This window comes from Megascapheus bottae, chromosome 16, assembly GCF_031878675.1.
Source record: "Megascapheus bottae isolate mThoBot1 chromosome 16, mThoBot2.hap1, whole genome shotgun sequence".
Taxonomy (NCBI): Eukaryota; Metazoa; Chordata; class Mammalia; order Rodentia; family Geomyidae; genus Megascapheus; species Megascapheus bottae.
In genome coordinates, this window is record NC_143524.1 from 41636833 (window position 1) to 41781011 (window position 144179).

The 144179-nt window shown below is 39.2% G+C and overlaps 12 protein-coding genes and 1 pseudogene across 12 annotated transcripts; 8 read left to right on the top strand and 5 right to left on the bottom strand.

Annotated features, from left to right (window-relative positions):
* The first annotated feature begins 7577 nt into the window (after positions 1–7577).
* Positions 7578–8522, top strand: LOC150053346 (olfactory receptor 51I2-like). The gene has a single exon (XM_090349040.1). The coding sequence runs from the start codon at positions 7578–7580 to the stop codon at positions 8520–8522; it is 945 nt and encodes a 314-aa protein (XP_090205166.1).
* Positions 8523–15244: 6722 nt separating this feature from the next.
* On the top strand, positions 15245–16189 carry LOC150053347 (olfactory receptor 51I2-like). Its single transcript, XM_090348609.1, has one exon. It carries the CDS (start codon positions 15245–15247, stop codon positions 16187–16189), a length of 945 nt encoding a protein of 314 aa, XP_090204735.1.
* Positions 16190–24843: 8654 nt separating this feature from the next.
* On the top strand, positions 24844–25788 carry LOC150053348 (olfactory receptor 51I2-like). Its single transcript, XM_090349041.1, has one exon. It carries the CDS (start codon positions 24844–24846, stop codon positions 25786–25788), a length of 945 nt encoding a protein of 314 aa, XP_090205167.1.
* A 4566-nt stretch (positions 25789–30354) lies between these two features.
* Positions 30355–31293, bottom strand: LOC150053349 (olfactory receptor 51I2-like). Its single transcript, XM_090349042.1, has one exon. The coding sequence runs from the start codon at positions 31291–31293 to the stop codon at positions 30355–30357; it is 939 nt and encodes a 312-aa protein (XP_090205168.1).
* Positions 31294–40255: 8962 nt separating this feature from the next.
* On the top strand, positions 40256–41200 carry LOC150053350 (olfactory receptor 51I1). The gene has a single exon (XM_090349043.1). It carries the CDS (start codon positions 40256–40258, stop codon positions 41198–41200), a length of 945 nt encoding a protein of 314 aa, XP_090205169.1.
* Positions 41201–54226: 13026 nt separating this feature from the next.
* On the bottom strand, positions 54227–55177 carry Or51q1 (olfactory receptor family 51 subfamily Q member 1). The gene has a single exon (XM_090348610.1). The coding sequence runs from the start codon at positions 55175–55177 to the stop codon at positions 54227–54229; it is 951 nt and encodes a 316-aa protein (XP_090204736.1).
* Positions 55178–62458: 7281 nt separating this feature from the next.
* LOC150053352 (olfactory receptor 51J1-like) lies at positions 62459–63412 on the bottom strand. The gene has a single exon (XM_090349044.1). The coding sequence runs from the start codon at positions 63410–63412 to the stop codon at positions 62459–62461; it is 954 nt and encodes a 317-aa protein (XP_090205170.1).
* A 6831-nt stretch (positions 63413–70243) lies between these two features.
* On the bottom strand, positions 70244–77024 carry LOC150053353 (olfactory receptor 51M1-like; annotated as a pseudogene).
* A 2304-nt stretch (positions 77025–79328) lies between these two features.
* On the bottom strand, positions 79329–80267 carry Or51b6 (olfactory receptor family 51 subfamily B member 6). The gene has a single exon (XM_090349045.1). It carries the CDS (start codon positions 80265–80267, stop codon positions 79329–79331), a length of 939 nt encoding a protein of 312 aa, XP_090205171.1.
* A 10499-nt stretch (positions 80268–90766) lies between these two features.
* Positions 90767–91702, top strand: LOC150053355 (olfactory receptor 51B2-like). Its single transcript, XM_090349047.1, has one exon. It carries the CDS (start codon positions 90767–90769, stop codon positions 91700–91702), a length of 936 nt encoding a protein of 311 aa, XP_090205173.1.
* A 9178-nt stretch (positions 91703–100880) lies between these two features.
* LOC150053356 (olfactory receptor 51B4-like) lies at positions 100881–101816 on the top strand. Its single transcript, XM_090349048.1, has one exon. The coding sequence runs from the start codon at positions 100881–100883 to the stop codon at positions 101814–101816; it is 936 nt and encodes a 311-aa protein (XP_090205174.1).
* Positions 101817–131079: 29263 nt separating this feature from the next.
* Hbe1 (hemoglobin subunit epsilon 1) lies at positions 131080–132688 on the top strand. The gene is made up of 3 exons (XM_090349049.1): positions 131080–131171; positions 131292–131514; positions 132560–132688. The coding sequence occupies exons 1-3, from the start codon at positions 131080–131082 to the stop codon at positions 132686–132688; spliced, it is 444 nt and encodes a 147-aa protein (XP_090205175.1).
* A 5123-nt stretch (positions 132689–137811) lies between these two features.
* On the top strand, positions 137812–139107 carry LOC150053358 (hemoglobin subunit gamma-like). The gene is made up of 3 exons (XM_090349050.1): positions 137812–137903; positions 138008–138230; positions 138979–139107. The coding sequence occupies exons 1-3, from the start codon at positions 137812–137814 to the stop codon at positions 139105–139107; spliced, it is 444 nt and encodes a 147-aa protein (XP_090205176.1).
* The last annotated feature ends 5072 nt before the right edge of the window (positions 139108–144179 follow it).

A 144179-nucleotide genomic window follows, 5' to 3' on the forward strand; every position in this document is an offset into this window, starting at 1 on the left:
GGACATGAGCTGCCAGGCATGCCATCTGTGGAGACAGTACTCCCAGCTCCTGCAAAGCCAGCTTTTCATCCTGTTACTCATCAGAGCAAGTGCTGCCTTGATCAGCAGACCCAGGTTGGATAATAGGGAGGGAAGAGGATCCTGGTGTTGCCAACAATGAAGATATCCTAGAAGAGTGAAAGGTGTTGCTTTTCTGTACAGAGGTACCTTCTACCTATTCTCCTTCAATACATTATTGTACACGTAGGAAAATGTTGTATGAATGACAGGACATTGGCACTTGTTTAGACATCTACAAATGCTGGGATTAAACCTCCAACATTTTCAAAGAGTCTCTGAGATTCCACTCTGATCTTTGATGTATTTCTATTACCTGAGTTTCAGTTCCTCACTTCTAACTTAGAAAGTGGCAACTTTTTAATCTTTTTTGTTTTGTTTTGCACATTTTTTTTTGTGCTTGAGGAAAGGGTAAAGTACACTGGATTAAAATTTACAACACAAACTCTTTGCCCCATAACAAAGCATTAGAATAATGCAGAATAGTCCATGCATAGAGTAATACATAATTTTAAAACCATTCTCATGTCCGTCTTACCCATTAGGGAAGTTCAAGTTCTGAGCGTAAACTGCTACAATGGCACCCACAAATCAGCTCTCAGGTGTCCTAATTCAAACCTAGTATTTTCAGCTCACTTAACTCAAGTTCTACTGCCATTACGTAAATTCCTACCTCGCTTTTGCAAGGCACTTTGAACAATGTTGGAACCTAATCCTATAATCATTTTACCTTCCAACGAGGACGGTAAAAGTAGAGATGACCTTTTATTTGCCTCAAGATTTTCTCTGATGTTTCCAGTTCCTAGAAGGAAATAAACATGCATGATGGAAAATGGAGGGGCTGGAGTTATTTTCTTCCCACCCTATTCTTATCCTGCAAAGAATATTTCAAATGGTTGTTGCAAGGAGGCTCTTCCTCTGTGAGCACTGACAAGTGGGTACTGGATAGGAGAGGTGTGAACAAGTTTGTATTCCAGAGAAAAGATCCAAAGAGAGCCATGGAGCTCAAATACTATCATGGTGTGAATGAAAATTTTCTTTTGTCCCACTCACCCTCTCTAAGTCCTTATACAAGCTCGAGTTTTCAGTTTGGTCCCTAAGAACTTCCTAGATCTTAAATATTTGAATCCTAAGTTCTTTTTCTGAATCCATTTTTAAGATTAATTTTGAGCCATGTACCTACCAGTGCCCTACACCTACAATCCTAGCTTCTCAGAAGGCTTAAATCTGAGTATCAAGGTTTCAAAGCCAGCCCAGGCAGAAAACTCCAAATAAAAAGTTAAAATAAAAAAGGCAGCAGTGCAGCTGTGGCTCCAATGATCAAGCTCCAGCGTTAAGCACAAAATCTCAGGACAGTTCCCAGGCCCTAATTTCAAGTCCCAGGATGGCCACCAAAACAGAACAAAGTGAGAATTCATTTTGAGAACATACCTGTGTGAGTGGCATGTATTCACAGGATGGCCATGTGTGGGTTGAATGTGAGGCTAGTGGGTGTGAGTGTGATGGAAGTGCAGTTTATGGGTCATGTGACTTCAAATGCAATGGTTTGCTTAGGGATATGAAATCTGTATCTTTTAAGTTGTGTGTGTGTGTGTGTGTGTGTGTGTGTGTGTGTGTGTATGTGTGTGTGTGAATGTATGTTGAAGAATGAATGAGGTCTTAGTGTGTTATCTATAAGAAAAAGTATTTATCCTCTCTCAGTTTCCTAGACTCAGTGCGTATTCTAAGTACAGCTTGGCATTCTAGCTTCCTTTGTTGCCAAGGAGAATGAGGCTATTTATTGATGAAGATATTCAGCTCTAAAGCCCAGAAGGCCTGCTCTAGGGATTTCATCCACAGTGCTCGTGTGTTTTCTTTTAAGGAAAAATTAAGAAGAATGGGTTAAAAAAGAAGAAAGGAAAGGCTAAGCAAAATTTTCCATAAGGAATTTTCAAGGGAAGTTGAAATATGCACCTAGACAATTCCATGGTTATTTTTCTTTCTCTTACTATATATGCTCTTTCCATGTCCTTCTCTCTTTAACACTGTGCATGCCACTGAATTTCCATGCAACAGGGGTCATGTTAAGGCCTGACCTCCATCTCTGAGGCCTGATTCTGGCTCAGCGGCAATTAAAGGGCTTTGGCCAGTCATTCACTCCTTGCATACCTCTCTTAAGGCATCTCTGTGTACTTGACTCCATTGAGCCCCCCCGCAGCTTCGTGGGTCTCACAGCAGCGCAAGTCTCCTGTGCTTTCCTGCCCTTGTCCCGCCCAGTACCTGAAAGCCTCACCCAGACCCTTAATGGTAGCATGGTGTCCCTCTTCCTATTGGCTAGCTTCCCAGTTCCCACCTTCTCCTACCCCAACAGTATATAACTAATTGCCTGACGCAATAAAGAGAGATCAGATCAGAGCAGCAGAGATCAGCGGAGAGATCTGATGCGCTTTCATGGTTAACACCGCTCCTGACTCAGTGTGGTTTTTCCTTCCCTGGTAATTGGGGGAGGGCTGGGTCACCGATACCATCTTGCTCGGCTCCGGGGCATCTCAGGAACCTCCCCATTCCTGAGTTGCTCCCCAGAGAAGCAACAGGGTCACATCATATATATATATATACATATATATGTATATATATATGCATATATACATTATATATATATGAGTGATAGTAAACATTACATATACAAATATGGTGCTTAGGAATGACCAAAACACCTGTGTGCTGTGTTGTCCATTAGTCTACATTTCATAAAACATACAGCATTATTAACAGCTTTAAAAACCTGTCAGCTGAGCATTGACTAAATGCAAGGCCCCACTGTGGGAGGGCTCCTGTGCTGCTGCCATGGGTTTTACCCCAGGAAAAAGATAACCAAACCCCTTTAGTAAATATAATTTAAATAATAAGTTAAAGCAATTGAAGATTAATCATATCCTATTCCATTACTATAGATTTGGGGATATATAAACAGATCAAATCTTATGAAGTAATATATCCTGCCCCTTCTAATAATGAGTTTCATGATTTATGAAACTTAAGAGAGCCAGATGCTGCTTTTATGAGCATGATATCAGGCATCTGAACATCGGGCCAGAGTATCAATGCCAGTGCTGGGGTTGAACTCAAGGCCTGAGCTTTCTCAAGGCTAGAGCTCTACCACTTGAGCCATACCACCACTTTCAGCCTTTTCTGTGTACCGAGAAATTGAACCAAGGTCTTTGTGCATGCTAGGCAAGCACACTTCCACTAGACCAAACTCCTGGCCCCTGGTTATTATCTTTAACACAGATTTTAATTCAACATATCAATTTATGAGTACAGTGCATCTTTTCAATTTCTTTCATTCTTTTTGAGTAGTTGCATCAATGGGTTTCTATTCAACATGTCAATTTATAAATATAATGCATATCTATCTATATATATATCTGACTATGTGAGAATGCAAGTAGGTAAACTTTAGGGGATGGATGAGGTTGGGAAAGATGGGGTGAATGATGGAAAGCATGACACTAATAAAGATGCTTTAACGTGGCATCAGTGGCTTATGTTTGTAAATTGGACCAGTCAAGAGTTTGAGATTTTAGGATCAGGGCTCCAAGTTATCCTGGGCTGGAAAGTCCATGAGACTCGTATCTCCAAAAAGCTGGAAGGGTAATGATGGATTAAGTGGTCAAGTGCTGGCATTGAGCCACAAACACAGACAATATCCAGGCCCTGAGTTGAAGCCATGGGACTCACACTAAGTATCTATACGACCTCTCAAGAAAAGGAGCCTGGCAGTCAGCCATGCCTGAGCATTTGACTTGCTCCTTCTCTCACAAAGACTCACTTCTGACCACTTGTTTAGTCCCTGGATTCCCAACATTAATTCCTTGGAACCTCAATTGATATGAATTTGTATTTTTTTGCCAGTCCTGGGCTTAAGCTCAGGACCTGAACACTGTCCTTGGACTTTCTCAAGGCTAAAACTCTACCACTTGAGCCACAGCACCACTTTCAGCTTTTTTTCTATATATGTGGTACTGAGGAATCGAACCCGGGTCTTCGTGCATGCTAGGAAAGCTTTCTACCACTAGGCCAAACCCCTGGCCCGAATTTGTATTTTTTTCAAATGTATTTTGGATCTTTAGTTATTTCGGGCATACAGGCCTGATCTACAAGGCTCAGAAATGAAGATTTATTGTTGGGGTGATGTATAGAGGGGTTACAGTTACATTCATCAGGTAGTGGGTACATTACTTCTTGAACATTGATACCCCTTCCCATGTTTTGCTCCCACTTTCCCTCACTGTACCTCCTCCCAATCATCTTGTTTATCCCCTTCCCTTCCCTACAGAAATCAAGGTTCTGGCTTTAGTTTCTATTCTGTGTCTCCCCTCATTAACATTCAGCACTGGGGTGGAAGTGCACAGTAGGTAAGACAGAAGCAAGAAATTACTACTAAGTTTTCCACCCCCCTCCCAAACATAAAATTAGTCAATTCATGAGGTCTGCAGAATTACAATTCAGAGTTAGGGGCAGGTCTACAGTACACAGGAATAAACAAAGCAAGGACTTTTTTGGTCATTAGTTTTGCTTCTGAGAACTATGTATCATGCCATTTTTAAATAAGAGAAAATACTGCATTTGAAGAAAACAACATTAAATAAAAATATATGGAAGAGTTCCAAATGAAACTTGGAAGTCAGTGTTTGGTTGAGGACTTTTTAGGATTAGCACTATGGGAGTGACCCTAACTTTTCCTTATAGCACCTGCCTTATGTGAGAATACAAAATAGAAAGAATGCTTTTTTTCCTGAGGCCCTGAAAGCCAGTCATTTTTGTAATTGATGATGAAGGAAGGAAGAGAGGAATAAAGTGAATCTCAACCAAAGGCTTGTTGTGAAGGCTCATATTGTCTTGCTCTTTTTCTTTGATTACATTTTTGGGTTTCAACAATGACTGTGATAACCATGATCTCTCTTACTGTCTACTTACATTAAGTAGTTTCTGTATTCCTTTCCTTTGCATCTTAGGTATTCATTTGAAACTAACATGTCAAGACAATATATTATTGTTTCATGATAAAGTAGAAACATATAAATAAGAAAAGTTATATTTAAATGGACTGTTTACTCTAGCCACCTAAATATTTTCCAAAATTATGCCCATCATCTCAAGTAACTATGATCATCAGTGTATTAATTAACGGATTTTAGCGTATGCTTGATGAGTGGTGATGCAAGTTTAATGACTAGAGTTCCAGGCAGTTGTAGAAATGTATTTGTGTTTGGTGGGATGGGTTTAACTTCAAAAGATTCAATGGAAGTATCAGTAAGTGAATGACTGACTGAGTCTAGCAAGTGTCTGTAGATTTTTCAGAGGTCTATGGCCATGACTGTGGATGGGCACTATGTGCAGTATGCTTGGGATCCTGATCAAGAAAGTGTTAATGTTCTAATGGATAGGGATGGTGACATCAAGGATATGAGCCCAAGAGTGTTATTCCCATGGAAACCATTCTCCTTGGCCCAGCTCACCGAAAAACTGATGTCATCCTCCTAATTATTTCACCCCCTCTCCTCTCAATACAAACAAATGAGTCTTAGGATCTGGGGGTTATTCAGAAGCTTATGTCTTAGGAGATGTGCTTGAGGATGCTGGTCTGTTGGCTGGAACTACAGTAAAGTCAATCGAGCTACAGAGAAGAGAAGCATCTTCTATTCAGTGAGTGCTCCCTCCCTTCTCCCCAAGCTTTTACATTTTCTTCCCTGAAATTCCAGGCAAAATTTAAGCCCCCTATCTCCTCTCCAAACATGAGCAAATTTGTCTCCTATCAATGTCCAGGATAACAGAGAAATGATTCTAAGATTTTATCTAGATCCAAACTGCAATATCAAATCAGCTATCATCACAGTAAGGGGTTCATACATCAGAGTTAGATTTTAAAAAAATGTTTCATATTTGTTATTTTAAAAGCCCACAATTAAATCACAGTCACCATTACATAGCTCTTGTGTATACACACAAGTCATTAATGCAAATAGATGAAGTTATTCTTCCATCTTAATTGTGTTTTCAGTATAGTGTGTTATGGATATAGAACTAGTTGGGCCATAGTTTTTGAGTATGTTAATACTGATGAATTTACATCACAGTGTGTGTGTGTGTGTGTGTGTGTGTGTGTGTTCATGAGTGAGTGTTAATGACAATATAAATAAGGAAGACACTTCAATAGTCTCTTATACCAGCGATCCACCATAAGTCTTTCTAAGTTCTGTGTTCTTATAGTGTTATGTGGAAGCAAGGGCATGTGTAATAGTTTTTGTGTATCTGCAATGTGAGGAAGGGTCCATGAATATTTGGGTGTGTGTATGCAGAACTAGAAAATTCTGGAACCTTAGAGGGACCATGAGTAGTACATAATCATACATGTGCTATGCTCTTCATTTTTCTTGTTTCTGATGAGAGGGTTTCCATGTAGGAAATGTGGACACACATACTCACAGACAAGGCAAATAAAAAAGTTTATTTTTGATAATGTGACTTTGCTTTCTTGGAAGGAGGAATTTTCAAAGTTGTTTTCCAGACAGAAACAACTAAAGTATAGCTGAAATGCTCCCCTTCCAGACTGACTGAGTTTGCAATTTAAGAACCAAGGACAGTGAGGTGAGTTGGTCAATTAGCAATATCCTTATTACCTCATAGTGGTATGAAGAGTCTTACTATTTTTCAGCTAAGAGACATCCTTGGAATCAATATGATTTTTTTGCCAGTCCTAGGGCTTAAACTAAGGGCCTGGGCACTGTCCTTGGGCTTTCTCAAGGTTAGAGCTCTACGACTTGAGCCACAGAACAATTCCTGGCCTTTTCTGTGTATGTGGTACTGAGGAATCGAACCCGGGGCTGTGCTCATGATAGGCAAGCACTCTAACACTAGGCAGAACTCTCAGGCTCAATATTTCTTTTAAGCAGACTTAGACAGGCTGGATTAAAAAAGACTTCTTAGAGATATTTATTTCAATCTCAGTTACAAGAAGAAACATTTATGAAGCCCATGAGATGAAATAAAATCCTGTTGATATGAGAGGTGTTTTGATTCACAACAGAGAAATAGAAAAAGCAAAGGAGTAGATATATTTGTTCTTGTTGCATGTATACTCTCAGGATCATGACTGTTTGATACTTGGCATGATTTAGACTCTTGCCACTAATACAAATTTCACTGTGTTTACCAGGAGTGCCAAGAATAATCAAAAGCTTGAAAGAGAAAATAGTTGTGGCAATAAAAGTAAAAAAAAAGTGACAGACAGGTGAAAAGGAGGGAAATACAAGTACTACCAACTGAACACATAGGAACAACTAAGAGGTTTTGGAAATCTTTGTCATAATGAGAGGCAAGGTCAAGGATGTAGTCACCCCAAAGAGATCAATGTTGAAGAGCAAGGAGTAAACTACATAAGAAAGATGTAAACTTATATTGGGGCCAGAGCATATTCAACACTGTCTATTGTCTTCTTTACAGGGGACTGGCTGGAAAACCTGAGCAGGCATCCCAAAATGGAAGGCGAAATCTCCAACAGTTCAGGACTGCCTCCTTTCACCCTGTCAGGACTCCCAGGATTGGAGACCTCCCAGCACTGGATGTTCTTGCTTCTGGGAACCCTTTACTTCATTTCTATAGTGGGAAATGCCCTGATTCTCTTTATTATCAAGGAGGAGCAGAGCTTGCACCAGCCCATGTACTACTTTCTGTCCTTTCTCTCAGTTAATGATCTAGGTGTGTCTCTGTCCACCCTGCCCACAGTACTTGCCACCTGTTGCTTCCATTTAAAACAGATCAGTTTTAATTTTTGCATGGCCCAAATGTTTTTTATCCACTTCTTCTCCTTCATGGAGTCTGGGATCTTGCTGTTCATGAGCTTTGACCGCTACGTGGCTATCTGTAATCCACTGCGCTATGCCACAATACTTACAGAGGCCCGCGTGCTTCAAATGGGCTTATCGGTTATCATCCGAAGTTTCTGCCTGGTGTTCCCAATGCCTTTCCTCCTGAAGAGGCTGCCCTTCTGTGGGGACAACGTGCTGGCTCATTCCTACTGCCTGCACCCAGACCTGATCCGCCTGCCCTGCGGCGACACCACCATCAACAGCATGTACGGTCTGTTCATTGTCATCTCAGCCTTCGGGGTGGATTCAGTGCTCATCCTCCTCTCCTATGTGCTCATTCTGCGCTCTGTGCTGGCCATCGCCTCCCGGGGGGAGAGGCTGAAGACTCTCAACACCTGTGTGTCTCACCTCTGCGCTGTGCTCATCTTCTACGTGCCCATGCTCAGCGTGTCCATGGTGCACCGATTTGCAAAGCAGGCCCCCGAGTATGTGCACCAGTTCACGTCCCTGGTCTATCTCTTTGTGCCTCCCATGCTCAACCCAATTATCTATTCCATCAAGACAAAGGAGATCCGCAGGAAGATGCACAAGATGCTAACGAGACCTAAGTTCTGAACAGGAAGCAATCAATTTTCTGTGGCATGCCAGATACCTCTCTGGGTTTTATTATAGTTGGTATTTGGGAATTCCAAAGTGTTCTCTTGGAGCTCTGCACTTTTCTTATAAGTGGATAAGTGTGGATGCATTATTGGGTCTAGATGTTTGATATGTTATAGCTTGGCTACAAGGTATGACTCAAATCATCCACTACTATAAGTTGTAATTATTCATTGTACAGGTTGCTACAACATGTACCCCAAACACAGCCATCAATGAAAATGAACTTAGCCTCTATCTATCACACATATACTTCCAACTACGTCTCAAAGGACGATACTGGTCAAGATATATTGTGCCATAAACTCTTTATTAAAGACAACTTCTTCGTACAACTAGCAAAGGATAATAAAAATAATTACAAGTGTATAACCTACTATACCATTTTATAGTTGGAGATTATGTTACTTGACATCATAGCTATCACTCTAAATTATTAAAGGAATTACAATTGTGAAATATCTTCAAACTTTGAGATCTAAACACATACCGTAGTTGTTTGACCAAATTAATACCTTTGAAATACTAGAACTCCTTTTTCCTACAATATGGAATTGTATTTGTATCTGACTACTTATTTAATATTAACAGCATATTATGAATTACATAACATGAGCTATATGTTTTCTAGAAGTTTCTATATGGAAAAACTGCAACATTACCTGCTGCCAATCAGCAGGCATGACCAGAGAGAAGGCCTCAAGTTTTCTAAACATTAACTTCTCAAGTGAGATAAATCAAGCTCATATATCATGTTTTAAATTATCTGAGAAATCCATATGTAATCATTAATAATAATAATAATAATAATAATAATACGGTATGAAGGTGAAAGGTGTGTTATTGAGGAAGTGACCAGGGGGAAGAGTGTGGAGGAAAGGACAGGTGCTGGTCAGTCAATATGATTGAAATATATTATGCCTATAAAAATAGAATAGTAAGATCCAATAAAAATTGTAAAAGTGTGGGGAGTAGAAGAAAGTGAATATGAATGAGTAAAAGAGTTGAGCTAAATTGAAGCACATTGCATGCATAAATTGATATATCATCATGAAATCCATTTGTAGATATGCTGATGACATTTTAAACATCTCTAAGGTGGCCTAGAAGCATGGCCTAGTGGTAGAATGCTTGCCTAGCATGCATAAAGTCCTGGGTTCGATTCCTTGGTATCATATACACAGAAAAAAACGGAAGTGGCACTGTGGCTCAAGTGGTAGAGCACTAGCCTTGAGAAAGTTCCCAAGGACAGTGCCCAGGCCCTGAGTTCAAGCCCCAGGACTGGCCCCAAATAAATACATATATAAAATATCTCCTGGAAAGCTAATGCACACACAAACCATCGGGGGAAGTTGGTGATGGATACAGGGGCAAGTGCATTTCAGTGGCAATGTTAATGTGGTCCATTCTTATGCACTTCCATCTTACCATGGGGATCACAGTCTAGAGCAGAGCACAGAAGTTTGTAGAAGGATGTCAGGAAAAGCCACAAAATTGCCACAGTCTGAGAACTGAGAGTAGTTCTCTGGAATGCTTGAAAAGTAAATGAAACCCAGGCTGCACAAGCATGGATGTGGATGCAGGCAGAGCTAAGAGCAATTGTGTGGACACTATCTCTGCATGATGGAGAGGTCATGGCATAATTTGTCTTTAAGGAATCATCTGGAGAAAGTAGAAACTTGGGGACATAGTTTTTCTTCTTTTTTTCATATATTTTTTATTGTAATTAATAGAATGGTTACATGATATTTGCCAGATAGATGGTGCATTAATTCCCATACATTGATACCCTTTCACATGTCTTGGTCCCCATTTCCCTCCCCCCACCCCACCCCTCATCTTGTTTTCCTTGGGGACATAGTTATCATTTTAAATGTGTATACTTTGTAGTACTGGTATTGAAATGACCCTATGCTTACTTGTTTTGACTTGCTGGGCTGGTACTCTACCATTTGCCTTCAGTGCAGCCTTTTCTGAGATTTTGAAGATGGAATCTTATGAACTTTTTAACTCAAAGCTAACTCTAAATAGTGGTCTTGTGAATCTTGGCAGCCTTATAGGTAGGGTTATAGTTGTGAGGCACTGGTATTTAGCTAAAGAAAGCAATCAGAGTCATGTACCAAGAGCTCAGTGGCGTTCTTCATGGGAACTGATGCCATAAGGGAATGCAGAATGAGCGCACAGGACAGGAAGGTGAACAAAGGTCCAGACCAAAGGTGGATACCAACAGGGTCCCTAGATGTTTTTTTTGACAGTTTTAGATGTCACTCAGTTAGGTATAGCATGGACTGCATGATGGACCCATGATGACCTGGGTTCAAACTATGAGTCAAGGTTTAGTTACAGTCTAATCAAGCTATACAAATCATAAACAATTCCAACCATTGAGAGAAATTGATGTGCAAAATTGTTAAACAAGCATTAGAATAACAGATTTACTCAATAGTGTATTTCCCCCCACATTTGTCTGGTTTTAGTGGAAGTGTCTATTTGTCATCTGTCAGGCTGGTCGTGTAATACAGAAGTGCTTTGCTGCACACACCCAAAAGTATATACGTTCCACAAACACGGGCAGAATTTTCACTGGAATGGGAATATAAATGAAAGTGTGGATGAAAAGTCATGCATAAACTAATAAAACAAACGCGGACCTTACAAATCCCAATAATGGTAACCAATGTGATCAAGTTAGATTTTGCAACTGAGGGAATCTGGGGACACACACACACACACACACACACACACACACACACAGGAGACACACAAAGAAAGACAAAAGCCTGCACAAGAGGGAGAAAGAGAGAACACACACACAGAACAAGAGAGCACTTTTGTAACTGTGACTGATCCAATATATTTAAATATAAGATATTTGCATAAATACTACACAATATACTGGGAATCCTCTGTAAGCAGACATTCCATCCATTGTAACCCTAGTTTAACATATTTAACTCATTTCATGTGTGGACTTAGTCAGGGCCTCCTGCCTCATATACATAACTTCCCCCAAATACTGAAAAATTCTGTTTCATATGTGTAGCAACACATTTATATTTCACACGTGGATATTAGTAATTTTTTCTGTTATTGCCTCATTTTTTTCAGTTTTCAATGTTTAATGGATGAAGATATAGTTAAGTCAGTCTTATGGCTAACTGGCAGGGCAGTAGTTAGAAAATAAAATGGTATGGGATAAATGGTAGAATAATCACAATTTTATTGTATGAGAAAAGTCTGTGGCTCTGAGAACATTATGAAACACATATGCAAGAGAGATTTATGAAATTTGCAATTTGAAGATAGATATTTCTCCCAAAGATAGTAGTACTGTTGACCTCCACGGTGTATGATTTACTAAAAGAAAATTAAAATATGTGTTACCGGGTTGAAGTGAGGGAAGTCAAGGTAAGGAAGGAAAAGGAAAGGAGAGAGGAAAGATGGGTGAATACAGTCATAATATTCAATGTACCGATATGAAGATGGAACTGAGTAAATTGAAGGGACATTTGGAATAGGGAGACGTGAAGGAGAATGACACAAAAACTGACTGTGACTAAGATACATTGTACTCACAAATCAACATGCTGAATTGAAACTCTGTTGTAGAATGACTTCACAATACTAGTAAATAAACAACTAAATAACTACAAAGAGATATAAAATAGCTTGAGCTGTCTAAGGAATGCAGACAATGAATTTGCATTAAATTTGGCCTTTTTCCTGCTTTCAGATTTTGAGCTCTCATAGAGTCAAGAATGCTAATGATGAGCAACATATATATTAGTTAAACCCATAAGACATACAGACATCACAGCCATCCTGATAAAACTGCTCTTTTAATCTAATTAGATTGTGATTCTTTTTATATTTTCCCCCCAAATAAGCAACCAAGTCTCTAGGATTAGATATGAGTCCCTATGCTCAGTCCAATTAGTCTTTCTAGTCAGAGTAGCAATACACAGATTGGACTGTGAATGTGATGTGTGGTGCTATGTGCTTAATGACATGGAGCACTGGGTAAGTGAAGAAACACAGTTATGGTTGTTGAAATGGGGGTAAATTTGGAAGGTCCAATGGGAATATGAAACACTAAATAGCTGACTCTGTCTGGTGGGGTATTTTGGAGGTCCTCAGGGTGTCACTGACTATGCCTCTTCTGGGGTATTGTGTGTACTGTACTTGCAATCCTGATCAAGGATGTGTTAACACACAAGTGGATAAACGAGGTCACAACAAGAATATGAGCTCAAGAGTGAGATTCTCCTGGGAACAATTCTCCTATGGCCCAGCTTCCCCATATACTGATGCCATCATCCCAATTATTTCAACTCCTCTCTCCCCATCACAAACAAATGAGCCTTGGGATTTGGGGTCATTCATAAATTTATGTCCTAGGAGAAGGTGTGATGCCCCTCTGCTGGCTGGACCCACAATGCAGAGCTCCAGGTAAGAGAAGCGTCTTCCATGCAGTGAGTGTTCCTCTCACATTACCCACCTGTCCTTCTCAGGAATGCAAGATCCTCCCAGGGTTTAACATTTTTACTAAAAGTGTAGGCAAATCCTAACCTCCAATCTCCCTCCAAACACGATCAAATCCCTCTCCTTCCAAAGCCCAGGGAAAGAAATGGTTCTATGTTCCTGCCTGAATCAAAACCCCTCAATACTAAGCTAATTATCACTAGACTTAAGGGGCTTCTACATCAGATTTTGGCATTGTTCTGAGGCTATTTCATACTTCTGATTTTAAGGGCCTATAATATGAAATATGATCATATATTTGGCTCTTAGATGTGTTGCTGGGAAAAATTACAGAAGCAAATATACTGATGTAATTTGACTAAACGGTGCCCAATTTCAATGGGATTTTCAGGACTGTGAGTATGTAAATGTAATTTGTGGAGCAATTATTGTGGGTCTGTCAATGCTGACACATTTGTTATACTGTATGTATGTGTGAATGTACGTTTTCAATTTTTAAAAATAAAAGTGTTTAAGAGGGTGTAAACCTGGAGGAATTCTGGAAACTGCTATTATCAATGAGTAGTCATGGAAGACACAAAGGAAGGAAGGAAGGAAGGAAGGAAGGAAGGAAGGAAGGAAGGAAGGAAGGAAGGAAGGAAGAAGAGAAGGAGGGAGGGAGCCAGGGAAGGAGGAAGGGAGGAAAGCAGGCAGGCTAGTGAATGGCCTTAGGAATTATTCTCTGTGAGGGAGAAAATTTTTGGAGCTGCTTTCCTATCAGGAAGTGGAGCATAGATGATATATTACTGCTCAAGTCAACCTCAGTTTGTATACTAGGGGCCAGGAACATTGAAGTGAACCCATCTTCTGGAAGAGTTCTTAGTAGATGTTGGTTCTACTAGAATCTTTCCATTTTCTGGACTCTGGGTCAGTTTTGGAGTAAAAATGGCAAAATAGATCCGGAGAGACTGGATCCCCAAAGGCATCTTAGTGACAATGACTTTAAACCTTGGTTAGAAAGAAAAGTTTATAGAGGAAAAAAGGACAATGAAACTTACTGCTTTAATTTTCCACCTTTCCATTTCCTCCCCTTCTTCTTCTTCTTCTTCTTCTTCTTCTTCTTCTTCTTCTTCTTCTTCTTCTTCTTCTTCTTCTTCTTCTCCTCCTCCTCCTCCTCCTCCTCCTCCTCCTCCTCCTCCTCCTCCTCCTCCTCCTCCTCCTTCTTCTTCTTCTTCTTCTTCTTCTTCTTCTTCTTCTTCTTCTTCTTCTTCTTCTTCTTCTGTCATGGGATGGGGCTTGAATTCTAGGCCTGGGAACTGTCCCTGAGCTCTTCTGCTCAAGGTTAGGGCTCTACCATTTGAGCTACAGCAACACTTCTGATTTTCTAGTGATTAATTAGAAATAAGAGTCTCAGGGACTTTCATTCCTGGGCTGGTTTTGAACCATGATCTTCAGATTTCAGCCTCCTGAATAGCTAGGATTACAGGCATGAACCACTGGCACCCAACTAGTTATTTCTTCTTATAGTCAATATACTTTCAAGATTTTGGCTGATTCATACTTTGGAATTATTCAGCTCCTTGTCACCAACAAATTTCACTTAATTCACAAGTAGGCTAGGGATTAAAGTAATAATCATAAATTGGGTAAAAGAATGCATGGCCTTGGACACAGAAGTGACAGATAAGATTAAAAAAGAAAGCAAGAGGCCAAACTAACCAGTTGGATACATTGAGAAATTGGGATTTGGAGAATCCTTGCATGGTGTAAGTTCTTCAAACATATAACTCAACGTGAAACATGAGTGGCCTGAAGGGAGGAGGTCAAGAAGGGGGAGACAAATAGAAAGAGATCAGTTGGTTGAATGAAGTCATAATATTCTACATACATATATAAATTGGAGCTAGGTAACTAGAGAGGATGGCTGAGGTTGGTAGAGATGGGAGAGAATGATTAAAGGGTTTGTACTGATCAAGATACACCATACTCAAAGCCTGAGTTCTTAAATGGAAACACCTTTTAACTACTTAAAGATTTCAAAAGACAAGAATCCTTGTAACAAAGAGAAGCAAGGATGAATGATAGCTGATTTCTGCTTCAGAGTAGGGAGTTGACAGTTTAGAAGAGGCTTAAAATTAAATCAGGGCAAGGGCATACTCAACACTGTATTTATCCTCTTTACAGGGCTGTGGCTGGAGTATCTGAGCCAGAGTGCCAGAATGGCAGGTGAACCTCACAATAGCTCAGGACTGCCTCCTTTCACCCTGTCAGGACTCCCAGGATTGGAGACCTCCCAGCACTGGATGTTCTTGCTTCTGGGAGCCCTGTATGTGGTCGCCATTTTGGGCAATGCTCTGATTCTCTTTATTATCAAGGAGGAGCAGAGCTTGCACCAGCCCATGTACTACTTCCTGTCCCTGCTCTCAATTAATGACCTAGGTGTGTCTCTGTCCACCCTGCCCACTGTGCTACCCACGTTCTGCTTCCATTTAAAACAGATCAGTTTTAATTCTTGCATGGCCCAAATGTTCTTTATTCATCTCTTCTCCTTCATGGAGTCTGGGATCCTGCTGGTCATGAGCTTTGACCGCTATGTAGCCATCTGTAATCCACTGCGCTATGCCACAGTTCTCACCGATGCCCGTGTGCTGCAGATGTGCGTGGCTGTTTTGATCCGCAGCTTCTGCATGGTCTTCCCTCTACCTTTCCTCCTGAAGAGGCTGCCCTTCTGCAAGGCCAACGTGCTGACCCATTCCTACTGCCTGCACCCAGACCTCATCCGCCTGCCCTGTGGGGATATCACTATTAATAATATCTTTGGTCTTTTCATCGTTGTCTCTACGTTTGGTCTAGATTCTGCCCTCATTCTCCTTTCTTACGTGTTCATACTTCATTCCGTCCTTGCCATCGCCTCCAGGGAAGAGAGGTTAAAGGCCCTCAACACGTGTGTGTCACACCTGTGTGCTGTGCTCATTTTCTACGTGCCCATGGTCGGTGTGTCCATGGCTGCTCGCTACGGAAGGCACGCCCCACAATATGTGCACACACTCTTGTCCCTTGTTTATCTGTTTGTCCCTCCAATGCTCAACCCTGTCATTTATTCCATCAAAACCAAAGAGATTCGTCGAAGGCTGTGTAAAATACTGCTGGGGAAAAAGTGTTGAGTGAATGCACAGTGGTAAAGTCAAGAGCCTCCCATTTCTGAAGCTTCCATCCAACCAAAAATGTGGTCAAGACATTGAGGTGGAGAGATATTAAGATTTCAGTAAGATGATATTTACGCAAGCCAATATAAGTCTTTGTTATTTGGATGCTTTGGGGAAACAATAGAGTCTGAGTATTTGAAAAATTAGGGGATAATGAGGAAGAGTGAACAGTTACCAATTGTACGATCAGCCACATTTCAGTGGTAATAGTGCAAGTATCAAAAGAGATGGTTCGTGTCATCTAAAACTATAAGGAAAAAGAATCCTTTCATCAAAAATTTCCATTAGACATTACATACCAATAAGCACCGAAAATGAATCTTGTAAATTGTAAATACAGGGGAACAATAGATAGAGAAGTGACATCCACATTTAGAATTAAATTGCTTCTCTTTCAGAGCCCAATATAACTCATAATGCATTTTAAATAATGAGCTGTGTTTAAAAGCTACCATCGATTTAAAAATATAAAGTAAAAAATATTTATAAAAGTAAGGTAAATTTTTTCCATTGTTGGATTAGATGGTTTATAATTAAAAGCAGAAGCAAACATCTTCTCCAATAAAATATTTGTATTATTCTTTCAGCAGTTGTACAAAGGAATTGCCACTCAATATAGTAGTTCGTAAATACAGTGGTCTTGATCAATCATCACCCCTTTCAACATTATCACACATCCCTCCAACTTACCTCTTCCCTCACTTTTCTTAATTTTGTAGGCTAAGTTTTGAATATTTGCCATTTAAGAAGGCAGTTTATGAATACTATGCATCTTGATCTATATTAATCCCTTCAACATTTAAACTTCTCCATTTTTTAGCCAACCATTTTCATTGCTTTTCAAAAGAATCATTGGCTAATGTTGTAACCTAAGAGTATTGTTACTTTGCAAATTCCTGTTTGTGACTAAATACTAAATAAAATGACTTTAATTATTTTACTTATTCCTCCCCACAGCATCCCCTCTGTTACTTTTTTCTGGGGGGGAGGGGTCATGGGTCTTGAACTTGGCCTGGGCGCTATCTCTGAGCTCTTCAGCTAAAGGATAGGGCTCTACTCTTGAGCTAAGTCCCACGTCCTGTTTTCTAGAGATTAATTGGAGGTAAGAGTCTCAGGTCCTTTTGTGCCTGGGGTGGCTTTGAACCTTGATCCTCAGATCTTACCCTCCTGATTAGCTAGGATTACAGGCATGAGCCACCCCATCCAGCTGCCCTCTGTTGTTACTATCAGACAGTGTTTTCAATGCTGACTTTTTGGGAGTCAAAGCACTAATATCTCAGGATATTTGAAAACATTATATGCATTTCTGTAGAAGAAATATCTAGGAGGTTTAACAGAACATTTATTGTTAGCTTCCTGCTAATGAAAGTTGGGAAGTTGTATTTTCTACTTGAATAATCATTTATGGAGCTCTCATTTTCTATAGTTGGCCATTTCTGTGCTATGGTTTAGGCTTCCACCTAAAGACAACTTCCTAGTTATTTTAAATCTCCACATTTAAAGTGTTTCCTGCTTCAAGCAGTGTTTAGCACTTCTCAGAGGGAAACCAATACATGTGATTATTCGTATAGCCAGTTGTCCTGATTGTGGAGGGAGTGGAGGAAAGGAGGACTTTCATTGTTGCATCTGAGCACTGAATTTGGTATAATCCATGTCTCAAGGATGAATTTACACTGACTGAGACAACAATGGTGCTGTGCAATGTTATTACCTATAGTGAGAAGTAAAATTATTTTATGGGTATAAATGACTAGTGGGCTATCACATTCTGTCTAGTAATGATGAGAGACATAGTGATATTTGGGGCAAGAATGAAAATGAACAAAGGTGCTTAATTCGATGATTGGAAAACTTAAAATGTCTTGTGTCGTAGACTGCGCCTGGCAGAGTTGATAACTGGGAGTTGGATGAAGCAGGAGGTAGAGAGACCTGAGATGAAAAGTCACTTGTGAACTGTGCTCAATCTAGACTTGAACTCTAAATTTCAGAAGGGGGAGCCAGTGCTATGCTTTCATGGCCTCTTGTTTGTGAAGAAAAGTGGATAACTATTGATGATTAGGACTTAGTAGACAAAACAGTTATTCTATCTTTCTGCTAAGAAGAATGAAATCTAGAGGAGTATGCAATCTATAATAAATCCCAGAAAATGCAGATCACAGGAGCATGCTTTTGAGGAAGTTGTGACAGGCATCAAAGAATGCTCCAACGTGCTGTTGAATGCTCAGTGGATCTACAAACATGAGAGATCCCTATGCTAAAATCCTCACCACGGTGTACCACTTAGACGTGGACTGTGGTACAACAGGAGTGATGTTGGCTTGTACATCTCCCCGTGAGAAAGGAAATGCAGCAACTTTCAGTCACCATCATCATTTACTAAAGCATGAAGCAAAGAATTCTGCAACTGCATTGAATGTCTGTGATCATGTAGTGGTTTGTTCCTGGGTCCCATTGGAAAACTGTCTGCATCTCTGCAAACATATTTTTGTTCCGAATCCTCACTTCTAGAAATGATAGAAATGATTTTTTATTGAATTACAGTTATGATTCCTATTTTCTGTTTGATCCTAAACAGAAAATGTAAGAGGGGTCAACAGCTTCATTTGTTATTGCTGTGCCTTTCCTTTTCTTTTCTTTCTTTTTCTTTTCTTTGTCAGTCATGGGGCTTTAACTCTGGGCTTGGCCCTGTATCTGGGCCCTTTAGCTCAAGGCTACCGCTTCACGACTTAAGACACAGTGCCATTTCCAGTTTTCTGGTGGTTAATTGGAGATGAGAATCTCATGGACTTTGGTGCCTGGGCTGGCTTTGAATTGTGATCCTCAAAGCTCAGCCTCCTGGATAGCTAGGATTACAGACATGAGCCACCAGCACGTGGCTGGCTGCTGTGCCTTTCTTTTTAAGGTTGCTACTGTCGGGGTTTTTAGTCCTTGGTCCCTGCGGACCTGCAGGAGGGATAGAGAATACAGGCCCTGACCAGGATGAGCCGAGAAAGGAGAGGACCGACTGACCGCCTGCACCCAGCCCTCCTTTGCCAGAGGACAATCAGACGGGTCAGGGAGACCTGTCCAGCTAGACAGGACATTCAGCTAATATAGGGTGCAGGAGCCTATCAGCACAAAGGTGGACAAGGTGGGGAAGTCCACGTGTTTATTCTCACTATAGGTTTCAGCCGAGAGTGATAAAGCAATAACACATTCGTACCCAATGGTATTCAAGTCTCAGCAGAAAGTGATTCACAATACCAACGATATAGCTCAAAGTTAGGCATGGTGTTCGTACATGACAGCTCATTTCTTTGTGTGGTTATCTTACTCAGTGCTGCAGATTCATGGGCCAGCCTGACCCTGCACTCGGCTCTCTACATGCTACTGTGGTGTTCAGTGAATGACACAGATGGAGAGAGATGGATGAGTATTTCATTACCTAGTTGACAAAGCTGAGTTTTAAATGCTAGTGGTTCTATTCTCTTCACAGAAAGCATATTTATAATATATGCAAATGATGTATTAAAAAGTGCTGTGATTCTTAGTGCTAAAGATTCAATCAAGTTTATATAATGGAATGCACACAACCACTTATTGTCCATCCTTTATAATGTTACTTAGCTTATCCTTTGCACATTATGTATGTAACTGAGCATTATATATTTGTTCAAATTGTGGAAGAATGGTGGTTTGTTTTTTCAGGTTTTGTATTTGTGATGTGATACACCTTTCCACAAGATAAACACAGTATCTGAGCTTGGTGTGGTGGCTCCCGCCTGTAATCCTAGCTAATGAGGAGGCTGAGATCTGAACTTCTTCTGCCCACTTAAGACACAACATTACTTCTGGCCTTTTCTGAGTAGTTTATTGGAGATGAGAGTCTCACAGACTTTCCTGCCTGAGCTAGCTTTGAACCCTAGTCCTCATATCTCAGGCTCCTGGGTAGCTAGAATTACAGGTGTGAGTGAGCCACCAGTGCCCAGCTGAGTGAATCTGTTTTGACACCAGATTCCATTAACTTATTCCCATGGGCCTCAAAGTTATGACTCTCATGCTCTGTGTCTGAAGTAGCTGGAATTGCAATTGCAGTTTGAGAAACCTTGTCTGGTTTCATACCCTGTATTAGAAATACAGTTAAAAATCAAATATTGAATGTAATCGTAATTATTAGGAATAATTATTTTAACATTTTCTTTTAATGCCTTTCTTGTGATTTCTTGTGATATATACTAGTTAATTCAGAGAACACACACTTATTTATGTGGAAGTAGTGAGAGCTATTTCCCATATCATGCCCACTCCCACTCTTCATAGGCTCACATACACACAAACACAGACACTACATTAAACACTAACAAAGGTCTTGAGAGGGACTAAATCTTGAGCAGCATTGCAGTGCAACCTTTCTTCCTTTCTTTTCTTCCTTCCTTTCTTTCTTTCCCCTGATCTGTGCTTAAAAATTAAATCCCAAATGGGTCAAAGAAAGTTCAATTTGGTTTTAGCTTTCTAATGAAGAAGATTAAAGTTTTAAACAAATGTATTATAATTTAGATACATACTTATGGAAGACTATCTTACATACGTTATTTCACTCTTGCTTTAAAATGTATGCATTTATTTTGACTACTGGATAATTCAGTCCTGAAGTGAAGCATAGAAAAATTAATTTATATGGGTTTCTTCTACTCAGACAGTTTCTGGGTGCTTAGTATTTATCTGTTTTTATCCACTTTTTTTATCCATGTCACTCAGACACAGAAGTGGTGATATTTGGGTCTAAAGCAGGATGTCTGTGCTGAAATTATGTCTGTAAATCCTTTCTGTGTGCACATCAGTGAGCTGTTGATTCTTTCAAGTCTCAGTTTCTCCAACCTGAGTCTTTGTGCATGCTAGGCAACACTGTACCACTAGGCCAAACTCCTGGCCCCTCTAGTTATATATTTTTTTAACAAAACATATACAAAGCAATTTCAAGTGAGGCATACTTTGCAAATGAAGGTATTTAAATAAAAGCCCAGTCCACACTGACAGTGAGTGACATGTCTTCTGCAGTTGTCATTCTGAAAGGCTGCCCTAATCTAAGAGTCTACTAAATTCTTCAGAGCTAAACCATTTCTTTCTTGTAGTTTCCAGCTTAAAATCTGCTTTATCATTAGGCAGTACTTAAGGACACTCTAAATATTTTGTGTCATGAGGTTTTGCCAAAGAATATTATATCACAGTTATAAATTAATTCTTCATTCTGCAAGGTAGAAATTTGAATCAGAAATAATCCAATAACCTATTTAATGATGTTCCCAGTAACAGGGGAGTAGGACTTGAATCTGGGTCTGTCCATAAAGCAACACAGTGTCTTGATGTGGAGAGATTGATGAAATTTCTAGGTGCATAATTTTCAGGGTTAAAACATGTACAATTTGAAGCAAATTGAGATGGTCACCCTATTTGTGGAATGAAAATAAGTAGGTTTTTCATCTACCCTATTTTATTCCTTGAAACCTATTTGGGCTGTGGCATGGCCAATGAAAAGATTCTTAGTCTAGAAACCAATGAGCATCTGTTTATGTGAGATTCTACCCAGCTCTGTGGTTTACAAAATGAAAAGCTGAAGATATCTGTCACTCCATGGCACGTCAAATTTCTCATCAATCCTTTGAAACCCCCAAAGAGAGAAACTAGAGGACACAGAGGAGTCACCTAATCAAGATGTTTCCACTACATATTACCCTGCCTCCTTTCTCTTTGAGCTCTACTTACTAGACCCAGGGGAACCTGAAGCAATGGTTTTATAGAACTTGGAGTGGGGAATGGATGGAAGCTGGCAGTAGGAAAGTCTGTAAAACTCTGTTCAGAGTCTGTAGTATCCTTGGTCTTTTTCCCTTTAGTATCTCTCATGTGTTTCTGTTCTCATCCAACAGAGTTCCCAGAAGGAGGTAAGTTTAGACTTTGTCTCTCCCCTCAGAGAGACAGTCAGAATCTCATCCCTTGCTTCAAAATCTCATAGTAATGTAAGAAGCTGTATGTGATTTAAGTTTAGACATCTTAATCTTTTTCTTCACTTACTCTATCCCTACACACTGTTCAGCAACAGGACCTGTGTGGACAGCCCTTGCTGTATGGTTTTGCATTTGTATTCATTTTGTAGTCTTAATTGCTTTTCTTTCTTTCCAAATGAACTGGAATATTTTAAAGTAAGAGTGCAGCATCACTGTACTTAAATTATTTGCAAACAATGTGGAATGGATTCGAGAGAGGCAGGACATGGAGACAGTGAGTGGTCAGCAAGGAAGAGTCTACCTGCATCTGGTTACACATGATGAGAGGTAAGCGACCATTGGAAAGGAGATAGAGAAGTTAGCATTAAGACTCTATCAAAGAACTCACAACAGTTTAACTTGATCTACGAGCAGAGGAGAAGGAAGAGTGTCTTCTTTTCTGTTGTCACATGCGCATTTGGATAGATGAAAAAGGATTTTTATGGGATGCTGATGCATAATAATGGACAAAACGGTAACATTGCCTACATTATGTTTGAAGTATCTATTACAAATAATTAGAAATTGATGTAAAATAGTGTGAAGTCTGGGCTAGAGATGTGAATTTGCTACCTGAATTTGGTGTACATGGGAGAAATTAGGAGAATATCAAGCATCAAAAATAACTTTGAAAAACTTAGTTCTAAAAGTGAGCAGTGATACCTTGATATTATTACCTTGATATTATTTGACATTATTCCCAATGATTTAGCTTCTGGATTTGATTTTCCATGCGGAAGAGTTTAGTCAGTGCAGGCATATTTGATTGTGGATTGCATTAATATAAGACTGTGATTCCTAAACGTTGCTGTCTATTGGAACTTCCTGAGAAAACTAAAAAAAAAAAATCCCATCAAAAGATGGGCCAAAGACTTAAAGAGAGTTTTCTCTGAAGAAGAAATAAGAATGGCCTATAGACACATGAAGAAATGCGTGACATCTCTGGGCATAAAAGAAAGGCAAATCAAAACAACTCTAAGATTCTACCTCACTCCAGTTAGAATGGCCAGGATCAAGAAAACTAATAACAACAGATGCTGGAGGGGATGTGGCCAGGAGAGATCACTACTATACTACTGGTGGGAGTGCAAACTCATTCAACCACTATGGAAAGCAGTATGCCAGTTCCTCAAAAGACTAAACATAGAGCTCCCCATGACCCAGCAATTCCACTACTTGGCATTTACTCAATCATCCAGAATCTAGGGCATACTAAATCCACTAGCACAATGATGTTCATTGCAGCACTATTTACCATAGCAAAGATATGGAACCAACCCAGATGTCCCTCAGTTGATGAGTGGATCAACAAGATGTGGTATTTATACACAATGGAATTCTATGCTGCTGTCAGAAAGAACGACATCTCCCCATTTGTAAGGAAATGGAAAGACTTAGAAAAAATCATATTAAGTGAGGTAAGCCAGACACAAAGGATCATAGGCTCAATGGTTTCCCTTATTTGCCATAATCAGTAGAAACCTTGGACTCTTCTAGCAGAGATTTGCAATAGAACAAAACCTAGATACATAAGGGCATACAGTAGGACACTAAATGAAAGGACCTCTAGGATATAGAAACAAAAGCCATATAATGAGTGATTGTTGTCCTTAATATACAATGTTATCTCTCATCTCTTTTGCTGTCCCTTGGTTATCTCATATTGTTACAGTATTTCACTTTGCTATCTGATATATTGGATATATGTGTATTTGGTTATTTGAAATTGGGTAGGAAAGGGGAGAAAACAAGAGGAGAGTGGGGGTGGGGGGGAGGGAAATGGGGACCAAGACATGAGAAAGGGTATCAGTGTACGTGAAGTAATGCAACTTCCATCTGGTGAATGTAATGTAACCCTTCTATTAATTACAACAAAAATATATATAAAAAAACAAAAAAACCCAAGAAACAAAACAGGGACAAATGCTGATTTTCTAAGTTTTATCTGCAGAGGTATAGATTTCATTGCTATGGGTATGACTTGGGAAAAGCCTTTTTGAAAAGTTTCTCAAATGAGTCTGTCGCACATCTAGATTTTTAGAATCTTACATCTAAAGAAAAGAGAAGAACTTTCATGCAATCATACTAAGGGGTGGAAATAACCAAAATTGTACAAACATAAAGACATAAGCTCCTAGAGAATAAGTGAGGGGATCAGGAAACAAAGAGAAGATGAGACACTGGAATAATATTTATATGAAAGTAAAGAGAGACCACTTAAAGTAAAGTCAAAAAGTGCCACCAGATGAATAGAAGACAATAAATTGGCAGGAAGAGGGTGCTAAAAACTAATTCATTGAGGATGATTTTTACCTCACTTAATGAAGAAGGTGGTGGCTGGGATGTTGTAGAAAGATAGAATAGTTTTCTGAGAGTGGTGTTGGAGTGTATGGCAGATGTGTACATATGGTCAGACAGCAGGTAATCTGAAATATAACTTTAATTTTCTTTGTCTTTCCATGTTCTTTAGAATTGGTATCCAGAAATTGTTGTCCATTCTATACCAAGACACCGATGGCTCCTACTGTTCATAACTTCCACGGTCTGATCTCACCCCATTTTTATTTCTCCAAAAGCCATTCAGAGAGCCTTATGAAAAGCTTTAGGAGGAATGTCTCCAGTACCACCGGCTTCACATTGACAGCCTTTCCAGAGATGGAAAACCTGGAGCACTGGCTGGCTGCCCTCCTCCTGTTGCTTTATGCCATCTCTATCTTGGGCAACACTCTCATTCTCTTCATCATAAAGGAGGAGCAGAGCTTGCACCAGCCAATGTACTATTTCCTGTCTCTTCTATCTGTCAATGACCTGGGGGTGTCTCTTTCCACACTGCCCACCGTGCTGGCTTCTGTGTGTTTTCATGCCACAGAGATTGCTTTTGATGCTTGCTTTGCCCAGATGTTTTTCATTCACTTTTTCTCTTGGATGGAGTCCGGGATCTTGTTGGCTATGAGTTTTGACCGGTATGTGGCCATCTGCAGACCCCTGCGCTATTCCTCAGTGCTCACAGATGCCCGTGTGGTCCACATGGGCATATCAATCATTGTCCGCAGTTTCTGCATGGTCTTCCCACTGTCCTTTCTCCTGAAGAGGCTGCCCTTCTGTGGGGACAACGTGCTGGCTCATTCCTACTGCCTGCACCCAGACCTGATCCGCCTGCCCTGCGGCGACACCACCATCAACAACATGTACGGTCTGTTCATTGTCATCTCAGCCTTCGGGGTGGATTCAGTGCTCATCCTCCTCTCCTATGTGCTCATTCTGCGCTCTGTGCTGGCCATCGCCTCCCGGGGGGAGAGGCTGAAGACTCTCAACACCTGCGTGTCTCACCTCTGCGCTGTGCTCATCTTCTACGTGCCCATGCTCAGCGTGTCCATGGTGCACCGATTTGCAAAGCAGGCCCCCGAGTATGTGCACCAGTTCACGTCCCTGGTCTATCTCTTTGTGCCTCCCGTGCTCAACCCAATTATCTATTCCATCAAGACAAAGGAGATCCGCAGGAAGATGCACAAGATGCTAACGAGACCTAAGTTCTGATCAGGAAAGAACGTTTTCTGAAATACCAGGTTCCCTTTTCAGTTTTGTTATTGTTGGTGTTTGGGTGTTCCTGGCTGGTATGATGGAGCCTTTCGCTCTCCTTCTCTACATGGATGTGCTTTGGGGTGTCTGAAATTTATTACAGGATGTGGCCCCTCTAGAGGCTGTAAATTAAACATTTTAAATCTGCTGATACTATTTTTGTAAGGACCAAATGCTAGCAGTTTAAATTAATCAATTATTTTGTAAATGAATCTATATTGTTAAAATCATAGCCAAGTTGTTTGATTTACATCAGACTCATTTCCAATAAATTTTTTCCCTTACTGACATAAAGGTTTTGAATGAATTTTTGTGAACATTTCTTACTGATCTTTGTAATTTAAATTTTGAGCTATATTTCCTGTTGGGACTGATTATTTATCTCAGTTCTTCATTGAGTAATTGATGCATGAGTTGCTTCTGATCTTGTGTCTGTAACGCAGTTAAGTAATGCTTTATGTCTGTTTAACAGATATATCCTCATTTATGTCTTAGACTTATTTTACTTTCCTAGTCTATATTGTTGAGTAAAAGAACTCAGGAATAGAAATTAGATCCTGAGTTAAAGCCCCATGATGGAAAGGAGTGGGGAACAGGGAAGAAAAGAAAAGAAAATGCTAATTGCAACCCCAGGCAACTTTATCTACCAGCTTGCCTTTGCCTTATATCCATACATAGTCTTGTGGTCCTCAGGCTCATTCACTTATCACACAAGAACACCTAAGATGCATTATAGCCATTCAGAATAGACAAGTGTTACATGTAATAGCTCCACTGTGGAATTAAGGCGAAAAAGCAGTAGAATGAAAGTGATGACATTTATTGAGATGTGTTTACTCACTAACTGGCATGTTGAACTGAAAGCACTCTGTACAAATACTTAAAGTTAATAAAATAAAAGAAAGAAAGGAAGAAATACAAATTTAGAACCGTTATTACTAAAGTTTGGACAAGCAATCCAGTCCAGACTGTATTTGGAAATATACATACTGCTATTATAAAATTAATACATTTTAACAAAAGAAAGAACCTAGGGAAAGAATACAGAAGCATGTAGACAATAACAATTCCTGTTTGCTATTGATATGACATATCTTTGCCATAGGTCTTTGGGTAGTTTCTCATAAACCATAAAGAATAAGTCAGATAGTCACAAGTCCTGACCAAAATATTTTCATATTACAAATGACCTCAGTAAGCATTTTTGGGTGAATAAATAAAAGAATGAGCTGGGTTTTTTTTACAAGCAAATACTGAAAAAACAAACCTGAAAAGAAATATGCTATACTGAAGAGTTATTACTAGTCCACTCAAAATAGACTCAACTTTTTTCTTAGAAGTGTAGTTAAATAATGATCAGAATCCTTTCTGATAAAGAATAAAGGCAAGGAGAATTTCCTGAGCAATGTGGATTTTTATAAATGATGTAAGATAGAAGCTGGATGCTTTTCACCTCTGCTTTTTGTGTGTCTCTTAATTGAAACTTGTTTTTTCTTGTGCTTGCCCACATCAACCTGGTAAGTGGTACAAGGCTATAGAGGTTTATGGAAATCTTAGCTGTGAGTTACACTCTATACTAGAAGAGCAGTGGAGGCGTATACAAATTGTAGTGAAATATCAAATGTGCAGGTGTTAGAAATTGATGTGAAAGTCATACATATAACCAGATGCTGCTGGTGAAATCCTGTCTGCTCAGGAGGCTGATATCTGAGCATAACAGTTCAAAACCAGCCAGAAAAGAAAAGTCTATGGAACTCTTATTGTCAATTATCCAGTAAAAAGCCAGAAGTAGAGCTGTACTTTCAAGTGGTAGATGGCTACCCTTGAGCAAAAATGCTCAGGGACAGAGCTTAGGCTCTGAGATCAAGCTGAGGACACACACAAAAATGTACAGATGTGGAAATCAATTCATTGAATTACAAATAATAACTCAATAAATAATTTATTCCCTCTATTTTTTCAAGTGCTTTTGATAAACTAGTCCATACATAATGAAATGGAAGAATAAAAATGATTTTGCTGCAAATATGAACAAAATTAAAATATGAAAACTAGCAGTGTCCAGTATGAGAAAACAATCTTGGCTTCTGACAGCAGTTCCTGTTGTCTCACCAGGCCCCTTGCTTTTGTTTTTTTTTTTTTTGTTTTTTTTTGTTTTGTTTTGTTTTATCAAAGGTGATTGGCAGTGATTCTTAGATAGTTGCCCAAGATTGAGACAATTGAAATTGCCAAAGTACCTGCCTATTTCATGAATCTCTTTCAATCTAAGAAAACTGAAATATGTGGGAGCAAATGCTCTTTTATTTGTAAGATCCTTGTTGCCTGTACTCAGATGTGCAAGAAGAAGACAGGAGATTTCTTATCTGAGAGTGAAATAGAACAGAGGCCCTGAGTCCACATTGGATCAGCATGCTTAGATGATGTCCCAGTTCATAGTAGCATATGAAACAGCTCCTGCAGAAGAACTGCCCTTGTTGTACTTCACCTGGCTCCAAAGATGAATGTTCTGGGTCCTGTTTTTATTTATTAGAGTGTATTCATCATGTCTCGGAGAAGAGCACTTCCTGTCTATCTGAACTGTCTCTGCAACAGCAAAGCCCCCTATCTTGGCAGAGCTGGTTATATAGAGATATCATGTCATTGAAGTGGGGAAGGACAAATTCGTGGCGGATGGTCAGCCACACCTAGAGGCCTGGTCATTTCTCTCCTCATTTTGAAGATTCTCTCATTTCCTGGTTTCACACAAATTACTTTCTTGGTACCTCAAACAAGTTTTGTAGTTTTTCCTATTCCATAGTGTTGGATTCCAGATATCCCTTTTATGAGTCAAAACTACAAGGCTGAGAGGTAAACGATTCTGTGCCAGCATAAATTTCCTCCTATTTTTTTCTCTCTCTCTTTCTCCCTCTCCTTCTCTCTCCTTCTCCCTCCCTCTCAACTTAGATGGCCTTAGATGATAAGCAATTTGCCCAGGAAAAAGCAAGATTAAAGCACTTCTACCACTTAGATTCCCCCCACCCCCACAAACTTCAAAAAAACTGCTCACAACCTTACTGAACTATAGCCAACATTTTATTTAAGTTAGAAATGAGTCTAAGGTGTCAAAAAATGTAAAGAATATTTTCATCACTTATTTGTTTCTTTGTATTTTTGTCATTATAACAGGGAACTATTGAGTTCAAAGAAAGCTAAGTACATAAAATGATGTGAGAATTCCAACTCAATTTCATAAAAGATCAGTTGGCCTTGGCTTTCTGAGGATTAGAGGTACTGGTGTGGCATTAAGTTTTTTGTGATACCTGCACCATGAGAGAATGAATAAGAAGAGAATATTTTCCCTTATGTTTTGCAAAGCAATAAACTTTCTCATTAATGATGGAGAAAGGATAAAGTGGAATGGAGTCTGATGCCCCAGTGAGTCTCCTGTTCCCTTACTGCTTCTTCTTTCTCTTGTTTTGCGTGCTATCATGTTTCAAAATCAGGTCTATGGTAAAAATCGGCATCTCCCTCCCTCCCTACCAGGTGGCCTCAGTTTTCCTCTACTTACCTGGAATCTTATGGAATTAAAATGATCAATTAGTAAGGAACTGAATTTATGAATTAGAAAAGTTGTATATTTCAGTAGAGGAAGAGCATATCTTATTGTAAGCCACTAAATAGCCTAATTATTTTCTACTTGAAGTAATTGAATTATGTTATTCAATCATTTCCCTAATATAATTCATTTAGTGGTCCAGGAAACACATGTGTCTCTTACTGTAGCAGAGAATATTTTGGAGAAAGTGGCTTCCTAATACTTACACTCTCCATTAAAAACAGCTTCTCTCCTACCACTTCCTCACACCTATCACTTGTCTTTGGTATGCTCTCAGTAGTGTTTCTGACACAGAGAAAATCTCTCTATCTAATATATATGTTCTATTTCTATGCATTCTCCAGGACAAGTTTCCTAGACTGTAACAGTACACCTCCATCTTAAATATTTTTCATCTTTCAGTAAATCTAAACAGTATGAGATTTTTCAAAAGTAGGCTGAAGGATTCAAGACTGTGTTTACCTCTGGGATGTTAAAGAAAGTACATCAGAAAAATCAGTCTAACAGAAGGAAAAGAACTATCTTCTGCATCCGATGTATTCTGATCATCCCAGGAAGGTCAGAGCTGAAAATCGGAGGACGTAACTTATGACATTTTGTAATTTCTCCCATCCTGCGGGAGAAAGTTATAATCCCAAGAAAGAAAAGAAAAAGAAAAATCATAGCTCTCAATACAATGCCTTCCCACAAGTCTATGAACCAGAAATATCACATTATTTTTCTTAGAGGAGGACTGCGTGAAGACAGAAGAAGTAGAAAGAAAAGAAACAGAAATAAACGCTGGACATTATTTGCCATGCCAGGAACTATTAGTTTCCTATGTTGTCATATATATTCACTGTTAAATAAAAAAAGATGGACAGTGTGTAAGATTTAACTGTGTGGAGATGAAATAACTCACGAATCACCACAATCACCCAACTGAAAAGTCACATTCTGATGCGTGGAAACATGCGGAGGACGGCTCGGCGGATCTCCTTGGTCTTGGCGCTGTAGATGAGAGGGTTGAGCACGGGGGGCACGAAGAGGTAGACGTTGGACAGGAGGACGTGCACGTAGCGGGGGGCCTGCTTCCCAAAGCGGTGCACCGTGGACACGCCAATCATGGGCACGTAAAATGCCAGCACAGCCAAGATATGCGACACGCAAGTGTTGAGAGCTTTGAGGCGCGCTTCGTGGGATGCAATGGCCAGGACTGAACGCAGAATGAGCACGTAGGAGAGGAAGACAAACAGCAGGTCCATGCCGAAGGTGGAGACCAGAACGAAGAGCCCGTAGATGCTGTTGACCGTGACGTCGGCACAGGCCAGCCTCATCAGGTCGGGGTGCAGGCAGTAGGAGTGGGAGAGCACGTTGGACCTGCACAGGGGCAGCCTCCTGAGGAGGAAAGGCAGAGGGAAGAGGGTGAGGAAGCTCCGGGTTGTCACAGCCAAACCTGTGCCGGCGATGACAGACCCGGTGAGCACAGCGGCGTAGCGCAGCGGATGGCAGATGGCCACGTAGCGATCGAAGCTCATGGCCAGCAGTATCCCCGACTCCATCATGGAGAAGGCGTGAATGAGAACCATCTGCGTCAGGCAGGCGTCAAAAGCAATGCTGTGAGCATGGAGGCAGAAGGTCCTGAACACCGTGGGCAGGGTCGCCAGGGCCATGGCCACGTCGCTGAAGGACAGCATGGACAGGAAAGAGTACATGGGCGCGTGGAGGCTGGGCTGTCTTCGCACGGCCTGCAGGATCACTGCGTTTCCCCCAAGGGCCACGGCGTACATGGCACAGAGGGGCCCTGCCAGCCACGAATGAAGGCTCTCCAGGCCGGGGATACCAGTTAGGAGGAAAAAAGCAGGGTGAGTGACATTGAAGAGCCCCATGATAGGAGGGGTCCAGAGTACTTGCCGGCCAGATCGTGTGCTCTGGAGAATTCTAAGAGTTATACCAAACCCGGAGAGCAGGAAATCACGAGTTAACAGATCCGGACAAATGGTGGCTCCGAAATTAGAAACTGATCCAGGCAGGAAATCTACTGGTGTGGGGATAAAGCAGGCCAACGTCTTTTATTCATATTCTATTATCACCAGACGACAGGCTGGAATGATTTTCTCTCTGCTTTACAGATGAAGAGGAATACATTTTCAATTCATCAGAAATAACAACTAATTATGAGAGAATTGTCTCCTCCGAATTATCCACATCATCCATGCATAAGAAATATGATTGAGTAGAAACGTGTTAAGAGTGCCTCCAAGAGTTTGACCTAGCAGTACAGTGCTTGCCTAACATGCACAAAGCCCTAGGTTCGATTCCTTGGTGCCAGAAATGGAGCTGTGGCTCAAGTGGTAGAGCACTAGCCTTGAGAAAGCCCAAGGACAGTGTCCAGGCCTTGAGTTCAAGCCCCAGGACTGGCCCAAACAAAAATGCATCGATTGTTCGGATACAAAAGGATTAGAAGATACAGTCATCAGTATGTTTTGTATGTGGTTAAACATTTTATTGGAAGCATGAGTTGATGCCTAAATTTAATGAGACACATATCAAGAGACAGTTGGAGCCATGATGAGTGTTTGAGCATTAAGGAAACAGTGGAGGTGAATATACATGTTTGCTCACGTAATGTTACAGATACAGAAACCGAAGTTCAGTTGGATTTAGCTCATGGTGAATGACAAACACTATAGTTTATAAAAGATTTATAGACTTCTTTGAGGAATCCTTAAAGTATTGAAAGAGAAGGTAAAAAGGAATACACACACACACACACACACACATACACACCCCACAAACACACACATCAATATATATACATACACTTCCAGATGAATACTTTTCAAGTTTCTTTGAATAAGTACAGCCAGGTGTATGGAGAACACATGTAAAGAAAATGATTTATGGGGCTGAGAATGTGGCTTAGTGCGCTTCTAATCTAGCATGAATGAAGTCCTGAGTTCAATTCCTCAGATCAACATAAATAGAAAAGGCTGGAAGCGGTGCTATGTCTCAAGAGGTAGAGTGCTACCCTTGAGCAAAAGAAACTCAGGGATAGTGCCAAGGCCCTCAGTTCAAGTCCCAGGACTGGCAAAAAGAAAGATTCAGAGCAAGGGAAGGAGTAAGGTTGTTCAAAAAATGTATTTTTTACCCATCATTTGAAACTGTAACTCCTCTACTCATCACATCACCTTTATAATAACAGTAAAATAAATGATGCAGAAAGTCCTTTACTCCAAAGTTGAGCTCAATTTTCTTCTGTTCCTGGCCTGGACCCATATCCTTTCTGCTAGTCACAAAAGAGCCAAGGTTGGGTTGTTTATATATAGGGCTCAGTAATGGGGCTTCCAGACTGGTGGGGATTTTTCTCCTGATTCTGGTATGTTGTAAAATTCTGGGTAATCTATTTATAAATTTTGACCTATGTCTAAGATTTTTTACGGCTTTGATTTAAAAAAAAAAAAACAAACTAGGCTTGGGGCTTGAACTCTGGGTCTGGGCTCTGTCCCTGAGCTTCTTTTGCTCAAAGCTAGTGCTTTACCAGTTAACTCATGGCTTTTAAGAATATTTTACTGGAGACAGGTGTCTCACAGACTCTTCTGCCCTGGCAGGTTTCAAACTGCAATCCTCAAACCTCAGTCTCCTGAGTAGCTAGGATTACAGGCATGAGACACTGGTGCCTAGCTGGCTTTCCTTTTTTAAAATGCTACTTTAAATTTTTTTGTAATGAATATTATGATGGTTATTGGGGTGGTATGGCTGGTAGGATTTAGAAATAAGGTAGGCATTATATGTAAAAAAGCTTGTCTATACACCCTAGGTTTAAATCTGTATCAAAAGCAAAAAATGTTAGAAATAGGTAAGGGTGGCTCATTTGAAATCATAACTACCTGATTTCTCCTGTTTAAAAAAAATGCTAGGCAGGGAGTTTTGCCTAGTGTTGAGTGCTTACCTAGCATGCATGAAGCCCTGGGTTTGATTCCTCCATACCACATACGTAGAAAAAGCCAAAACTGGTGCTGTGGACCAAGTGGCAGTGCACTAGCCTTGAGCAAAAAGTGTCCAAGGGCTGTGTGAAGCCCCTATGTGATCTGGCAAAAACAAAAAATCCTGGTGAATTTTATGTGCCTTTTTGTTTTAGGACTCATAAGGTAAGAATCAAATCACAACCTGTGTAATCAGTACTTGGGAAATGTGTTTTTGAGTTCTAAGTCCTCCTTAGAATTCCCTAAATTTGCATCAAGATTAGTGAGCCACAGAAACTTTGACCTGTGAAATCTGGAAAATGAATATGGCATGTGACTGATCTAGAGGTAGGGTAGATTATTCAGGTCTGCAGAATCTGTTGATACCATTGCCAGAACAAGAATCTGAGACCATCCCATCCCAGTCTTCCCACAGAAGCTTTTACTCTGCTAGGAACCCTGGGTTAGATGCCCCCCACCGAGGACTTCACACTTTATTTCTACCTAACTTGACCCCAGTTCAACACTCTCCTGAAACAAGCTTGGCCTTCCCAGGGTTTTGCAACTCACCTGAAGACAGGCAGATGGAAGAGACCCTCAAAACAGCACTTTCTTATGTCTGCTATAGTGAATTCTTGACTTGCCATTTTATGTTTCGCTGTAAGCCCTCGGGAGAGAGAAGTCTGAATCTGACTTTGTGTCTGAAATTCTTCTGGGAGGTTATAATCTCTCCAGGTGTTTTAATGACTCCTGAGGATGAATAATAATGCTCTTTTAGCGGAGAAACCAATTCTCTACTCCACGTAAGTAGTGTGTGTGTGTGTGTGTGTGTGTGTGTGTGTGTGTGTGTGTGTTTGGCAAAAGATGGGCAATAACTCTAGGAAAAAGTTCAGTACCTTCAAAGAGATCTCAGGTTTATGCAATCAATACTTAATTTTAAATCCAACAAATAAAGTATAATCTGAAAATGACTATTCTTAATTTTCTCCCTTCTTTAAATGTATCGAGTGGGTCACATTTTTCTTGATCCTACATAAAAATTTCATTCCTTACACTTTTCAGTCACATAATAATAAAATCAGAAATAATATAATGTCTTTTCATGTACAAACAAAATGCACAGCCTTGTATAATAGATAAATCATCCAGCATTTAGCTTTTTGTTTTTGTTTAACCCTCACTTGCTGACCAGTGAGAATAAGAGACAGGAAAAATAAGAGACTTCCAATTAATCAATGCCAGAAGTAGCTGCTATTCTACTTAATGGGGCTCTTAAGTATTCAGGGTGAATTTCTCTCTTTTTGTGCAGTGTGTATATAGAACTTTTTTTGCAGTATTTAGAGAGAATGCTAGGCAAATATTTTACCACAGAGCCCTAACCCTAACAATCACTTAGTATAATTTTTATTAGCATTAAATAGCTGTACAAAGGCATTCCATTTTATGATGTTTATGAATGTATGCAATGCATTTTAATTAGTTGAAATCTATAAAAAAATTTATTTATTTTAAGGGTTGCAATGTGCTATTTTTTCTGGGTTTCATTATGTTATTTTATTTATGCACGTATATACTATACTTCCTAGTACCTTCTACACATAGCATTGGAGGAACAAAGGCAGGTATTTGGGGCCTGTAAATTATAAGATTGAAGAAAGGTGCTGAAGAACTCAAACCTATGCTTTTGAGAAGTTGACATGCTTTTGGTAGTGTTAGGATATGGTCAGGGAAAAGGTGGCCAGCTGTAACTGAGACTGTCTTGAGACAGGTGTTTTTGGAGCTTGTTTTGCAGTTAGTAGGAGAGCATAGTAAATTGGATCTCAAAATACTGGAAAGCTGCAAGACTCTGCAGTTTTTCAGGTGTTGATTGCTGATGTTCAGAAAAGACATGCTGATGGAGTAACATAGCAACACAAACAGATCACACAGGTCCCTCCTTCCTGCCCATCATTTTCAGAGTGCTGTAATTTGGGAAGCTGGGTACCAAGTGAGAAATGCATTTCAAAGTGCTCATTACAAATAATGGTATAGAAGATGGAACTGAAACGCAATGCTGGAAATTTTTATACACATTAGCATTATTTTTGGGCCAGTCTTGGGGCGTGAACTCAGGGCCTGAGAATTGTCCTTGGGCTTTCTCAAGGCTAAACTCTACCATTTGAGCCACAGCACCATTCTGGCTTTTTATATGTATGTGGTACTGAGGAATCAAACCCCTGTCTTCTTGTACGCTAGGCAAGCACTCTACCTAGGCCAAACTCTAGGCCCAACACAATGTTTTTAAACCTTGACACAACCTTCAGCAGATGCCAATATAGCTAGGGATTCATAAAGGCACAAGACACTCTTACCTACAGACTGGAGTGGAATATAAGGTTTCCAAAGCTGCCACAAAGGTAGGCCCAAGCAGGAGATCCCAGAGTTGTAGAGGAGATGTGATCCATGCTAGAAATGATTCCTCAGGTAAACCAGTCAACAGGAGAAACTACTTCTGTGAGTGTTTCTCACAAACTGGGTCTATCTGTCAGGGCAGCTGATTTAGGAAACTGGAATTTCCTTCCAATAACAAGGGGACCCTGGTTCTATGGAGAAGAGCCATTGGATAGTGAAAGATTGGAGTTTTTGGCTAAATAGCTACAGCCTTGGTAGAATAGAAGCATGGTTCATGTTGCTTTTATTGTATCATTAACATCATCAGATAAATGCTTTTCCGTTTGCTTTCATGTTCATACTATGCAAAGTGTCAACTCAGTGTAGATGATGAGTTGTGTTCTGAGTAGAGATTCTGAGGGTTAACATGCTCTCAAGGATAGACAATCACATTTCTCTGGGATTTACTGAAGCCCACTTTATGCCCAGAATTTTATCCACTTAAGTAGGATTGGTGGCTTTGCTTTGTAATTCTTTCTGCCTTGAGAGGAGTGGTCACACTGGCTTATATGTGGCCTCTGTTGGAGAGAGTTCTTCCAGGGAAATATACAGTTCCTAGAAGGGGAATGATTGCTTCTTCAACATAAGCTACATCTAAAGAAAATCTATTCTTACCTTTAGTCGTACAGGATAGTGCTCTTGTGCCACATGAATTCTATAACATATCCTACTACAGTTAAAACAGAAGCAGCCTAGGTTTGGTTTAAACTGGTATATGAGATAATGTATATTTGGTTCTTTTGCTGTTGTTATTTGTTTTTAATCACTACATTAATTGTGATTGCAATACTTCAGGGGTATATTTTGATTAGACACAAAAACCCTATTTTACAAAAATTGCATTGGGCACTTAAATTACACACATGAATCCACAGACAGATGTGACATCTGAATTTGTTGGACAATTTGTTCATCTGCTAAGAATAACAATGTGAGTGTTGGAACATAATTTAGATTTCATGTGAGGGAGAATATATTTAAAACACTCTACAGGTATGTGTATGAGTCTGCTACGTAAAATTATTTTAACATTTTAAATGAACACATAATCAACATAAAACTATACAGATTATTGTGTGTATTTGAAGTTTCAATACCTGGCTAAAGCATCGGGCAGCTGAAGAAATCTATTTGTGTTTATTGGAATGGGTAGAAATTCAAAAGAGGCAGTATGAATATTAGTAGGAAAATAAGAGCAAATATGTGGAATTCTTAGAGTATCTGTGATGTCGTGTGTCTAGGGGAACTGTGTGCAGTGCTTGTGATGCAGATCAAGGAAGGGTTGATATGCTAGTGGATACAAATGGTGACACCGAGAATGTGAACCTCAGTATAGAATTAATTCCCTGGGGAGCAATTCTCCCGGGACTCCACTCAGTGATGCCACCCTCCCCCACTGTGACATCTTTCCTCCTCCCACCGCATAGAAATGCATCTTGGGATTTTTGATCATTTATAAATGTATGTCAAGGAGAATGTGCTGATGCCAGTCTGCTGGCTGGGTCCGCAGTGCAATCAACTTAGCTGTGGGCACAAGAGACATTGTCTATGTGGTGAGTCCTCCCTTGCTCCCGTAAAACACCTGGTCCTTCTCAGGACTTCATCCAAAGTTCTAACACTTGCTGAAACTCTAAGTAAGCTCTAACCCTCATATTTTACCCTCATATTTTATATGTTATGCGATTACAGTGACTAGGGATACAGCTGTGGGTATATTCATGCTAATATTGGATAGACCTTGTGTGTGTGTGTGTGTGTGTGTGTGTGTGTGTGTGTGTGTGTATGAGAGAGAGAGAGAGAAAGAGAGAGAGAGAGAGAGAGAGAGAGAGAAAGAGAGGGAGAGAGAGAGAGAGAGAGAGACCATGAGTCTGCCTGAATCATGTGTGTGATAGCACTAAAGAAAAGTGCTGATGAACCAAACCTAAACTTTTTTCTTGTTTGAGTCATTTGTGACCCCCGGGCATGTATGATAGCTTCTGTGTATAAAATACCACACCTGGGGTGAGAAGCAGTGGCTATGAATATCTAGATATGTGGCTGTGTCAAAGTATAAAATGTATTTTTTTTCCTGTCACTTTAGATAGGCTTTGTGTATGTGTGCATTACTTACGTTCTGGCCTGCATTTTCTTGGTCTGACCTTTCTTCCTAAAGGGATTCTATTTAGAAATTTGACCATATAACCTTCATGAACAGTGAAAAATAAAACAAAAAATGTTTGTTGGCAGTGTGGTCTTGATTTCTTCCAGACAGGAAGAATTGGAACATAGATAGTCCCTTCATAACTCTCTTTAAGGATTGTAAGGGGTTTAAGGAGAGTAAGATGACCTTACCTCTGAAAAATATTGAGCATCTCTTGATGCTGGCAAGACCCTTCCTTTTCTTTAGGACTCAGAGACAATCTGAAAAGGCAGATTAGAAAAGCACCTCTGGGAAGGCTGAATCTTAAAGATACAGATTTTCAACCTGGTTGGGAGAAAAAGAAATGTTTCTGGAGGTTAAGGAGTGCTGTCTCCCAGAAGTAGGGGAGAAAAATCCAAGAAATAGATAAATTTCTTCTCATTGCCCATAAACTTTCAGGGCTTTGTCTGACTGATTTATTAACTTCATCCACCCTTTTATCACCAATTAAGTTCGTTGTGTTTGCAAGGAGTTCTAGGAATAGAATGGAAAGTATAGGAAAGGCAAAGGACCTAGAAAGACATTATACTAGAATGCTGGAGGAAGAGCTTCAATTTTGAGCTATCCTGGTCACAAAAACACAGTTGTTAACAGTTTAGATAAAGACTAAAAGGAAATCTTGATCTCTTTTCTTCATTTTCAGCATCCCAACTCACTTTACTTGGAGTTAGGCTGCTGCTACTTAATGACAAAAGTAGCAAAAGAAGATTCAGTAAAGAAAGTTACATAAAAGAGACAATGTAGAGAGAAAATGAAGAAGTTGCATCCTTAAACAAAGAAGGCAGCTTTAACCAGGTAAGTTTCCAATTTTGCTCATTTTTGTGACATTCTAGAACATTAGAAAAAATGTTTTATAGTTAAAACAGTGCTCAGTGGTCACCTTCAACTGTTTTAGGGAGGGAGCTGAGGGAGCAAAGAGAAGGGAAAAGATACAGCACAATGAAATGAGAATAATAGAATATAATTTTAATACCATCAAATCCTGAAGCATAGAATTGTGTTGGGGAAGCAGACAGGTGAGGCAAATAAATTACAAGCTTCATTTCATTGACATCAGGAAAGGTAGGGCTTCCAGCAATTTAGCTAAAAATTGGGGAAGGGTGATAAAGTAGAAGCCTACTTAGTGTTTGTGTATGAGATGGCCTTGAACGTGCTTAATTGCCTGAAGGGAAAAATGCAGAAAGGAAAGCAGACTACAATGACCTACAATGCACTAATAAGAGCTGTTTTTGAAGGAGGTGGCAGAAAATGGATTTTTGAAGCTAGAGGGTCTTTGGAGAAGAAAATACATTTACTTCTCACAAAATAAGGATAAACATATATAATGGTATACTTAGGTTTAAAACTTAGGGGGTGGTGACAAATAGTTCTCTTTTATTATCTCAGTACTTCATTATTCCCCTTGCTTCTTTGAATCACTCACCTGCACACCTGTTTGGTTATGGAATTGACCAAAGATTGAGGTTTGCTATGTGACTCTGAAAGGGGTAAAAGGAGGAGATGAAGAACCTAGTCTTATATGAGAACATGCCATGAAAAACCAAGAAGAAAGTGTTAGTTGGCAAACAGATTAGAAGAGAATGAAGGAAACAGATTCCAGAGCTACACAGACATGAGAAGGCCAGGGAACTGGAAAGTAGAATCTCATGCTATAAATGTGAACAAATTAGACAGTAAGATTCCAAAGCAGAATAATGTTCGATGAAGACAAATTCGGGGCCTGGCTATGGCTTTGGGAGGCTGAGGCAGTCTGAGTTAAAAATATTGAAGCTCTAGTTTTACAGCTTTAGATGATCTATTTATGACATCTATTGAAAAATTCTCAAAGATATGGACAGTTCTCTCATCCCTGCCTGGTCTGTCCTAATTTCTATTTTCTTTTCTTCGAAATTCTAAGAATCTTGCTCCTGGGTTAGATGGGGAAGTAAAAGGGTACTGAGGTTCATATTGAGGATTAGATCACCTCACTCATGTTTTCTCTTACCTTTTATTTTATTGCCCTACCAAACAATAGGCGCACATTTGATCATGGAATTCCCACTGTGGCAAAGAGAATTCGCTGGCCTCTGGTAGTGTAGAAATGAGTAGAATTTATCTCCTTCCTCAAATAACTCCATGTGTAAAGGTGGGGGAGCCAGAAACATAGACACAAACAATTTCAATCTCTGAACTTTTAGGTTGGAGACAGGATATCTGAAAGAAATAAAGCGAAGAACTCCCTCCCAGCACATTCTCTTGGGCTGACTCCCTCGTCTCCGTTTCTCCCTCCTGCCTGTCATGGGGGACCTCAATGGCACGCCCTTCCAGCCAGCCACACTTCAACTGACAGGCATCCCTGGCATGCAGACAGGGCAAGCTTGGGTTGCCCTGATCTTCTGCATCCTCTACCTGATCTCCATCTTAGGCAACGTCAGTATCCTTGCTCTGGTGGTTAGGGAGCCTGCTCTTCACCAGCCCATGTACTACTTCCTGTCCATGCTCTCTCTCAACGACCTGGGCGTGTCCTTTTCCACGCTTCCCACCGTGCTGGCTACCTTCTGCTTCCACCACCGCCACGTGGGCTTTGACGCCTGCCTGGTGCAGATGTTCTTCATTCACACGTTTTCTTTCATGGAATCAGGCATCCTTCTGGCCATGAGCTTTGATCGTTTCGTGGCTATCTGTGACCCACTGCGCTATGCCACGGTGCTCACCAACAGCCGCATCCTGGCTATGGGCTTGGGGATCCTTGCCAAGAGCTTCGTCACTCTCTTCCCTTTCCCCTTCCTGGTGAAAAGGCTGCCGTTCTGCAAGGGCAATGTTCTGCACCATTCCTACTGCCTCCATCCTGACCTCATGAAGGTGGCCTGTGGAGACATTCGTGTCAACAACATCTACGGGCTCTTTGTGGTCATCTTCACCTATGGTGTGGACTCGGGGTTCATCCTGCTATCGTACGCGTTGATCTTGAGAGCCGTGCTGGCCATCGCCGCTCAGGAGCAGCGCCTCAAGGCCCTGAACACCTGCATGTCACACATCTGCGCAGTGCTGGCCTTCTATGTGCCCATCATTGCCGTCTCTATGATCCACCGCTTCTGGAAAAGTGCCCCACCAGCCGTTCATGTCATGATGTCCAATGTCTACCTGTTTGTACCCCCGGTGTTAAACCCCATCATATACAGTGTGAAGACCAAGGAGATCCGCAGAGGGATCCTCAAGGTCTTCCATAAATCCCAGGCCTGAGGAAGGATGCAGGCCTGGAGGAAATGCCCTTGGAAGAAGGACTATGATTTACTTTCCAGGCATGCTTTAAAACAAAAAAGAAGAAGGAGAAGAAGAAGGAGAAGGAGGAGGAGGAGGAGGAAGAGGAGTAGGAGGAAGAGGGGAAGGTGAAGGAGGAGGGGGAGGTGGAGGAGGAGGGGAAGGGGGAGGTGGAGGAGGGGGAGGGGGAGGGGGAGGAGTGGGAGGAGCCAGACCCTTGAGAGCTATGAGTTTGAAACCAAATCAAGAATATCTACAACAGGGGTAAAGGTGATCAAGGTACATTCTGTGCATGTAAGACAATATCATAATGAAATCTACTTCCTATGTAAAAAGAATTTAAAATTAAAGGTTATTTCTATAGCAATGTCTAATGCAATAAAAATGATGTGCATCTTTATTGAAAATTGACTGTGTGAAAATTCTTATGCTAAGAATGTTATAATGATGAACATACAATATTAAATTACCAGAGACACATGACAAGTGAAAAAGGTGTGTGTGGGGGGAACCCAGATGTTCTTGAGAATAATTCCGACTGAGAATAAGGTGGTGAATTTAAAGAGAGGCAAAATGCTGTGAAGTTTTGCTGTTTTCATGCAAGAGAAAGATCTATTTGGTTCATAGAAATGAAAACAAGTTCGGTTTGGTGGTTTTGAAATAGCCTGTGAAGAATAAGAGGGATTAGTATAATACTTGGTTTAGGATGGCAGGGAGAAAGGAGGTAGTAGTCTCTATAGATGAAATTGCTTTAGAACAAATCTTTAGCCCAAAGCTTTTACTACCTTAACACTGAACAATAAATAGCATTGTGTATCTTGCTAGGGAAACAGTTTTATTAGGTGGCACACTACTGAATGAGAACTGCATTTACTAAAAACTCAAGAGACTATCATTTTGAGAAGTATTATGACTCTCTCTCTCTCTCTCTCTCTCTCTCTCTCTCTCTCTCTCTCTCTCTCTCTCTCTTCTCTCTCTCTCTCACTCTCCCTCTCGTTCCTAGTAGTGGGGCTTGAACTCTGAGCCTGGGTCCTGTCCCTGAGCTATTTGGTTCAAGTCTAGCACTCTACCACTTGAACCACAGCACCACTTCTGATTTTCTGGTGATAAAATGGAGATAAGAATCTCATGGACTTTTGTGCCCTGGCTGGCTTTGAATAGCAATTCTCAGATCCCAGCCACCTAAGTAGCTAAGATTAGAGGCATGAGCTACTGGTGCCCAGCTATGCTTCCCTTTTCTAACACCTCTTGAGTATTAGATGCTTATCCATGAGCTCTGCAACAAGAGTAACAGACAGATGGACAAAAAAACTTTGGAAAAGTGGTTCTCAATCTTTGGTTCTCAGACCAGTACTGTCAACACTTGGAATTTTGTTAGTTTTGCAAATTCTAGGAACATTTCTCAGATCATTTGTACCCAAATTTCTGGGAAGCAGGATCCAGGAGTTTTGATTTAACAACTTATCCTGACTCGTTAACGTAGAACATTAGTCTAGAATATGTGGGAAAGTTGCACTTACTTTCATTTAGATACAAAGGAGGATTTCTCATTGACAAGCTTGAGAAACACAAATGTCTTGAGCGATTGCTTAGCCAGAGGAAAACTCAGTGTATTATACCCAAGAATATGCTATGAGTGTTGAAGACTTGTGGCCTTACTGTTTCTGTGAGCTGATGGGGAGTAGAACAGAGATAATTTCAGGGATAAATATAAGCTTCTCCAACCACTCCGGGCATGATCTCCTTTTGGGGCAGTGTTTCCTTTCCTTCCTTCCATTTCTTTCTCTGCTATCCCAACTCGATGACATCCACAATTCATCTTAATTCCAATTTTAGGGCTTCACCCTAGACATACAAAACCTAAAGGAAAAAAAACAGATGAGGAATCAGACAAGTCATTTGTGACTGGAGGCTAAGTGTGTACAAGTCCCTGGAGCAGAACCTGGTTTGAGTTTCTCTTCTACTACAGAGCACACTCAGTTTTCTACCAAATTTGGCTGTAGAAACAGACTCCTAATTTCCCCACAGATAGCCTTGAGCATTTTCAATAAGCTTTTTTTTAGTGACGTTTGTGTATATGTTATGTTCAGTTATTAATTTCAGGAGTATTTAGGCTTTCATAATTTATCCACTAACTTAAAAGAACATTGGAAAAGGACACATCAAAGATTAAAAAAAGATATAGTGCAATAATAGCTAAATTTCTATTTCTACTTTAGGGTTGGGCACACTAAGTAAGAATTAATCAAATGACTAATCAAATAATCAAATGATAAACCACACAACAGACAAAGGCCTCATATCTAAAATATATCAATAGCTCAAAAAATTGAATCACTCCAAAACTAATCTCCAAAGTAACAACCATCCCATTAAAAGATGGGCCAAAGACTTAAAAGAGAGCTTTCTCTGAAGAAGAAACAAAAATGGCTTATAGACACATGAAGAAATGCTCAACATCTCTGGCCATAAAAGAAATGCAAATCAAAACAACTCTAAGATTCTACCTCACTCCAGTTACAATGGCCAGTACCAAGAAATCTAATAACAACAGATGGTGGAGGGGATGTGGCCAGGAGGGATCACTACTACACTGTTGGGGGGAGTGCAAACTCATTTAACCACTATGGAAAGCAGTATGGCAGTGCCTCAAAAGACTAAACATAGAAATCCCCTATCACCCAGCAATTCCACTACTTGGCATTTACCCACTCATCCAGAAACAAGGACATACTAAATCCACTAGCACAGTGATGTTCACTGAAGCACTATTTACCATAGCAAAGATATGGAACCAACCCAGATGTCCCTCAGTTGATGAGTGGATCAACAAGATGTGGTATTTATACATCATGGAATTCTATGCTGTTGTCAGAAAGAATGATATTGCCCCATTTGTAAGGAAATGGAAAGACAGAAAAAATCCTATTAAGTGAAGTAAGCCAGACTCAAAGGAACTTAGGCTCAATGGTTTCCCTCATTTGTCATAATCAGTAGAAAGCTTGGGCTCTCCTAGCAGAGATTTACAATAGAACAAAACCTAGCTATATAAGGCCATATAATATGACGCTAAATGAAAAAATTTCCAGGATATAGAAACAAAAGCCATATAATGAATGATTGTTGCCCTTAATGTACTATGTTATCTCTCATTTCTTTTGCTGTCCCTTGGTTATCTCATATTATTATAGTATTTCATCCTGTTATCTGATATATTTTATATGTACATAATTGGTTATTTCAAATAACCAATATTTCATACATGTGTAATTGGTTATTTCACATAACTTATATTTTATATATGTGTAATTGGTTATTTGAAATAACCAATATTTTATATATGCATAGTTGGTTATTTCAAATAACCAATATTTTATATATGCATATTGGTTATTTCAAATAACTTATATTTTATATATGCATAATTGGTTATTTCAGATAAGATGAAATACTATAACAATATGAGATAACTAAGGGACAGCAAAAGAGATGAGAGATAACATAGTACATTAAGGACAACAATCATTCATTATATGGCTTTTGTTTCTATATCCTGGAAGTTCTTCCATTTAGCATCATACTATATGGCCTCATATAGCTAGGTTTTGTTCTATTGTAAATCTCTGCTAGGAGAGCCCAAGCTTTCTACTGATTATGACAAATGAGGGAAACCATTGAGCCTAAGTTCCTTTGAGTCTGGCTTACTTCACTTAATAGGATTTTTTCTGTCTTTCCATTTCCTTACAAATGGGGCAATATCATTCTTTCTGACAGCAGCGTAGAATTCCATGATGTATAAATACCACATCTTGTTGATCCACTCATCAACTGAGGGACATCTGGGTTGGTTCCATATCTTTGCTATGGTAAACAGTGCTGCAGTGAACATCATTATGCTAGTGGATTTAGGATGTCCTTGTTTCTGGACGAGTGGGTAAATGCCAAGTAGTGGAATTGCTGGGTCATAGGGGAGCTCTAAGTTTAGTCTTTTGAGGCACTGCCATACTGCTTTCCATAGTGGTTGAACGAGTTTGCACTCCCCCCAACAGTGTAGTAGTGATCCCTCTTGGCCACATCCCCTCCACCATCTGTTGTTATTAGATTTCTTGATCCTGGCCATTCTAACTGGAGTGAGGTAGTTTGATTTGCTATTACAGAGCTTTAGTGACCGAAACAGCCTGGTACTGGCACAAGAACAGGCCTGAAGACCAATGGAATAGAACTGAAGACCCAGATATTAAACCACAGACCTATGGCCACCTAATCTTTGATAAGGGAGCAAAAAAAAAAATAGAATAGAAGAAAGACAGCCTCTTGAACACGTGGTGCTGGCAGAACTGGTTAAACACCTGCAGAAAACTAAAATTGGATCCTTCTTTGTTACCTTGCACTAGGATTAACTCCAAATGGATCAAAGACCTGGAGGTAAAAGACATTACACTGAAAACTTTACAAGAAGGAATAGGAGATACACTAGGTCTCCTTGGCACAGGTCAAAACTTTCTTAATAAGGACCAAGAAACACAACAAATCAGAGAAAGGCTGGATAAGCGGGACTGCATTAAACTGCAGAGCTTCTGTATGGCAAAGGACAGAGCTAGCAAATTAACTAGTAAGCCTACAGAGTGGGAGAAGATCTTCACTAATCTTACAACGGCCAAAGGCCTCATATCTAACATATATCAACAGCTCAAAAAATTGAATCACTCCAAAATTAATCTCCAAAGAAACAACCATCCCATTAAAAGATGGGCCAAAGACTTAAAGAGAGTCTTCTCTGAAGAAGAAATAAAAGTGGCCTATAGGCACATGAAGAAATGCTCGACATCTCTGGTTATACTTTTTCCCTTTAATGAGTCTTACTCTATCTGAAACTCAAATGAAGAAGGGCTAAAATTAGATAATCAGTAGGAGTGATAGATATTGGGAGAAAGAACATGTCGTGGGGAATTGGCACTCAAGGCAAACCTTATAATGAGATACATTCTCAATGTGTTAAATTTAGCTAAAAACAAACCATAAAGAAACTCATTATGATAATCATGTCATTTGTATCTTTATCTCTTATAGATAATAATATATTACTTAGAATAAGACTTCAAAGTAAGGGAATAGTAAAGGAAAAGCATGAAGCTATGTAACAAGCTCAGGCCTAAACCTAGGTATATGTTAACTTTGTATCCCATATCCTTCCAATGTGTTGGACTGTCTCTCTAAAAAGAAACTCTGAACTTCTGGAACTTGGTGCAAGTTTGAGAAGGAGGCAGGGGGAGTAGGAATTGGTTAGGGAATAACAGGAATAGATAGATTTAAATAATCAAGATCTCATCCTCTATTGTTGAAACTCAGATTCTTTTGGCTTCCAGATCCTTTTCTCTGATATCTGAAGCTTGTCATTTGCCTGCCATAAACTAAACTTCAGCTGCTCTCTAGGATCTTGATTTTTCAGACACCCTTCAGAGATCAAGGTCTTGGATTTCAAGCAAGAAGTTTCATTTTTGAGGCAGGATAAGTGGTGTGTGTGTGTGTGTGTGTGTGTGTGTGTGTGTGTGTGTGTGTGTGTGTGTGTGTGTGTGTGTGTGTTGGTGTGTTGACATGTTGGAATAAAGCCTAGAGGGGTTTTTCTCCTTTTTCTTCTTCCTCATAAGGAAGGAGCTAAAAAGTGTGTTGTCTGTGGGGAGATGACAGTATCCCGTCAGCGAAAAGTCTTTTATTATTACTATCATCATTGTTATTAATTTTCTATTCCAAAGGTGAAATCTATCCCTCTCCCTTTTGAGATCACAGGAACAATCTTACACTCAGACAAAGCAGGACCCCAGAGGTCCTGGCTTGTGGATGCTCTTACTCAGAGAATAAATTCTGCACCTTGTCTGCATAGCACTTGTCTGAGAACCACTGTGGCTTCATCTTGAGCTCTGGTTCTGTGATAATGGAATTATCACTTCCCCAAAGCTATCGCAAGTAAGTTTTAATCTGTGTGACAATGGGTGTGAGGTCATTACTTTGTTCCTTTTTTTTTTGTCAGTGGAACTTGAACTCTGGGCCTGGGCTCTGTCCCTGAGCTTTTTAGCTCAAGGCTACCACCCCATCCCTTGAGTCATGGTGCCACTAACTCTTTGTTCCTGTGAACCATCTTCTTTGTCTTTCTATTTGGGTTTCCTGATTCTCTTAATTATGTATCTGTTTTTGAATGAGTTTCTATGGATGTCTGTGTATGTTTGAATAGTTGACATACTTTTGTTTAACCCATGACAGAACTTTAAACCAAAAATTATCTCATTTTTATTTAGGTGTTCTATACAAAAAGAAATAATTGGTTTTTGTTTTGTTTTGTTTTGTTTTTTGCCAGTCCTAGGCTTGAGCTCAGGGCCTGAGCACTGTCTTTGGTCTTTCTCAGGATAGAGCTCTACCACTTGAGCCTCAGCACCACTTCCGGCATTTTTTTCTATATGTGGTACCAAGGAATCAAACCCAGGTTTTTATGCATGCTAGGCAAGCACTTTAACCACTAGGCCAAACTCCCAGCAGATGCTGGAGGGGATGTGGCCAGGAGGGATCACTACTACACTGTTGGTGGGAGTGCAAACTCATTCAACCACTATGGAAAGCAGTATGGCAATGCCTCAAAAGGCTAAACATAGAACTCCCCTATGACCCAGCAATTCCACTACTTGGCATTTACCCAACCATCCAGAATCTAGGGCATACTAAATCCACTAGCACAACAATGTTCATTGCAGCATTATTCACCATAGCAAAGATATGGAACCAACCTACATGTCCCTTAGTTGATGAGTGGATCAACAAGTTGTGGTATTTGTACACAATGGAATTCTATGCTGCTGTCAGAAAAAAACGACATCGACCCATTTGTTAGAAAATGGAAAGACTTAGGAAAAATCATATTAAGTGAAGTAAGCCAGACTCAAAGGAACTTAGGCTCAGTGGTTTCCCTCATTTGTCATAATCAGTAGAAATCTTGGGCTCTACTAGCAGAGATCTGCAATAGAGCAAAGTCTTGATACATAAGGCCACATAGTATGAAGCTAATTGGAAGGACCTCCAGGATATTGAAACAAAAGCCATATAACGAATGATTGTTGTCCTTAATGTACTATGTTATCTCTCATCTCCTTTGCTGTCCCTTGGGTATCTCATATTGTTACAGTATCTCACTTTGTTATCTGATATATTGAATTTATTTGTATTTGGTTATTTGAAATTTGATAGGGAAGGGGGGAAAACCAAGATGGGGGTGTGGGGTGGGGGGGAGGGTAATGGGTACCAAGACATGTGAAAGGGTATCAATGTATGTGAATTAATGCACCTTCTATCTGGCAAATATCATGTAACCCTTTTATTAATCACAATAAAAATATTAAAAAAAAGAAATAATTGGGCTAGAACTGTGGCCTAGTGCTAGAGTGCTTGTCTACATGCATGAGTCCCGGGTTCAATCCTTTAGTATCACATACACAGAAAAAGCCCGAAGTGATGCTATGGCTCAAATGGTAGAGTGCTAGACTTGAGAAAGCTCAAGGACAGTGCCCAGATCCCCAGTTCAATTCCCAGGACCGGCAAACAAATAAACAAAGAAAAAGAAAGAAATAATTGTTCAAATGCCTTTTCCTATTCATCCTGTTGCTGAATAGGAAAGACCTGGACAGCTTGAAACTTCAGGCCTGGGGTTAGGAGAAAAGGGATTTTCATCCCAATTCAGGAGATGCTTGCATCCTCCCTTTAGCTTATCCTAAGATAGAATCCTGTCTTTGTTTGCATCTGTCCATTGTCTAGACGCATCTTATGTCCTCATAACATTGGGTCTGAGAAAAACAATATGCATTTTTTATACTCCATCTTATATGGATGATATTTACCAGTCATCCATTACCTCCTCTCATATCCATCGCCTCCAACTCAATTATGCTTGCCTCTTGCTAAAATGTAAGCAGTCTATTCATATGTGCGTGCATTTAGTATATTCTTGCTTTTATTTTTATTAATGCTTCTGGCATTACTGGAGTTTGAATTCAGAAACTCACTCTTTCTAGGCAAGTGTTTTATCACCTGAACCATGCTCCCAGTCCCTTTTTTGCTGCAATTTATTATTTTAGAGTCTTTGTGCTTTTGTGAGGGCTAGCCATAGGCAAGTGGCTGATACTGTAGGTATGAACCACTATGCCTGACTCATGCTTTTATTTTGTCATAAGCACATTGGTGCTGTTGGGAGTCTTGTGAGGTAAGGAGAATCAGGTACAAGCTTGACATTAAAAGAATACCCAAACCACAGAGACATAAAGGTGAATTTTTCATGTATCTTATCATTTTATTAGGATTATTTTCAAATAGGTCATATAGAAAAATTACTCACTAGATTTTTTAATATTTTTATTGTAATTAATAAAAGGGTTACATGATACTTGCCAGATAGAAGGTGCATTAATTCACATACATTGATACCCTTTCACATGTCTTGGTACCCATTACCCACCCCCCCACCCACCACCCAACCCCCGTCTTGGTTTTTCCCCCTTCCCTATCAAATTTCAAATAACCAAATACAAATAAATTCAATATATCAGATAACAAAGTGAAATACTGTAACAATATGAGATACCCAAGGGACAGCAAAGGAGATGAGAGATAACATAGTACATTAAGGACAACAATCATTCGTTATATGGTTTTGTGACATTTCTGAAAATGTTTAATGAAGATATATTCACCAGAATAATAAAATACTAGGAGAAGAAAACACTAGCAGAACCATTCTATATTGTGTAAAGAATCAGATTGGTTGCCAATTGGTGACAAAATAAGTTTTAAATGATGTAATATTCTGCCAAACATGATTGTGTTCTAAATAAACAAGGAAAAATCTGAAGTCATAGATGAGCAGAGTTTTCTGCATAATTATTATTATGAAATAGTGTTTAGTGGGCCGGGGAGTTTGGCCTAGTGGTAGAGTGCTTGCCTAGCCTGCATGAAGACTTGGGTTCAATTCCTCAGTACCACATACATAGAAAAGATGGAAGTGGTGCTGTGGCTCAAATGGTAGAACGCCAGCCTTGAGGAAGGCCCAAGAACAGTGCTCAAGCTCTGAGTTCAGGCCTCAGGACTGGCAAAAAAAAATGACTATATAATGTAAGGCATGAATGACGCTGCTGCAATGAAGATTGCTTCTCATGAGTCATCTTGACAGGAGAACTCACAGGACATGGAAATTGTAAGGTAGATAGTTTGAGAAGTAGTTTTAGAAGATTTCACGATCAAAGCTTCAGTTCCACTTTCATTTATCTACTCACAATTTGCAATGTACTTGAACTTGTATTAGTATGGAGTATTAGGAAAGATCACACTCTCATAGGGGATACAGACATTAAGTAATAAATACACCCATAACTAGATACTTTACAAAAAGGAAAGGCATTTTGCAAGGGAATTACAGATGTCGTGAAGATGGTGGTGATAATTGATGAGATTTATTTATTTATTTTTTTAATACTCAATTTTTTTTTTTTTGCCAGTCCTGGGCTTGGGCTCAGGGCTTGAGCACTGTCCTTGGACTTTCTCAAGGCTAGCACTCTACCACTTGAGCCTCTGCACCACTTCTGGCTTTTTGCTATGTATGTGGGGTACCGAGGAATTGAACCCCGGTCTTCGTGCATGCTAGGCAAGCACGCTACCACTAGGCCAAACTCCCCCCCCCATTGAGATTTATTGTTCTTCTTGTCTACTTTAACTAAACATGACTGACTCCTAAGATAAGAGTGCTCTTTGTGAGTCAGGGAGATCCAACAGGAATAGTGGTTTTAAGATCTAATTGAACATGGTCACTGGCAACGCTCATGCTTAACAGGGTGACACGTTCAGTAAGAATGCCAAAGGTGAATTTTTCTCTCTGAGTGAATGATCGGACTTTATTCTGATTGGAAATTGAGGAAGTTACAACAGTATTGTCAAATGTAGACTACCTCTATGGGTATCATGTGGAATATTATGAAAAAAAATCCCAATTTTCTCTTCTTTCCCTTCCTTTTTTTTTTTTAAAGAACTGCTTTTATTTACCTATGCATTAGGTAATTGTGTTCATGTATACAACAAACAACATGGAAATTCAAATAAATTCACATTTCTTTAGTGACTTTTCAACATGCTGAAGAGCCTGGCAGATGGAAATAATGATGTGTACTCCAGAGTGAGGTGGGAAAGAAAGGTAGAAACTCAGGGCATTCTTGCAAATTTCAGTTCTGTTTAAAAGATTGGCACTGCAAAGTGACTAGAATGTCACAGAAATGATTCTGAAAGGAGCTCAACAGTGCATTCAACTGACAAGACTTGGAATATTCAAAATGGATCTGATAAAATCTGAATTTAATTGGTTTGGGAGCTACCTTGACACAGGATTTTTGTAATGGGCAGTCAAGGTTGAGAACTAAGAACCTCTAAAGGCCAAACCAAAAGAAATGTATGAATAAGATGCACAGAATCCTATTTCAACTGGAAGAGGAATGGTTAGTTGTGAGAGAAATGTAGAGACAGTGCACAGGGTTCTAGTATAGCTGTGTGTGAAGAGAGACAGAAGGCAGAAGGCAGAAGGAATGCAGGTTATTCCTGGCTCTGATGCCCTTCTTCATGGTCATATCTCTTTATATTCTCTTCACTACAAATTCTCCAGTAATCCATTCCAAAAATATGACGACGTGTCATATAAAACACATGAGTATTATGCAAAATATTTTAGTGACTTAACAAGAAATGGTTTGATTGGATTCTTCTGTACTTTTTATGCAGGCAAAATAAAAGATCTTATTTGTCTTATATTGAGTATTTGACTCAGCAATTAATGTCCTTTATTCCATCAAAATATATGACAATATTTCTGGTAGTCCTTTTGTTTGGGGTTTTACATTTTTTTAAGTTTTCATTGTAAAGGTGATGTACAGAGGGGTTATATAAGTCAGGTAATGAGCATATTTCTTTTTGAACAGTGAAACTTCTTACTTTATTTTCTCCCTGTTTCTTTTACCCTGCTAGCCCCCTCTTCATCAAGTTGTATAGTTAATTTCCAATATAGTGTCTAGTGAGTATCATTACTGAATTAGTTCACTCCTTTTCCATGATGTATTACATCGTGGAAAGCCCTATGATGATTTTGTGGGCTCTGCCTTTTCTCTTTTCCTATCAAAATTTTATTAGAGGTGTCATGTCTTTCTTTTGAAAAATTCTGGCATCATCTCGAGGTTTGCTGGCTTCAGATGGTATGTTATGATTCACACAAGTTTGTGATTCATGATGATAAGCTGTAAACACACAGATTTGTGACCCAAAAACTTGTACCAGTTGACTGTTTTTTCTCATTTTCTTAACACTTCTCCCGCCCCTAATCCCAGTTTGGATTTCCTGGTCCTAAACATCCTAGCCTAAGATTGTGTGTATCTTTCATTGTGAAATATATTTCTTTATACCAATTGATTTGTAGTTCTCTGGAAGAAAATAAGTCATGCTAACATCTAGGCTCTGACTAAAAATACAAGAATGAAAGAAATAGGGAGAAGAATGAGGGAAGTGAACTTGCTCTCTAGGCATTCAAAGCCCACTCTTCTCTCCAACTGGGCTTCCCCCAAACAGATTTCCCTCTGGAGGTCTATTCTCATTAATTAATTGGAGATCTATTCTCATTAATTCAAATCTAAGTTAGTCCTAATGTTGACCACCTGCCCAGCACAGTGAGTCCTGTGAGGAGTAAATGAGGCCGAATGAAGGCTGATAGCTCTGGAAGAGGTGGTTTTCCACCAAAATAGTACTGATTATTATTAAGACTGTACCCTTTCTCAAGTCAAAACTCCCCAATGCCTAGGGCAATCTGACTCTTAAGAAGCAGTGCCATAGGAATGACATTAGACTTGTGTTGTATGTTTATTTTTCTTTTTGAAGTTCAGAAAAATAATGAGTTATTTTTTCCTACAAACATTGTCAACCTTGAAGTCTAAGTTCTAAATTCTAAAGACTTCTGTCTAACAAAACAGGAGTCTCATTCTAGATGCAGGGTATTTTACCACCCAATCCTAATTTTAGGCACATTGCATGTGCTCCCTTATTCTCCTGGCTCAGCCTGGGTATTGATGAGGTAAATCTGAATGCTGGAGAAACTTCATCTGCATTAATCCCATCCCCAAATTCTTCTCAAACATTTATGTTGAAAGGGAAAGTCAGAGAATGATTGAGGACAAAGGAGCCAGAGTTTGCCTGTCCATCTGAGCAGAGGTACCCAACAGGATAGATAATAACTCAAGACCTAAGGATTTCCTTCTAGCATTTATCCAAGCCTAGGGGACAAAAGAACCACCACAAAGAAGGACAAAGTTAGCTGGATCTTTACTCACTGATGCTTGTCCCATTGGCGTTGCTGTTAAGGACTTGAAATCCATCAACTCAGATCTATATTTCTTTTGTACAGAAGCATTGTTGCTAGCTTTCCTCAGCCAACTATCTGCTGAGAGTTATTTTTAAAAAATGTCCCATTGCCTTTTTATCATGGGGTCTTATTTTATAATTCCCATGACCAAATTTGTCCTATAGTCTTTTTTCATATATTTTTTATTGTAATTAATAGAAGGGTTACATTATATTTGCCAGATAGAAGGTGCATTAATTCACATACATTGATACCCTTTCTCATGTCTTGGTCCCTATTTCCCTCTCCCCCACCCCCGCCCCTCATCTTGTTTTCCCCCCTTCCCTATCCAATTTCAAATAACCAAATATTCATATATCCAATATATCAGATAACAAAGTAAGATACTGTACCAATATAAGATAACCAAGGGACAGCAAAAGAGATGAGAAATAACATAGTACATTAAGGACAACAATCATTCATTATATGGCTTATGTTTCTATATCCTAGAGGTCCTTTCATTTAGCGTCATACTATATGTTGGCCTATAATCTTTCATTAACCCTCTACCTTCTATTTGTATGGAATATAATGAATGTATCCCATCATTTTAAATGCATAGATTTGGGGGAAAAGAGGTGAAAGATTGCCTGGCGAATCTGCTTGGTCTTTGCACTGTAAATGATGGGGTTCATCACGGGTGGAGCTAGGAGGTAGACATTGGCCATGATAACATGGACCAGTGGTGAGGCATGCTTGGTAAAGCGGTGAGTCATGGATACACCAACCATGGGAACATAAAGGAGGAGAACAGCTAGAATATGAGACAGACAGTTATTGAGGGCTCGGAGTCTCTCTGTCCGGGTGGCTGTGCTCAAGATATTTTTCAGGATGAGTATGTAGGAGAGCACAATGAGCAGAGGGTCCATTACAATGATGAGCAAGACCAAAGCAAATCCATACCAGCTGTTGACCCGAATGTCAGCACAGACCAGGCGAATCATATCCTGGTGGAGGCAGTAAGAGTGAGAGAGGTGAGAGCGACAGAAGGGCAGGCGTTTGAGCAGGAAAAGTGAAGGAAGAACAGCCAGGACACAGCGGCAAACGAGGGCGAGTCCAATCCGACCAATAACTTCATTGGTGAGAATGGAGGCATAATGGAGAGGTCGGCAGATAGCCACATAGCGGTCAAAGGACATAGCCAGAAGAACAGAAGATTCCATAAAAGAGAATCCATGGAGAAAGAAGAATTGGGCAAAACAGGCCTCAAAACTGATTTTACTGTTGTCGAACCAGAGGAGCTGCAGGACGGTAGGCAGGGTAGTGAGGGTGAGACCCACGTCAGTCAAGGCCAGCATGGAGAGAAACAGGTACATGGGCTGGTGGAGTGATGGATCTGTGCGGATGACAGCTAAGATGCTGGTGTTACCCGTGATCGAGATGGTGTAGAGGCAGAAGAAGGGGATGGAGATCCAGATGTGGAAGGCCTCGAAGCCAGGGATGCCCATGAGATGGAAGTAAAAAGCACCTTGTGTGCTGTTAGTCACCTCATACATGGCTGGTGAAAATGACTTCACAGCCAGTGGCTTTGCTCATGAACCAGCAACACTGGACATAATCTGTTCTTCCTCACCCTACCCCGATGCACATTTGGTCCAGACTGTATGCAGAGAAAGGTTCCGAGTTATTGAAGGTAGCTATGAAGACCTTGATTGTATCTACCTGGCCGAGCCTGCAGACTGCGCTCACACAGTCACTCCTCTAACCCCGTCACTCAGAACAGATGAGTTTCAAGGCAGCGCCTCTTCATTGTTTTCTGCTTTTACTTCCCCACTGCCTTTCAGCTCTTATGCTAAAAGTTGGTTTTCATTCAGATCTCACTGCCAACATTATTCCCAGAAAGGATTAAAGATGACCACAGTGCTAATATTCAACCCTCTCTGCTTTAAGTACTTTATGTCCACCATAGATTCATTTCTATGATGGCAAAGCATAATTGGAGCAGGTATCGGCAGGTACTGTGACACACACACCTGTCATCACAGCAACACGGGAAGCTGAGATTAGGAGGATAGTAGTTCTAGGCCTGCCTGAGGGAAAAAAAAAGACCAGCTCTCATTTCAGTGGAAGAAGCTCGGTGCACTGGTACTAGAGGAAGCACAAAAGAGGAGGCTTTCTGTATGCCAGTCTCACTTTCTCCAAAAGCAAGGCTCCCTTTCAAAATAACCAGTGCAAAGAAAAAAGGCTAGAAATATGGCTCAGCAACTCAGACCAACTGCCTAGAAAGCATGAAGCTCTGAGTTTGAATCCCAGTATCATTCATAACAAAACAAATAACGAGCACTTAACTTGAAGCAAAAGGAAGGGAGCATTGGAAGGCTGGGGAGTGGAAAAGCACAGGTTGTGAATGTTTATGTAGTGACTAAAGTGCACAACCTGCGGTAATTCTCATTCTCCGACAGCCATCATCATCCCTCCTTTCCTCTATTGGATGATTCATTGGGGAGTCTTACCTGGGCTTTGTCTTCTTCACCATCTGTGAATGTAATATTCTCTGACCAGCTTATAGGTCATCGTGTTATAAACCCTTGCAGATGTTTGGCCTGGAGACTGGGGAGGTTTGGCACTCCCCTTAGGAATTTTGTGCAGTCTCCTGTGCTGAATCAGTTGAAGCCTTTACTCCGCTTCTGACTGCACAGAACAAGGAAATAGGAAAATACATTGAGTACCAGTCTTTCTAGCTTAAGAAAGGTGAGTTGGAACTGCATACTTTTTTTTGTGGAATGCTTATTTGTAGCCATCTGATTTTTACCTTGGCAACTCCAGGGCAAGGTTAAAAAAAAATCAAGAGAGCTGCAGATGAAAGGAATGTTTGTATACATTCATTCCAAGAGACATTCCTCCTGCAGTGAAACGTCTGGGAATAATAAGAAAAGAGTTTTCTCCTATACACATATATATTGAGTAAATGAAATAGATGTCAAAATCAAATTAGAAAGAAAAAAAGTGTAGTTATTTGATTCATATTCTTTTACACACAAAATTGCGAATTTATGGAATGTAAACAAAAAGCTAGCCACTGGTGGTCCATATCTGTAATCTCAGCAATTTAGGAGGCTAAGATCTGAGGATTAAGGTTCAAAGTCAGACTCTAATTTCCAATTAACCACAAGAAAACGGGAAGTGATGCTGTCGCTCAAAGTGGTAGAATGCTAGCCTTGAGCAGAAAACCTTGGGGACAGTGCCCAGAGTTCAAGCTCCATTACTGCCCAAAAGAAAAAAGAAAAAAAGTAAACAATTTTAAAAATAAAGTAGAAAAAATAATATATGTATTTAAATCTATCTTTTGTGGGCATTTTTCAAATCATATCTACAGGGCCAGGAGAATACTCTAGTGGTAGTGGTAGCATGCATGAAGCCCTGGGTTCAATTTCTTGGTACCACATACTTAGAAAAAGCCACAAGTAGTGCTATGGCTCCAGTGGCAAGACTCTAGGCCTTGAGCAAAAAGTGTGCAAGGAGAGTGCCCAGCCCTGAGTTCAAGCTCTAGGACTGGCAAAAAAATAAAAAACAAAAAAACCCCCAAAACCAAAGGAAAAAAACAACAACTACAAACTACAATAGACCAAATTACCAAATTTGGTCTACAATAGACCAAATTGCCAATTACAATAGACCAAAGTACCAAAATACATTTGTATGGAAATAATAGCATGACACCCCTTTGTACGATCATTATATGCAAACAAAATTTAAAATAACACTACTTATAGCTTAACAAGTTATAATAAATAGTTTCATTTTTTTAAGTTGGTCGTGGCACTTGAACTCTGGGCTTGGTGCTGTCCCTGAGACCTTCAGCTCAAGGCTACCATCCTACCCCTTTGAACCACAGCACTACTTCTGAACACTTAAATATTTTAAAATGCATTACAGAACTGTTTCAGTTTGGAAAATAAACAGCTCAATATTGACCAATAAAGTGTCACATGATATTGACAAGAAAGACTTGGAAACTGCATGCAAAAGGAGAAATACAACTTCAAGCATTGTAATTATTTTTATTGGTTTCTATTAGTTATACAGAGGTAATATCATATCATTGCATCTCTATCTATGTGTACAATGTATTCCAGTCAAATTTTCCCCTCTATTATACTCCCTGTCTCCTCCAGCCTCAAAATGGCATCCCCCAATAGATTTCCTCCTTTCATTTTTGTAGTTTCAAAAACCATGCTCCCTGCCAGCACAACCCGCCACATAGTCCACACCCACTCTACAGAGCCTATTTCTCTCCCTATCCAATAAGTGAAATTCTTAAACTTAAAGTACAATGAAACATAGAAAGGAGTCTATTCTGCTAGTCTGTCATTTGATGTACCAAAACAGTTTTTAAAATAAGGTAGCAGAGATCATGGGCTTATACTAGTAATCCTTGATAAGCAAATTAAAAAATATAGAGATGCAAATATCCTCTGATCATATCAAAAGATGTTCACACTCATTGAAATATAAATACGACTCTGCATCTCATAGATAAATAGAACTATAATTACAAGTAGAAAGAACTGAGAAGAGACAGAAAGTAAAAGAAAGAAGCAAGGAAAGAAAGAGAGAAAAAGGAGGGAAAGAAAGAATGATGGAAATAAGGAAGAAAGGAAGGGACAGAGGGAAGACAAGTTCTCAGGGTTACACAGTGCTAAGAAATATAATCAGGAACTGAAGTTTGAGCACTGAAAAAAAATATCTGTGAGTTCTGTCTCCCTTTTTAAATGTATTTTAATTATCAGGGTGATATATTGAGGGGTTACAGTTATGTATGTAAGGTAGTGAGTACATTTTTTCTCAAACTGTGTTACCCCCTCCCACACTTTTTTCCCCACTTCTCAACCCCCCAACTCTCCCTTCCAAGTTGTGAAGTTCATTTCCAACAGATTACCTGTGAGTATCGATGTTACATAATTAAGATGACTCAACTTATTCAAGCTGAGTTATTTCACTGATTTTTAAAAGATCACATCGTATACTTCAAAATATATACATTAAAATAATGTTTAGTTAGCTTATATGAAGAAAACATCCAATAAAGATTATAATCAAAGTAAGATATGGCTTTTTTCATTATCTGAGCAAAATTTAGCAAACAAATTATTGGTTGGTAAATAAAAGAATGTAATATTTATGAAAGATAATATTGTAACCAACAAAATTATTACTTCTCACAAACATATTTTTTGGTGTTATTTGGGTTTGAACTCCAGGGCCTTGCACTTGCCAGGCAGGCATTTTTCCTCTTGAACCATACCTTCAGCACTTTTTGTGTAGATTATTTTAAATACTTATTTTTTGTACCAATACTGGGGCTTGAACCTGGAGCCTTGTGCTCCCACTTGGCTTCTTTTATTTCCCCATTCATGGCTGGCACTTCACCGCTTTTTTTTTTGCTGTTAATTGGAGGAACTCTTCTCTCGGATTTGTTTTCCTTGGGCTGGCTTGGGACTACAATCCTCAGCTCTCAGCCTCCTGAATAGCCAGAATTATAGACATGGCCACTAGCATCCAGCTAGGTTGCTGGCTATTTTTTGAAGTATGATTTTACTTTTGGGCCCAAGCAGGCCTGGACTCCTATTTGTGATTCCCTGATTGGAAGGGGAGCGAGGGATGCACCACCATACCTAGACCTTGATCAGTATGGAGTCTCACAAACTTCATTTACCCAAACTGACCTCAAATCAAGACTTTGCAATCTGCACCTTTAGAGAAGTAGAGATATAGGTTGCTACCACCATGCAAAAATATTTTAACTCAACAGTCTATCTGTAATTTTAATGTATGAGTGTGCTAATACCTTTGAAACATATTCATAATACTTTTTCCCCACAAAAATGTTTATAGGATTATAAAAATGGAAATACATTAGATATCCATAAATTAGACACTGATAAATTTTGGTAATGTACCATGTGCTAAAATTCACAAGATGAAATATGTAGACTTAAAAAATAAATGCTAATGCTTTTTGCAAAGTGATTATTAGTAGTCTAACAGATGTACACTTAAGGAATAGAGACAGGGCACAATTTTTTTTTGCCAGTCCTGGGGCTTGAACACAGGGCCTGAGCGCTACCCTTGGGCTGTCTCAAGGCTAGAACTCTACCACTTGAACCACGGCACCATTTCCATTTTTTCTATATATGTGGTACTGAGGAATCAAACCCGGGTCCTCATGCATGCTAGGCAAGCGCTCTACCACTAGGCCCAGCCACAGCACACAATTTTAATGAAAAGCATACATGTGCATAATTTGTTACTTACACATAAATGTTTTTCTAATAAGAAATATAGAAAGCTAAAATGCCTTTTTATTTTCAGGTAGAGAAGAAATCAAGGTGATTGAAATACAATTAAAGTGAATACTTTCAATATACATACGCTCAGTTTTTTTTTTAAATTGAATTACATGAATGTGTAATCTTTCCAACATTTTCTTTAAACATCTATATACAGCTGGGCACCTGTGGCTCATATCTGTAACCCACCTACTCAGGAGGCCAAGATCCGAGGATAACAGTTCAAAAGACAGGCATGGCAAGAAAGTCTGTGATCTCCAATTAACCACCAAAATGCTGAAAGCAGAGCTGTGACTCAAGTGGTAGAGCACTTAGCCTTGAGCATAAAATCTCATGGACATTCAGTTCAAACTTAAGGACTGGTGTACAAAAGAATGTGTGTACAAAGTTAATCAAACTATATTTACATTAGTGTCAATGCTTTCACCATCCTTAAATATAGGTGCAATCATATGTAGGAAGTCTTAAGTTTGCCATGCAATCTTAGAGAAGACAATGGAAGTCAACTGTAGTTTTTCATCCTGTCCTAAGCTGTTTGCTGGTTCCCATCATCTTTCTAGTTGTTAAATAGCCCTCCAGATTCTCTAAGATGCCCCCTTCTCCCCTGAGGGCATAACCACTCTCTTGTTTCTCTGGATATCTATGGGATAAGCCTTCTTCATGTTTACTTGGTTGGCAACTTTAACTCAATATCCTCTGTGGGGTTCCACTGGCCATCAGTTGGCTGTGATCTAGGTAGTATTTATAGGCAGCTGTATATTCCCAAGTCAGAATCTATAGAAACTTCATCCATGGAAAGTTGGAGGTAGTCATAGAAGTGACCTTCAGTTAGTGTCACATTTATAAGCAAAATGCATGCCATATGTAAAATTCATATTGAAATGATTTGTTTACTTATATACAATATGCTTAAAATTCATTCTAAACCTAACTCTGGGAATTACAGAGTAGAGAAGAGATGAGGAATTTAAGGGAAAATGAATTTTACGTACCACAAGTGAAAGACACTTGGTCTCTTTTGCCACTGCTTTAACTTCAGGGTATAGAATTGTGTCTCCCATAGAACATGCTCTGTAAATATGACTTGACTGATGAGCTTTGGTTCTCACTCAGTTAGACTATACTAGGGTTGAGGAGTTCATACTCTTGTGACTGGCCAGCTAAATTCCAGTACTAACTCTTGGATATAAAGATTTGAATACCTAATTATTAGTTTTAACTGAAGAAAAAATAATTACATTAAAATTGCCTTAGAAACTTAGGCTCAATGGTTTCCCTCATTCATCATAATCAGTAGAAACCTTGGGCTCTACTAGCAGAGATCTGCAATAGAGCAAAATCTTGATACATAAGGCCATATAGTATGAAGCTAATTGAAAGGACCTCCAGGATATTGAAACAAAAGCCATATAACGAATGATTGTTGTCCTTAATGTACTATGTTGTCTCTCATCTCCTTTGCTGTCCCTTGGGTATCTCATATTGTTACAGTATCTCACTTTGTTATCTGATATATTGAATTTATTTGTATTTGGTTATTTGAAATTTGATAGGGAAGGGGGGAAAACCAAGATGGGGGGGTGGGGGGGGAGGGTAATGGGTACCAAGACATGTGAAAGGGTATCAATGTATGTGAATTAATGCACCTTCTATCTGGCAAATATCATGTAACTCTTTTATTAATTACAATAAAAATATTAAATTAAAAAAAATAAAATTGCCTTAGATTTGCTGTGAGAAATAACAAAAGTTAAGAAGTGCTTAGCATACCCTTGTCCCCCTAAAAATCTTAATTTTGTTCCCTGAAAATACACTTGCAAACTGTTCATATTATTTTATATATCTTAAAAGGAATGTCTGACCACAAGGGAATGATGTTTATCTATGAAAAGGATGTTTGTTTCTTTGGTAGTTTTTGCATATGAGTGAGAAAACTTGAGAATTTTGCATAATTAACATCAGCTCTCACTTTAGAGACTTACAGGTTTGGGCCTCAGTGAAGTTTAGTGGAAACCTCATCAGATTCTGCATGGGAAAACTCCTTTGAGAGAGTTGGAGATCAAGGACTAGTTCGCCTGCTACAAAATTCAGGGACCAATAACTCTTTCCTATTACAAAGATTACAAAGATTCATTGATTTCTATCAATAAATTTTTTTGGAGACCCTCTAACTTAGCTTGTATTTTCCTATGAGGAAATGCTGTGCTTTCAAAAACAGTCTTTTTTGCAATCTTGTTCTAGACCTGCAAGTTAATACGTTCAGGTGTTACATTCATGTAATATACATGCATGTGCTTCATTCTATGTATTTTTGATACATAATCCATACCTCTTTACATTTTCATGATAGTTCACTACTAGATGATTAGGAAACCTATTTTATGCCAGCCCCATTTATATAACCTGTAAGTTGAGAACCCTGCAGTTAGAAAAAACAAAGAAAAAAAAAAACCTTCATGTTGTTGTTTGTTTACTCTGACCATGTAACTAAACTCTGGCTCTCCTCTCTGATAGCATTCGGACAAAGCCACGGCGAATCTCCTTGGTTTTAATGCTGTAGACGATGGGGTTAATGACAGGTGGGAAGAAGAGGTAAGCATTGGCCATCAGGACTTGCAGCAGGGGAGACACATGACGTCCAAAACGATGCACCATAGACAATCCAATCATGGGCACGTAGTAAGCAAGCACAGCACACACATGTGAACCACATGTGTTGAGTGCTCTCTTTCGCCCTCCTCTGATGGCAATTCCCAGTACCGTGTGGAGTATAAGCCCATAGGAGACCACGATGAGCAATGAATCCAGCCCAAAAGTAGAGATCACAATGAAAAGGCCATAGATGTTGTTGATAGAAATGTCCCCACAAGGTAGATGAATAAGGTTGGGATGGAGACAATAGGAATGAGAGAGGGCATTGTGGCCGCAGAAGGGAAGTCTCCGTAAGAGCAGGGGCAAAGGGGCCATGAGGATGATGCTTTTCAGCCCGATGATAGCCCCTGTGCCAAAGATGCGAGGCAGTGTCAGGATGGTCGTGTAGCGCAGTGGGCTGTAGATGGCCACAAAGCGGTCCACAGACATGGCCAGCAACACAGCCGACTCCATGATGGAGAAAGAGTGGATACAGAACATCTGGAGAAGGCAAGCTTCAAAACCGATCTCAGAATTTCCAAAAAGGAACATGCCTAGCACAGTAGGTAGGGTAGATACAGAGACACCAACCTCAGCCACCGCCAACATGGCAAGAAAGAGGTACATGGGCTGATGCAGTGCAGCCTCTTTCCTGATGACGTGAAGAATGGCACCATTGCCAAGGAAGATGATCATGTATATCAAGCAGAAGGGGATGGATACCCAGATGTACTCTGCTTCCAGCCCTGGGATGCCGACCAAAATGAATGTTGTAGGCAAGAAGCCCAATGAGCTACTGGAGTTCTTCATAGTGAAACCTCATACCAGGGGATCAGCTCCCAGCTCAAAAGGGAGAAACCAACCAGAGAGATGGCATTCTTCTGGAGAAAGACCACAAGGCATGGAGGAAAGGGAAGAAAGCCAACTCAAATTCATGGGATCAAAAATATCATTTCTGCAAGCTGATAAATAACTTCCCATTGTAAAGAAGTGACAGTTTTCATCATAAGGAAGTTCTGGGCTGATGGAAAGTATGTCTTGAAAACTCAGTGCTCTGTGGGTCAGGGAAAGGAGAAATGGCTGCCTGGTATGGGTATTGAGTTTCCTGGCCTAGAAATTCACTGGGAAGATCAAATATATATAGGTACTTCCAGCATAAGACATGAACTGATGCTGGGAATGTGTGAACATAAATTATTGATAAATGTTCAGCATGGTACACAGACTATCTTAAAACTACCTTATGAATAAGTTTGCAAATAATCGAGGACCAAGGCAAATGCTGAAATAAGCAGCAAGAATGATGAGCCAGAGGCAAGAAGAAGGAGAATGTTCTGAATATGTAAAAGTCTACAAAGCAACTAGAAAGACTATGTGTACATGAGTGGGTGATTTAGAAAGAAGTAGAAATCCGGCTGAGTGGATTTGTATGCAGAACTTTAAAGATGCATCAAAATATAGTCATGATGACCCGTCATCTCCTAACTCAAGTGTTCTCAAAAATGTTTTACCTTCATCACTGGGGCATATTGCTGACTCAGCTACCAAACGCAGTCCACTACAGCAACAAAGCTGAGGACAGTACTGGAACGTTCTCCTGGCAAGGAAAGGAATAAACAGAGGAGAAAATAACTGGCTTTGGTTGAGCGATTATCTGGGCAAGCACAGTAATAATAGCACAATCCTAGACCGGCAAGACTGGCAGGACCTCTGAAAGTACTCATTATCTCAACACACACACACACACACACACACACACACACACACACACACACACACACACACTGCTACTACTTAGCACATACATGCACATGCTTGTTTAAATCCTCCTGATTGATATGAATTTTCTTTCCTCATTGCTGAAAGCAACTTCCCCAGCAATACTGACTCCATTGCTCCACGCGGGCTATTATTAATATTTACTCCTACCAGGAACGTTGTTCTTCTCTGCCAAACACCCTGTGGAAGTTAGGCAACATAGAACCTGAGCTCTGCTCAGAAAATCACTTTACCTTTCAACCACAGAGAACACATTTTCTCTCACAAATGTTCAAGTACAACCAATGCATTGTTAAATAACAAAATAATTAAATTAATACATAACCTACAATCAAGGTAAGTAAGGGAAGGAGTGGGTGAGGAGGTGTGGGTGAGACTGTTGATCAAGATGCACTGTATTCATAAACTGCTTTTGTGAATGGCAACTCCTTTGTACAACTACTTAAAGATTATAAAAACATAGCTGGGCACCGGTGGCTCATGTATAAGGGTAATCCTAGCTACTCAGGAGGCTGAGATCAGAGGATTGTGGTTCAAAGCCAGTTTGGGCACAAAAGTCCATGAGATTCCTATCTGCAATTAACCATCAGAAAACTGGAAGTGGTGCTGTGGCTCAAAGTGGTAAAGCACTAGCCTTGAGCTGAAGAGCTCAGGGACAGCACTCAGGTCCAGAGTTCAAGCCCCATGACTGGACCAACAATAGATAGATAAATAAATAAATATTCTGCCCCCAAAAGAAGTTCAGGATACCAAAAACTCAGGAGAAGCAAATCCTAGTTTGTTTTATTTTTCTTTTTGTGCTAATATACACTTACCATATTAGGGGTTTTCATTACATTATTTTCACACATGCACTCAGTGTACTTTGAACACGCTCATCTTCTCCCCACTTCCTTCATATCCCCCTTCCTCCATTGTAAACATTTGGTGGGTTCCATTATTCTGATTCACACACACACACACACACACACACACACACACACACACACACACACACAGATGTGTCCTTTGATCCTTTTAATCATTTAAAAAATCAGTACTGCAACCTGAGGAAATGGAACTTTCCTAGGTTTAATGGATAACTTGGGAGCAGTGGGGTAAAGAAATGAACATCAGGACCACAGCGGTTTGTCAGACCGGAATAACACATGGGGAAAATGTGATCTACAAGGGTTTTGAAATCATCACTTATTTTCCACAATTTTCCTCTTTAGGAAAATTGGACAATGATAAATAACATTGATTGCCTAGATATGGGGTTACTGGGCACTTATAAATAAATATATAATAAAAGTAAGTATATAAATTCACATTTTCCTAAAGGGAGTTTAGAAATTGCTTTTATATAAAAGTTAGTTTGTAGCCATGAACAGAGTGCCATACCCATGGCTTTGGCGTTTTCTCTTTCTACTCAGTCATAGAGAACTTCCAAATTCAGAAAGAAAGAAAGAAAAGAAAAGCTGTTCTGGAAAGAAAGCTGTTCTGTCTCATACCACATAAGCAATAAATGTTATAATAAATAAAAGAGAGACAGACGCTGGTGGTTCATGTGTGTGTTCCTAGCTACTCAGGAGGCTAAAATCTGAGGATCATGGGTTGAAGCTGGCCTAGGCAGAAAAGTCCACAAGACCTTTATCTCCAATAGACACTGTGTCTCAAAGAGTCACAGGGACAGTGCCCAGCTCCAGGAATTGTGAGGGGAGGGGAGGGAGAGGGAGTTCTCAACAGATGGGGAGGTGATAAAAGATTATATATAGTCTTTATCCTAGAATTACATAACAGAGAAAAAATAAATCAGCAGAAACTCCTACACCTCTGGAACATGACAGAATTAGAGGGGAATTCTACCTGCAGTGTGGCTTTATCTACTTTGCTTTTATGAACATTCATTTCTTTATTGTTAAATGTAAGATGTTAATATGTAGCTCAGAAATTGATTCTGTGAGCTTTCAGCAACCAGTAAATGGTAGTATTCCTTGCCTCCTTCCCCCCCAACACCCCCCCCCCCGCCAATCTCTTCTTTCAGGATTTCTTCCTGAAAAAAAAAAAAGCTTACCTACAGCTTTCTACTCATACTACTCTCTCTCAACACTGTGTCACCAATATCCAATTGTGAGCAAAGTAAAAAGCCAAGAAATTCGTCCTGAAGAAAGGAGCATCTAATAAGATACAAGCATTGCAAGGGGAATCCAGAATAATACCATGGCAAAACTGCTTCTAAATAATATCTGATTTTGTTTTAAGTCTTACCACCAACCTTTGGAAATAATAGTTCCTCTCCTTCTAACACCCGGGTTCAGGAAGCTAGAGAGGTAAGTCCCGATTAGAGGAAAATCTACATGGTTTCCAACTATGGGACAGGGGTGGGCTCCTTTTGGAAGTCATGTCAGGAGTCAGAGTGATGGTCTTGAACACTCACCGCAAGAGCAAGTGGGAAGCTCACTTCAGCAAGGCCTTCTGCCCTGGCATTGCTGCTCTCTTCTTGTTGTTGGAAGCTGAACGCTCTTTTTTTTTTTTAAGATAATGAGAAGCTCTGGGATTGGAGTCAGTTTCCCAGAGGAACAATTATACCACTCTTTCTTAATGTCTGGAGACCCCTAAGGGAAATCAGCAGGGGATATAAAAATGAGTACCATAGCATTTACTTAGCATGGTAATGGGCTAACTAATACAGTTAAATGACTGAAAGTGTGTCATTTATTAAAAATACAGTAAAGAAGACAGGCACTTATGTCTGGAATCATAGCTACTGAGGAGATGACAGTTCAAACTCCATATTCAAATAATTCTGGTTAACTGGAGGAGTAGCTCAACTGATAAGAAGAAAGCCAAGAGAAAGCACAAGGTCTTGAGTTTAAACTCTAGCATGGGTACACAGATGCACTCACACATACTCTCGCATGCTCACATATACATTAGACAGACTTGCTAATATAACTAGAGAAATAATACATTCATCAACCAGGCTCACTAACTCTTTCTCTTTTCAGAGTTTATCAGGTTAAGGGAAAGCATGGAATTGGTAGGGTCCAGAGAATGTCAAGTATGCTTACTGCCAGGGGGTAATAAAGCCTGAGTTGAGTTATTAAGACAAAATTTCCAGACTGGGCTGGGTGAGGAAGAGAGAAAGGCTGATTGAGCAGAGCAGTGCTTTTCAGCATATGAAAACTGGAAAAAAACTGGTGGAAAGAGACAATTCTAGCTATCCATGTTATAAGGATTTGAATTGCCCAACCAATAAATTTTGATAGTTTATAGATAGCTAGATCATTGGGTAATTATATGACTGACCAGAAAAAAGTAAGACCACGAATAATAAAGCTATTAGAAAAAAAACACAGGAGGAAAGATCACTGATGTGGGCAAATATTCCCCTTGATTGTATCTCAAAATCACAGGTAACAAAAAATAAGCCAATGGGATTGTATTACAGTAAAAGGCTTCTGCACAACACAGGAAATAATCAACAAAGTGAAGAGAGAGTCTATGGGATGGAGAATCTAATAGAGGGATAATATTAAAAAAATATAAAGGGATCTCACACATCTTAATAGCATAGGAATAATCAGATTAAAAATTTGATAAGGGCCAGGAGTGTCGCTTGGTGGTAGAGTGCTTGCCTAGTGTACATGAAACCATGAGTTCAATTCCTTGGTACCACATACGCAGAAAGATCTGGAAGTGGTACCGTTGTTCTAATGGTAGAATTCTAACCTTGAAAAGAAGCCCAAGGACGGTGCCCAGGCCCCAAGTTTAAGCCCCAGGTTTGGCAAATAAAATGGACAGAAGGACCAAATAGGTGCCCCATATAGAAGTTATGCAATTGACCAACAAATATATGAAAAATGCTCATCAAGGAAACACAAATGAAAGGCACAATGAGCCAGTATAGAATGATGATTATGCAAAAGATGAAAGATAGCATGTTAGACAGTATATGGACAGAGGGAACTCATTACAGTTGGTGGGAATGTAAATTAGTATAGCCATTATGAAAAACAATATGGCATCTGTTAAGAAATTAAAAATAGAGCTAATGAATCCATGTAGTTGTGTGGACCAGTAAGATTCTAAAGGAGGAATTCTGTGGTTGCAGGAAGTATACTCTGAGCTCAGACATACATTCAAACAGTAACTCCATTTTCTATTATCTCTTTTATGACACATGGTATTGGCTATTCTCAGTTTCTTCATCTGAGAAGTTGCACCAATTTTCCTTTTATGAGAGAACCATTAACATACAATTGTAAGTGACATATAGTTACAGTCACCTACTCAAGAGACAGCTAATTATTTTCAGTTTACATTCTTTTTTGAATTTCTTCATAATATTCATTCTTCTAATGTGGACAATCAGGCGTTCAGCTTTCACTTTTAGAAACTATGTTTCTCAGAAATCTCTTTGAAAAAATTGTTAACATTAAAAAGAACAAAAAAATCGTGTAGCTACGTCGTAGAGTTAGTAACTACTGTCTTTTAATTCTGATAAAGATCTTCAAGTAGATCTCTGTGGATTATATTAATCTAGATAATAAATTGTCATTCCACTTCCTTAGCAATGTTTATATTATCAGACATTTTCTTTTTTTCTAACTTATTCATGAAGTACGGTATTACTATGTCACTTATTTTGTGTTTTCATTATGTTTAGTGAAAATGAATGGAAGCATGCCAGTCTCTTTTAGGAATGGCTTGTTCTTTACTTACTCTCTTATTGAACTCTCTTTTCATGTTTCTTAGACTTATGGACATTAATCCTCAGTTGCTTATGTAGTTTTACATTAGAAATATCATTTCCCAGTCTATGGTTTATTTTGTCTCTCTTTTTGGTGCTTTCTCTTGACAGTAATTGAAAAAAATACTATCCATCTAGCAATTCATCTACCTACTTATTCTCTTATGTGATAAACATTTTTCAGTTTTAGCATTTACTCTTTTAATTAGATGTATTTATATGTACATTGTAAGATAGGGATCCAATTTTATTTACATATTTGGATGGTAAATTTATCTACTTCATTTATTAAATAATCCAAAATTTCCCAACTCTGTGGTTATTCTTTCAGGTTGCATTACCAAGTTGACAAAGCATATGCTTTTCTGAATTTGAAAAAAAATGGGTATATCCCCGAGAAAGCAACCTTAAAGGTGAGAGTAGTACAGATTCTACTTAGTCAATGGTTAGTTCATCTGCTTTCCTTAGGGGGAGAGATCTCAAAACTAAAGCTTCTACAAGTCAACACCCCCTTCAGCTTAAGTCATCTGGGAGGTGAAGGATTCAGAAATCTACAGGAAAGTAAAATCAGAGATGCAAAGAGTCAAGGGTAGGATTAAGAACTTCTACCAGAAAATAGTCAGAAGGAAGCAACTTGGAAAGAGTTGGGGGATTTTTTTTCTTTTTTATATAAACTGTGTTTGGGAACAATGCAGGAATTCAGATGTATCAGTGTGAGCTCAGGAAGCGGGGGGCTACCCAGCAAAAAGAAGAGATGAAAAGGGCCTTCACCAGGACTTTGTTAGTGTCTAGGTTAGTGTCTTTGATTTGTTGTTCCATTTTGATTTTTAGTTAGCTTCATTTCAGTTTTAGTGTTTGTGAATTGATGATGATCCTTCATAAAGTCTTCTTCTGCCTAGCTTTTGATATTGGCAAAGCAACCAGATGGCAAATGTGGAAAGAAATTCTATAAAGTGAGGGGAAAATAGTCATGGTCATAACCTAAGAAAGAAATTCACCCATCATTTATTCAGAGTTGAGGACAGTCTGTGGTTACTGTAAGGTGGGTGGATAGGTACATGATGCAATAGATTTTTTTTTTTTGGCATGTAGATCAAGAACTTGAGAATGGATGCTTATTGAATGATTCAGCCCCAGGACTCACAATTGACTTTTTTAAGACCTAGGAGCTTGAGGAGGGCCCGGTGGATCTCTTTAGTCTTAATACTATCTATGATTGGGTTAAGCACAGGAGGCAGGCAAAGGTAGATGTGGGCCAACAGGATGTGCACAGCAGATGGGGCCTGCTTCCTGAAGCCATGTACCAGGGAGAGCCCGGTCATGGGCGCGAAGAACAGCAGCACAGCACACAGGTGGGAGGCACAGGTCTAGAAGGCTCATCGTGACTCACCTAGGGAGGCCAGGCTTGCCATGGTGTGCAGGATGAATCCGTAAGACAGGGCGTTGAGCAGCAAGTCCAACCTGACAGTGAACACCCCCAGGCTCAACCTGTACAGGTTGTTGAAGGCGGTGTCTATGCAGGCCAGGTGTATCACTTCCTGGTGGAGGCAAAATGAATGGGAGAGAACCAGGCGTCCTCCAGTAGGGAAAGGCTTTCAGAAGGACAACAATAGGGATCAAGGTCACAGGTCCCCCCGGAGGATGACACACAGGCCTGTCCTCATCACTCGCCGGACCATGATAATGACAGAATACCTCAAGCGGTGACAGATGGCCACAAATCAATCAAAGGACATGACCAGGAGAACTGCCAACTCCATGAAGGAAAAGGAGTGGATCCAGAACATCTGGACTGGGCAGGCTCCGAAGTAGATGCTATGGGAGTGGAACCAAAAGATATCCAGAGTAGTAGGCAAAGTGGACAGGGATAGCCCCAGGTCAGTGAAAGCCAGCAAGGACAGAAGGTAGTACATAGGTGTGTGCAGATGAGGGTTGGTCTTGATAATAATCAGAATGAGACAGTTGCCAGAAATGGCCTCCAAGTACATGAGGAAAAACGGAATGAAAATCCAGTGTTGGATGGATTCCAAACCAGGAAAGCCAATGAGGTAGAACATGGGGCTAAAATGAGTAATGTTAGATAAGACGTTCCACTGAAGACTTAATGGCTATTGGCCTGGCATTTCGCAGAGATGGAGCTGAAAGTAAATGGATAGTTCTGAGTATGACTCACTCTTCTCTGTATCACCCTAAGCAACATTATGATCATCAACCATCTCTGGTTATTATCTACTACACTGTTATCAGTGCTATCATTCTCATTCTGTCACTGAAAATCTCTGATAACATTCCCATCACCAGGTTAGCCTCTACATTTCTGTTATTTCTGTTATGTTTTGGTCTTCTCTGTGAGGCTATCATTATTTATTAAATACAGTTCTTCCCGTCTTTGGCATTCTTCTGATCATTATTTCTCCTCAGGCCATGATTTTATTTTGTTATCATTATACTGGTAAAAATCATATTTATATCTCTAGAATGTCTCTTTTGGTTTCCAGATTCATAACCTGCAGCTTGCTGAGCATCTATATCTGTTTTATTCTAGTATTGGGACATGAACTTGGGGCCTCACATTATCACTTGGCTGGCTTACTTACTTGGCTGGCACTCTACCATGTAAGTCATACCTTCACTCCAGCATTTTGCTGGTCTGCTGGGATACAGCTTCACAGACTTTACCTCCTGGACTGTTTTGGAACCTCAGTCCTCCATTTATCAGCATCCCGAGTTGCTCGAATTATAGGGATAAGCCATTGGTGCCTGAATCCAAGTAAGCAATCTCAAAACTTCCCATGTCCTTTCATATCTCAGAAACATTCCTGTTTACTTGTGTTGATTGTCTCAGTTGTTTAAGTCAGAATTCATTTTTTTTGTTCTGTACTAGAGGTAAAACCCAGTGCTTGTACATGCCATGGAAATACTCTACCACTAAGCTATTTCCCCACCCCTAAATTAAAGTTTATGTTAGATTTCTCTATGTCACAACTCTAATGATCACTTTGTAATCAATCAACATATCCTGGGATTTCCATGTACCAAATACTTTGAGTCTATCATTCACATTATCTTTATGGTGTCACTCTAATTCTGATTACTGATATTTCCTGGATTAATTCCAGCAACTTGTGTGCTTCCCTTCTCTAATCAGTTATTACATTAATAACCAAATTTGACACAAAGTTCGAAGAGATCAAATTGATATGTAAGGCCCTGGTTTAACCTCTCAAGTCTTTAAACATTGGTATTTTCATTCTTCTTCCAGGGTAGCCTTCTCTTTCTCTTTCTCTGGCTAACTTCTAGTCACACTCCTGTCTCACAGAATATACCATATCTTTCAGAAGACTTAAAATTCTTCATGTTTAGATAGACCACCCATACTACGTGCTATAAGATCATTATAGTTCTACTCCTGTGCATTCTCCTGTAGACTTCCCATTTTGCTTCTAAAATGTGAACTCCTTGTGGACAGAATCATCTTGACTTCAACTTTCAACTTCAGCTCTAGAGTTTGCCTTTTATAGCCATTACACCATTATTGTTTCCACTGAGCTTATTTCAACAACTGTTTCTTTGATTTTATAAATACTTTTTGGGTTTTATACTATAAGACAGGACCTAGGTACTGGCTAATGTTAATAAGTAATAAATAGAATAGAGACAAAAGGTAGCAATCATATAGTATAATGCAAGGTGTTGTGCTATAAAAATTGTAGGGTACAGCTAGGAATGTGGCTTAGTGGTAGAGTGCTTGCCTAGCATGAAGCTCTGGGTTCAGTTCCTCAGTACCACATACACAGAAAAAGCCACAAGTGGCATTGTGGCTCAAGTGATAGAGTGCTAGTCTTGAGCATAAAGAGACTCAGGGATAGCATACAGAACCTGATTTGAAGCCCAGGACTGCCAAAAAATATACTGAAACTATAGGCTAGGGTATAGATATTTTGGAGTAGAACATTCTGACAAGGGACAAGAGAAAGCTCCTGGAGCAGAAAGAAAGGCAGGCAGGCAGGCAGGCAGGCAGGCAGGCAGGCAGGCAGGAAGGAAGGAAGGAAGGAAGGAAGGAAGGAAGGAAGGAAGGAAGGAAAGGAAGGAGGGAAGGAAGGAAGGAGGAAGGAAGGGAGAGGGGAAGGAGAGAGAGGGGGAGGGAAGGAGTTTGGGAGGAAGAGAAAGAGAGAGGGAAGGAAAGAAGAAAGGAGAGAAAGAAAAAAGAGAAAGACAAAGAGAAAGAAGAAAGAAAAAGGAAGGAAGGAAAAGGAGAGAGAGAGAGGGGGGGGATCATAAGTACAAGGCTCTTCCTAACTGCAGGTATGGCTGGCCCATCTCTTTGGTCTAAGGCCCATTGTAGTCACAGCTATCTGAAAAAGATGGATGCTCTGAGCCACTGCAATATTTCCAATAACTTCTTTCTACCAGAGCATAAAACTATGCTGTTAGTTCCAGTGAGTCATACATGACTCTGATACTACATAATACTTTACATAATCATGTAAATTTCTTGTAAACCATTTTATCCTTGCCTAAACAGGAGGAAACAATTTTTAAAAATGCAAATAACTGCCCCAATTCCTCATAGTAAATGGATGTCGCCGGTGTTACTTAAGCCCGTGTCTATCTCATTCCAGAGTGTGCTTCTGATGAAATACAATCTCCTGTCATATTCTGTATTTAGCCAGACCCTTTCTTCATTAGCATCTATTGACGCTTACTTCCTTTTTTCTAATCCTGTCAATATAGCTACATCATTCTTGAGTTATCCATACATAGTTTTCTGCTATATATTTTTGTATGTTTTTGGCAAATAAACTCATCAGTTTTCCCAATAAATAAATACTTAGTACAAATATTTTCTCTTACAAATTTGTCTTAACTTTCAAATAATTTTTTCATGCTTGTAAGATATCATTTAATTCTAATAAATATTAACCATACCATTGCTTTTTGATGTTACCATCTTCTAAGTAAGCTGTGTTAAGGAGAGCTTTCAATACCTCAAAGTAGTCAGTGCATATGCTACTGTTTCACCATGGCATATATATCTAAGACACTGTGCACACAAACTAATGAGTTAAATAAACTCTTCTTCCCTTTTTATTAAAGGTTTGTATGCAGCATTATTAAATCATAAAATATACATATTACAGCACATATATATCAAAGTACACAGATACATACATTTTATACTTAGAAAATATTTCTACTTATAATGACTTATTTGTACAATAGTACAAATACAAATACATGTAGGATAAATGATATACACTTTAGATATACTCATATATTGTAAAGATATTTTATAACTAAGTTATAACATATGCTATATATTATTTATACATTAGATATGTATATATTATCCATATAGATTTGTAAATTTATAGCTTTATCAGTAAGTGTGAGGATATCAAATAAAAGTAGTAATAAATTATATACATAAAATATATTATTAAGTTATATTCATACTTTTTATGTCTGTATTAGGACTTGATCTTAGAGCCTGGACACAGTTCCAAAGCTTTTGTGCTCAAGGCTAGCACTCTACCACTTGAGTCACAACTCTGCTTCTGGCTTTTTGGTGGTTAATTGGAAATAAGAGTCTCATGAACTCTTTTATCTGGTCTGGCTTCCAACTGTGATCCTTAGATCTCAGCCTTCTGAGTAGCTAGGATTACAGATGTGAGCCACCAGTACTTGGCTCACTTTTTTTTTTGCCAGTCCTGGCTTGAACTTAGGGCATGAGCACTGTCTCAAGGCTAGTATTCTACCACTTCTGCCACAGCACCACTTCCCGCTTTTTCTATGTGTGTGGTACCAAGGAATCGAATCTGGGTCTTCGTGCATGCTAGATGAGCACTCTACCACTAGGCCAAAATCTCAGCCCCTCATTTATACTTTTTTTGTGTGGGTCATGGGGGTTGAACTTGGCCTGGGCACTGCCCCTGAGCTCTTCAGTTCAAGGCTACCACCCTACTCCTGGGCCTGGGTGTTTTCCTTGAGCTCTTCAGCTCAAGGATACTGACTTAACCTTCATCCCAGCCTCATTTCCCCTTTTTTAGAGGCCAATTGGTGGTAAGAGTCTCAGGTCCTTTTATATCCGGGCTGGCTTTGAACCTTGATCCTCATATCTCAGCCTCTTGAGTAGCTAGGATTACAGGTGTGAGCCGGCCTTGCCCTGCTCATGTATACTTTTATATACATTGTTCAATATATATGATTCATAGATTGCCTATATCATCTATATCTCTATATTTAGAGATACTCTTCACATACATGTACTTGTAACTTACAATTTTAAACCCAACTTTTTTTTTCTTCAAACAAAACTATATTGATTTCTCTTAGAACATATTTGGTTATTTGAAATTGGATAGGAAAGGGGGGAAAACAAGATGAGGGTGGGGATGGGGGGGAGGGAAATAGGGACAAGACATGAGAAAGGGTATCAATGTATGTGAAGTAATGCACCTTCCATCTGGCGAATGTAATGTAACCCTTCTGCTTTTTCATGAGCACACTGGTAGTTTACAGTTTATATAATATTGTATGTTTGCAAATATGCCTCTATATGAATGTGAATGTGTTCATGTATGTGTGAGTGAGAAACAGACCAAAACACAGATAGACAGAGAGATCATATACTGAGATTTACAGAGATCCAGTTCAAATTGTGTTTTGAAAACCTTCCATCCAGAACTGTTAGGTAGCCACTGAGCTAGGCTAGACTGGTAAGAGGTTTCTCCAGAACTACAACAGCCAGGTTAACACACATTCTGTAGTTTACTGAGTTAGCCACCAGGGGGAGCATTCAGCCGCAAACTGACCTTAAATTCAAGGTAGCACCAAGGTCTCTATGCAGCACTACCTTCCTATGTTGTCTGTGATTATTACACAGCTCTAAGAAGTGCCAGCTTCCTCCTCCTCCTCTCAGAGTAATCTCCTTCTCTCTCACACACACATACCTGTAGCCATACAAACTCAACTCGCAATCCTGAAATGGATAGAATTTTCTACTTGAAAAATCTCTACATCAAAAGCAATAACCTCTTATGACACAGATATCTTTCGTCTTGTGACATTGACCAAAAGTGGCACCCCAACCCCACCAACATGAAACCCTGGCTCCAGGGACTAGAGATGTCTGATGCCGCCAATGTTTGCACCATCCGCCATGGAAAATGGATGCAAAGCCAACCCACGCTTCCTCTGATTCAAAGCCCAGGGCTCATGAGGTGTATTTTGTATGATTTTTATATGACTAACATGGGTCTTTTAGCCTGAAAAGTTTATGCTGAATTTATTTTTTTTCCTCCCCCCCCCCACCCTACCCTTCACCTCTCTTTGGCCACTTGCATCCATGTAACCACAGGCAGTCTGGACTATGGCCTGCAGGCGTGTTACTAATGGTCATGTATGACAAGCAAGTGCAGATTCTGGGTTTAAACACCAGGGAATGAAGGAGATACTTAAGGGTTTTAGGAAGCCTTGAGATGTAGCTTAACAGGCATACTGCTTTCTTTTATCTATCAACTTTCTGTTCCTCACTCTGCTGTACAGTTTCCCATTGTTTACATCAAGTCTCCAGTCCAACACTCACTGGAGTTACCTTATGATTTGCTCATCAGTCTTTTGTTCAGCTTTCATAGTTAACACCATGGAAGATCTCAATTCAAATAACATCTCATTGTATCATGTCCAGAAATCAAGATGCAAAGAACATCTGCTTTCAGAAATTCCCAAGGCCCATGTGTGCCTCTTCCTTCTTTCTTTTTTCCTCCCAGTAGCATACATTAATAGTACAAGAGGCTTCACTGTGATGATTCTACAAATGGTTATACTTTGAACAAATTCACTGCTTCTCTTGTATTCCCGTAATGCATCTTTCTCCTCCTTCAAATAGTGTTGGGCATGTTTCATCACCTAAATCTGTGTGCATGCATGTATGTATGATATATGTAAATACAAATGTATGTATGCATCGATCTACATATATATATATATAAAACATTCTTTAATTCTCTTCACTGTCAGCTTCCTCTTCCCCTCTTTTTCTTTATCTTTTCAGGCTATTGGGGATCCTCAAAGTCTCTCTTTCCACATCCTGATCTGAGATTTATCCTAGGCATCAGGAAGATGATTCATCACACAGGAGTAGAAGAGGGAAGAAGAAGAGAAAGGGAGGATAGACTTTGCTATCAACCAAGACCTGTGGATTTCCACTCTACTTGAAGTCTGTGGAATACAAGGATCATAGAAGAAGCTTCAATGACCCAGAAAGATCATTTTCCCTCCCTAACTCCTTTTAAAGAGCATGTTCTGCTAACGCCTTTATGAGCCAAGAACTTTGCTTTGTTTCATAGAATTAGCTCCATTCCCACTCTTCTATTTATCTTGGACATTTACTCACAAGTTTCCATCCCTTCTTTTCAATATAAGGAAAGACAGAATGTATGTATCAGAACATATGCATCTCTTTACCAGCTTTATTTTATGTATTGTTACCCTAATCTCTAATGTTTGTCCAATCAGAGTAGGCCTCAGGACCAAGAGGAAAGCAAAGAATTATGTCTTTTGATGTCACTTAGATCACTTTGAGTGCATTCCCAAGAGCACTAGACAGGGGAGAACTCTAACTTAAGTAGTGATTCTGCTAGATAGTAATCCGTTGTTTAGTTTGGTCTTATCTTGGAAGACGTAATCAGGCACAATAAAAGAGAACGAAGAACCAATAGACACAGAATTTGAATTTAATTAATTAGTTTAATTAAAGCATATTTCATTTAAAAGAATCTATATGATGGTGGATTCTGTAGCACAGTAGCAAGTGAGACTTACCATGTTGTTTTTACTCTTCCTAAATAACACTGTAGAAGCTATGAAAGGTGAAATAAATTTTACCTAAATACAAACACACAGTCGAAAATGGGTAAATGAAACATGAAGCCCATTGGATCTATCACACAAAAATGATTTATTATCCTGGAAACTGCCCTAAGATATGATTTAATTCTTTTTTGTTTGTTTGTCCCTTTCACAGTTCTTTATAAGTCCCAGAAGTTCCAGAACATTCTCTCATCTTGGTGACAAAGATTTGATGTAGCCAACACAGGTTACTTTGACATCAGTATGGCAGAGCCCAGAGATGAGAGGTATGTCTGCAGAGGGAAGTGAGGAATAACTCAGTGACCGTTCAGGTGATGCTAGCATTTCAGATCCAGGATTCTGTCCATCAGAATATTGCTTGATCTAATTTAAAATCTCTGACAGAACCATAAAAGTCTTCTTTCCAGGCTTAGGCAGGCCACAAAGTCAATTTTGTAAGGTATGCACATGGCTGGTAAGATGTTCTCTGGTCACCAGCATTACCCTCCTCCCTTCTCCCACAGAGATGACCAGGGGTTCCTCACCTCTGAAGAGCACTGTGCATGCCAGAATATTCCTCCAGTGTTACTCATGATGAACTTACACTCTTATTATCTTTTTGTCATTCCTGGGGCTTGAACTCAGGGCCTGAGCACTTGGGCTATCTCAAGGCTAGTGCTCTACTACCTGAGCTACAACACCACTTCTTTTTTTTTCTGTGTATCTAGTACCAAGGAATCAAACCTGGGTCTTCATGCATGCTAGTATAGGGCTCTACCACTAGGTCCACAAATTATATTTTTAATACCACTTTGCTACATAAAAATACTTTCTGTTGAGTAGTATCTGAGGGAAAACTCATTATGACAATGATAAGGAATTTTAGCTCTGATTTTAAGTCAGAATTATTATCACATAAAGATCTATCAAAATTTTAACAGAATGGATTTTCTTTTCATGGATCAATTTCTCCTAAAATCATCCTGAATTGAGAACAGGGTAAGGATCCATCTTTTTTACACAAGGTGTTTTTATAGAAACATCATCTAGCTCAATATGAGCAAGAAATTAGATGCATGTACAGAGATAAAAATGTTTTCTTGTGCACATGAAACCTCAGGAAAATGACGGGCACTAACTCAAATATTGAGAGCTTAACAAACAGTATGAGTTATCTAGGAAAATGAATTCACGTCAGAGTAAGGCCCTAAGACATATGCTCCATCTTATGTGTATAGTATGTTCTATACAAAGAAATAAACAAGGTAAGAGGACATGCTAAATAACACAGAAATTGCCTACACAGCTGTCAGATTGCTCAGGTTCCAAGGGTTATTTCTCAGGGAACAGTGAATCACATCATGCTTTAGAACAGAGCCAAGAAAACAAGCGCCGGATACCGCTCTGAATCTGTTTGGTTTTAATGCTGTAGATGACAGGATTCATGAAAGGGGGGAAGAGGAAGTAGACATAGCTCATTGTGATATGAACCACATGAGGGACATGCTTTCCAAACCTATGAATAAACGTTAGACCAACTACGGTAACATAGAAGACCAGAATGCAGCAGATGTGGGAGACACACGTGTTGAGGGCCTTGGCCCGTTCCTCTCTAGAAGCAATGCCCATGACGGTCCTGAGGATCAAAACGTAGGAGAAAAAGATGATGAGAAAATCCAACAGGACCATTGCAAATACAACCACCACTGGATAGAGTCGATTGAAGGTGATATCGGCACAGGCAAGCTTGATGACGTCTTGGTGCAGACAGAAAGCATGGGAGAGGAGGCGGGACCGACAGTAGGGAAACCAGTGCAGGCGAATGATTATTGGCATAATTGACAGACCGGCCCTCGTTAACACTCCCAGCCCAATCTTAATTACCTGAGTGTCGGTAAGGATGGAGGTATATCTTAAGGGGTTTCGGATGGCGATGAAACGGTCATAGGCCATGGCAAGCAAGACACCGGATTCCACAATGGAAAGAGTATGTATGAAGTAGGCCTGGGAGAAGCAAGCTCCATAGCTAATCTCTCTGTTATTCAACCATAGAACACTCAGCACTGTGGGCATTGTGGTCAGTGTCACCCCAAGGTCTGTAGCTGCCAACATAGCTAAAAAATAGTACATGGGCTCATGAAGGCTACTGTCATCCCTGATGAGAAACAGGAGGGTGCCATTGCCAAGAAGGATGGAGATGTAGGCCATCAGCAGGGGAATGGAGATCCAGTAGTGGGCCTTCTCCAGGCCGGGGAAGCCAGTAAGCAGGAATGCAGATGGAGTGGTATTGAGCCACATAGCTGAACTACAAACTGGAAGATATTCCTTTCAGGCAATGCAATAGAAACGAGCTCAGTAGACGTCACTCATCCAGAAGGCTACTCGTGCATAAGAAGTTCACTTGTTCTGACTTCCAGAAACAGTGAGGATGATAGTTTAGTCTTTCCGTGGAAATTTCCAGATATAGAATAGGATATGTAAAAGCACAACTCTACCCATGGTTCAATGATTGCTATATGTGAGGTTCTTAGAAAATACTCTGGAGATACAGAAATGTGTATGGGTAGATCTGGTTGATGTTTCTGTGGATCCTATATTGCAGATGTAACAAAAGACAAAGTAACCGTTATCCAAGTGTGCTGTCATAGTGTTGGAAGAGCAGGTTTGAACATTCTGCAACAGAATAACCTAAAATGCAAAAAATGATAAATAGAAAGGGTGACATTGCTCATGACGCTTTGCATTCAGAAACTGCTTTGTTGAAGGGCAATTCTTTTGCACAACTACTGAAAGGTAATAAAAATGTAATAATAAATACATGAACACATGAATGAAAGATAATTTTAGGGATTGATGGATATGCGAATTGTTAAGAAATACTCTAGAAAGTTCTAGAGGAGTTGGGAGAAAAAGATGGAAGAGGTGATATTGATCAAGATACATTGTACTCATGAACAGACATATTGAATGAAAATCCCCTTGTCCAAAAGACACAGGGGTAGAGATCTGAGGGAGGTTAGGATATGCTATGACTCATTTACATTTAGGTGTCCATAACCCATTGATGAACTTAAAATAACCCTGCAAATTCCTTAATACAAAGCTCAACAATGAAAATGATTTTTATGTTAACAGTCCTGAAGTAGATTTTGCATAGCATCTATGTGGAGAAGTAAAAGTAGAAGTTGGTGATTTAGGCAAATTCACAGGGAACATTATTCGCAGGGATATGTCCAGTGGTCTGCTTGTCTTAGGAAGCCTCTGAAGCATCATCTGTTCGGCAGAAGAGATCTGTGGTGGGCAGAGCAAAGTGATACCAAGGGCAACTTGTGGCACAGCCTTGGAGAACCTTGGCCATGTAGCATTCACAATGGGGAAAATGGATGAGAGAGAAAGGCTGTTCTTCAAGGGAAGAGAAAAGGAGAAATAGCTCACCCCTGCTTGCCAGTGAAAGACTCACCTTCACAACAGTTTAAAACTACCAGTGGCAAATCCAGACCTTTTATTTCTGCGGTGGGTGGTATTTGGATGTAAGTAGAAACATACCTTTAAACTAACCAGGGCGTATGGCTTCTCCTGTGACCTGCTCTGTCTAATCAGGGTATCCAGTGCAGATGTACACATAGCAAGCGATGGTTTAGGAAACAGTATGGGCTCAGCTGAGCCCTCTGAGTCCAGGCCACATGCACATCTGAGCCCTGCTTCAAGGGAAAGCATCACAATCCCGTGATGCTCCAAGTGCCACTTTGCGGGTGCCTGGTTCCCGTCCCTCCTCCTGATGGGCTTCCTCAGTCCATCCTTGTGCACCAGATGCAAAGGACCGCATTGACAAAGCCCTCATCCCCACTGGAGAGACTCCTGTCCATATAGAGAGCCCCGGCGCCCCAAGCCTCTTCCACCCTCTGATCCCTACTGACAGACCCTTACCCTCAGACCCATGCCAGAGATCCCCGGATCTCTACTAGAGACCTCCTGAACCACCACTGACAGAAAGCACCACCCGCAGAGCGCCCATCTCAAACCCTCACTGACAGGGACAGCCCTCTCCCAAGCCCTCACTGACAGAAAAACTCAGGCTCCAGAACACTGCCCCCTCAACCCCCCTACAATAGCAGAGTCTGTCTGCTAGGGTGCTCCTTCTCCTGAACACAGGGAAAAGATGAACCAAAGAAATTTTATATTTCACTCATAAAAAAGGGCAAGAAAAAAAAACTTCTTTAACAAAAACCTAGTTACTTTATCCATCACCTCACATGGTTACATCTTTTTTTGTTTTATTGTGAAAACAAGTAAGAACTCTCAACACACTTCAAGTATACTTTAATGATATTGGGAGGCTAGGTAATTTATATTAGCACAAAGTAAACAAATGACAGATGAACACAAAGAAAATGAGAAAAAAAATAAACAGGAGAGGGGAGACCAGAAGGACAATGTATCCACTTTCTGACATTTTATAGATTCGTACTGGGTGTGAATGAAGTGACCCATTAATCAAATACCAGAGTCCTTTTTATTCACTATGGATTAGGAAGTCTTCAGGTGTCAGCAGAAATTTAGGGGCATAATCTAGCTTGAATTTCTCCTGTTTATGTACCAAAAGACAGTATATTTTTGGATTCATGCAATGAATAAATTCAATAAACAGATAAACAATGAAATAACAGGTAAGTACAAACACTATCAGGATTTTAGATTTTCTGAAGAGTAAGTTCTTATTCAGTAAGAATAAAATACTGTTATTATTTTTTTAACAAACTATAGTGCTGGGTTTCAACAAAACTTAATAAAATAATGCACAAATATTTCATAAGGCAAAATTCACATAGAAGATTAGTTACTAGAAGATTACAATGCTTTGACGTCTTGGAGTATTACTGAGAGGAATTATTAAGCTCAGCTGTCACTTCATAATAGTTATATTCAGCCTTATGTTGAAGGTTGGTGTATTTGATCCCACTTTATATTCATGATAAACAAAAACATAATAGGAGAAACCTTAGGAAGACAGTATTTTAGCTTGCTTCACTTAGAGCTGTTTTCTATGGCAAGTGAGCTTACCTGAAAGTTCTGGATGGTTTAAAAATCGAAGACGTAAAAACAATAAACAAAAATAAAATCTAAGACTTGCCTTCTCCCGTGGCACTCATTTTCTCCCGGGTTTCTACATTAGAATGGACTTGTTTCATTGATGCTAATTGACAGTAGTACAACTCTGCCACATAAAGTGAAGACCCCCACATAGGTTCCAAGATTTCACGTTTATGCCTCTCACATATCCTCCTGTTCTTTTGGCTCTTTTCCTTCTGGTTCTTGATTGCCCTCTTAGGTGTCACAAACATAAAATCTAGCCTTCTGATCTTTCTAAAAACTCTCTTTAACTTGGTCCTTTATCTGTCTTTGGGGGGCTGGCCAGTTTATGATCCATGCATCTGTTTATTCTATCTCTATGACTTCCCATGGTCCCATTCTCACTACTCGAGATCACAACAGGATTTATGTTAAAGATCCGGACTCACTGACTGGCTTTGCCATACAGACAAATGGAGACTGTGACTCTTTTACATCCCTGGCTTTAAGCAGCTTTTCAAATCACTGAAGCACACAGATCAGTTGCTACAGTTTATGTGGTAGTGGTTTCATCACTGTGGTCATAGGGTTGTGACTTCTTGGAAGCTTAGAACTAGGAGAGTTTTTACAGGACTTTTATAAAGAATATGGGAGGAAAATATGCACCCTATTCTTGTGATGAGGGAATGAATGCGTATTTCCCTTTTTGATGGGTTTCCAGGTGCTGATGATGCAGTGATGTGAATACTAACTCTTCAGGCACACACAGCCCAGGCTCCATTCAACCTTAATTTTCACTTGGCTAATTGGTGCCTTGACCAGATAGTGACATTTTCCCCCAGAAAGTTCTTGAATGAACCCTCTGGTTCACATTAGATGTCTTCAGGAATTTGAAATAATTCTATCCTTAGAACTAAATCTGGAGTGCTAGGGAAGAGATTTCTCACAGCATAAGAATGGAATTCAGAAAAATTCCAAGTTCAGACAGGACAGAGAAAGACGATGAAACATGGAATTGATCTAGTCTAACCACTGTTTACTTCCACATTCTTCTTTGCCTGTTCCTGGCAAACATCTTTTAAATATCTGAAATAGTCACTGAAGAAACTAGGTGTTAGAAATGTCAGTTTTAGAACACATGATTGTGATTTATCTATTGTTGACAGATAATGCTGTTAATTTCCTGTCATTGATAAGCAAGCTACCTTCTTTATCTTGCGTGGCCTAGATGCCTACAGTCAGAACGCTCAGAGAAAATTCATTACATACCTCACTGATCTGAAATTTCCCATGCTTCAGTGTCATTATCATGAATTCTAGATGTATAGTTTTGTCAAGGATTTTGTCATAACAATGTCTTTCACAATCTGCACAAAAAGTCTGGCTGGTGGGCACATTTATTTTAGAAGCATCACCTTAGGGACCATTCCCAATTTAGACACTCATTGGTCTTCTATTTCCTTCTTCCCCTGCCTCATTTCATCTCCCTTCTTCTACCACTTTCAGCCTTATTTGCATCATGACCCTTGGGGATTTGGGGATTTCAATGGCAATTCCCAAGACTTCTGTTTGTGGTTTGTGTTGCAGTGTTAATTCAAAGCCTGTTTCCAACATGGTGACATCTCTCTGCAGACCTGGAAACACAAGTACAATAGCTAAGGCTGAGGGACTGGAGTGAGTGATGGAGTGAATGCCAAACAAGCATGATACTCCAAATTCAATCTCAAACAATAAAATAACACGGAAATGAAGCTCCATCTCTAAGATGAGGAATACGGGACAATTAGAGAGGAGGAGAACTTCACTTTCATTGATATTCTCCCCCACTACACAAAGTCCCCTGGTCCATGCTCCTTCCCCTACACTTGATGTGTGGTTGCAGCCAATGATACCTAAGAGTTTTAACTCATTGCATTGAATTCCAGGAATCAGAGTGTGGAAGGCCCTTAGCTTCTCTTTCTCCGTACCTTTCCTTTTCATTCTCAAGGGTGAGGACAGGAATAGTGTGTGTGCATGTGCGTGTGTGTGTGTGTGTGTGTGTGTGTGTGTGTGTGTGTGTGTCCTTTCTTGGCTTCAACTCAGAGCCCAAGCTCACCCTGTCCCTAAGCTTTTGGGCTCAATGCTAATGCTCTATCACTTGAGTTGCAGCTATTTTTTAGGCTTTTTTTTTCTTTCTTTTCCTTTTCTGTTATTTTTGCTGGTCCTGGGACTTTAACTCAGGGTGTAGTGCTGTCCCTGAACTTCTTTTGCTCGAGGGCAATGCTTTATCACTGGAGCCCAGTTTCATTTCTGGTGTGGTAGTTTATCGGAGATAAGAGTTTCATGGTCTTTCCTGCCTAGGCTGGCTTTGAACTCTGATCTCAGCCTCTTAAGTTATTAGCATAGCAGGTGTAAGCCACCATTACCCAACTTAAGAGCAAGATAATGGAAGATAGAAATCATGCCCATGGTATAAAGGCCAGGGGATTTACACTTATTCTATTTTCACACAGAAAACTGGCAATGCAATATATATATATATATATATATATATATATATATATATATATATATATATATATATATATAACTAAGAGCATCCATACTGGAACTTGAGTATTTTTCTTACATTGTGACACTTTGGAGAAGTTATTTGACCCCGTGGTGTTTAATGTTCATTATTTCTAAAACAGATAGAGCAAGTGCCAGCCCATAAATTTGTTTTGAGGCTTAAATCTAATGCAATTAAAATGTCACATAACTTTTAATAAGCAATTAATTAGTGTAAATCATTACTTTTGTCATAACCAGTCAAATTTAGCTTAATTCTTTGCAGTTAGACCTCTTTGAAGAATATACTGCATTTTGCATCATTCTGTGACACATAAATATTCAATTGTGGAGACAATGTTATTTTCCTCCATTTCTGTTTTTGGAGATACATAATTTCATAGGCTAGTTAAAAGTAGAATTTTTTATTTGCTACATTCTCCTGAACACTATTCTAGTCAGCAAAGGGGTTTTAAAAATGTCTATTGAATATATATATATGATTATACAGATAAAACAGCTATAATCTTATTAAAATTAAAATAAATTTAATCTAATAATTAATCACATGTAATCATTTAACAAATTATTTAACTAATTAATTTGATGGTACCAGGGCCTGTGCTTGCTTGGCTGAAGTTCTACTAATCAAGAAATGCCCCCATCTTTTTTTTTTTGGCTGGTTGTTTTGGATATGAAAACTTATAGACTTTTCTGTCTGGCCTAACTTCAAACTGGAATCCTCCAGATCTCAGCATCCAGAATAAATAGAATTATAGCATAAACTACTGGCTCAATTCAATTATTTAAATGAGAACAAAACAATGAGAATATACTGGTGGATTAGAAGGTATATATTATATATGTGAGTGTATGTATGTAGGTATGATCTTCAGTGAGCAACATTTCTATTATGGAACTTAATTTTCATAAAAGAAGATGAACACATCATTAAGATCTAAATGAGTATTTTGTTAAGACTATGTTCACCATGTAATTGCCATCCAGAGCAGGAAAGAACTTTAGCAGTATCTCAGAAGCCTCTTTGTGTTTCATACAGATCCACCCTCAAATGAGCTTTACCTAGATCTGATGTTTATATCAGTGCTAACTATGTTTGTGTTCAGGTATCAGATTATTAAATGTGTCCCCACTGCTTACTCATAACCCATTTTATTCTGCTCTTGGTTGTCAGTGTTTATAGTTGGGGATGCTTTAAGAAGGTTTAAGGGGGTGGGGAGAGGAAATGAGGACAAAAACACAAGAAGGCATATCAATGTGTGAGAAATAATGCACCTTGTATCTGGCAAATATAACTGTAACTCCTCTATACATTAACATAAAAATGAAAAAAAGTATTAATGTGGAGTTTTTTTGGGTTCATATTTACTTGATTATTTTTTTGCATATAAATTGCTTTTATAACTAGTCACAGGAATATAATCTCTTGAGTACATATACTCATCTCTGGTAGATACTATCAAATTTCCACAGTGATAATACGGCCACATATTCCACTAGTAGTTCATGAGAGTCTTGTTTTAATTTCTTAACAAAAGCAGGTATTTTTAGGTTTTAAATTTCATTATCTTTAATGCACATTTAGGTGACTAATGTTTTACACATTAAATAATTGCTTCTTTTTCATATATTTTTATTGTGATTAATAGAAAGGTTACATTATATTCACCAGATAGAAGGTGTATTACTTCACATACATTGATACTCTTTCTCATGTCTTGGTCTCCATTTCCCTCCCCCCCACAAATAATTGCTTCTTTTGTGACATATCTCATCGTGCCATTTTTGTGTGAGAAATGAAGCCTCTTGGCCATAGATTCATTGGTTTTCAGATGTGGTTTATAAATTATTGTTATCCCTCATCATTTCAAAGTAAGTTATACCAAATATAGTTATCATTCATACCTAATTTTTTTATTCATTTGGTAAGGATTTTTCACAAAAATGTGTTTTTCAAGCTTGGCAATGTGTAGTTTCTGCTTATAAATAATATTTAGAAAAATCCTAAATCCAACATAAATAACTAAAAAAAATCCTTCTGCTCTCTTAAATCTTTTAACAGTTTCATCTTTATTTTACAGTTTTGTCATGATTGGTGTACTTTTCATACTAATCATTTCAACATCTGTCTTCATCATATCACAGATGAAGTGAAGACAATGAAGAGCTGGTGCTGTTAGCAGAGAGCTCGCACTTAGCACTGTTTAAAGTTCATGCTCTAAACAATTGATTCCATGAATCCACTGGTTGATTCTCAAATCTCTTCTGCTCTCATACTTACCCCTTGAAATCAAGGCTCACAGAAGTAACTGCCTAGGAGGTATCTCTATTTCATTGTCTATAGACATACAATAACTAAAGTGAACTAGTTTTATTGCTCTCCCTTTTTAAAATAAAAACCACAGATACAGAAATGCAAATGTTGTTTACACTATCATGTATACTGAATCTACCACCCTCAGCCAATAATTCCATTTTTTTGCCAGTTCTGGGCCTTGAACTCAGGGCCTGGAAACTAACCTTGGGTTTTTTCAAGGCTAGAGCTCTACCACTTGAGTGACAGTACCACTTCCAGATTTTTTCTATGTATGTGGTGCCGAGGAATCAAGCCCGGGTCTTCGTACATGCTGGACAAACACTCTACCACTAGGCCAAATTCCTGGCCCCAGAAATTCCATTTTTATTCTAAATCATAGAATTTACTTCATCTATGGTGGGCCAACCATATAGCTAGTCACAGTACTATCAGCACATTTTTTCATGTGCGTAAGTATATCCTAATATTTCTCCTACATATTCTCATGTGAATTAGTGTATTCCCCTATTACTTCTTCTTGGTCCAGTACATTATACCATAACAAAAATAACCTTTAAACAATCATTAGATGAGTATCTCAATCCTTACTACATACTCGCTGCTCTTTTAGCAATGTCAGTACATTTTTACATTTTCTTAAGCCATTTTGTAATTAAAATCAGATTCTTCTCACGCATTATTCTAGCAATACTATATATTTTCAGTCCAATAAAGTAAGTTACTTCTGTTCAAATTCATCATTTCATTATGTTCTTTGACCAGTATACATGTTATTCTTTGCTTAATTTGTTCTTTTTGTAAAAATAGTATTTTGTTCCAGCAAAAAAAAAATCACTGTTTTCTTTTGTTGTTGTTGTTGTTGTTGTTGTTGTTGTTGTTGTTGTTGTTGTTGTGGGGCTTGAACTCTGGGCCTCGGCACTGTCCCTGATCTCTTCAGCTCAAGACTACCACTATAGCACTTGAGCCACAATGCCACTTTTGGTTTTCTGGTGGTTAACCAGAAAGTCTCCAGGTCTTTCCTGCCCAGGCTGGCTTTGAACAGTGATGCTTAGGTCTCATCCTCCTGAGTAGCTAGGATTACAGGCATGAGCCAACAGCAACCAGCTTTCCTTAATTCTTACTTACTTTTCTTCAGCTTAAATAGCTTTTCTTTGGGAAATTTTCCTTGAAATATATCTGATCTATTTCCTGTAACACACTGATACACATACAGCAATGACAGTGGTATGTAAATCAATTACTATTTTCTTTCTACTATTCATGTCTATAGTCCTGAGATTGCACAGAGTGGATAATTATCTAAATATAAACAAAGTCAGGCTAAAGTAATATAAAATATTTTATGTTCATGTAATTCTCAGAGATTTTTTTGAGGTTTCTATGGATGAGAATTGATTTTTCTCAAAGAAATAGGAAAGACAAAAATGCAATTGTAACTCATAAAATCCTGGATGAACAAAAGGCTCATTTGTATCCTTTGGGCTTCTGAGACAGGCAAATGAAATGACACTCATGTAATTACTAATCCAGATGCTAAGGATCTGTCCACACATGGCTGTGTGAGCATCCCTTAGTGAACTGAGGCTGGGTTTTTAGTTTTCCTCATCCATGCTTTGGGAAATGCCTGAGGATATTGGTTGAATATCCCAGAAAAGAGAAGGAAGAGACTCAAGAAGTCTCCTGAGTGTTTTGAGTGAAAGTACTCTGGGGAGGTCATTTCTCCATTTTATAAAGTCTCTAGACTACACTCTTCACAGTCTTTGGAAGCAGCATCTAGCATGCTCAAGAATGGGTGTCTATTCCAGCAACAAGATTGAAGAGGGTAAGTCACAAGGACAGATAGAGCAAATACTTCTATTTCTGACGTGAGATACAGTTAACATTCTCTGGAGGCCTTGAGAGCAGGATATGATTCACTTGAGGTGGACAAAATTCTTCAGCACAGATTTTTCACTTTATCAAGTCTATCAGGCAGATTTTTGGAATTTATTTTCTTTAATTCTTTCTTTTCTTTTTCTTGCAATTACCAGGGATTGAACTCCAGGCCTCATGTATTTCTCAGCTTGTTTGCTAACATCTGGTACCTGATTTCTTGAGCCATACCTCCTGTCCTGCATCTTGCTGGAGAACACTTCTTCTCATGTTGTTGTTAAATCAGATCCTCCACGTCTCAGCATCTAGAATATCTTTTTGTACCTTTAGTACCTGGCTCAGATTTAGCATTTATAAGGCACTTCCAAGGACAGACCAGAGAAAACTGGGAGTGTGATTCATATCCATTTTTTTCAGCTCATGGCTTTTGTTAGTATTATATAAATATGGACATCATCTTAAAATGGAACTAAGGAACATTTTCTAATGAAAAAGCTTCCACTACACTTTTTCCCATATGTCTTTCTTTCTATTGTGAGATATATATATGGAATGAAATTCAAATATAGTTATAGCAAAACTATTTGCATCTGAATGAATCACAATCTAGTGAAGCAGTATTATTATACATTTGAAGATACTTAAAAATAATTTTAATAATGGTTACTTTAAACATATTCCAACATAGATACAAAAGGACAGGATGCCATAAAGGAAATGTGTTTTTTTTTTAACTGAGACAATTCTAAGCAACCTGATAACATATATAACGTAGGAAAAAAATGATCGTGGCATATTCCTAGAACAACCTGAACAGCTATAGGATCCTGCCAGAAATGATTCATGGGACGATGCAGTTAGCCCCGAGTATGAACAATGGCATGGAGTCTGCTGTTAAGTATTTCCACACAGAGGCACTGAGAACAGGGAAGACTGGATCTTCAGGCCCATAGCTTCCACAAATCACCTCTCCACTCACAGGCATACCATGTGGCCCAATAGTAGCAGCCCTCTATTTCTCCTGACTGGATTTCCGGGTCTGAAGAGAGGATCTCACTGGATTCCCATCCTCTTCTTTGCCATCTATGTCTTTGTACTCGTGGGCAATGGTACACTTCTGTACCTCATCAAAGATGACCGCAGACTCCATGAACCCATGTGCTACTTCCTGGCCATGCTGGCAGGCACAGACATCATCGTGACCGTCACCACCATGCCCACGGTGATGAGGGTGTTATGGCTGGATCTCAGGGAGATGAGTGCGGGAGCCTGCTTCTTCCAGGCCTATCTCATTCACTCCCTTTCTATTGTAGAATCCGGGACACTGCTTGCCATGGCCTATGATCGTTTTGTTGCCATCCAGACACCTCTCAGGTACAAAACTGTCCTCACTAATTCCAGGGTGCTGAAGATAGGCCTGGGGGTCACGTTGAGGGGTTTTGTGTCCATCGTGCCCCTAATTGTACGTCTGTCTTGGTTCCCCTACTGCCGTTCCCATGTTCTTTCCCATGCCTTCTGCCTCCACCAAGATGTCATGAAACTCGCCTGTGCTGACATCACGTTCAACCGCATCTACCCGGTTGTCCTCGTGGCCTTAACGTTCTTCCTCGATGCTCTGATCATTGTCTTGTCATATGTGTTAATTCTCAAGACAGTCATGGGCATTGCCTCTGGAGAGGAGCGAGCTAAGGCCCTCCACACGTGCGTCTCCCACGTTAGCTGTGTCCTGGTATTCTACATCACTGTGATCGGCCTGACCTTCATCCATCGGTTTGGGAAACATGCCCCTCCTGTGATCCGCGTAACCATGAGCTATGTCTACTTCTTGTTTCCTCCACTCATGAACCCGATCATCTACAGCATCAAGACCAGGCAGATCCGGAGAAGCGTGGTTCGCCTGTTTGCTGGGTACAGCAGGTCTTGAACATGTTAGAGCTTTGCAATCTTTGGGATATTTCTAGGCCACAGGCCTAGTTGAAAGAGACCTTCATATTATAGTCAATCTCTCTTCTATCATAGTTATATAGATTTAATTACTGCCTAAATCCCGATGTTAACATAATGAACTTATCTAATAATTCAATAAAAATAGTTATTATATAGATATACTACATCTATGAGGATCTGACTGTCTGTGTGTCTATTTACCTATCTACCATCTAATGAGAGAAAGAGAAAATGACCAAGGCCCTAGGAAAGTGAAATAGCTTTGAGTAAGAGAAACACAACAAAGATTCTAAACTCTTATCTGTGAAGCTAGAGCAATGTAGTTTCTCTGACTGTAATAAATGAAAGGCCATTACTGGATTCAATTAAGAGGTCAATCAGAGCCAGGCACTGGTGGCTTACACCACAATCCTATGTACACATTAGGCTGAGATCTGAGGACTGCTGTGTAAAGTCAGCCATGTTTTCTGGGCAGAAAAGTCCATGAGATTCATATCTCTAATGACAGAAAAAGCTGCAAATGGTGCTGTTGCTGAAGTTGCAGAGCAGTAGCCTTGAGCACTAGTTCTTAGAGCTCAGGGACAGGGCCCAGGCCCAAAGGTGCACCACAGTTTTTGGTGAAGATCCAAGGAAAAATTAGAACCTGTGAATTGAAGGACATGGATTTATCTATACATTGAAACTATAGTATCTTAAATGACGGCTTTCATTCCTAGAGGATGCAGATACCTGCTTTAGGAAGATTTACAGTGATGCTTTTCCTTATTTCATTGCATGAGATGATTTCTCTTTTTACTGTTTTTGTACTAAATATTAAATAGCAGCCATATTTGTTATACCTAACAGAAGAAATGTATCCTGATATTTTAGTTTTTATATATTGTTTGTTGTGCTTTCCTTATTTGAATATATAACTCCATATTTATGAAGCACAGTATGATATATGGATACACATATGTAGTTTGTAATGAGTGAATTAATGGGATTCGTATATCTCTTATCTCAACTGGTTACTATTATGTTTGCATCATTCAAAATCTTTTTTAATCTATTTAGAAAGAGCCAATAAAATATTCAATACTCATCACTTTACTATAGAATACTAAAACTATTCCTCCTCTCCTTTTGTATCCAATTACTACTTTTTTTCTATTTTTTTCTAACCCTTCCACAATTTTAATTCTTTGAATCATATGCAAATCTCATGATAAAGTTATTCTGATAAATTTTTCAATTTTCATCCTTTTCTACCTGTTCCTCAGTAGTGCATCATTTACCATCTTTAGAATTTGATTTACATTGTAAATTTTCCCTAGTTTTCCACAGCTTTTTAATTTATATATATATATATATATATATATATATTGCCCATCTGGGGCTTGAACTCAGGGCCTGAGCACTGTCCTTGGGCTTTCCTTAAGGCTAGCACTCTACCTGTCCAGAGCTACAGACAGCACCGCTTCCGGCTTTTTCTGTATATGTGGTACTGAGAAATTGAAATCAGGGATTTGTGCATGCTACACAAGCACTCTACCACTAGGCCACACTCCCAGTTCTAGTATAATTCTTGTAAGCATTTTTCTGATTCCAGGCTTTTTTTTTTATGGGGCTTGAACTCTGGGCCTGGGTGCTATCGCTGAGCTTTTTAGCTCATGGTTAGTGCTCTACTCCTTGAACCACAATACCACTTCATTTTCTGGTGGTTAGTTGGAGATAAGAGTCTCACAGACTTTTGTGCCTGGGCTGGCTTTGAACTGTGATGCTCAGACCTTAGCCTCCTGAGTAACTAGGATTACAGGAGTGAGCCACCAGCACTTGGCTAAATCTTTTTTTTTTTTTTTGGTGGGTTATGGGGCTTAAACTTGGCACGGGCACTGTCCCTGAGCTCTTCGGCTCAAGGCTAGTGCCCAACCCTTGAGCTAACTGTCTCAGGTTCTTTTGTGCCCAGGCTGGCCTTGACCTTTAATCCTCAGATCTCAGCCTCCAGAGTAGCTAGGATTATAGGCGTGAGTCACCAGCGCCTGACTCTGGCTAAATCTTTTTTTAAAGTAAGTATTTTACTTTATTTACTAAAGTATTAAGAGTTATACTAGCATATTTGCATGAGCTCATTGTAAATACAAAGAGCATAAAAATATCTACAATTGCATGTTTCAGGAAATTGTACAGGCATTTATTCAACACTTTAAAGAATTATGCATACAAGGACTCAAATGGAGATTTTCAAGTGATCACATCCATGTAAATAACTTTTCCTTAACACTTATTTTCTTTCTAAAACATTTTTACTACCTTTAAATACTTAACCCTACAAAAATTTCTGATCTCATGTTCTTTTTATTTAATTCAATAAATTTAATAAAACAGAATACATTTTAATTTGTGTTCATTATTGTGGTTATAGATGTATAAAATCTAATTTACTGTGTTACTATTTGACCAGTATATAATTCAGCTATAGTCATACAATTTGCAATGCTGTGCATCATCATTCCTATATGGAAAAATTTCCATTAATTTTTTTATCCCTAACAGAAAGTTGATATTCATTAATCATATGCTTTGTTTCTGCCTTTCTTCCAAGCCCATAGTAATTTCAATCTGGTTTTATATTTTTTATCTAAAAAGTACACCATAACAAGTAACTTACAATTTACTGTCATAAATATCATGAAGCAGAAATGTTTTGTCAAAACAATTGGAGTTTCAGGGGTGTAAGACAAATGGAGAGCAAAATAGTTGGAAATACAGTCATAATATCCAATGCGCATATGTGGAAATGGAGCCTGGTAACTTAAGAAGATGGATAGGGTTGACACAGATAAAAGGAAGAATGATGAAAGGGTTGATATTGATCAAGATGCAGTGTTCTCATATACTGACATGTTGAATTTAGATTCCTGTCCATAACTACTTAAAGGTAATACAAATAAATAAATAAAATGCAGCATACATTTCCACATAAGTGGGTTCATACAGTGTCTACCCATTGTATGTCATAGTGTAGGATCTGTTGTGACATGTACCAGGACTCCATTGCTTTGATGGCTAATAATTCTATCTCTATATATATCATTTTGTATCTACTCACCTGCTAGGAGACTCTGGATTGCCTCTATCCTTTGAATGCTGTGAAAAATGTATCAATAAAGTCCCTTATTTCAGAGTTCTGCATAAAAATGTAGAAACAAAACGCGCTTGGGCAAGTTGTAATTTGTGTGACTTTTTCAGAAACCCTCATCTTATTTCTCCAGTTGTTACATTCCCTCTAGCATCCCCATTGAGAGGCTTAATTTACTCACGTTTCTATCAACATTTGTTATTTTCTGCTTCTTTTATTGCAGGCTTCTTAGTATGTATGTATGACATGGTATTTCATTGGGGTTCAATGTGCTTTTCTTTCATGACAGTGTCAAATACCGTTTCCTGTGCTTGGTGATCATTTACATATCTTCTTTGGATAAATATGCATTCAATTATTTTAAGCCAGTCTGTATAGATGCTCCTTAACATATTCTCCCAGTCTGAGCTTCTATTTGCTGTTCATGCTTTTCTAATTTGCTTCTAGATCTTTTACAGTAGATGATTTCTTAAAATACTAAAGTAGGGTCAGGAGTTTGGGCTAGTGTTAGAGTGCTTGCCTAGCATGCACAAAGACCCAGGTATGATTCATTGATACCACATACATAGAAAAAGCTGGAAGTGGTACCGGGCTCAAGTGGTAGAGTTCTAGCCTTGAGAAAGCCCAAGGACAGTGCTCAGTTCCTGAGTTCAAGCCCCAGGACTGGCAAAAATATTTACTAAATTATTGATATTTCTCAGCTGTATAGCCAGATTCTATTTAGACCATTCTTCCTTCTCCTTGAACTATATCTAATGCAATCTACACTCTAAGAGGATCCTCCGAAGGAAAACCAATCAACCAAGACTGGCCAAGCCTCCTGGAGGAAGGAAGCTGATAGCAGTGTTTATTACATTTCTATTTGACAAGAAATAGTATGGCATGATGGCAAATACAAAGAAGTTAGATATCATTTCAGAACCAACAGTCTAAGTTCTATATTTTAGAGGTACTTTTTCAAGGACAAAGCATGGAAATGACTTCTCATAACCAATACTTGAGCCACACTCTCAGCTCTGCTTCTGTTCTTGATATTATAATGCTGTTGATTTCTCTTTGTACTACAAATAATATGAAGACTATGCATATAGAGATAATAAACAACATAGCAGATGAAAGAGACTCATATGAGGCATTCTGAAACTATTCATCTTATTACCAAATGCATATAAATGTTTATAATCTGGCTACAAACCAATAGCTTGGACCCATTCATTTAGTCATCTAATATCTATAGACCATCACCTGATATCTATGGACCATATTTCAAGCTCTATGCTAATGATTTAAAATCTTTCAGAAATTTTGTGTGTTGTTGATGAGATGTGAAAAATTTTTAAATAAATATATTCAGATTGTTACTATTTCTTAACTGTAATGCTAAAACCAAGAGTATCTGCAGCAATTTATTTATGTTTATTGATCTTATACTAAAATCATGCTGTGGCAAAATGTGTGGTATACAAGAGGATATTTAGTCCATGAAAACAATCTGGTGAGAATTTATAGGGTGCTACTTGCTGGGCTAATATGTATATATATGTATATGCACACATACATATACATGAATATACATATATATGTATAAGACACATTTTAATATTTAAAACTATGAATTCTGAGCTTGGAAATTTATCTTGAGATTGAAATGAAGATTTTTCAGAATCAGAGGGAATTAGTAATTCAGGACTGCCCTTGTGTTTTATATTGAAGCAGAATATGCATATTAGCTTATAAATAAAAACAAGCAGATGCTCTCTCATAAAGAAATAATTGCTCTCTCTATTGATCAATCTGATACACATATTTAACCTCCAATAATCTACACACACATACAACATGTTGCTCATAGGATAGTACATTCCTAGTTAATAGGAAGGAACGGTCAATATCTGATAAACAAACAGATGAAATGTTTAGGTAATGTGATTAAGGGTTTGGTAAAGGAATAGACTCAGTTGTGTCTCCAAATCATCACTACTAATATCAGTAATGTTTTTGAGAAGATAATACATTAACACTTTGGAAAGGGGGAGAATGGGATATTCTTCCTCAAAAGATAACGTTTAGGGAGAAGTGACTAATCTTTGCACTGTGTAGGACACTGAGATCAACTCAGATTGTGCCTGTCTAATGTTAGAGATACTATCAGAAAAGAAATGAAATCAATGTTATCAATGGTGATCAATGGCCCAGTTCTTTCCAATTAGAAGGAGGAAAACTACGGTGTTTTCAAATAGATAGCTTTTGAGGACATGAGCTAGAATGAGCCCTGGGAATTATTTCTTTAATGAAGACAACTCTCTAGGGGACTCAAAATATATACTAAGGATGGGGCAGCAAACTGTCAGATCAGTTTGCTGAAGTGGCCCATGTGAGGAAGTTTCAAATGTACAAGTAGGTCTAAAGTAAACTCTTCTATACAAATTTGTAGCTTGTTTTCCTAAAGGCCAAGAAAACAGTATTTTAAATTTAATGAAGAACTCAAGAAAGGGCATATGCCATACATAACAGGGACCACTTAAATTCCATAGCTTTTCTTTGAGAACATGAATTTAGGATTGAAATCAGAGAAACTTTTTTGAGTTCATCTATATTACATGTTAGTTGTTCAAACTTAGGAAAATGGCATGCCTGAAGCTTAATTTCCTAAAGAACATAAATAATATAGTATCTTCTCTTTCTGGTATTTATTCACTTTTTATTTTATAACATATATTAGGCCATAATCAATGTATAATATTTTATTGATATTATTGAATTCTGAAAATAGTTGACAAAACAATGGTTATTTTCCATTTTACCTTATTTGACAATTCTGATATTTTTTGTATTATGCTGCAAAGCTACATACTTTTATAATCTTTCTCTTCAAATGGCTTTTTTGGTAAATAGAGATGATCCTTGGTTTTCTCACATGTCTGCCTACTTCTTTCCCCATTTCCATTAATACGATCTTCTTTCTATTATAAAGTGAGGTCTTTTTCTAAGTTCCCAACTCTTCTTTCCACACCTCTACTCAGAGATCCTTCTATCTTAATTAACATCTAAGGTAAGATTTATAAAATTACTCACAAGTGGAGAGCTCTCAACTTGCTGTTTAAAGCCCATGGCTTTCAATGGCTTAGAGAGAATATAGTAGGTGACAACATATAAAATTATATTCAATACATTATATAGGATCATGATAATATTGACATATATAATTTATTCTAAATGAGCTCAGACTCAGGCAACAGTCTAGAGTAAAAAAAATGGAGTCAGAAGACACTGCCTATACAAGATACTTGGTTAGAACTAAGCAGAAGGTATGTTTCATTTTCTTAGCATAATCCAAATGTGCTTTTTTTGCCTTCTATTTTCCACCTACTGTAACTGTATACTCTGAAGCAGTTCACATATTCACTGCAGCAAAGTAAAGAAAGTCTAAAAGGTATTTCTGTGGTAACCTCACAAACTATTTAAACAGTGCTGTTTTCAGATAATCAATCCCCCAAAATACCTTCAGAAGAAGGAGAGAAGACAGAGATTTCTAGTTAGATCTTCCTCCTTTATGGGACTTATATCCTTGCTTGGAGGTAATGCAAAATTTCACTGAAGTTATGTCACTAGCATTATACATGGCAGTTTGGGAATGCTGATAATAAAACAAATATTTCTCCCTACATATCTGAGTACATGAACAGCTCCTGACACAACCAAATTTGTCAGAAATAATTGCCATTGTGGCTACTACCAAGGACTGCAGATAACGAACAGACCACAATTCTACTTAAACTATTTAAAGTACATCAACGTATTGTAATTGTCAGGCCTATTCAGAAGAGGGACCATACAGGTTTAGTACCTCAACTCATAGTTTGGTCTTTGAAGACATTTGAGCATGCTCTGCTTTCCTCTTGCCTGCTTTTAGGGGGCAGTAGGTAAAAATAGGTAGCTTGCCTCACTCTTTACAACCAATTGTGGCTTTTGTCCATTCACTTCTTCTCTCCTCCACCTGTTTAATTAATAGGGAAATGTTAAAAGGAGGCCAAATTATACTGTGGTAGGCAGAGATGATGATTTATATTAATAAATACTCCATTCCTATGTAGGGTGAAAAAAGTGCTGCCAGGTTGAGTCCCAAATAGGTTATAATTCAGTGGATCAAATTAGTGTGCATTTTTTTCTGTATCCATGCCAACAGAATATCTATGAGTTCAATCCCCACAACATTTTTGTTACTGACAGTGTCCCCTGAATGGAGCTGTGTCCACAGCTCATTTATTTTCTATCAACTTGTCTCTAACATTTGTAGCTTATTCCTAGAGATTTTACCAGGTGCCCAAATCCATATATATGTATATAGATATAGATGTAATTTTTATCCTATTTTATAGTTTTTCATGAAATGAAAGTGACATATTGACTGCTATTGCTTCAAGTTCCTCTTCAGAAGCATCACAGAGTTGTTTACTATTGGAATTATTTTTTTTAATTCTAGATTCTTATAAATTCATCTGAATTTGTAAGAAATCAATACTTTCTTTATCTTTCTATTTAACCATTGTAGCAGAACAGCTCCAAAATTTCTTGTTTGCATGCAATAGAGTTAATATGATTTCAGAAGTGTATAATTATAAATAAGCCATTCTTCAAAGACTCCTGTGAAATCCTTTCTGATATTTCTGGTTATGGACTTCGTTGGTGGTCGGTGCTTACAGGGCCTACATGGTAATTTCCATACACAGCACAAGCACCATTTCCTTTTTCCTTAGCTTCATCCTATAACTGATTATATAAAGTTTATACATTTCATTACTCAAGTCTGATATTATGATTTCTATTCAGATAAATGAATTTTAAAATCTAACTGTGAACATTAGGTTTTCATTCTATGAATCTGTTTTTCTTAATTTTTTTCTTTGAGAGCTCTCAAAGTGTGTCCTGCTACCTATTTTACAGCTTGTCTCTGATATTTCACATGTCAGATATTTGAATATAAAAACATAGTCGTTGAGTGTGCCAGGAGTTTGGCCTAGTGGTAGAGTGCTTGCCTTGCATGCACAAAGACCAGGGTTCAATTCCTTGGTACCACATACAGAGAAAAAAGCCAGAAATGGTGCTGAGGCTCAAGTGGAAGAGCTCTAGCCTTGAGAAAGTCCAAAGACAGTGCTCAGGCCCTGAGCTCAATCCCAGGACTGGCAAAAAAAAATAGTCATTGAGTGTCAAGTTCACTGAATAGAGATTCTCGATCTGTTCCCTTGGCTCAAATTTCTCATGACACTCACTAGTTCCTCTCTTATAGTACACTTGAGATGTGTACCATGAAGACACCTTTGAAAAGAATAAACCTTAAACATTTTATAGTAATTGTCTCATTTCTATTGATATCACTATTTTCTTCTTTTTCAGTCGGGCTTGAACTCAGGGACTGAGCACTGTCCTTGGGCTTTTGAAAAGCTAGCACTCTACCACTTGAGCTGCATGCCATTTCTTTTCTGTTTATATAGTACTGAGGAATCAATACCAGGGCTTGGTGCATGCTAGGCAGGCACTCAACCACTAGGCCACTCTTCTGGCCCAGGAAATGATTTTTGACACATCTTATTGGTTCCAAGAAAGAGGATAGAACCTGGCCAAATTGGATAGAGATAACTCCTTTCCCCCTCAGCCCCAAATAAGACCTATAAGTAAAGCAATATAGGAAGAAATAAAAGCATGAATAGAATAAGAAGGACCCAGTGGTGTGTCGTCTGGGAATAGGGACAAGGCTAGAACATATTATCAGATGTGACATTTCAAAACTAAAGTTGTATGTTTCACAGTAATTTGTGACTATTAGCATGATTGTTTTGTTATTTTTTTTATTCTAGACAAAACCCCAAGGAATTCAGGCTTCTAATTAAGTCAGTCTGCAGCAATACAAAAATGCCTGTAAGCTTTGAGGAGGGAATGGCCTGATGAGGTGCTATAGGAGATGGTAAGAGAAAGAATTTTGCTTACTTAAGAGATCATTTAACCCAGCAACAACTCTTCATTTGCAGAATTTACCATGTGGGCCAACAACAGTGCCGCTCCTTTCTTATTGACTGGCTTTCTGGGCTCAGAGGCGATTCATCACTGGATCTCCATTCCATTTCTGGTTGTCTACTCATCTATTCTTTTCTGGAATGGCACACTTCTCTTTCTAATCTGGAATGACCACAGCCTTCAGGAGCCCATGTACTACTTCCTGGCTTTGCTGGCCAGTACAGACCTAGGAATGACCCTGACTACAATGCCTACAGTCATGGGTGTCCTGTTGCTGGACCAGAGGGAGATTTCACATGGGGCTTGTTTCACTCAGTCCTACTTCATTCATACCCTTGCCATTGTAGAATCAGGTGTCTTGCTTGCTATGGCCTATGATCGTTTTATTGCCATTCGCACACCCCTCCGGTACAATTCTATTCTTACCAATTCCAGGGTGATGAAGGTAGGCCTGGGGGTCACCTTGAGAGGTTTTGTGTTCATTGCGCCCCCACTTCTTCGACTTTACTGGTTACCCTACTGCCGTTCCCATGTTCTTTCCCATGCCTTCTGCCTCCACCAAGATGTCATGAAACTCGCCTGTGCTGACATCACGTTCAACCGCATCTACCCGGTTGTCCTCGTGGCCTTAACGTTCTTCCTCGATGCTCTGATCATCGTCTTGTCTTATGTGTTAATTCTCAAGACAGTCATGGGCATTGCCTCTGGAGAGGAGCGAGCTAAGGCCCTCCACACGTGCGTCTCCCACGTTAGCTGTGTCCTGGTATTCTACATCACTGTGATCGGCCTGACCTTCATCCATCGGTTTGGGAAACATGCCCCTCCTGTGATCCGCGTAACCATGAGCTATGTCTACTTCTTGTTTCCTCCACTCATGAACCCGATCATCTACAGCATCAAGACCAGGCAGATCCGGAGAAGCATGGTTCGCTTGTTTGCTGGGTACAGCAGGTCTTGACTCCTTATTAGAAAACCTTAAGAACCAGGAGGGATCACTACTACACTGTTGGTGGGAGTGCAAACTCATTCAACCATTATGGAAGCAGTGTGGCAGTGCCTCAAAAGGCTAAACATAGAACTCCCCTATAACCCAGCAATTCCACTACTTGGCATTTACCCAACCATCCAGAATCTAGGGCATACTAAATCCACTAGCACAACAATGTTCATTGCAGCATTATTCACCATAGCAAAGATATGGAACCAACCTAGATGTCCCTCAGTTGATGAGTGGATCAACAAGTTGTGGTATTTGCACACAATGGAATTCTATGCTGCTGTCAGAAAGAATGACATTGACCCATTTGTTAGGAAATGGAAAGACTTAGAAAAAATCATATTAAGTGAAGTAAGCCAGACTTAAAGGAACTTAGGCTCAATGGTTTCCCTCATTTGTCATAATCAGTAGAAACCTTGGGCTCTACTAGCAGAGATCTGCAATAGAGCAAAACCTTGATACATAAGGCCATATAGTATGAAGCTAATTGAAAGGACCTCCAGGATATTGAAACAAAAGCCATATAACGAATGATTGTTGTCCTTAATGTACTATGTTATCTCTCATCTCCTTTGCTGTCCCTTGGTTATCTCATATTGTTACAGTACCTCACTTTGTTAAATGATATATTGTATTTGGTTATTTGAAATTTGATAGGGAAGGGGGGAAAACCAATACGGGGAGTGGGTGGTGGGTGGGGGGAGGGTAATGGGTACCAAGACATGTGAAAGGGTATCAATGTATGTGAATCAATGTACCTTCTATCTGGCAAATATCATGTAACCCTTTTATTAATTACAATAATATATATATATAAAAGAAAACCTTAAGAACTTTATGATCCTTGGGGCTTTATAATGTAGAAATCTTAATGTAGTCCATCCTGTTTTGATTATCACATAAAGAAGGAAGTAGATGAACAGGGCAGTGAAATTACATATATTAAGTAATATAGTACAAATTAGACTTACATGAATTATGTATTTCCCCGTGTATATCTTTGGAGGGAAGGAGATGTCTGTCATACTAGACAACAGCATACAGGATCTGGGGAACAGATCTTATAAACAAAGGATCAAGAATCACTATTTCAGATAAATGTCAAATTAAACAGACTGAAACAACCTGATTCAAGTACAGTTCATCTAAACAAAGATGTGCAGTTAGAAATGAATTTTATGTCATAAAACAGCAAATTAGAATCATAAGTTATCATCTTTCCATCTCTGTATTTTGAAATTAGGGATACTGACAATGATGTTCCTCTAAATGATCAAAGGATTTTGAATGTCATTGCAATAAAATATAATTTAGCGATATACTTGTGTGAGTCATAACACTAAGTATGTAGAACTCAAAGAAGCTTATTCCTAAAATTGTAGTTTTCTACATTATGTCAATTTGTTATGCTATTATGAAGAAACTGACACAAACTAACCTCTCAATAGCAGAGAGGAAATGTCCCATCAGCTAGGAGAAATCATTGGTAATCACAGCTCCTACTGCCTTACCCCTTGAGCCACAGTGCCACTTCTGTTTTATTTAATTTTATTTTTTATTATCAAGGTAATTTATAGATGGATTACAGTTACATTCTTCAGGTAGTAGGTGCATTACTTCTCACACACATTGATTCCCCTTCTCATGTTTTTATCCTCATTTCCCTTCCCCATCCTTTCCCAATCATCTTGTTTTCCCCCTTCAGTGGAGGCACAAATCAGCTTCCACCTTTTTAGGGACAACTTCATCAATCCCAAAAGTGATCAATGAAATTCTTAAAGAAAATACTAACCAACATTTTTCTATGGTGGGGCTAAGACTGATTTATTGAACACATGACCAATTTTTAACTTCTCTCAGTCATCACAAACATCTGTGTCGGGTGAACCAACATACTACGTGCTTTCCATACTCAGAACATCTTGAAAAGAGACAAAAAAATTCTAAAAAACTAAGTATCACACAATTCCTAAATATTCTGTTTATAAAGATGGAATTTGGCAATCATTTTACAATGCTGAGTTATTTGACTTAAACCTGATAATGAAGACACATCTTTCCTTCCCTTCCCTTCTCTTCCATTCCTCCCCTTTCTTTTCCTCTCCCCTTCATTCCCCTCACCTTTCTTCATTTCTCTTTTTTGGTCCCCTCTCCTTATCTCCTCCTTCCCCCCTTTTCCTTTCCTCTCTCTCTACCCTCCTTTCCACTCTCCTCCCTTTCCTTTCCTTTCCTTTCCTTTCCTTTCCTTTCCTTTCCTTTCCTTTCCTTTCCTTTCCTTTCCTTTCCTTTCCTTTCCCTTCCTTCCATTTCTCCCCTTCCTTTCCTTTCCATTTTGTTTGAAACTTGAGAAATCTCTTATTTCCCCACATTTCTGAATATTTTACTAACCCTCTTAAAAGATCCCTTCTCTGACCCTGTCTCTCATCCTTCCTTCATGGCTAGTCTGTAGGCCTTGAAGTATCTATGCTAATACAAATGTCAGGTGATGTAGACTTCCCATCTACCTAGACATGTGGCAATCTGGCCTTTAATTTCTTCATGTTTAGAACAGGGATATTGGACTTGATGTTTTCTCTTTCTGCCTGTCTCTTCATTAGAATAAACTTAATATAGAATGGTTCCATCGGGCCACATTTACTCTTACATCATACCTTGATTTAGTTTCATGTCTAACCTTTCACTCTTGACAACCACTGATCTCTTTATTATCACCACAGGTTTTTTTGTCTTTTCAATAATGTCGTGCCATAAACATCAAATAATATGGAACTTGTTAAGAATATCACCTTTCACTTAGCCTGGTGATGGGGGAGCTAGTTTATCTATTGTGTATGTGAATCATTTAAAGTAAGCCAATATCCTTCTACAGATGCTGTATTAACAGGTTTAGAGCCTTTTCCCTTCATTTCTCAATTCTTTTCACTAGGTGTGCGAATCTCTACTTCTATTGCATTTTGACCACCTTCTGCCTCTCCAGTGGCATTTCTCTCACTTAGAACTATTCCATATGCAAATTTTAAATGCCAATCATTCCACTCATTCTGGCTGTGGAGAGAAATCACTCATGACTTGATACAGTTTTATCATCTTTATCCATCTCCTCCTTTCTTCATTCTCCAGCTCATGAATATTCCCTCATCAGAACCATACCATACCACCCACTTTATCTGGCTTCTGCCATGAATCCTCCACTGTATCCATTAGCCTGGACTCTCCTGATACTCTGCCTCAGCCTCTCAGCATCAGTATCAGTTGTTATCAGTGTTTCACAGCTGGATCGCAAAGTACTGTTGACAGATGGGGAACAGGAAACAAAACTTGTAAAATAAACTGAACTAGAGAGAAGCATGAACACAACACTTAATGTAAACATTAATTATAACTACGAGGTAGTTATAGACCAGGAAGTTTTCCAAGGTGCTATGGGATGGATTTTTCCACGAATTGAGGTTATAATGATAGGAGATTGATGTCAATTATATACTCAATTCTTGCCATTTCTATTATTGCACTAAAAACTTCTTGTTTTATCTAAATCACTTCAAGTTCCTTTCTTTAGTATAATAAAGAGGTGGGTGGGTCTTTCTAATGAGTACTGAGGAAGGTTAAGTATTATCTACATCTCTGCATTGTGTGACATATGCAGATCTAACCATAAAGAATGTGGGTCAATTTTCTTTTCTTTTCAATGCTGAGTGGAGACAAAGCATGAGCTAGATATTCAGTCTTTTTTTCACATTGTAAGTGATATTTTACCTTTGTGATGAACTCTGAATTGAAATGACTGCATTACTCAATGTATACAAAGACTGACTGAAAGAGGAAGCAAGTTGTGAAGGCTATAAATTATTACACAGAATACTTATTTTTGGATAGTGGAATGCAGCCTTTTAAAGTTGCAGCCACCTTTTCAGTTTATCTGGAAACAAAAGAAATTTTATCTCCTTTGTACCGCTAAGTTAACCAGTAGAGCAGAATGTCTCTCCACTGTACCTGCTTTCCATGAACTCTCCTCAGTTTTGAGGCAATGTTTTGCTTAGCAGTATTTATTTTTCTTATATTTTAAATCCTATGTGAGTAGCTATGAGCACTGTTTTGATATAAATGACTTCTCTTGAAAAGATGTTACTTTGGAAGGGGAAGGTGGCTTATTGGTAGAATGGCCCTGGTTTTGATTCCTCAGTGCCACATAAACAGAAAAACTAGAGTAGGGTTTGGTTCATGTAGTAGAATATGGCCTTGAGCAAAAGAAGCCCAGGGACAATGTGCCCAGACCCTGTGTCCAAGCCACAGGAGTAGCAGTTAATAAGTACAAAACACGATGTTGCTTTTACTGTGGTAGTCATCCGAAAGAACTAAAGTTCTCTCTGCATTTTCAAAGTCTTGCCTAATCCTTCACAATATAATCATGATCATTTACCTTTATCTGTTTTCTATGTATGATCTTCATGCCCTTGCTTCAATCTCTCATACTCTCAATAGACACACTAGGATAATTCAAAGGTGGAATGAGTAATAGCAATATGATTGGTAATAGCCAAGATAGAGAATCAACCCAGGTGTTCACTGATTAATGAAGGAGTGTAGAAAATTATGTGTGGTGAAGTATAATTCAGCTATAAAGTAATATTGTTAGGTATGGTGATACATACTTGTTGCTACCTACTTGGGAAGCAAAGACAAAAGGAATTCAAGTTCAAGTTCAATCCAAGTAAACTGTCTCAGAAGCAAAAAATACAAACTCAAAATACAGTTGGAGGCACGGCTCAAGAGGCAGATTACTCTGCTTAGCATGTTGAAGCCAAGCACTGGAAAAAAAAATGATTCTGTCATTTCTCTCGACATAGATGGAACTGGAAGCCCTTAAGTGAAATGAGACACAGAAAGCCAAAGACTATGTATTCTCATATATTGCACATAGATGGACGCTAAAAGGCTCAATTTCATAACAGCACAGCATAAAAATAGTGGTTAGCAGAGGCTGGAAATAAGGGAGTGGGGAGATGGAAAGAAAATATAAGTACAGATATGAAGTACTAATGATATAGCTAATGTTCTTGTATTTGATATTACCCACCAAGAACTACTTGCTTGATAAGTCAACTCACTTAATAGTCACAGTCATGCTGTGAATCAGGTCCAATTATACCATCCCTTATAGATTAGGAAAGTGAAGCATGGCACTTTTAAATAACATCTCCAGATCAATTGTGACTAAGTGGCAAAGGAAACAAGTCAATACGGAATTACAAGTATACACTCATGGTCATTGTTTAACAATTCTCAACAAACTGATGAGTTTTGGAGCAAGTGAGTATAAACTCATCCAAGTGTCTTTTGAAAACCTCAGTCTTATTTTGCCTGGGTAAGCATAAAATCACCTTGCTGGTGATTTTACAGTAAAGCTTCCTGGTGTCTTGAGACATGTGGGATCTTGATAATTATTATGATCAGGATAGCAGAAACAATGCCAGGAACTAAAATCTATGCATACTTCTCTGTAATTTCCAGCTGCTGCTATGATTAAGCATATCATGTGCCTGGGACTGACGGAAGGAATACAGAGATAATCATACGTTCATGGCCGAGTTAGGATCTCTTAATTATTCTCTCTCTGTCTCCTTCCATAGGACAGAAAACCACGGATTCTGAGATGGTGAAATTAAACACTGAAATCTACATCCCAGGGTCACTGTTTGCAGGAATGTGCTCAGGGAAACATGCTGAAAATTAGCATGTATTTGTGACATAAGCCTAAATCTAAATTGCCTAAATTAGTAAAGCAAATAAATCACTCCCCTAATATTGTGTACCTAGTAATCTTTGGCTTGTCTGGTTTATTTCCACAACAATCTACTACATTATTATTTTTGTTTACAATGCCATTTCAAGTTCACTTTCATTGGACCTTTCCTGAATCATTTTTTGTATTCTTTCTTACAAACGCAGTGTTTCAATTATGTCTCAAAATTCAGAATGGATTTAAGGTCGGAGGTATTGGTCTTTGAGGATCCTCTAATCGCAGAGTGGAGTGTACTCACTAAACTGTATCTCTCTAACTTTGGAGAGAAATTACCTGAGGTTCTCAGTATGACCACTAGAGGGAAGTAGACACGTGTGGAGCTCAATGGCCAGGATGTGTGGAGCTTCAAGTGAGAATGCTGAAAACATCTCTTGTGACACTTCATCTTTCTAATTAGTGTACATTAGCTGCACAAAGTGAACTGTTTCCGCATGTACATATAAGGTATTTTTATCACATTAATTCTATTACACTCCTGTCTCTCCTTTTCTTCTTACAATTTTAAATGCTTCTATTCTGACACTTTAATACATGCTTGCTTACAATATATTCTGATGAATTTACTCCTTATCCTTTATCTCTTCCTCTTTTCCATTTCCCTCTTGAGTTACATAGTTGGTCGCACATTGGTGGTACCACGCCCTTGAGTATCCTCCTAACTTCCCTCTTCCCCATAATGTCTACTGAGAAAGCATATATGCTGTGTTCTCATTTGTAATAGTGATGTAAAGGATAGAAAAATATTACCATGGATTCTGAACAAACATTCAAAGAGATTTTACCTATTATTCAGACTTTCTTGATCTTAAGGATGCTGAAAGAACAACTTTCAGTTTAATATAATGGAAAGAGCCTTTTTCAAGAGACCAGAACTAGTAATTAAATCTTCCTTTCCAACTCTTGTTCTTCCTTTGTGTGTGTGTGTGTGTGTGTGTGTGTGTGTGTGTATTTTTTTATTTCCCACTCACCTCTAGATACCCCATCCCTCTCATTCTCTTAAAGACATATTCTCAAAAGCTAAGGATAATTTCCTCAAAGTAGAGGAATAAGGATGGGAAAACAGATTTCACAGGACTGTTCAATATTTAGTTTGTGTGAGACTGTATTGTTCAAGTGTTTAACACTAAACTTGCCTCCCAGTTATCTGCTAACAGCATAAACTTCCAACATTTACTTATATAGCCTAATTTCTACTTATTTGAAAAATATTGCAGAGACTGCAAATGAGGATTGTGTAAGGCAATGCATGCAAAAGGCATCATAAACTAGCACATAGTGAAGGTGTTTAATAATAGTAAGAGGTAGCATTTTGGTGCTTCTTACTTCATGATAAGGACTTTGATGAGTGCATGGATACATTGTCATTAATTTCTAATTTAAATACTAGAAAGTATGTACTGAACTGTGATCCCAGTATCTCTCTGCAGATCTGCAGCCTCCAAAAGTTAATTAAATTGTACCATGTCATATATTTGTTCCAAAGGCTGAACTCAAACTGTGATCCATATAATTCTATATATTACCTTCCTAAAGATGATACTAATCTGCCATTTCTTTCAGAATTACTGTTCTATGTTTCTTATGAGGAGGTTGAAACACGGAATAATTGCACTTGCCAAAAGGATTTGACAAGTTGAAGGAAGCTTGCAGGACAACCAAAGAGCCACAGGGGGCAGTAGAGTTGTATTTCACCATTATTTCTAGCTCCATCTCACACATCCAGCCCTTGGCTTAATTTATTACACCACAATATAAGGGTTTTTTTTAAAAAATTATATTTATAAATAAATAGATGGATTGATGACAGGGCTAATGGTTGATGGGTTGATGATGGCGTATGGAGGCAGATAAGCTAAACTCTCTTTTTCCCTGTCCATTTTCAAATGCTTTTGATTACAGATTCAAAATACGGCCATTGAAGTCATCAGCCTCTAGGTTAGATGATGATGTTGAAAGCAGTCTAAGATTTTAAAAAGGAAAACACTATCTGGCCTATCGCTCATGCTTCACAGATACGTGGATTAAAAGGCTACAGGAGGTGTGTTGCCAGGACAATGCCAATGCCCATTTTTCCTCTTAAATCTGGGATCCCAGCTTCCCAGTCTTTCAGGTCCCACATCCAGCACACCATGGAAGTGAATAGGAGAGTTGAACTTGGCTCCACAAAAAAGAAAAGTGTGGAGAAAACCCCAAAGGAATAGATAAATGTTTTTCAAGTCTTCTTTAACAATGAAGATAAGCAGTTTTTTGGGTTTTGGTTTTTTTTTTGGCAACTTTAGGGATCAAAGGGAGGATTTTCCTGGCACTTTTATATAAGAACAACATCCCTCTTTTGGAGGTGAAGTTTGCCTCCTGGCAGTGCACAACTGAGGTTAATAACTCCCTTCAGGACTTCAGCAGGTCTGTAGCTAAAGAGCATGGTGGGACTCTGGCAGTGCACTCCGTACCTTGCCCCTGTTGTTAGAAAGACTGGAGCATATTGTCCTGCACAGTGATGTGCACTGTGCTGTCCTTTTTGCTTATAAAAATGAATTCTGATCTTTATTCCATTATTGCTCCATTAAAAAGTTTTAGTACATTTACATTATGTTATTTACTCTCTAGATTCCCTCAGGTTGTATCAGGAATTAGTCATTAAAATATTGCAATGTGTGTCCTTAATTTTGTACCATTTATTATCCAGAGGATTAGCTACTATACACACATATACATATATAATACACATACATATACGTATATGTCTATAGAGTATACATACTATATATTGTTTATAACCATTAAATTAGTTTTATACTATTTCTGTTATAGAATTCTGAGGCTCAAAGGTGGTAGCTTAAATTACTTTAGGATTTTTTAAAATATATTTTATTCTTAGGCACTTACTGAAACAGAATTTTTTTTTTATTGCCAGTCCTGGGCTTGGACTCAGGGCCTGAGCATTGTCCTTGGGTTCTTTTTCTCAAGGCTAAAGCTCTACCACTTGAGCCTCAGCACCATTTCTGGCGTTTTCTTTCTATGTATGTGGTACCGAGGAATTGAAGCCAGGTCTTTGTGCATGCTAGGCAAGCACTCTACCACTAGGCCAAACTCTCAGCCCCTACTTTAGGATTTTTAATGGCTTCTTTTATTCACCATAATGTAATTTTCACATGGAAAATTACTAGATTTTGCTGTGAATTTATACAGAGTAGCACTGTTACAAAATTAAATCGATTCCCAATTTATGAAAAAAAATACATGTGTTCCTCACTGAGCCACTTGCAGTAGATCAGGGCTAGTTAAAAACTTTTGTTTTTCCTCAAAAACATTCCTTAATGGTTATAGGAAAACAAGCATATGGACCTTCGAGGACAGCGTTGTCCACGACTAACATCTGTAGAAAGGCAAAGATTTGTGTAGAGAATGAAATGGCCTTGCAAGATTTTATGCAAGTGAAGATTATGGTTCTAATTTTTCCCCTTAAAGGTAGAGGTTTTGAGCCCTTCACTCTCCCCAATCACACAGGTCAGAATGAGCTGGCTTGGTCTGCTTCTGTGTTAAACTGAGTCCCTCCAAGGCTCACCCATGGGCTGGAAACCTGACCATGCTCTGATAATGTTATCTACAAGGCCAGGTCACAGGAGGAGTAGGCTTTGGGGCTTTTCCCTCCTGGGGTTTGCTTATTTATATATTTAACTTACATGCACATTTAAAATTTTTTCATATATTTTTTACTGTAATTAATAGAAGGGTTACATTATATTCACCAGATAGAAAGTGCATTACTTCACAAACATTGATACCCTTTCTCATGTCTTGGTCCCCATTTCCCTCCCCCCCGACCCCCTCCCCTCATCTTGTTTTCCCCCTTCCCTATCCTATTTCAAATAACCAAATAAGCATATATACAATATATCAGGTAACAAGGTGAAATACTGTAACAATATGAGATAGCCAAGGGACAGCAAAAGAGATGAGAGATAACATAGTACATTAAGGACAACAACCACTCATTATATGGTTTTTGTTTCTATATCCTGGAGGTGCTTTTATTATATGCACATTTTTAAAAGAAATAACTTGGAGCCTGTCCAGCCCTAGCTGTGTCATGAAAATTACCCTGAGTAGTTTTAATTCCATGACTATCTTCTCTAAAATGAGCAACTTTAGAGATAGAAACTCCTTGCAAATTCTCCAAATAGCACCTCAGGAGCTTTCAGTCCTAGCAGAGGCATTTCTATCACCGAGAGCTCCCATTCTCCTCGGAACCGCATTTTCCTTTTCTGTAAGCATCAGGTTAGAGTAAATAAATCCTAATGGATCTTCTATCAATCCAATGCATAAACTCAGTCAATTCTAGACCAGGGATGTCATTGAGACTTCGGAACTGGCAAGCTGTCTCAAGGTTTTCTTGTTTACTAATGAATGTTTGCACTCAGCTTGGTTCTTTGCAGTCCAGATGTACAGACACCATTTGCTGGTGGAAATGAGAGGAAGTCCTTCTTTGTGCTCACATAGCCTTCTCCAATAATTCATTTCAAGGTTTCAAACCCTTTGTTTCACAGAAGTCTTAAGAAGTGTAGAGCAGTGGCTAAGATTACACATGTAGGAGCCAGACTGAATGAATGGCTGACTACACAGCACCTCTTACATGGACTTGTTTTTGCTAGCCCTGGGGCTTGAACTCAGGGCCTATCTCTACCACTTGAGCCACTGCACCACATCTGACTTTCTTTGTGTATGTGGTACTGAGGAATGGAACCCAGGGCTTCATGTATGCTAGGCAAGCACTCTACAACTAGGCCATGCTCTCAGCCCCTAATAATTAAGTCTCTTTGTGTTTTTCTTTCTGTCCTCCTTCCTTCCTTCCCTCCCTCCCTCCCTCCCTCCCTCCCTCCTTCCTTCCTTCCTTCCCTCCTCTCTTTCTTTCTTTCTTTCTTTCTTTCTTTCTTTCTTTCTTTCTTCCTTCCTTCCTTCCTTCCTTCCTTCCTTTCTTTTCTCTCCTTTTCCTTCCTTCCTTCCTTCCTTCCTTCCTTCCTTCCTTCCTTCCTTCCTTCCTTCTTTCCTTTCCTTTGTTTTTTGCTAGTCCTGGGCTTGAGCTCAGGTCCTAAGCACTGTCCTTGGGCATTCTCAAGGCTAGAACTCTACCGCTTGAGCCTCAGCACCACTTCCGGCTTTTTTCTATGTATGTGGTATGGAGGAATCGATCCCTGGTCTTTGTGTATGCTTGGCAAGCACTCTACCACTAGGCCAAACTCCCAGCCCTCTTTCCTTTTTTTTTTTTTCTGTCGGTCATGGGGCTTGAACTCTGGGCCTTGGATGCTATCCCTGAACTCTTTTTAGTTCAAGGTTACTTACTACCATACCACTTGAACTACAGCCCCATGTGAAATGGATTTTTTTATATGCTTATAAGACTATGGTTTTGCACACTGCTTGATTTAATTATGGGAAAAGTATAAAGCAGTAGTTCATACATGTCAAACTTTAGAAATATTTTCTCTCATTGCTTGATTGCCGTTGTTCAAATTATTTTGTCCTATACTTTCTGCCAGTTTTGTTTTGAAAAAAGAGAAAACTAAGCTAGTTGCTGGTGGCTCACATCTATAATCCTGACTAGTCAGGAAGCTGAGATCTGGGGCGCGTGGTTGAACACCAACTGGTACAGGAAAGTCCATGAGATAGATGCTTTATCTCCAACTTACCACCAGAAAATTAGAAATGGAGCTGTGGGTCAAAGTGGTAGAGTTATCTCCAACTTACCACCAGAAAATTAGAAATGGAGCTGTGGGTCAAAGTGGTAGAGTGCTAACCTTGAGCAAAACAGCACAGGGACAGCACCCAGGTCCTGAGCCAACCCCATGACCAACAAAAATGAAAAAAAAAAAGAGAGAGAAAAGAAACATTAGTGATAAAACTCACATTTTATTAAAGAATTTTTTGTGTATCAGCAGTGAAATGTTTTCTATAAATCACTGACTCCTTTGAGTTATTTAAAGAAATGATATTTGTTTACCCCCCTGTGTGTGTGTGTGTGTGTGTGTGTGTGTGTGTGTGTGTGTGTGTGTGTGTGCATTTAAATTCCCAGGAAGCTGAGTATTTAACTTTAGTCCCTGACTTCAAAGAACTCCCAGAGCTTCTTTATCCTGAAACAATTATTAGTCTCTACATTCCATTGTGTCAAATTTGTGTAAAATCACACTGACTTTGTGAATTCAAGGACTATGGACCTCGAGTTCGTTGTTACATCTTCAGCATTATTTGGGGTTTAGCAAATGCATTAATGCTCCAATATAAGAAAATTGTTTTCAGAAAAGGAAATCAAGTTATACTAGATGGCCCATGATAGAGGAATCTCATTTATAAAGGATTTTATAAATATTAAGTTGATTGGCAAAAGAAAGGGCTCAATGGAAAAGCCACAAGCTGCTCCCATGACAGAAAGCTATTTTCCCCACAGTTCATCCCCACAGAAGGGATTACAGCTTGGAGAAGTCCTATGCCAACACATTAAAATTTCTGCTTCCTTCACATACATACACAGCGAGGAATAAAGGCGTAGGTATGGGAGAAAGCTCTTCCTATACCTTTTTGTGGGGGTAAATCAGATTATTAAGGGGATATACTGAGGAAAATGGAGAAGCAGGGTAAGAAATTGGTAATGGAGTGAAAATCACAGAGGTCTCTCCCTAGTGAGGGCTAAAGCAGATGGAATTAGGGACCTTTGTGGAATGAGCTAAACTCAGAAGCCTCACAAAATATACAAGGGGAACAGACATAAATCTACACTGAGCATATTTTCTTCTTCTAGCATGTTTTATTTCTGTCCTAAACTTCTACAAATATGCCCTCTCTTCAACCTAGCCTATTCAAATCTATCCATTTCCATCTAGTAATTATTTTTCCATGCCCAGACCCTATAATTGCAATGACATTGTAGAAATTAATCCCAACCTCCAGAGATTAGACTCCTACTTTTTTTTGTGGGGGCACAGGGCTTGGGTAACCTGTGTTCTCTTCTTCGTTCTTGCCTTTGATCTTGATCCTCCTTTTTTTGAGGTGATTCCTGTGGTAAGACAGCTTCTTCAAAAAGAATGGCTCTTAATAATGGCTCACTTACCAGTACCTCTTTAACATCTATAATCACTATAAGAAGAGAGTAGTAAATGTAAAAGGGAATGAAAGTTCGTAAAAGGATGGAGAATGAGGAAGATGATTGGGAGAGATGAAAGGATAAGATATGATAAAAATTGACCTCTGCTTATTGAGAGTCTTATACTTTAGAATTCTGTCTTTATTCTCAGTCCATAAATAGGTACCTTTACTCCTTACATTTTTTTTTCCATAACAAGACCGAGCTTGGAAGAGTCCAAGCATTTAATAAAGGACAGAATGTCAGCAGCAGTCCCAGACCCATGTCAGATTCAAGCTACTGTTTTGAGATTCCCTGGCTGTAGTGATGAGGAGGGTTCAAAACATGGATGGGGAAGCCGAGGAACCAGGCTGTAACTATAACTTTAGGAGCAGAGTTCTGTCAGGGTTAAGGTTTCAGGGAATTTTGACTCAGCAAACCTGAGGCCCTCATAGGGACTCCCAGAGCTGGAGTGCATGGCGTGTTTATCAGAGATCACAGAGAGGGAAGGGCCAGTGCTAGCTGCCAGCTATCAGGGCACAGAAGGACTCCAGGCCTGCCTGTCCAGATAGGTGATCAGGCCAGCTTTTCAGCACTGGGTGGGGTCCACGACTCTGGTGGAGATAGACTGTGAGCCCCAGAGGAGGGTACAGTTGAGCACAATTTTACCTTAGACTCCCACATGGGACTTTCTAGTCTTTTAGCAGGGCAAATAGCATGCCTTGATTCCTGACTTTAAGTTCATCATTTATAAGAGTGTAATTGTATATATTTTACACAGGTGTTATGAGGATTGAAGGAAGCACACATTCTCTGGGACAGCCATGTGGGGCAGAATTATAGGCTTCCTAAGAGCCCGCAGTCTCAAAGCAGCAGGCAAGTTATAGAGAATAGCACCCACTATTCCAACAGTTACAGTAACAGCCTCAGAGCCTGAAGTTCAAACTGGCAATGGTCTCGGAGGTTACACAATAGGAATTCCATTTTGCCCCCATGAACATCTTCTAACCAAATGCTTAGGCTAAGGCCACGGGGAAAGATGAAGACAATGGAGGGCAACTTTATACATCTAAGAGCACCCCACTTCACTGGGAGCATAAGCTAATGTTCTGAAGCAAAAAGGAATGCCATGAACCTGAGAAGAAATTGAGGAAGACACAGCTGAAAAAGGAAGCAGAAGGAATTTGGACTAAGGGTAAAGAAAGGAGATTAGCTGAATTTGAATGGAAATCTTTCCATATGTCAGGGTCTGTTCCTTGACATATAATTAATCTCCTTCTCTGAGGTATGTACTATCAAATGCATTGTCATGAACACTAATAATCAATAGTACTTCTTGAGTGCTTAGTAGATACTAAAAGTCAAGTCCATTTCATAAAGTAACTTATTTATGTTCATTCCAACCATCAGTCATGGGTTATTTTCTTCTTCTCTAGTGAAGAACATTCAACACAAATAATGTGGGTGAATTTTATTTCAGTTATTATTATTATTATTATTTATTATTATCTTCAAATAGTTGTACAGAGGGTTTTCAATTTAACATACTCATGTGTAGGTGTGACTCACCTGGACCAGAGATCCCTTTCTACTATTATTTCCCTTATCTATGTTTTTCCCCAGCCACTGTACTCTTTCCTCATCCCATGTTCACATAGGTACATTGAGTGTCATGCTTGTATTTGCCCATTATTCCTCTTTCCACTGGATTGCCTCTCTCCTTTGAGCGCCCACCTACTTCAGCCAAAACACGTGTCAGCTTGTTGATATTCATTTTGTTCAGCAGTCTGCTAATTGTTCACAGAGGATAACACCATGGCATCTCACTTCATATTTTACTTAGTTGTTCTGCATATGATCCTGCATATATTTATTTACATCTATGTTTTCACATCTGTGTTTTGAAGTCACAGAGCAAATGAGCAGTTAAATTGAAAGTGAATATGTAAACTACGCATGCTTACTGTGCTCTCCAATTATTAGGCTAGGATGTAGGCCAACTTCTACCCCTGTGTTCTTCCCACAACTGAGCATCAGCAGAAATATCTACCATGTACCTCAAATGCCTTTGTATGTATGGAAATGTCACTGGGAACCCCTGTCATGCTATAAGTATATGTCCACACAAAAAGAGGTAGCATCTCCCCTCTCTCCTATAATTAATATAACCTACTTTTTAAAAAAGAGGTTGAAAGTGGAACCCTATCTCCATCTCTCAGCTTTTCTCTTCTATAGATCATACTTCCTCAGTCCTGGTATATCTGCCAGGAAAAGGGAGAGAGAGAGAGAGAGAGAGAGAGAGAGAGAGAGAGAGAGAGAGAGAGAGAGGGGAGGGAGGGAGGGAGGGAGGGAGGGAGAGAGAGGGAGGGAGGGAGGGAGGGAGGGAGGGAGGGAGGGAGGGAGGGAGGGAGGGAGGGAGGGAGGGAGGGAGAGACAGAGACAGAGACAGAGAGAGAGACACAGAGAGAGAGAGAGAGAGAGAGAGAGAGAGAGAGAGAGAGAGAGAGAGAGAGAGAAGAGAGAGAGAGAAACATTTGAAAACATGTTCATAATTAAAACAGACTCTATTTTGGCTTAACGACATTTCCTGAAGCTAAATTACAGATAAATCTATGAGAAAACTGGAGGCTCATGTCTGTCCCAACTACCTCTGGAAACTTGAACTGAGATGCTAGATTGGTTAAGAAAAAAACAGGAAAGGGAAGGGGGAAACCAAAATGATTGGGAGGGGGTGGGAGAGGGAAAGGGGGACAAAACCATGAGAAGGGGTATCAAGGTTCGAGAAGTCATGCACCTACTACCTGATGAATGTAACTGTAACCTCTCTATATATTACCCCATCAATAAAATATGATAATTTTTTGCCAGTTGTAGGGCCTGAATTCAGGGCCTGAGCCCTGTCCTTGGACTTTTTCCAGGCTAGAGCTCTACCATTGGAGCCACAGCACAACTTCCAGCTTTTTCTATGTATGTGATACCAAGGGATTGAACCCAGGCCTACGTGCATGCCAGGCAAGCACTCTACCACTAGGCCTAACTCCTGGCCTCCAATAAAAAATTTTTTTTGAAGAAAGAAAAGCCTGCATGTGTTACATTTTTGGCTTATTTCTGTTGTCTAACCATTCACTGTCTTTTCACCTTTCAGTTCTTTGGAAACTCACTGTGTACCTGTCTGCTCTGTGTCTATGTGACATTCTAACCAGTAGCCAGCACTGAGTTCCTATTCGGGAAGGTACAGAAAGTGGATTAAAAATGAGATGAAACCCTGCAAGTTGCCTACAGATCCTTGTTCAGCGTCTCTTGGGTTTGACCTATGTCCATGGTTGCTCCACACACTAACTACCCCACAATTATTTGGGGCTTCATACTGTCTTTCTCATTTTCAAGCAAGTGGAATGTAAGAACTCAGAGCTATTCCTGTAGAGCTCCCCAAAGTATCTATGTCACGCCAGGGCTCTCTGCTACTCTCTCTCAAAAATCAGCTCACACTGTGTTTTTCTCTCTTTTTCTTCTTCTGAGCTGAAGGGAATTGCCTGAGGAGATATTCACTGGGTAGAGGGAAATTAGAAAATTTAGATAGGGACAAAGAGAAAAGGGAATGTGTCTATAGGAGAGTTTGAGATAGACTGTAGGAATCCAAATGTGATGAGATATTGCCATATACCTTCCACAAAATGGTTTCAGGAAATCTGAGTAGTTTAAAAATAACCAGATCTGGGACCGGGAATTTGGCTTAGTGGTAAGAGTGATTGCCTAGCATGCAGGAAGACCCATGCTCAATTCCTCGGTACCACATACATAGAAAAAAGCTGGAAGTGGTTCTGTGGCTCAAGTGGTAGAGTTCTAGTCTTGAGAAAGCCCAAGGAAGTGCTCAGGCCCTGAGTTCAGTCCCCATGACTGGCAAAAAAAAACAAAACCAACCAACCAACCAACCAAACCAGAACCTGCTGCTTGCTCAGTGTGAGTGTGTGTGTGTATGTGGTGTGTGTGTGTGTGTGTTTGTGTTTCAGTCCTGGGGCTTGAACTCAGGGCTTGCACCCTGTTCTTAATCTTTTACACTCTGCTCAAGGCTAGTGCTGTACAACTTAAATTACAGCTCCACTTCGGCCTTTTATGATGCCTATTTGGAGACGAGCCTTACAGATTGCCCTGTCAGGACTGGCTTTGAACCATGATCCTCAGGTCTCAGCCTCCTGAGTAGCTAGGATTACAGGCATCAGCCGTGAATGACTTGTTGCCAGCTTTTAGGTCCAAGAAATTGCTCAAAATAACTATATTTTTTAATATCCTTTGAAAGAATTCTGTAACTTTAATAATCATTTTTCTTTCTGTTAAATTTAATATTATCATCAAGGTGATATACAGAGGGGCTACAGTTATATAGGTAAGGTAGTGAGTACATTTTTTGTCTAACATTGGTACCCCTCCCCAATTTTTCCCCACTATGCATGTAAATATAATGTACAACATAACACTCAGGATACACTGAATTCCTAGCTCTGTCTTTTTGCTGTTGTTGTTGTTGTTGCTGTTGTAAGTCATGGGGCTTAAACTCTGGGCCTGGGCGCTCTCCCTGAGTTCTTCAGCTCAAGGCTACTGCCCTATCCCTTGAGCCACAGCCCCATCCCTTGAGCCACAGCCCCACTTCCCGTTTACTAGTGGTTAACTGGAGATAAGAGTCTCTTGATCTTTATTGCCTGAGTTGGCTTTGAACCATGATCCTCAGATCTCAGCCTCCTGAGTATTTAGGATTATAGGCATGAGCCACCATACCTGGCATAGGTCTGTATTTATCAAGCTAACGTAATGCTCATAATTCTATGAACCATTCTTCCAGTCTATATTTCAGGGTGAAAAGAACCTAAGTAGCTTGCCAAATGCCATATTAGAAATTATTAGAAATTAAAAACAGCTATTGCTGGGATTACCAGAGCCCTCTCAATTCCTCATGCCAGTATTTAACTAAGCTCTTTTATTAGCATATTTAACCAGAATTGTGCTGTTGTTCACTGGAGACCTTATTTGGCATAATCTTCATTCTCTTTAAAATATTTCTATATGTTAATTGCACCAAGAAGGCTACTGTGATATTTACATGCATGCATAGAGTGGACTTGAATGAAAATCACTAACTCTTTGCTCTTTTTCCCTCTCCTCATTCCTCCTTTATTTTACATTGCTCAGTAGGCATTGTTATGCTATTTTGTTACATGGGTATAGAATGCATCAAGCATATTTACTCCTGTCTCCCTTTCCTTTCCTTGTGTATTGGTTCCCTCCAACATACATGTTTTTCATTTTCACTCGTTCCTTCTTCTCCTTTTCCGATTTTTTCTTCTTTCTCTTCCTCTTATTCATCTTTCTACTTTCTCTTTTCATTTTCCTCCTTCCTTTTCTTCATCCTCTGTCTCCTTTTACTTTTCTTGTTATTATTAGCATTATTATTGCCACTACTACAATTTAGGTCTGCATACCACATATAAAAGAAAACATGTAGCAGCTTTTTTTAAAAAAATAAATAGAGTCTCATTTAATTCACTTGATCAGATGACTTCTTCTATTTCTATTTTTGTATGTGTGGGTCATGGGGCTTGAACTCAGCTTGAGCGCTGTCCCTGAGCTCTTCAGCTCAAGGCGACCACCCTACCCTTGAGCCAAACCCCACTTCCAGTTTTCTAGAGGTTAATTGGAGATAAAAGTCTCAGATCCTTTTGTGCTTGGCTGGCTTTGAACCTTGATCCTCAGATCTCAGCCTCCTGAGTAGCTAAAGAATTTCAGTCTGGTAAAACACCTGTCCCTGGGTGGGCCGGAACCCCAACCTCTCAGTTAACAGCCGAACACACTAACTGTGCAACAGAGACGTGGCCAGATGAATTCTATGTCCATTAGATGTTCTGCGAATGACCAACATTAAGACTTCATCATGACTGAATTACACTCCACTGTGCACACACACCACATTTGTTTTACCCCTTCCTTGGTTTTTGATCACGTAGGCTGACTCCACAGCCCTGCAATTGTGAATAGTGTACTGCTATAACAAGCATTTTTGTTCCATTATCTCTTTTATATATTGGCGTACCTCTCTTCTGATATTCATCTGAGTGGTGTAGTAGGGTCACATGGCAGTTCCATTTTAGTTATTTGATGACTTTCCTGCTGATTTGTATAGTAGCTTCACTAATGTACATTCCTACATAGTATAAGAAGTTTGCTTCCCCCCCTCCCAACCCCCCGCCTCCCTGCCCTCAACCTAGCCAGAATTGGTTGCTGGCTTTCTTGACAGCTATCAGTCTGAGGTGAGATGAAAACTCAATGTCATCTTGACTCATATTCCTTTATAGCTAAGGCTGTTGATCATTTGGCCATTTATTTATTTACCTTCAGACTAGGTGAATGTCTTTGCAAGATATTCATTATACCTTATTCTCTCCTGTGATCCACTTGTGATCCCAGCAAGCTTATAAAATGTTCCCTGTGCAGAGAAGAAAAAGGAAGCTATTCTGACTAAGTGATGAAGATGGCAGCTCCTTTGATCCTGTCACACAGAATCCTGTTTGACAGTAAACTACTCCGTCTCACTAAGTTTTACTGAGTCCACACATTCTGTCATGAGGACAGATAGAGAACATGCACGCTCCATGAAAGGCATTAATTTTCATATCTCAAGACCGGGATTATATTTTCTAAATTTCATTTTGGAAAAAATAAAATTTTGTTACAATTAAATGTGATGGACTTTCAGTGGACAAAATGCTTATGCTGAAGCACTGAAATTAATGTTCGGCACACTCAAAAAACAACAACAAAAAAACTAATTGAATGACTTTTCCACTTTCTACCAACTTTGTGTGCTCTATTTCTTTTGTCCTCCTTGTCTTTGATTATATAAGCTTCACATTTGCACTGGACTGTGTCCTGTGTCTGTGTACCCATTACTGCTTCTCCATCACCCAAGCTTAGACACTCTGGCTGGGTTTAGTATGAGTCATTCCCTGCTTCCCCACCATCTGGGTGGAGCCAGCATCTGGCCTTACTGGAAGTGCTGAGCCACGCTGAGTCATGCCAAGGCCCAGGGTGTGTGGCCAGATGTTTTCAACTTGCAGTGATGACTGCTATCTGGGTCCTGAGCAGGAAGCTTACAGAACAGATGGCAGAGAGGGGGGAGAGAGAGAGAGAGAGAGAGAGAAAGAGAGAGAGAGAGAGAGAGAGAGAGAGAGGGGTTGACTGCCTGAGTAAAACTACTTTACCCAGCATCACGAAGAGAAAGAGAACTTACCTTGCAAGTTTCCTCTCATATCTAGAAGAAGCAAAATGATATGATGTCTGTATATAGACTTTGAGTTAATAAAATATTGAGTCATATGTGAAAGGGTATCAATGTATGTGAATTAATGCACCTTCTATCTGGCAAATAGCATGTAACCCTTTTACTAATTACAATAAAAAAATAAAGCAAAAAAATATTGAGTCATTAATCAAATGCTGTTGGAGTAATTTGAGGCACTGGACTAAACCAATGACTTTTTTGGGGGACACATTCCCATATATCTTGTAATCCAGGGAAGAGTTTTAATTTCTTGTTTCCCATAACTATATGGTGGGGATAGATGCTAAAGGATTTTCTCAGTTCAGCATATTGAATGTCTACTTTACACAGAGTCCCAGAGACATGGCCTGACACAAAAATGGAAAAGGAAGGGTTAAAAATGAAGGAAAGGGGGCCAAGAGTTTGGCTTAGCAGTAGAGTGCTTGCCTAGCATGCACTAAGACCTAGGTTTGATTCCTTGGTACCACATACATAGAAAATCTGCAAATGGTACTGTGGTTCAAGTGGTAGAGCTCTAGCCTTGAGAAAAACCCAAGGACAGTACACAGGCCCTGAGTTCAGTTTCCAGGACTGGCCAAAAAAAAAAAAAAACAATAAAAATCAACAAAAAACAATGAAGGAAAGGAGAACAGTGTTTCCTGTTGCAGGATGCCATTGGATAACTGAATGACCAAAGACCTGTGCTTTTACAGAGCACATGCTAAGTCAGATCTGAAAGGGAACACTCATCACTCACTCAGTTAGAACATGTAGAGGAAGAAAAGGACATACCCCTCTTTCCTTGAGTTCAGAGTGCCTTCACTGAAGAGATGCCTTTTCTCTCTGCTTCGTATGTAACTTACCCCATAGATTTCCCTCCTCAAAGAAGATAAGCACTTCTTCCATCTGGATCCTCATGTCATCTAGGCCATTGGTCAGCCTTAAGAGAGACGAAAGTTCTGATATAGAGACAAGTACCAAAGATGGCTTTTGATTTCCCTATTTACCCAACCAAGGACACCATTTCAGAGCCAGTTCTCAGGCAGTCCCCGGAGCAATAAAGGCATGTCATACAGCCTGTCTAAATCTGTCTTAATTTAATTATAATGATGATCTCTAGTTTCATCAATTTCACTGCAAATGGCATGATTTTGCTTTGTTATGGCTGAATAGTGTACAATTGTGTGTATCTATGTGTCTGTGCATGCATATGTGAAAAAAAGCCTTTTGATAGTTTCCACATTGCTAACAATACACCCAAACCTACAACTTCAAAGTATCACTTTTCTCCAGGAACAATGATTAAAATCTTATATTATGTTTATTGGAACTTAGAATTGATGAGTCTGCGTATGTACATATATATGGCATTGATGAACACATAGATATATGTGAACAGGTATTTGTATGTATATATGCTATGTATACATGTATACAGTTTTTCTTATAAGTAAGTATTACTTGTGTCCACATTCATAATTTATAGCCTCTATATTTTCATCTTTTTCTGCTTTCTTCAATTAAATTGACTTTTTAAGAAATTTCCTGGAAATTCTCAGCATCTTCCGTCTTGAGGTTATTTACATTTTCCATTTCTTGTAATTACATACCTTTTTATTTATTAGTATCTTCTTTTTCTAGGTGGTGATATTTAGATACAGTTCCTTGTGCTTTCTTGACTTACTTTTTCAACTGACTTTCTATTACTTGAACCATGCCTACAGCCTAGTTGTTTGCTAATTATTTGGAAATAAAGTCTCTTTCACTTTTCTGCCTGGGCTGGATATGAACCTGATTCTCCATATCTCAGTCTTCTGAGCAGCTAAGATGACAGGTTATTACTCAGTGTCATATTTCTTGTCATGTGTAAAAGTAGTGATGTCCTTCCATTCTTGTCCTATTCATACTCTATCCTTCATCTCATTTTTCTTTTTATTCCACAATACCGAACATTCTTGTGATATGCCCCAAATTTGACCTGCTTATGAACTTTTGTGCTAACTGCTTAGTATTTTTAGAGTGTAGACTGAATGAATGAATGCCAAACACTTAAGCAAGTTCAACTAACTTAGCTCCTACAGACATACAGTGAAACCAGCACCCGGCATAGTGACTATAGCAAGCCAGATTATCAGCAGACGGCACCTCGCTGAGTTTTAGAACTCCAGGATCCAAGATCCAGCTGATTTCTTTTTTTCTGCATTATACTAATGATCATTTGTTAAATTGAAATGCCTTTGTACAAATACTTAAAATAATCAAAACCAAAACAGAGTCTGCTATGTATGGAGCAATCCAGCTTCATTTGTACTGGAGAACCTATCCTGGCATTGCTAATTTTAATCATTTTTATTAACACTAAGTGGTTGTGCAAAGGGGTATTTTTATTTTTAATGGAATTTATGAAAGAACAACTGACATAATGATACTCAAAGTATACAACTTGATAGATTATTGCCTTATGTGTAAACTTGCAAGCCCTGTGTCATCATGATAGACTTCACCCCTCAAAAGTGTCCTCATGCCCTTTTGTGACACCTTTTCCTCTGCCCTTCTCCTACACCAGTGACTTAACTGCTTTCTGACACTTTAGGTTAGGTTGCATTTTGTAGAGTTTTTGTGCAATCATATTGTATATGTTTGTTTGATCCAGCTGATTTCTTTTGTATGCTGAAACTTGCCCTTAAAATTTTGTACTGGCAAAACAAAAGGCTTCACAGTTAAAAAATAATTAAAAAGCATGATGTATTTATTTATATGGCATTTGTAATCACAATAATCAGGCCTGGGTGAGAAATAGATCATTTTGTCAATCAAGTGAAAATAGAGGAAACAAACTATGCCAAGAATGGTGGCTTGACTTAATAATGTCACAAAAGCTAACTTTTTGTTCCTTTGGTTGTATATGCACCTCCATCTAGACACAGCCTGCACATCTCTATTATGTGTGAGGTTCAAAATATCTTTAGAGCCAACAGCACACATTTCTTTTTCTACAGTTTCAAGTGGAACAAGTATAACTTCAGTACGTTTTCCTTTATGCTTCAGAGCATTATGTAAGATTAGTATTCAGAGTAACCAATAGCCAGGGAATCATTCTGTCCCTTCCTATTTGACCCTCTCCTTTGGCCAATGTGTGTGTGTGTGTGTGTGTGTGTGTGTGTGTGTGTGTGTGTGTGTGTTTTAATATCTCATTTGAATTTGGAAACTGCAACTTATTTCCTTGGCCTAGCTTTATAGTTCACTCAATCTGTATATTCTTTACATTTTGATAATAATGATAATAAATTTATAACCACACAGTCTCTTTTCTCTTGTCTTACTAGTGAAGACATCAAGGATGGGAACACAGAAGGCAGGAATGGGAATACCAGCTCTCTCTGGCTTCAGCTAGGCTCCTGCATGGCCCAAACTCCCTGTTGTGCTGAATCCTTATCTACACTCACAGTCTTTGACTCCACCCAGCTAGCATTAACACAAGTCACCAGAAGAAGAAAAACACCAGCTTTGCCTGATTCTGTAAATTAAAAGTAAAAAATACGTTTTAAGGGGCCGGGAGTTTGGCCTAGTGCTAGACTGCTTGCCTAGCATGCACAAAGACCGGGGTTCGATTCCTTGGTGCCACATATATAGGAGAAAGCCAGAAGTGGTGCTGAGGCTCAAGTGGTAGAGTGCTAAGCCTTGAGAAAGTCTAAGGAGAGTGCTCAGGCCTGAGCCCAAGCCCAGGACTGGCAAAAAAAAAAATACGTTTTAAAAAACCTCTAAGCCGGGTGCCAGTGGTTCATACCTGCATTCCTAACTACTCAGAAGGCTGAGATCTGAGGATTGCAGTTCAAAGCTTGCCTGGGCACAAGAGTCTGTGAGATTCTTATCTCCAATTAACCATCAGAAAACCAGACATGGTGCTGTGGCTCAAGTGATAGAGAAGTAGCCTTGAGCTAAAGAGTTCAGGGACAGTGCAAAGATGAACGTGGCTGAGCAGGTGTCCTTATCATATTTTGGGTTGTGATGCTCAGGATAGATGCCCAGAAGTGGTATGGTGGGAACATAGGGAAGGTCTATTTTCAGTTCTTTAAGAAACCTCCACACTGCCTTCCAGCGTGGCTGAACTAGTTTATATTCCCACCTGCCATGCAGTAGGGTTCCTCTTTCTCCGCCACAACTCTGCCAGCATTTGTTGTTGTCTGAGTTCAGAATGTTGGCCATTCTCATTGGAGCAAGGCAGTATCTTGGGGTTATTTTATTTGCAGTTCCTTTATGATCATGGATGATGAGCATTTTCTCATATGTTTTTCTGCCATTTTAAACTCTTCTTTGGATAAGCCTCTCTTTAGTTTCCTTGCCCATTTAGTGATTGGCTTGTTGGGTTTTGGGGAGGGGTAGTTTCTTGAATTCCCTGTAGATACTGGATATTAAGCATTTGTCTGATGTATTATTGGTGAATATCTTTTCCCAGCTGGTTGGCTGTCTTTCTACTTTAGTAGTCATGCTTTTGTCTCTGCAGAAACTTTTTTTTATGACATACAAACCCTCAGCTTAATTTTAATTATGTTCTAAAATCTATGTGGCCAGTGATTGTATATAGGGAATCCCTTCTTGAATACTTGCTTGTTAAACATGATATTTGAAATACAATGTAAAAATCAATGTTAATAAAATCTTAAAAAAAAAAAAAAGAGTTCAGGGACAGCATCCAGGCCCAGAATTCAAGACCCATGACTGACCAAAAAAAGAAAAATAAAAAACACCCTAAGCCCCTCACAAAACAAATAAACAATGAAAACAGGAGGAGAAAAGGCAAAAGGAAGAGGAGCAGAGGGAGGAGGAGGAAGAGGAAACTAAAGATGAGAAAGGGGAAGAAGAAAAATGATTTCACAAAGTGATGATTATGACAAGAGTGTCTGTGATGTTTGAGTACAAAGAACTCGGGCAGCAAAGGGATCTAGGATCCTGAGAAAGAGACACTTCTCTTTATAAGACTCTAGAAGAGGATCCAGCTGGTTTGCTTTTAGAAGGAACAATTCTAGATCATGAATTTTTGGCGGGGAGAGCAACTACTGAGCATGTCTGTCTTTAGTGACATGAATCCAAAGGATTTGATTTCTCCTAATTCTAACTGGCAGTTCATCTTACCAAAAACTGGGATGTAAGCATTATCCTTGTTGCTTCTGTTTAAGTCCTAGCTACTTAGCTGGACTTCAGTTTTATCATTTCCTAGACAGACGCAAAATTTTAATACAAGATATATGCTATGCTACGGGCTTCAATATAAGGGAAAATAAATGCGTAGGTAAGAAATATTATTTTTAAAGAATTCAAAATAATGTAATCAAAGACATTCTACTTTTTCTTTAAGTGGAGAAAGGTATATTCTTAGCATCTAATGGTTACAAAAAAATCCCATATAAAACACAAAACAACTAATGTTCAAAAGACTGAAAATATGGGAACAAGGAATGTTTATAAAGTGAGAATGAGAATTAGTCTACCTCTATAATAGTATGCAGGTTCCTAAAATATCAAAAGTAGAACATTTATATAAAATAGAAAATCTTAACAATTCCCAAAAGAATGGAACTCAACATGCAACAGAGATACCACTACAGCTACTTTTATTATGTACTATCCACAATGGCCAAATTATGAATCAGCTCAGGTGCCCATCAGTAGATTAATAGATAAAAATGTAACACACACACACACACACACACACACACACACACACACACTCTCTCTCTCTCTCTCTCTCTCTCTCTCTCTCTATTCAACTTAAAGAACAATGAAAATTTTTATTTTCAGGAAAATGGAGGGATTTGGAAGTCATCATATCAAGTGAAATAAGCAAATTTCACCAAGATAAGTTGTACATTTTTCTTTAATATGTGGAATGTGAAAGAGACATTTTAGGGATAAAGAAAGGGAAAAGAAGGAAGATAATAAAATGGGCAGTTGTGTGTAAATGTCATAATGATATCTTACATCTAGTATGTTAATAATAATCAAAAATAAACTCAAGTTGCTTTTGCCTCTTTAATGGTTTATAAACTTTGCTTCTCATTTTTTATTTCAAAATTAAAATTAAAAGCTTCCATTTGAGGTCAAGAATAATCATTGAAGCAATTGCTTTTCTCAGAAAACACTATGGGAAAAAGTCAAGAAAAGCCATATTTTACCTACCAACAACTATTTTATATAATTGTCAATAATAATATCTAAAGTAAATACAGTATTTTACTGTTTAGATTAAATGCATATTCTGGGCATAGATGCATGCCTGTTATTCAAGAACTAGAGAGTTTCAGCAGGAAGATTAAAAGTTCAAGGTCAGCCTGTATTACATAGCGAGACACTGTCTCCTACCCCTAAATAAAAATAAACACATACTGGATAACAAGATTTAATAAAATATTGAATTTTCCCCTTTGAAGAGTCATCTTGGATTTCTTAAAATCTAATGTGCAACTTAAAAAAGTACAATTACTGAAAGAAGCCCTGTCAAAGACCATTTAATTTATTTAATATGGAGGAGTCTCATAAGTCTTTTTGGATGGATTCTTAACAAATGTAAGGGCTTCAAATTACTTTTTAACTGTTGCAGGTCATAAATGAATGTTCTTACTGATTCTTTTTATTTTGCTACTTTGTATTGATTTTCTGATCTAGCTGGATCATCACTTGTCTTTATAAAGTTTGAGCCTTCTATCTAGAAGGGAGGTAAAATTATTCATTTTTGGTTCCTACAAAAACAAGAAATAAAATGCTTTAGAAGGACCAGTTTGGGTAATTTAGCTTGAGTCACAACCATTCCAGTTGTAATGACCACATTCCCAGCTTGCCTGACTTCAGGGTCAGAATTCATAATTCACATACTAGCCTTAGGCTTGCTGCCTTTTAATTCTATGTCCTTTCTTGAAGTCCTCCCTTTGCTGATAACAGCAAAAGCATGTGGGATGGACCAGGTTTCTGGATGGAAGCCAGGTCTCATTCTATGGCTCTTAACAAGAGAAAGAGAGATGGGCCTTGCAATGGGGTCTCACAGAGGAGGAGAAAGAAAGCTCTGACCTGAACTGAGAAAAGAATGCCATATACTAATAGGACTTGTGTTAGCAGAAAACTTGCTTCTGAGACTTCAGAAATTTCAGAGATTCCCTCTTTATTTGATAGGCTTTGACAGTCTCTGATCCTAACATACAAGGTTTAAGGAGAGTACTATTGTCTTCACATGCTAGATCCACAAAAATATGCCTTAGAGATCGAAAGCCTAATTTTCATTGACTCTTAATCTAAGAGCTGTTCTTCCCAGAGCCCTCAACTTCTACTTGTCTATTTACTAATCTTTAACTGTCATTGGCAAATATCTTCTTTCTTCACCAACCTAGAATCTTCCCAATCTATGTATTCCAAATGAGGATGTTGAAATTCTATTTGAGGGGGAAAAAAAACCCCTTCAATGTATTCAGAAAACTATACTGAAGTTTAGAATTTTTAAAAAGTTTGACTATAGCAATAATCTAGTCTATTGCTAGCCTTACCATTTTCCTTGCAGTAAGGAGAAATCACAGATATTTTCAAATGGCATTATATCTTTAATATTAATCTGTACTATTTGTTGCAATTGTAGACTCCTTGATATATCTAATGTATTTATAACAAAGCTCATAATGTTGCCCTCAAATTACTTGATGCCTAAATTTCTATATGTATTATTTACATTGCTAAATTAAATTATCTAACTTATATTAATATGTTAAATAATACATATGTATTGTGTATGTATCATTTGACATATTATAAGTGCATTATTTAGTGTTTAACAGCCAATCAAACTAGTCCATGACAGAAAAATAAAAATGCTAAGAGTAGAATTTCCATGTTACATCTATATTTCTATATATGTGGGTGTGTATGTATGCATATATTTACATATATGTCATGTGCATGTGTGTGTGTGTGTGTGTGTGTGTGTGTGTGTGTGTGCCCAGAAAGATTATCTTGGTTGAAAGCTTGTGAGGTTTTTTTTTAGTGGCTTGGAATAATGCCACTTGTAAGAGTGCCATTAAATCAGGTAAATAATTCTAGCATCTTAAGAAATAGGCCAAGATAATGCATGCAGTTAAAGGTTTTAATCTCATACCCATATTAATGATCATAATTACCAAGGCAAAATTATAGACAAAATCTCATGGAAAATTTGTAATGTAAAAACTAGAGATACAGAAGCCACCCTGAAAATAAAAAATGAGTCTGATATAAAACAACAACATAAAAAAAACCTGCTAGGAAAGCAACTGCTTGGGTTATATCCCCAAAGAAATCCACATCTTATGATCCATGAAGAAAATAAACAGAGAGAAAATCCCCTAGAAACACAGGATAGGATTTGTTCTTTCTGTTTTCTTCCAGACCTCTTGGTATTATATCTTGAAACTGAGGCTTTAGTCCTCATGTGGAACTCTTTTTACTATGTAAGTAACTGTGAATGGGTTCTCATCTTCCTAGAACAAAAGATGAAGAAGATTCAGTCCCAATTCTTTGGGAGAATAAGAACTGGATAAAATTGTTTCCAATACTTGAACTCTTTGTTCTTTTCATTATAACCACCTCTCATACAAATGTTCAACATTTATTGGACTTTTTCTACTATGGAATTAGCTCTTTCTATGAATTTTTCTTGGGAAAGGGCAATGGGAGAGTTGGATAGTGTTTCAGAAGAGAGAATAACTGAAAAGTCCTATTGTTACTGGGGGAGGAACTAAAAGTAAAGATGCGTCAAGGTCCAGCATATGTTATCAGAAACTGTGCCTCAGCCACCCAGGACCTTCCCTTGACTTGACCCCACCCATGAGTCACTGGTCAGCTTGACCAATGGCTTCAAAGCACCGTGAAGAAGAGAGGCCAGGACCTCGGGGCAGTGAAGAATAAAAGGCCACAGGTTCTGGCAACAGCACACACTTGCTTCTGACACTTCTGTGATCACCAGCAAGCTCCCAGAACAGACATCATGGTGCATTTCACCCCTGAGGAGAAGGCCCTCGTCAACAGCCTGTGGAGCAAAGTGAACGTGGAAGAGGCTGGAGGGGAGGCCTTGGGAAGGTAAGCATCCTGTCACATAGGAGAGAAGGATGACCACCACCCTGGCAAACTGGCCATGGCTAGCACCAATTCTTTGGAGTGTCTCTCATTTTTCCTCTTTCACTTGACCCTATATCACAGGCTTCTTGTTGTGTATCCATGGACCCAGAGGTTCTTTGACAGCTTTGGCAACATGTCATCTCCCTCCGCCATCATGGGCAATCCCCGAGTCAAGGCCCATGGCAAGAAGGTACTGACGTCCTTTGGGGAAGCTGTCAAGAACATGGATAACCTGAAGACGGCCTTTGCTAAACTGAGCGAGCTCCACTGTGACAAGCTGCACGTGGATCCTGAAAACTTCAAGGTGAGAGAGAGCCTTTTGGATTTTTGGATTGAGGGCATGAAAGGGAGGGAAAACAGCAATTAGAATGTCAACTCTGCTCTATTAAAGCAGGAGTTCAGCTTGGTACAGATAGATCAACTCTCAGACAGTGGAATCTAGACCAGCTTTATTCAGAGCAAATGACACAAGAGGTCCTTATCCTTTGAAGCCTCAATTGGTCTATGCTTACTAAGAAAATTCAGTCAGAAAAGAATTTCAGATATGTCTATTTTGGAGATCATGTTTAGAGAATTTGGATTTTTGGTAGATGGTGCCTTGAGTTGTGGAAGGAGAAATTATTTATGTGGGTAGCAATATTTGAAATTTTTGGATTTACTGATTTTTAACGACAAAAGTTCCAATGCAAGTGTTTCCGTAATAAAAAAAAGACAAATTCAGCTGGGTGCTGGTAGCTCATGCTTGTAATCTGACCTATCTAAAAGGTGGAGATATGAGGGTGATGGTTTGAAGCTAGTTCAGGAAGAAAGGTCTGTGAGACTCTTGTCTCCAGTTGACCACCCAAAAGCTGACAGTGGAGCTATGGTTCAAGTGGTAGATGCTGGCCTTGAGAGGAAAACCTCGGCAACAGCACCCAGGCCCAGAATTGGCTCCCACACACAATGGCAAACTACCTAGAATATATTATGCTCCCATAAAATGTTTTGATGAGCAGAGGCTTGTCCTGTATGGATAATTTCTAGCTCTTAATGAGAATCATATGGCCTCAAAATTCTGTTTCTATAGAAATCCTAGCTTTAGTTCATGAGAAAGGAAGAAATGTAAATAAAATAGTGATATTAGGCGAGGATGTGAGGATCTAGGTAAGAAAATGTTGAAGGGGTGGGGGACTCATAAGCAGGGAATTAAACCTGGGGTCATTTTAGAAGAATTATGGGCAGCTTGACAGAGTTTTCAGGGAATGTGATTGTGAAGACATGTTTCCCCTGCACATTTTCCTTTTCTAGAATCCTCTACTTAATATGTATATGTGCAATTTCTCTCTCTCTTCCCCCCCTTCCCCGAATAGCTCCTGGGCAATGTGCTGCTGATTGTCCTCTCTTCTCACTTCCGCAAGGAGTTTACCCCCGAGGTGCAGGCTGCCTGGCAGAAGCTGGTGTCTGGTGTTGCCACGGCTCTGGCGCACAAATACCACTGAGCCCTTTTTCTAATCCCACCAGCCCTACCGTGTGTCCCCAACACCCTTCTTCTCCACATGGGGACTGAACCAGACCTTGAGTATATATCTTCTGCTTAATAAAGTTCATTATCTTCAGTAGTGATGTTTTGTCTTCTCTATCTTTTACTTTTACTTTGGTGTTAGAGGAGAAAAACAAATTTGGGGGGAGAAATATGGGAAGAAACCAATTTTCCTCACAAGTGTATAGGGACTCATCAGAGGAGGACAGACATGTGGGGACAGACTTAAGTAGCACTATGGCACTTGATCAAAAACTTACTGCTTGGGGGCTGGGAGTTTGGCCGAGTGGTAGAGTGCTTGCCTAGCATGCACGAAAACCCCAGTTCAGTTCCTCAGTACCACATACATAGAAAAAAGCCAGAAGTGGTGCTGATGCTCAAGTGGTAGAGTTCTAACCTTGAGAAAGTCCAAGAACAGTTCTCAGGCCCTGAGCTAAAGCCCAGGACTGGAAAAAAAAAGAGTAAAATGATACTTGAGGGAGAAGAATTGTGGGCCATGCCAAATTTCATAATAAAACCAAGCTATATTCATTTACATAATAATACAAAATTTATAGGTGTACATTTGAAACAACTAGCTTATCATGTATCTTAAGAGGGTGAATTTAAAATAATGTCCTGAATTACAACTTGGAATTTTCCTGAAAGGTCCCTCCAATCAATTATAGCCAGCTCTTCTCTTAGGAGCCCGTCTTTTCTTGAAGACCCAAGGGCAAAATACGCAATCAATTAGCATTATGTTCTGTTAGACTGTAACATGCACTAAAATATACAGTTAGCTTATAAGTACATATATTTTGAGCTTGCAACGATAAAGACTTCTTGAGACATAAGATGACATGAATACTAATAAGGCTAATAGTTTGAAACCAGAGTTTGGTTACTGGTATGAATTAGCTTTCTGAAAATGAAGGGAACAGTCAATTTAGATATACTATTAGTAAAGACCAGATAGCTCATGATTTTTTTTCTTTTTGCCAGTCCTGGCTTGAACTCAGAGCCTGAGTGCTATCCTTGGGCTTTTTCAAGGCTAGAGCTCTACCACTTGAGCCACAGCACCTCTTCCAGCCTTTTCTATGTATGTGGTACCAAGGAATCAAACCTGGGTCTTTGTGCATACTAGGCAAGCACACTACCACTAGGCCAAAACTCCTGTCCTATATGATTTTGAGAATAAAATAATAAGTCAAATTATTCTGATACTGAAAATTGTTAATAGCGAATACTTTTAGAATAATTGCCTCGAATAACAAAATTAGATCCTATAGTTAATTGGAGATTAAGAGTCTCTGATTTGTCTGCCAGAGCTGGCTCTAAACCATGTTATTCAAATTTCAGCCTCCTGAATAACTAGGATTATAGGTTTCAGTCACCAGTGCCTACTTGAGAGAATTTTAGGTTGCTCTGAGAGTTTTGATATGTAAATCTTAAGTCAATCGCTCATACCAATGCTTGAGATCTTTAAACTTTACAAGTCAGTGTACTATACATTAACAAATGCAGCTCAATTAGGCATGCAGTTGTCTCCTTACACCGATAAGATTTTTTCAGGACAATCGAAAAATAATTTTTGAAGATTCTGGCTATCCATAACACTGGTCTTTCAAAGTTGTATAACATTTCAATATACTCCAAAGCAGAATAAATATGTATTTCCATAGCACTATGCTTTTTACCTAGTCTTTAAAAATGAGAGCAATATGCATTTTAATTAAATTATATCTTTCCTCTTTTTCTTAGACAGACTCTTATTATGTTTACATAGCTGCCTTCAAACTCATAATTCTCCTTTCTCAGTCTCCTTAGTAATGGTATTACAGACTTCTAGTGGCACATCAGGCTTCATTTTTTCTTTTTTCTTTTTTTTTTTTTTTTGCCAGTCTTGGGCTTGGGCTCAGGGCCTGAGCACTGTCCTTGGACTTTCTCAAGGCCAGAGCTCTACCACTTGAGCCTCAGCACCACTTCCAGCTTTTTTCCATGTGTATGGTACCGAGGAATCGAACCCGGGTCTTCGTGCATGCTAGGCAAGCACTCAACCACTAGCCCAAACTCCCGGCAGGCTTCTTTTTTTCTTTTGCGACCTAATCACTATTCTGACTCTGAATGTCAAGGGGTCGAAGATGATGATAATGGAATGGTAGGCATTCTCTACTCTTTAGGACAGGCTATATCTAGTTCTAGTTATCACTAGTCCAACACAACATAATAGAAAGCAAATTCAGTATCTATTCACCCCCTTCTAATTTGAATGACACAAGATGTTTAATAGATAAAGAATAAATAATTCTTGTTCATATTTAATATAAGCTCACTGAATGAAACAGTGCCAAACAGGATAATCTTGTACTGCATCTCTATAGTAAAGTGTATATGAGGCTTAGAGGTAATGTTGTTAAGAGGCTTACTACTTCCCATTCCTTGCCACTGAAGATGTCTGTAACTAGACAATTTGTGTTGTATGTTCTCTGCCACCATATTTCCTGTCATCCTCTCTTTGTCTATTGACATGTCTACCTCACAGGCTTAGGCTTATTCTTTATTTCTTAGTGCATCAATCATTTATTATCTTCAGCTTTAGAGCTTTGCATTTGTGATTTCAATTCCTAAATATCTTGAACTATCTTTTTTTTTTTGCCAGTCCTGGGCTTGAGCTCAGGGCCTGAGCACTGTCCTTGGACTTTCTCAAGGCTAGAGCTCTACCACCTGAGCCTCAGCACCATCTTTGGCTCTTTTCTATGTATGTGGTACTGAGGAATCAAACCTGTGGGTCTTCGTGCATGCTAGGCAAGCACTCTTACACTGGGCCAACCTCCCAGCCATCTTGGACTATCTTTCCATCACATCTTATTTCTTATTTTTGTCACAGCTAAAACAATTCTCCTCAAAGAGAGTCTGCCTGCTACAGTTCTATCCAGGTCCAAATACAGATTTGATATTGTGTAACTGATATGTGAGCTGATTGGGTGTATGCATTCACTTTCCATTCTCTAATTTATTTCAAGTCCTCTGAACTTACAATTATGAACAACCAGCTATTTTTGTAAAATAGTTACTGATGAGTACTTGAAAACATGTGTTATAGAAATAACTTTATAGGTAAGAATAAACCAATGCAAGAAGCAAGGACAAGAGAAAAATATAAGGATAAAACAGTTATGGATGTGGATCAATTAACAAAAATGTAAAAGATATTTTCTCAAAAGCATAGACAGGAAGTAGTGGATACAGGTGAATTTAGGGTCACTGTTTAATTTTCAGGAAAAAAGAAGTTGTTTATAGACATGCATAATCATAACTATTCCTAGTTTAATTAAGGATACTTAAGAGTCACTAATTAAGTTCTTAAAGGCTTTATATCCAGCCTGTAAGTTATTCTCCAAGACCCTACAAATTGAACCTTGTATAATAATCACATCCAGTATATACAGTACATTCAACTCATAGGCTTCTTAGCTTGTACAGTTCCGGCACATTAAACAGATGCTACTATTGACATATTAAAAATGCAATTTTGTTGAGAAAAAAGAGACTCTAACTTGAATTCCTCTCAGTTCTGTGCTATATACCTCCACATCTATACATATATCTACAGGTTTATATTCACCCCTAAATTAGCATGCCTAAGAGAAGACAATCACTATTGATACCTTCACAAATCTTAACTTCTTCTTTTACATCTATTAAAAACTGTAAATTTTGCATAAGGTCATAAAGATGAAAAGGACTTCTATACTATTAATTTCAGTCCACAGGGGAAGTTAGAGCATAAACTAATTTGAAGAGCGTTCTTCAGTTAAATGCACCTGGGTGCCCTTTCATAGAATCATCAATGCTGGCCCTAGCAGGCAAAGAATCCAGGGGGATTTGAATATGTTTAGGCATCATGATTTAGCAAGGTCCCATTCACAAAAAACATACATCTGCTCTCTGTCATGTTGAAAAGATATGTAAGACAAAGAACTGACTGAGACAATGTGTCTGGCAGTCCTATCCAGGCTATCTGTTTGTATGGATTGTTACTCAAGGAAGATAAGTCCTCTGTCTTCAGAGATTAGCAAGCAGGCAAGAGAAACTTTGTGTGTACTCTCTCTCTCTCTGTCCCCCCTCTCTTTTTGCACCCTCTCATATGCCTTGGAATAAAACCAGTGGAAATGATTTGATGATTTGAAAGACAAATCATTTGAAAGACAAGTCCAAATGGATTACCAATAAACCTCCCATTTGTTTTTCCTGAGCATGGAAGGCTACAAGACCCAAAGCATGGATGGTTAATTAACATAGAAGTATTCAGCAAGGAAACACACAGATCAACTGGCTATGTAAGGACATTGACATGGAGGCAAACACTCTCTGTCTCAGGCTCCATTTCAAACAAACACCGGGAGACAAATGTGCAGAAGAAGGACATTATATAGCACTAATCTATTCCGATAATGAAACTGATGCCTCAAGTTTCCCCCCAGAGGAAATTGTTGCAAATTAAGCAAGATCAAGCCCTAACACTCCCAGAGCCTGTATTCAGATCAAGGAATCATTTACTCATTGGAAACTATTTCTAATGGAATAAGATGTGCATTTGTCTAGCACAAATGCTCAACTCCGAACCCAAAAACTACATGACCTCTGAATTGTTCACATATGTGTCTCTGGTTTTTTTACTCTCTAGATTTTCCTGAAGCTAAAGATAGACATTTAGGGAAGACTGAAATAGAAATAATTCTCCGGTGGAGAAGAAAAGAGCTGAAGGGAAGACTAAAAGGAAAACAGAGATAATGGACTTGAGAGAGGGGAGGAACTATTCAGAATGAAAAAAAAAAACCAACCTTCAACAGCAGGGTCTCCTCGCTGAGGGGGGCCCTCCCTGACATTATCTGAATGAAAATGTCTGTGGAAAGCCGATCCAACCAGACCCCACCCCTGGCTTGACTGATCAGCTGGCCTTGACCAATAGCTTCAGAGTACCAGGGGAAGCGAGGGGCCAGCAGGTCCAGAACAAAGAATAAAAGGACGTGCATTCTAGCATCCGCTCACACTTTCTGCTGGAAACGTCGAGCTGTCCAGCAAGCTCCGAGAGCAGACACCATGGTTCATTTCACTTCTGAAGAGAAGGCTCTCATCACCAACATCTGGGGACATGTGAATGTAGAAGAAATTGGAGGAGAAACCCTGGGAAGGTAAGCTCCGAGGGGCCAGGGCAAGGGAGGAAAGGAGACTGCTTGACCGAAATTCAGGCCTCTTATCCAGACGTGAGGCTTTTTCTGACTGTTCCGTTCCATAGGCTCCTGGTTGTCTACCCATGGACCCAGAGGTTCTTTGACAAATTTGGTAACCTTTCCTCACCTGATGCCATCATGGGGAACCCCAATGTCAAAGCTCACGGCAAGAAGGTTCTGACTTCCCTGGGAGATGCCATTAAGAACCTGGATGATCTCAAGAGCACCTTTGCTCACCTGAGTGAGCTGCACTGTGACAAGCTGCACGTGGATCCTGAGAACTTCAAGGTCAGTGGGGCAGATGCTAAGCCTTCTCACCTTAGGAAATGAAATATGGCTGACTGTTGGGCTGAGACTCTGTGGAAGATGTGAGGTATTTGTGAATTTGAGTTTGAATGTAAAGCAGCCTCACAATCCTAACCTAGCTGAGACAGTGCTTGTGTAGAGAGATGATTCTGGAAATCAATAGAAATTTCTCTCTATATTACTAGCTTTGACAGAAACCTTGATTGGGCAATGAGAAAAATGGATTGGTTTCAATAAAATCTTGCTAAGAATAATCTTCTTTAAGGCAAGTTTCTAGAGAAAGAATATCACATTTTTCCTCATTTTTGTTTATTATAAATTCACTTAGATGTATTATGGAATGGCCTTGGAAACCCAGGCATAATACTGGCTCATTAAAACTCAAAGGAACCTAGGCAGTCAAACATGTGTTGCAGAGACCATCCCTATAGTTGGTGGACACTTTTATAAAACGTGTTGAAGCCCAAAGTGATTTCTTCCGACTTCAGGAGAAGGGCAGTCCCTAAAATTTGGAGTTGTCCGTCATAAGAAAAAACCAAAATTAGACTTTACAAGGGAATAAAAACTAGCTGTGTTTATTAACTTTGTGAAACTCTACACTTAGAGGGAAGCTCATATGGGCTTGATTCTGAGTGAGGGCTGGGTGTTCAGATAACTCGAGGCCAGTCAAGCATCTCCTTGAGCTCCCTGCTAACTGTCTTTATATCTATTGTCTCTTTCTGACTTATAGCTCCTGGGAAATGTGCTAGTAGTTGTTTTGTCAAAAACTTTGGGCAAGGAGTTCACCCCTGAGGCGCAGGCTGCCTATCAGAAGATGGTGTCTGGAGTTGCCAGTGCTCTGGTCTCTAAGTATCACTGAGTCTCCGTCCACACTGAAGAACTTCCACAGAGTTCTCGCCCTCATATTATGCAAATAATAAAAGCATTCTGTTAAGCAATCATATGATTGTCCTTCATTTCATATACTTTTAAGTTTATAAGCCCCCAAATTTTATGTTGAGGTTATGTGTATGTGTTTGCTTGTTTTTATGTATATGGGGGCATGCTGAGTCCTACTTATTTTTGCCTGAGTAGTGGATTTTGTTGAGGAAAGTCACAGAAGAAAACATTGTCCCACAGGCATGTAAGATAACTTGAAGGGAAAGCATAAGGAGTAGCAGAGTGCTGGTGGGAAGAAAGGGCTTTTTGAATCCAGGACTCTTAGAATAAGACACTTTAGAGGAGACAAGGGTGCCTTCAGGGCTGGTTGGGGGCATAGTGACAAATACAGAGTTCAGTATATGAAAATTATTCCGGGCTTTAAGAAGTCAAGGTGTAAGCAGGGAGTATATTGCTTTGCTATGTAGTGCAAGCTAGTTTTCAACAGGGCTTTGCTTTTCATAGCTTCTCTGAGGGTAGAATGGTGGCAGATGTTGGCAGTCAGAACAGTTGATACCTGTCTCGAGTTAACTACAAAAACTGGCTCTTTTTTGGGGGTGGGTGCGGTGGTCGTGGGGCTTGAACTCTGGGCCTCTGTGCTATCCCTGAGCTCTTCAGCTCAAGGCTAGCACTCTGCCCCTTGAGCCACAGTGCTACCTCTGGTTTTCTGGTGGTGAATTGGAAATAAGAGTCTCACAGACTTTCATGCCCAGGGTTGGCTTTGAATCTCAATCCTCAGATCTCAGCCTCCTGATTAGCTAGGATTGCAGGCATAAGACACCAGCACCCAGCTGGCTTTTTCTTTATTTAGGAATTTTGTGCATTGTGTGCTGACATATGCCTTTCCATAGTTACGTCATCCTCAGGGCCTTAGGAGAACTAACACTCAACTATGCAGGTGAAATGCTGCCTGTGAAGGCCTAGACATCATTATAAGTGTTGGGGAGAGGTGGAGATATTTGTGGGGAAAATAAAGTAGCTGATTATCAGAAACCCTTCAAGACACATGGTGTCTGAACAATAGACCCACAGCGGGCTATCCAAAGGAAGTAAGAAATTGTATAGATCAACTGGGAAAGCAGATTCACTGGGTTTCTTGTATAATTGAGAGTTAATTTACATTTGTTGAAAAGAATGTAATCTTGTGATGGACAGACAGTTCAAGACAATTAGACTGCATGTGGGTGGTAGATAGATTAGAGACCTTACCAAAGTTGGATGTATTCGTTGATTTCTATGTCATGGAAGTAAAGCCACACCAAAATATCGATAATTCCCAAGATCTGAACAGATCAAAGTCTCTTTCAATATTAAGTAGACAGAAATAATTTATTTTCTAATTAAGTTCTAACACTTTGGGTCTAAGTATGAGTGTTTAAGTACTTCTAAGTATTCAAAAATAGCAGTTTATGAAACTGTAGTTTTTGCACAGATTAATCTTATGGAGAAGCAAAAGAAATCAGAGTCCTGGAGCTCTAAGTGTGTGTGCAGGGATAATAGGCTCTGAGAAAAAAATAATGGCATAAACCATTTTCTTGGCTTCTGGAATTATGCCCAGTCACTATCTGTAAGTGTTTGCTTGAGATATGTGAAACCAAAGTGCTGCAGTTCACAACCACAACAGTGTGTGGGATGCTGTCAGTGAAGACTGACTCTGTCTGATTAGATATGAGGAAGTTAAACCCTGTAAAGGAATATGGCACAGTAGAGCTTAGACACGGATCATCTCATGCCCACGGAATTGGGTATTATTCTCTTTGTTAGGCATATTAATGCCTTTCTCTAACACCAAATTGACTATTCTCTCACACCAATGAGTGGAGAGTATCTGCCAAAAACTTCATAGATATTATCAGTGAATAAATTTTGCTCAGCTGGAATGTTATTAATAGGAACAAAAGTGAAGCCATTTTCACTTCCTGTGTAAACCACTTATTTTATTCCATCCTGTTTGCATACTGATATTGGACTGGGATACTTTTTACTTAAAAGAATTTTACAATTATGAGTTCCATCTAGGCTTTAGGGAATTAGTGACTCAGAGCCACTGAGGTTTCATCCATATGCATTGTAACTGAATAGTAGAATGGTGTAGCATCTGTACACAGCAGCATCTTACTGAATACTCTCTGGGCCTTCTTGCTTCCAAGTCACATCTTCGGGTTAGTATATAAGTCACTTTAGGGAATGTGGTAACAGTGATAAGAAGAACAGAATGGAAGTTAGTGGAGAGGCCAGTAGTCTCTCCTAATGGGAGCCACCTATTGCTATCTGAGACACAAATAGCCCCCCTACAAACCTTCCTTTTCAAAACTCTATCCTAAGGTCAGACCACCACTGACCAACAACAACCTCATTTCATCAGGAAAAAAGAAAGGAAATACACAGCCACACAGAATATGGCCACCATTCCTGCTTCCTTTTCATCTGTGGTCACCAGTAAGCACCAAGGCTTAACGCAGTGATACGTTTTACTGCAAAGAAACAGCTGTGGTTACTAACCTGTGGAACCAAGTAAAGCTAGATGAAGACAAAGGTAAGATCCTCAGCAGGTAGGCATTAGAAACCAAGGCATATGGTTGAAAGGAAGAAAGTATTGCCGAATGATGAATTGTGCACTTTGGGGGGGGGCATATTTTGACTTTACATTCTGACTGTGTCTCTCTAACAGGCTTCTTTATGGTGGCTTACTTCTGAATCCAGATATTCTAGATTAATTTTTAAAAATATCCCCTCCCTTAGAAATACAAAGCTCATGGCCAGAAGGTGCTAACCTCCTTTGGAAAGGCAGTATATACATGAATGAGCTCAGTTTTCTGCACATAGATAACCAGTTTTGCCATTTGTTGAAGAGGCTTCCCTTCTTCCAACATATGTCCAACATATCTGGTGGCTATATGTTTGTGGGCTCCCATGAGACTCTTATCTCCAATTAATCATGAAAAGGCCAGAGCTGGGGCTGTGACTCAACTGGCAGAGTTCTGGCTTTAACTGAAGAAGTCAAGCAGGGCTCAAGGCTCTAAGTTCAAGCTCCAGAACTGAGATCAAATATTTCAGTATTTTGGTAAGTGGAGGCCACTAACCATTTGCTATTTCTAAATGTTCTATATATTGTAAAAGTTACTATTCAATAGTGAACTGATGTTTTTGTCACAGATAACACAAATTTGATCAGGAACACAGTCTTGCCTTTTTAACTGAAATTATGGGCATGTTTCTGAAGTTTGTTGAGGTTAGAATCAAGACCAAACAGAATAAAGTAGCATAAAGCATTTCAACAGAAGATTTCATATTTAGTAGTGATTTGTCAAAAGTTCTTGAATGGCAGAGAGATCTTTGTTATTTGATCACTCAGTTTCAATGTTTTTACTGTCTAGGGATTCTGACTAGTAGTGAGACAAAGTATTCAGTTCTACTTATAAAACAACTAATGGCAATGTTCTGGGAGCTAGTGACAAAACAGATTTTTATGTTGTAGCAGGTTAGTGTAATGTTAAGCCCATGTCAAGCCAATAGAGATAATATTGTGAGAGTATGGCCCTAAAAGTTGTTCATCCTCTGGATAAGAATAAAGTAGGAGCCAGGCACCAATGTCTGCTGCCTATAATCCTGGCTACTCAAGAGGCTGAGATCTGAGGATCGCAGTTCAAAGCCAGCTTGGGCACAAAAATCCATGAGACTCTTATTGCCAATTAACCACCAGAAAACTAGAAGTAGTGCTGTGGCTCAAGAGCTAGAGTGCTAGCCTTGAGCGGAAGAGCTCAGGGACATTGCCCAGGCCCAGAGTTCAAGCCCCACAACAAACCAAAAAAATAAAAGAAGTAGGTTTTATGCTTATTTGTTTCAATACCAAGTTGAGATCTTCTTTACTGTATAAGTTTACATCTGCATCTCCACTTGGGTTTTTAAGGAATTTGATGCTTTCTGATTGTCAGAGCACTTCAGATTTGCTAGGAATTTACTTTACAGGAGCAGGCTTCTTGACAGAATTTGATCACTTCTCTGATCTACAAGTACCAAAGATATCCCTATCTGCTAACTTGGTGCATTCTGGAGGCTCCTGCGTCTCTAGAAATTGATCATCTGAAGACAGAATGGGGAATAAGACCTTCCTACCAGATTGTTTAAAGATCAAAGAATGTTATAAGAAATGTCAAGTTTTTCTTCTACGTTCTCATAATTTATGTTGATGATTCCAGTGTGAAGGTACTACAGGCAGTAGAATATTGTACTGGGAGCTATGGAGGAATAGAGAATAGGGTTTTATGAGATCATCTAAGATAAAGAACTCTTAGTGGCTTCAATTAGATAGTACTTCTAGGAAGGGAAAGTTGACTGTGAAGTAATTCATATCTTTAAAGGAAGAAAGGGAATGTAGATGCTCTTTAGAGATGTAAGAAGCTGGTTCGCGATGGCGATGTGATGAGATTGAAAAAGGGTTCCTGCATTGGTTCCTATTTATACGACCTCAGATAAAACTCACATGGTGGTAACAGTCATTTCTGTTCAATCTAGGAAGCATTCTTTGCTAGTTATAATGAGCTAAGGATGAGCTTTGAGCTTTTCTAGAGATTGAGTCAAGTATCCTACCTTACACTTTTTTTTTTTACTGTCTTCAATAGCATAAATAAGAAACCATCCTTAAGATTTTGGTTTTCAGCTGTCCTTCCCTTGTTATCTCTTGTGTCTTGAAAATGTTCTTTTTATGTGTATATCAGTCCTGGGGCTTGAATTCTGGGCCTTGGCATTGTCCCTGAACCTTTTTGCTCAAGGCTAGTCCTCTACCACTTAATCAAGAATTCCACTTCTAAGCATTTTTGTCGATTAATTGGAGATAAAGAATCATAAAATTTCCTACCGTGGCTGACTTTAAACTGTGATCCTCAGATCTCAGCCTTCTAAGTAGTACGGCTACTGGTGCCCAGCCAAGTGTGAATTTAACTGGAATTTGGGTTGTGATGTTCACTTCTAATTCTTTAGAAGCATATTCCATTGAAAAGTAGTAACCAATTA

Excerpts from the sequence above, each read along its gene's own strand:
- Or51b6 (XM_090349045.1), bottom strand. The coding sequence starts at position 80,267 with ATGTGGCTCAATACCACTCCATCTGCATTCCTGCTTACTGGCTTCCCC.
- LOC150053347 (XM_090348609.1), top strand. The coding sequence starts at position 15,245 with ATGGCAGGTGAACCTCACAATAGCTCAGGACTGCCTCCTTTCACCCTG.
- LOC150053352 (XM_090349044.1), bottom strand. The coding sequence starts at position 63,412 with ATGAAGAACTCCAGTAGCTCATTGGGCTTCTTGCCTACAACATTCATT.
- LOC150053348 (XM_090349041.1), top strand. The coding sequence starts at position 24,844 with ATGAAAAGCTTTAGGAGGAATGTCTCCAGTACCACCGGCTTCACATTG.
- LOC150053346 (XM_090349040.1), top strand. The coding sequence starts at position 7,578 with ATGGAAGGCGAAATCTCCAACAGTTCAGGACTGCCTCCTTTCACCCTG.
- LOC150053350 (XM_090349043.1), top strand. The coding sequence starts at position 40,256 with ATGGGGGACCTCAATGGCACGCCCTTCCAGCCAGCCACACTTCAACTG.
- Or51q1 (XM_090348610.1), bottom strand. The coding sequence starts at position 55,177 with ATGTATGAGGTGACTAACAGCACACAAGGTGCTTTTTACTTCCATCTC.
- LOC150053349 (XM_090349042.1), bottom strand. The coding sequence starts at position 31,293 with ATGGGGCTCTTCAATGTCACTCACCCTGCTTTTTTCCTCCTAACTGGT.
- LOC150053358 (XM_090349050.1), top strand. The coding sequence starts at position 137,812 with ATGGTTCATTTCACTTCTGAAGAGAAGGCTCTCATCACCAACATCTGG. Across the intron at positions 137,904-138,007 it reads GGAGGAGAAACCCTGGGAAG|GCTCCTGGTTGTCTACCCAT; the intron begins GTAAGCTCCGAG and ends TCCGTTCCATAG. Across the intron at positions 138,231-138,978 it reads TGGATCCTGAGAACTTCAAG|CTCCTGGGAAATGTGCTAGT; the intron begins GTCAGTGGGGCA and ends TCTGACTTATAG.
- Hbe1 (XM_090349049.1), top strand. The coding sequence starts at position 131,080 with ATGGTGCATTTCACCCCTGAGGAGAAGGCCCTCGTCAACAGCCTGTGG. Across the intron at positions 131,172-131,291 it reads GGAGGGGAGGCCTTGGGAAG|GCTTCTTGTTGTGTATCCAT; the intron begins GTAAGCATCCTG and ends CCTATATCACAG. Across the intron at positions 131,515-132,559 it reads TGGATCCTGAAAACTTCAAG|CTCCTGGGCAATGTGCTGCT; the intron begins GTGAGAGAGAGC and ends TTCCCCGAATAG.
- LOC150053355 (XM_090349047.1), top strand. The coding sequence starts at position 90,767 with ATGTGGCCCAATAGTAGCAGCCCTCTATTTCTCCTGACTGGATTTCCG.
- LOC150053356 (XM_090349048.1), top strand. The coding sequence starts at position 100,881 with ATGTGGGCCAACAACAGTGCCGCTCCTTTCTTATTGACTGGCTTTCTG.